At 33.2% G+C, this 144,179-nt stretch overlaps 2 protein-coding genes and 1 long non-coding RNA gene across 5 annotated transcripts; 2 read left to right on the forward strand and 1 right to left on the reverse strand.

The window, feature by feature from the left end:
- Positions 1–2,371: 2,371 nt before the first annotated feature.
- LOC134231218 (uncharacterized) lies at positions 2,372–33,173 on the forward strand. The gene is made up of 5 exons (XM_062713149.1): positions 2,372–2,462; positions 16,910–17,002; positions 19,863–20,094; positions 28,021–28,131; positions 33,007–33,173. Exons 2-5 carry the CDS (start codon positions 16,958–16,960, stop codon positions 33,171–33,173), a joined length of 555 nt encoding a protein of 184 aa, XP_062569133.1. The 5' UTR covers positions 2,372–2,462; positions 16,910–16,957.
- Positions 26,214–121,080, forward strand: LOC134231219 (protein retinal degeneration B-like). 3 transcript variants are annotated; one of them, XM_062713150.1, is made up of 16 exons: positions 82,050–82,075; positions 86,769–86,813; positions 88,756–88,848; positions 89,821–89,949; positions 104,947–105,127; positions 105,459–105,666; positions 108,079–108,679; positions 111,386–111,529; positions 116,278–116,426; positions 116,607–116,729; positions 117,487–117,609; positions 117,947–118,092; positions 118,716–118,865; positions 119,852–120,035; positions 120,300–120,428; positions 120,601–121,080. In XM_062713150.1, the coding sequence occupies exons 3-16, from the start codon at positions 88,788–88,790 to the stop codon at positions 120,901–120,903; spliced, it is 2,631 nt and encodes an 876-aa protein (XP_062569134.1). In that variant the 5' UTR covers positions 82,050–82,075; positions 86,769–86,813; positions 88,756–88,787; the 3' UTR covers positions 120,904–121,080. The 3 variants fall into 3 exon arrangements, with proteins under 3 accessions (XP_062569137.1, XP_062569135.1, XP_062569134.1); XM_062713151.1 differs by lacking the exons at positions 82,050–82,075; positions 86,769–86,813; positions 88,756–88,848 and adding an exon at positions 73,012–73,084; XM_062713153.1 differs by lacking the exons at positions 82,050–82,075; positions 86,769–86,813; positions 88,756–88,848; positions 89,821–89,949 and adding an exon at positions 26,214–26,326.
- Positions 63,743–65,387, reverse strand: LOC134231226 (uncharacterized). The gene is made up of 3 exons (XR_009984519.1): positions 65,210–65,387; positions 64,601–64,666; positions 63,743–64,116 (listed from the first exon to the last, which is right to left on the reverse strand). It is a non-coding gene; the product is annotated as an uncharacterized LOC134231226 (long non-coding RNA).
- Positions 121,081–144,179: the final 23,099 nt, after the last annotated feature.

A 144,179-nucleotide genomic window follows, 5' to 3' on the forward strand; every position in this document is an offset into this window, starting at 1 on the left:
ATAATTTATTAACTGAATCAAGGAGAATTAAGAGCAGTTTCAATACAAATAATTACTTAAAAATGGTAGTCTAATCACTATCAGGATTGAATTCTTGAAATGTAATATATAATTTTGGCTTCCATATTAATTGTCTGTGAGGAGGAGTTATCTTTCTCCTAAATATTTCTTCATGTAAAAAAAAAGTCATACTAATTAAAATGTTGTATTAAGTACTTGAAACTTTAAACCATTTTTAAATAAATAGTAAATAAAAAGCATATTATCTCTAAATTAAGTAATAATATTTTACTAAAAATGAGTAGTTCATTTAGTAATATAATTCCTATTAAGTATTGATACTTAGTAAATCATTTTATAAGTAAATGAATTCATCCTTATTACTAATTATGTTTACAATTACTAACCATGATAGTCATTTACTTGCTATTCTGACTAAATGGATTACTAATAATTACTAGTTTTTCTTAATCTAATATCTTATTTTAAAAACAACAAGTAAAACTTTTTTTAGAGTGGTTTCTTAGAAGCGTTTGTTTCTTGAGAATGAAAGTGATAAGAAACATGCTTAAAACATATTCCTTTTTTCTGTGTGATCTACGAAAAAATCCTAACCAATACATTTTCGAGATAGTTTATGCCATTTATATCCAGAACAACATGTCTGTCCGTCTACCCTAAAATAAAAATAAATCATTTGTTACATGAAATCATAACACAATGGCACAAATTCCTATATGTACATATACATTGCGAGCGATTAATGCATCCTTATGTGTCTAGTGCCTACAATATAGTATGCAACGTTGTATTTCTTAGTAGTGCTAGTCATAGATATTATCAATCGTTAGAAAGAATATTCCATAGTACAAAATTACATATAATAATTATGTATAACATGTACCTACACGTGAATTATATACTATACATTATAATTATATATATAACATTATATATTACATTATCTAATATTCTAACACTTACTGATATTATAAAGAAGATATATATTTACCCATCACATATACCGTCAGCGAAAAGTTTCTCGGTCTGTATCAAAATGCAAAAGAACAATAAGATACACCTCATTATCATTTTGTTATCATAAATTCAATTCCAAAAAAAAAAAAAACTTTCAAATTGATTTGTATCCTTGTATTGATATGATATGACTGTTGAATTGCTTTCGAATATTTTTAACAATTTCGTCCGCATTGCAATTGAAAATAAATTATTTTTTTAAGCGTAAACTGGAAGATATTCATCAAATAAATGCGTAGAAAAAAATGTGTTAAGTATATAACAATAATATACATGTAATACTTGTCAGAAAGATGAAAGATTCATTGTATGATGTTTCACGTCCAATTTGTGTATTTATTATTAAACAAATAATGCGAATTAATGCATTTGAGCTATTGTGTGACATTTTGTGCACTAAAAAGTATTATATTTGGCGATATAAAAAGCCGAAATAATAATATACGATGAATATTACCGATGTTAAAAAATGTGGAGCCAAAGTTCCTAGATATCAAAATTAACAAATGTGTAGATTTGAAGAATTTTCTTCTAAATATACCTTTTAACCAAAAAAAAGTCACTCATAAATCTTGCGGCTTTATGTCTTTGTGAGTAGTCTTTTAATTGAATTAAGGAATGACTCTAATTCTCTGCCAAATTATCGAGTATAATATGGTTAGGGTCAGTTTACGCAAAATAATCCGCGAAGCGGATTATAAAAAAGCGTAAACTGACCCAAACCATATTATACTCTATAATTTGGCCAAGAATTAGAGTCATTCCTTATAATTTAATTTTAAAATAATTATTCAACTGGGGATGTAAAAATGTGTTGTTTTTATGAGTTCAAATTTACCGCGCAATAATACAACCGTAGTAACGGAAGTGATGGGAAGCGAGGGGAGGTAAAAACTGATACATATATCTAGCAGCCATGATGCTTGTTTACATGAGGTAAGATCGAGTAACTGTTTGAAATTTAAGGTACATTCATTAAATCTGGAATTTTCCATGAATCCCAAGGACTGGAAATGAGGGGATTGATGGACACAGATGATTATGCTGGTTGTCAAGGGGGTGTGTCCCCATACCAAACCAGATTATACAAAATGTTATGCGTTCCTTTTTGGAAATCAACCAATGACAATGGCAAGAATACAAGCAAAATTAGATTATTGTTGAATAATTTGCATTGTTGATTTTAAATATCTTGTAAAATTTTACTTACTTTTGAAGCTAAAGCTTCTTTTCTTTTCTAAAATCTGAAGAGTGACATACTTAAATGGAAACAAACTGTAAAATTAACTTCCTGTTTACTATGAATTCTATTTATAAACCCAGCTCAAGGTGGGGATCACGTTTATTGCTCTCGCCACCAAAAGGGAAACTATGCTGTGATTTTTCTGCACAGATCGTGATTTTTTGATACACAATAAAAATAGGTAAGGCTTGCATATCCTGATTAATGTCTATGATGTTAAAAATATATGTTTTAGTTTACACTGGTAATCGTTAATCCAGTCCGCATAGTTTTTCATCGACATTCTTCTCGGACATTTTGCTATTTTAAAGTCAATTTACATGTTGATGAATATATTCTAAAACTCAAGTATCATTTTAGTTCAATCTGTCCAAATTTTGTTAAATTATAGCATGGAGTTATGACTATAGAAACCTGACTGTTACATGTACAGAGTTTTTTTTTGCCCATAGATGCATATATTTTTTTATGTCCACAGATATGTCTTAAAATTATAACTAAATTAGTTAAACGATGTAAATTATAAAACCATGCATGTTGTGTGCAGATACCTAGCTTTGCTTTCAAAAGTTTCGTTAACAATTTTTGATCATTAATAACAACGATCAAGGTTGGAAACTCTTGTTTAATTTGATCGGGACTTCATTGGCTTGTCGTCTGCATAAAAATTTTAGACTTGTCTAGTAGAGAAATTCCCTGTATCTAATTTCAACTATTTGGAGATGTTATATCTAGTTATTCAAACCTATCTTGTTTTTTTCTGAAGGGCTTTAAACTGCAAATTCCATGTATTTTAAATTTTTAATAAGAAAAGCTTACGCATACGTTGCATTAGTTTCTTGTCTCAAAATCAACAATTGGATATAAAAACCCTTCATTCGTCTCGCTCCACCTGACTGCTTTTAACAAGTATGGTCTTTCACCCCATATCACGTTTCTTTTATTTGACGAACATATGCGTTGATTTTTAACTTTGTGGCATTAAACAAATGCTTCACTTAATTGATATAACATTTTGTTATGACAAAATCTTGGTAGAATTGAGTGTTACATTATCATTATGATGTGTGGAAATATTTTTTGTTTAAAATTTACTTATCATGTTCTATATTGTCATACAGCAATATAAAGACTGCACAAAGCATTAAATTGCATTGAATTTATTTTATTTGCTCTGTGTTGAAAATTAAAAATTTGAGACGTGTTTTGAATGAGTCATATTATCATTAGTGTACGAAATATTTCCAGAGTATCTTTCTCTCCTCATTTTGAAATACATTTTGAGGAAATAAAGGCATCACATGCGGAAAGGAAAGAAGGATATTTTTTCGGAATTTTAGTACATTGTCAAGACTAAGGATTAACAGTTCCAAACCTGGAAAACCCAAAATGTTGTCAATAAATATATTAAAAATGCTAATTTTGTGATTTCTATAAGGAGGGCTAAAAATCAACATCCGGTTATACAATGAAAATCATTCAAGCGTTAAATAACTGATTTGACATCTGGAAGAATCCTTGTGTCGTGTACATTTTAATTTATAAAAAAAAACCATGACCCCCGGGGGTAGAATGTAGCCACAATAAGGAATCCGAGTTTTAAAAGAAAATATATTGGAACAATATTTTAAATCCTTCTTCTCAATTACCACAGAGCCATTGGAGCCGAAACTTATATGGGATCATCCTGGGGCAGTGTCTATTCTAAATTATTAAAATCATGACTCCTGGGGATAAAATGAGCCCTCAACAGGGAATCCAATTTATTTTAATGAGTATATGTGAAAAAATCTCCTCTAGAACCAATGGGTCAGGAAAGCTGGACTTATGTGAAAGCATCCTTGGGTAATGTAGATTTTAAATTGTTAAAATCATGATCCCGGGGCGTAGCAACATTGTGAAATCTAATCTTTACTTATAAATACAGCTTTCTCCGGATATTGAAATTCAGATGACCATGCAAATAATTATTTCAATTTATCTGCAATTCAATAGTAGAAGGATAATACGTAAGCTCAACTAGCTAGGACCTCGGGCCCCCCGCAAATAGTTCGTCATTTTGCGTAGTAATAAAATATTTTAGGAACTCTTTGGACATATTTTAGGCACACAAGTAAATTCATCCATATCAATACGGAGACATCAGTCCACCTTATATATTGATTGAATCCTGTATGATAGGCAGTTTTCTTTGTCTTACTCCAAAACAATCATATCTATAACTTTATACAGATTTGCTTTCTAATAAATATATTAGCAGAAACGTGAAAGTAATTAGGGGGACCAGAGGTAATCCTATTTTATACATCAGTAGGGAGACCAGTGGTCACCTTATATTGTACATCATTAGAGGGATCATGGGTCACCCAATATTTTAAATTATAAGGGGGCTAAAAGTAACGATTTATTGCACTTCATTAGGGGGACCACAGGATTCCTTATAATGTACATAATTTGGATGACCAGAGGTCACCTTATATTGTACATCAGAACGCGGGGACCAGTGGTCACCTAATATATTGTACTGTACATCAGTAGAGGGAACAAAGATCACCTTATGTTGTATATCAATAAGGGGACCAGATAGAGAACACCTTATATTGTATATCAGTAAGTGGACCTGAGGTAACCTTATATTTTGCATTAATAGGGAAACCAGAGGTGATCTTATATATTACATCAGTAGGTGGGGCCAGAGATGACCTTATACCAAGCATCAATAAGGAGACAAAAGATTACATTATATTGTACATCAGTAGGGGGACTAGAGGTTACCTTATATTGTACATAAGTAGGGGGACTAGAGGTTACCTTATTGTAAATCAGTAAGGGACATTTATCTTCAGTAGGGGGACCAGAGGACATTTTATATTGAACATCACTAAGGAGACAAGAGCTCAACTTATATTGTACAACATTAGGTGGATTAGAGGTCACCTTAAATTGTACATCAGTAGAGGGATAAGAGTTTATCTTACATTGTCGATCAGTACGAAGACCAGAGGACACCTTATATTGTACATCAGTAGGGAAACCAAAGGTCACCTTATATTGTACATCAGTAGGGGGGACCAGAGAACACCTTATATTGTGCATCAATAAGGAGACCAGAGGTCACCTTATGTTGTACACCAGAAGTGGGACCAGAGGACACCATATATTGAACATCAGTAGTGGGACCAGAGGTTATCCTATATTGTATAAGCCAAATTTTCTTCACTCAACGTGATCAATCCCCAAGTCACCTTATGTACACATATAACGTCATCGGTGATGGAATTTAATGTCTTTATAATGTACATCATTAGGGAGATCATATGTAACCTGATATTGTACATCATTATGTACGCATATGACACCATCGGTGATAGATTTTAATCAAAATAACAGATACAGCATTACAAATTAACAACAATTTATATTTGTTAATGTTTACACGTTTCTAATCATTTTATAGTGTATTAGAAATCTCTTCGGGTAATTTCTACGAGGGTTTAATTTCGACCACACGAACACAACACTGCACAATGATTCAAGCCATTGTTTAGACAAGTTTCATTAATTCGGTTGTAAATAAAACTATTCCTTTTATTCATTTTAAAAAATTGTTTGATCAGAGGTATAGTAAAAATTTTTAAATATTTTTTATACCTCCAGTTTGACGCTAAAAGCCGTCTTAAAAGTGCTTGATGTGATCATATAAAAGCAAGAGAGATTCCTCGTACAGTCTCTTTTTGAGTTAAACAAGGTTCAACATTGAAACAGTTTGAAATAAATTGAAAATATTATTTATTTTTCATGGAGTGTTATAAGCAGCTGAATTTCACGATTTCATCTTGGATTTTTTTCATAAAGCACAAGAAACGTCCGTTTGAATTTGGCCGAAATTACCCCTACTGTTTTAAGGACGCTGGGTAAATTCGACCAGTGACGAATAACAAAGGGAAACATGTTTGGCTTAAATCAAACTTATTTTAACGTATATTTACAACATCTACGTATGACTCTTTATAATTTTGAAAGAAAAAAGTGTTGCAATAAAAAATAGACCATGCCCTGCCCTTTATTGTCTGCATTGCCAGTGAGGTGAAGGTGTATTTTCTGATCGATGTGCGAGACAGAATTACACGTTGACGGGAGTAACGATTTTAAAAGTCAGATTAAAGAATAAAAATATGCAAAGAAAATGAAATATTATTAGAGAAAGAATGAATTTTTTTTTTCAATTTGCTTATTTTAATAATACGAATTCATCCGTTGGACATTGGATACGAAGAACTAGCAAGTTTAAGACGTATCACACAGTCCATGTTCAAAAATAGAAGTACATGTTTGAATAACACACAAAATTGAATTCCAACAATATTGAAAAAAAAATGATTAAAAGAAATAAAGAATTTGTTTGAGTTTAATAATTTTTTTGAGGAATATTATTTGTCATTGAGGGGGAGTGGAACCAAAAGAATTGGCTTTTGCACATTTCTTTCAAGTGTATGATTTGATAGAAATTTTCAAGGTCATTTTCTTTTAACAATTAACAAAACATAATACGTAATACAACGCATTTCTTAAAAATCCGTATATCTAAACAAATTCTGAATAAAATCAATTTTAATGCCGTGTTCAAACTTTCTAACCTAAAATATATATTCGTTTAGAAAAGACGATGTGAATTAAAATCCAGTTCGGATTGGACAGTTTTAAAGTCTTAACAAGGAAATTACCGCAAGGCTAGTTGAAATTAACCATGGCATCATGATTACTAATTTTTGAATCCACTCATTGTTTTTAACACAATTTTACTTCGTAAAGCATAAAATCTGAGGGAAAAAAGCAATCTTATATTTTAAAATCTATTTTGAACTTGTACATTTGAAAACTGTCAAGTTTTGCAGATTGAACGCAATATGTCACCAAAAGTGGTCGAAATTACCCCAGTTTACCCTAAATACTAATATTACGAAAACTTGTCTTCTAAAATTGACGTCATCTCGCCTAATATATATATGTCGTCATGATGTATCACTGATATAGTCAAGGTTGAATATGCTGTTTGCTTCCTTACTCCCCTGAAAAGCAGTAAAACTATTGGCACGATTGTAAAAGGCATTGAATCTTCTACCAGACTTGAAGAATACATGACTCAGGGTCAGGGGTTTTAGTGCTAAAGCGGGATTAAATAGATTATAATTATAGTGAAACTGCATTGTTTCTCTGAAAATCCTCTTTTCTCATTATTAAACAAGCAACTATGATGTATGGTTATGGTGAGGAATATTTGATGTCTCATCAAAAGTTGAGAATTTCAAGGCCCCTGGGTCAGGGCTTCTCACGTAGGTTTGAGTTCTTTTGATACGATTGTGAGAATGCATTATTTTTTCTGCACCTGAGTACTAAGAAAACGAACTACATACGTAGTTATGATGATCGTGAGCAAGAGTAGTCCTTCCAAAATTTTGAATCTCATTGCCCTAGGGTCAGGAGTTCTGGTGTTAGACAGGATTGATTATATACTGATGATATACTGACGCATTTACTTTTTTAAAGTCTAGTTGAGTCTCGAGGGTATTTAACAAATTATTACATAGTTTACATAGTTATGATAATTCTTCCAGAATTTTTAGATTTCATGGCTTTAAAGTTAGAGATTCTTATGTTTGACAAGGACCTTTTTATAATATATGTATTGAAATTCATAAAATCTTTGAAAATCTTTTCCTTAACTCCTGTTATGAACTATCTCAAATACTAATAAATATGTTGAGCAAAGAATTTTCTACCATAATTTTGAATTTAAAGGTACAGCCAGAACTGACTGGTTCAGGGGTACCGTAGAGGGCGTGGGGTGGGGTAGGGGCTCTTACGATCATATATTGAAAATGAATTAATTCTTTGACACCTGCTCATTGGTATTGATCTACATGTAACATGTATGATGAACAAGGGTGCATTTTCATGAGTTGTGGTCAAGAATTTCTGATGGTTACAGGTAATACTGATTAGTGTTGATTATTATTTATTCATATTGACAAGAAATTCATTTTTGGCCCCATTTTATTCTTGGGTGTTTTGAGTAACTAAACTAAGGATACCAAGTGTATAGCAGTTTGTTGTTATGACGAGCAACAGTGCCACCTTAACATTTTGAAGTTTTTAAATGATGCTCAGGTCACCTATAATGCCATTTGGCCCCTTGTTAACATTAAAATTAGTATCAATTTTGGAGCTCATTGATAAAAAATTAAAAGAAAACTTTTAAGTTTTTTTTTAATAAATTTATTTATCATCATGCAAAAACCGTTTACAATTTCTAACTAACCCGGGTCGGGATAATGAGTATAACAAAAATAACAGAGCAACAAATATTAAATAAAGCATTTCTACAAATATCATCATCTTTTTTTATACAAGTGAGTTTTTGTTAAATTACTTTAAATATCCATATTGTTTTTAATATTTGTTTTTACATCAGAAAATAGCACATCTTTTGTTTCAGTTTTGTTCTGAAATCTATGAAACATTTGAAATCTTTATCTTATATGCTAAGAAAGGCACAGAGGTATTTAAAAAAAGTATTGATACATAATATTCAACCTTTATATTCCGTTCAGAATAAAAATCTAGGACGACATGCTTCCACTGTAAATCAAAATTAAAAACAGAACTCAAATTTTTCCATAGTTTATGAACATGTTCACAATCAAAAAATAAATGTCTAATATATTGAATTTCATCACACATATTATATAAAGTAGATGCTCTATATTTGCATTTAAAAGATAACTGTTACAAAACAACGTATTATTCAACAATTTGTATTAAAATTCACATATTCTTATGTCATATATGTCTTTAACCCTGTTTCTATATATATCCTTCCAACTTGCTTGAACAACAGAAAATAATTTTTGAACATTAATTGACGGCTTAGCTTCTAGCTTAAAATTCTCAAAGAGTAAATTACCGTAAAAATTACATTTATAATTTCCAATACAATTCACACCATTGACAAAATAAAAAAAAAACTTCCCTATTTTCTGTATGTATGCACAACAAGTCATACTTAATTGTAAAGATTTTTTATAGATTGCTGTTTATAATATTTTGTATTCACATATCCTATTCGATTTTTGTTTTCAACCAAAGAACAATTCTTGCAGTTTTTTTTTATTTTTCCATTTTTTTTTTAAAAAGGTCTTTAACATGTGTTATCCCACTTTAGATCCAATTTCTAAAACATATTGTTTTGTTTTCATATTTAAACATATTATTTCATATAGGTTTTTGATCAGAACTAAGATTAGACAATTTATTTTCATCGATATATCTTTTACAATAATTTAAACTGCAGAATGCTTCTTTATGAAAAATTGGAAGATTTGAAATGATTTTAAAGTCTGTGGGTTTTGTTTCAGATAACATTAATAGATAGTTGATATCGATATTAAGACTATTAAAATAGCCTCTTACTATTTCGCCGATTATACAGTTTTTTTGTCTATTAAGTATCTATTCCATGCTGCCTTTTAGGCCTTAAATTTTAATTCAATATTTATCACACCTATTCCACCATCTTCCTGTTTTCCGATCGCTATCTCTTTTCATTATGTTGTACTTATTCCATATTTAGTTAAATATGCTTCTCTTAGTTTGTCTTAGTTCTTAGTTTATGTTCGGGATCGGGCATTGGTAATATTGAACCCATGTAGAGAAGTTGTGACGTAGCTTAAGACTTAACGACACATGATTTCTCAAAAATAGTCAATTATTTTTTCCCCAAAATTAAAACGGTTTTCCAATGTTTTGAAAAGTCTTTAAACAGTTCAATTCATAACATTGAATTTTATTATGGGCAATATGTATACTCAGTACCTTAACATCGAACAACATCTTTTTTTTTACCTGTATGCCCGCTATGTTAGTGTATTTGTCTTTAAGACTACCTAATAATATACATTGTGGTTTGCTTAAATTAACCTTTAAACCAGCTTGTTTAAAAAAATCATTAGAAGTCTTAACTGCAACATTCAAAGAATATATATCTTTTAAAGCCATTGTATTGTGATATCGTCTGCATACTGAATATTTTTGATATCTCTTTTCATGATTGAAACATTAATACCTTGTATTTCATTGTTATTCTTAATTTAAGGCAAGAATTTCTGCTACAATAAAGCTTAAATAGGGTATCCTTGTCCAATAACTCTATTCACCCCGACTGAATCAAAAGCTTTTTCAAAATCTAAAATAGTAATAATCTGTCCTTTTCATTTTCCATGCAATATTCATAAATGTCTAAAATCAATCTTGCATTGATACATATGTAACGACCTTTGGTATATGCTGATTGTTTATTACTTATTATTTTATCTATGACACTTTGTATTTTTTGTGAAACAAAGGCTTTAATCTTTTAATTGGTATTTGTTAAATTTAATGGTCTGCAGTTTTTGATATTATTCGTGTCGCCTTTTTAGATAAAAAAGTGATGAGTGACAATCGCTGAGAATATTGTAATTCGTTTTGTTCTAATACAGTTAATAATGCATCGTAAAGGAGAGGTCCAATTTTATTCCAAAAACATTTACAAATTTCCACTGGTAATTCTTCAATCCAGGAAGGTTGTTACTTTTTAAATTGTATAACACATGTGAACCACATTCATCAAACGTTGAAAATGTGTCGCAGAACTTCCTTTCGCGATCACTGAGTTTCAGACCCCAATGTCTTGTATGAATGAAGAAATATTGTTTCCATCAACAGATTTGCTTGTATATACGTTTTTGTAAAAAAAAGCACATTTCTTGTAAAATTTCACTTTTACTTAAAATGATTTTATTATTCTTTTTTAAATTTTGTTGTTGTATTATTCTTTTGATGTTTCTTTTCTAAACCTTCCTCACTTATCCATCGCGCTTTTGATCTTATCTGAACTCCATTAGCAATTTCATCATACAGTGCATCTAGTTCTTTCTCTTGGCTTTGCTGTTCATTCATATTAAATCTGGACTAGGCAAAGATAATTTTTTTCGATTTTTTTCCTCAAGTTTTTTCACTTTATCTTTTATATAATGTTTGGGTAGTTTCGCGTATTAAATAGAATAATCATGTACACTTATTCTAAAGGTTTCCCATTTTAAAAATTGGATCTATCGTTAAGTTTTACATACATAAGTGCAGCAAAACATTTTTATACCCGCACTTTCTAAAGAAAGTTCGGGTATATTGTTGTTACTCATGTCCGTCCGTCCGTCCGTCCGTCCGTCTGTCACACTTTTCTTCCCTGAACTCCTCTTACATTTTACAAAGTAGGCTAATCATCTTTTGGGAGATGGTTGGGGGTGTCATGTAGATGTGCAGTAAGGTTTCGGAATTTTGATTTTGCCCCGGGGGGTCAAATGGGGGTCGAAAAATGACGTTTTTTATGCAAAAAGCCCCGTCTTCCCTGAACTCCTCTTACATTTTACACAGTAGGCTAATCATCTTTTGGGAGATGGTTGGGGGTGTCATGTAGATGTGCAGTAAGGTTTTGGAATTTTGATTTTGCCCCGGGGGATCAAATGGGGGTCGAAAAATGATGTTTTTTTATGCAAAAAGCCCTGTCTTCCCTGAACTCCTCTTACATTTTACACAGTAGGCTAATCATCTTTTGGGAGATGGTTGGGGGTGTCATGTAGATGTGCAGTAAGGTTTCGGAATTTTGATTTTGCTCCGGGGGGTCAAATGGGGGTCGAAAAATGACGTTTTTTATGCAAAAAGCCCCGTCTTCCCTGAACTCCTCTTACATTTAACACAGTAGGCTAATCATCTTTTGGGAGATGGTTGGGGGTGTCATGTAGATGTGCAGTAAGGTTTCGGAATTTTGATTTTGCCCCGGGGGTCAAATGGGGGTCGAAAAATGACATTTTTTATGCAAAAAGCCCCGTCTTCCCTGAACTCCTCTTACATTTTACACAGTAGGCTAATCATCTTTAGGGAGATGGTTGATAGTGTCATTTAGATGTGCAGCAAGGTTTTGGAATTTTGATATTGCCCTGGGAGGTCATATGGGGTTGGAAAAATGACATTTTTTGTGCCAAAAGTCCTGTCTTTCCTGAAGTCCTCCTTAATGTTACTCAGAAGCCTAATCATCTTTGAGGAGAGTTAAATATCTTGAAAATTATGTAAAACATCAATGTTAAAGAGTAACAAGATGTGTTTGTGAAACACTATGGGCCCGGCGGCAACAAAGTTAAAAAAATCTGTTTTTAGCATATTGGTCACAGTCAAGGTCACAAGGTCATTGGCCGTGGTGTCATTTGAAAGAACTTAATCAGTGGAGTATGCATCTTAAATATGAAGTCCCTATCTCCTATGATTCAAAAGTTATGGCAAAAAGTGTAAAAAGCTATTTTTAGCATATAGGTCACAGTCAAGGTCACAAGATCATTGACTTTGTTGTCAACTGAAAGGGCTTTATTACTGGAGTATGCATACCAAATATGAAGTCCCTATCTCTTATGGTTAAAAAGTTACGACAAACAGTGGAAAAAGCTATTTTTAGCATATAGGTCACAGTCAAGGTCACAAGGTCATTGACCTTGACTTCATTTGAAAGGACTTTATTAGTGGAGTATGCATACCAAATATGAAGTCTCTATCTCTTATTGTTCAAAAGTTATGGCCAAGGTTAAAGTTGACGACAGACAAACAGACAAACAGATAAACAGACAAACAGACAAACAGACAGACAGGACAAAAACAATATACGCCCGGGATCTATCGATCCGGGCGCATAAAAAACATTGCAAGCTGGAAAACAGCTTGAATTTTTATGAGTAATTAATGTACATGTCAAATGTGAGAGTCATATCTCATCTCAATCAAAAGTTATAAGCAAATGCAACATTTTTGAAAAGTAGGTTAGGTTTCAAGGTCAAGGTCACAGAGTAAAAGTCATGATTCATTTGGAAGGTCTTATCACAGGTAATAATATACATGCATTATAATATGAATGCCCTAACTTTTCTCTTTCAAAATGATGAATTTATAACAATTTAATTTTTTTGCAAGTAGGTCAAACTTCTAGGTCATATGTAAAAAAAAAAAAAACCATGCCATTCTCACAGGTAAATACTAGTACATAAGTTTAATATGAATGCCTTGTCTCTTCTCATTCAGTAGATATGACCGTGATAACCAAGGTTAATTTTATTCAGACAGAAGAACAGTCTGACATACAAATGTACATATTTCTATATGAATTGCATGGGTAAAATTGGACCAGTGGTTCTAGAAAAGTTAAAAATGTAAAAAGTTTTCAGACAAACAGATGGACAACATGTCACAACAGACGTTATATGACAAGGAAACCAGAAAAGCTCAAATGAGTGTTTTGAAAGGGTTACAATATGGTTGCAGTACTTGAAAGCTGTTTTTTTTTTTCATGCAGAGATATGCATGACCAACATATTCATGTTTTATATTTTCTTTAGTAATTTGTTTGTTGTGAATACATCTCTCATTGGAATTTTTCCGTCATATGGAGACACCACCAAATAATAATGAAGACAAGATGTGTTTGTGAAACACTGATGTCCCTGTCTGGTAGCCTATGGCGAAGGTTGAAGTTTCTCAAATATATGTCAAACTCAAAGGTCAAGGTCAAAGGATTCAAATTGTTGGTATCAGAAAAAAGTCTTGTCACAAGGAATGCACATGTGAAATAAGTAATCCCTAGTACTTCCTCTTCAAAAGTTAATTGCCAAGGTTAATTTTTTAAGTGGTTCAAACTCTACGGTCAAGGTCAAACATATTTATACCTGTTGACAGTTCACAATGAATACACATGTTAAGCATGAAAGCCCTAGCACCTACTGATCAAAATTTAAGCCAAGTTTAAAGTTGGGTATTTTTCTTGTAAAAATGTTTATTCTAGGTCAAGTGATCAGAGGTAAAAATTAATGTTACCCAAATAAAAGGTCTTAATTGTCACAAGAAATAAACCTATAAAATGTGGAAGCCAATTGTATAGCCCATCCCACTTAAAACTTATGGGCAAGGTTATAATTTCTGCAGACAAATAGAAAGACATAATATAAACACAAGAAACAAAATATGTACATAATTAGTCAAATGGAAAAAAATATACTATTTAATTGGAATCACAAAATATATTGTTATTTCATTGATAGTGAGTGGGTAGGGAGATTGGCCCTCCCCCCCACCCCCACCCCCTGGAATTTCCTTTGTTATTAAACAAGACTATATACTGAAGCAAATAAAAAATGACTTTGGACATCCTCCCCCTAACTAAGAAAACATTGGGGTTTCTTTTGTTTATTTGTTTTCAGTGTATGAGTTTTTTTCTCCTGCTTGTCAGGAAATTCTAGGCATGAATTTTTTGACTGAGATGTGAACCCCCCACCCTACTCCCGAAAAAAAAAATCTGGATCCGCACCAGTATTGGCAGTAACTGAATGTCACATCGACAAGGGGAGATAACTTCACAATATGAAATTCGTCTAGTGTGGCATGCGATGATCTTTGACCCTTTTTGAACTTTAACCTAATCGTTTGGGTTTATTTTACCCCCCACTATACTTAAACTTGTACTTACCGACCTCCATAGGTCTTGTAAACTTCATGAAATATAAATCCATATTATAACACAAAATGAATTAATCCAAAGCACACCATTCTGCAGCATGTTATAATGATATTCCATTCGGAAAACCTTCGTGCCATCGATTCCGTCACCTTATCAGATGAAGTGGGAATTGGCCGAGGTGTACCGAATGAAGTTTAATCTAAAAATATGATAATGGGTGACGCAACGTGATGTGATGTAGAATTTACATGTCAAGAACAAATTTTACATTAATTCATAACAAACAATGTTTTAACAAACCTTTTCCATCTAGCCTATTCCCAAATGTGTGATTGTGGTGTCGAGAAGGGGGGGGGTTAGTAAATTTAAAAAGGTCCTATTATGAGCAAAACATTTATCAAAATCTAATTTACATTATTAATAGAATTCAAACTGGTATATAATGAATTAAGCATGTAAAATAAATATAAGAGGTTCTGAGTTATAAGTCACAGGGATAATTTCATACCCAATTTGATGAATACATGTAAATTACAGGCACGTAGAAACCGGGGGGGGGGGGGCTGCCCCCCATTTTTTCCCAACATTACCTTTACTTTCGGAAATGTCCATTGAAAAGATGATTGCCCCCCCCCCCACTTTTTACCACAGTATATACATTGCAAGGAAATATGGGAAAAAATTGGAAGTGAAAGTAATTTTGCCTTGAAAAAAAAAGTGGACACTACCCCCCCCCCCTTTCATTTTTTTTCCTTGTTAATTTTTTTAGGTTAGTAAAAAAAAAAATTCTCAGGTTGCCCCCCCCCCCCCCCCCCACTTTCAAAAACGATGCTACGTGCCTGAATTATATAGAATTATTTTGATTTTTTCCTTGGTAAGCCACCCGTAGGATTGTGTTTTTAGAGGCAAACACCTTAGTGCGGGTACTACTGTCTCATGACAGCATCTAGTTAATTATATTTAAAGAAACACTAGCTATATGAACGCAGATTTGTGTTTGAATTGAAATTATTTAACGATTTTAAACACGTGACGAGTAATATAAAAATAAAACTCTCCACAAAATTTTACTGTTTTTGTAATAACAAAACAATTAAGTAATATCTGCATTAAATGATTCAGTATTTTCATGAATTTTGATGAAAGAAGTGCCTAAACTGTGTATAAAGAACACATGTCAAAGAGAAATAAAAGAAAGCGTGGTATGTTGCATTTTAACAACGATTATTAATAAAAGATTACAGTAAAACACGGTTATAGCGAAGTCCTGGGGACCTGTGAATTTAATTCGCTATATCCGTAATTCGCTATATCCGTATAATGAATTCGTATAAGCATATAAAGCGAATTCGCAATATGCATGTTTTCCTTCTAGAATTAATATCAAATATGTTAGGGAAGCAAATATTAGAAAACATACCTTCAATAACTAAGGTTTTATTATGAATTGAATTTTATATACAAATGCTGAGAGAAAATAAAGTCAGTTCAATTATTTAAATTTTGAAATCTTTGAAAGTTCGTTATAAAAGATTAGAATTCATTATATTTAACCTCAATGGGATTCGTTTTATCTGTAAATTCGTTGTATCAGAGTTCGTTATAACCGTAAAATTTTACAAAAATTTGTTAAGAATTTTGCCGGGGACCCAGAAAAACTTCGTTATATCCGTGAATTCGCTATAACTGTGTTTGTACTAAACGTGTTTTACTGTAATACGTGTCAAAGTAGATGGTTGATGTTGATTACATAAAAAGAAAAGTATAATTAACAGAAAGACGCATGCTATCCACGTTTTCATGACGCCATGTTTGTCCTTCAATCTAAAAGTAGCGACAGAGAAAAGTGATAGATTTATTTAGAAAAAGCCATTTCTCCTGTCATGATTATCAATATTTATAGTTATCATTTGATATCTTTATTATGCGTTAAATTTTAATGGTGTTATATTCAATATATTTGTAAAGTTTCTTGGTATAAATTTCCAACCGTTTTTAAATAAGTGCACGTTATGGCGTATTTTACTTTTATATTTTAGACATTCCTATAAACTCTGCTGTATAGATTACATTTATTTCTGTTGAGAATGATCCAAATTGCCTGGGTTGAGACAGCATTACTTGTATTAATGGTATGTATTCAGAAGCAAAATTTAATTGATATTAACTGATATTTTCTCAAGAGAAAATGAAGAATGAATCCATTGAAGAATATTATTGCAGCCCGGAGGACCGGGCTGCTTTATACATTTAAGAAATAAGGTATCATTTTTTGAGTTTTATTGAGATGTAAAACGGGCTGGTCACGTGATCAAATCCCATAAAGCCCGAAGATTTGTTCCAACCCGTTTTACATCTCAATAAAACTCAAAAAAATGAGACCTTATTACTTATATTTACATATATATACATTTGTGGTATCTCTCCATTATATAAACACACAGAGAGAAAGTAAAGAGGTCAATACGTGACCAAATCACACGGCGCAATAATATCTACCGGTAAATAAATTATAAAATGACCTGCTCTACTTGCTTTTCATGTATAAAAATGAACAAAATAAGCAAGTAAAATGATAATTATTTTATTTACAATGTAAACAAGTATTTTATACAGTTTCTTGGCTATCGATTCAACCTCTGTACATAGAGAAAACTAGCGTTTACAATTTTTTTTTTCACTTTTGTCAGCTGCACAGTCTCTAGGGCCTAACGTTCATCCTTATTTTTGGTGTAGACCTTTCGTTAAATTTTCATGATAAACTAGGCTATTATTTTATCTTTAAATTCTACTCACGATAAATGTGTAAATCTGTAGGAAGATACCATTGCAACAATCATGCCACGAACAGCTGCCAAACACCTTGGCGTTTTCGTAGTTCAAAGTAAAGCTGTCGACAGTGTCTCCGTGTTTATCAGTGTTTTACGATAAGTATGCCCTTAGTTACTGTAATCGTAGAATGATTTTGATCATATTGCAAATTAACTGGCTCGGACAAGAGTCTCAATCCATAGGATTCATCAATCCCTTTCCGGCGACCGAAATTCCTCCAACTTTTTATCATCGATCTTCGGACATGTTTCTTGTGTCTTTTCAGCATTGATTATCAATTTTAAAATTGAAAATATTCCCAGACAACAATCTGTTCACTTTTACTGATCACGAGTAGCCTTTCACAAAATATTCCCTTCGAAATAGATTCCTTAGCCTAACGAATTCGAAGCGTAACCGCCATGCAAGCCGATTTTCACCTTGCGTCATTTTTTTCAAAATTTACGACGGACGGTTAGTGCAATAAATAAATTCGAAGATATTCAATTGTCTGTCTCAAATGTATATATAAGTAATAAATAACAAGTTTATAAACTTCAATGGGAATTGAAGTGGGTCGGTACGTGATCAAATCTTATGAGAAGGCCTTCAGCCTTCACAGGATTTGATCACGTGACCGACCCACTTCAATTCCCATTGAAGTTTGTAAACTTGTTATTTATTTCTTAATTGTGACTTATCTATACTTTATATTTGCCTAATTGTTACTTTTAACGTGTAAAATACGTTAATTTTTCAAACCCAACGGCATGTACAGGGTGTCCCATAATATATGATACCATTTTAAATAACTGTCATATATGCAAGCCTTGGCTAATTTCTTTGAATTTTGTCTCATTAAATACTTGAATACATACAATTTTTAGCAACAAATGATTTCAGTTAAAAATTGTCACATAGTTGTAATAAAATTGCCACATACTTTCGTCAAAAAATTGCTAAAAATGCTTGTCAAGCAAAATGGATTACCGATAATCTTTGACAAAAAAGCTGGGTATACCCTCATTTTAAAAATTAATTATCAAATCCAGTCTTAAGATATTGTTACTAACCGTAAATATAAATCTTCAATGTGTAAAAAGACATATTTCATATGGAAATACAGATTATAACCAAAGCAAACCGCAGCTGTTGTCTTAAGTTATGGAATTTTGTGCAATGTCTTGACATGATCATTACCCAGATTTGACGTCATGTAGGGGACAAAATTGAAAAATGATAGCAATTTTCAAAGTGAACTCATTTTGTCGTGTTTCTTTCAATGACCACCAAATTGTGTAAATAAATTTGGACAATATATGTAATGTTAATGGTGCATTTGTTCTTATTCCAAATTCATTGCATTATATTTTATATGATCATGAAATGGTATCTTATAACATGGGACACCCTGTATGTAATCCACTAAACGCGCGTCGAACCTTTATGACGTCACAAGAAAATTACGTCGAACGTTTATCCAAACGCACATCTATGACCTCTTGACCCCATACCTGTATTTATACAGTTATAAAAACGCTTGCCTTTAGTAGTGTTATATTAAGGAAAACATTTGCAAATGTAAACATATCAGTTTAAGTGTTGGTGTATAGGGATTTGTGTGGGAGTAGTTATTTAGAATTTCAGGTTGAAAAGATTGTTCAACAGAAGTTCTTTCGGTTTAAAAATTACGAAATATATTATATAATTACTTCCATAAAGTGAATCTGTAAAAGTATATATGTTTTTCATATTTAAAACATAAATTTGCTTATCATTTACTATCGAAAAAAAACGACAGGTCCCTTTCTTTAGAACACCGAATTTTACTTCTCGCATAAAAAACGTACTCTGCACAGTTCGTATTTTATATTCTAAAATTGAAAATTAATACATTTTTGAATATAGATGATGCATGTGTCTCATTTTAATCAATATCTTTGCAGCCAATATTTAATTGATGAATTGATCAAATTTAGAATGATATCGTTTTTGTTTGATTTTTATCCGACTATAAGTTTTCAAAACATTCGCGACTATCGTCTCCATCAATTAGACGCATGCCTTTTCACTGATTTCGAAGCAGTTTGATGATCAAGACTCAATTTCTTTGTTCACGTTAAATATTTCCGGGCGACAATTGATGGTTACATCAATGTTTTCTTGTTCATTTTTATGAAGGTCTATATGAGATCAGCAGACACAGCATCTTGTCCACATACACGATTTACAATGAGAAGTGTCACATCATGCCCTAAAAGTAAAGAAGAATGGGATCGTCGAGCTGAAATAAAAAAATGTTCACTTGTTTCACAGCAGTGTGGGGAGCTTGAGGAATCTGTTTATCATTGCGTAATTAATAATTTCGCCAACCAAACCTTCGAAGTCTGCGCTCCAAAAGTTTTAATAATTGGTAAATCAACAATTATAACAGAGATATTTACATCTTTTATGTATCGTCATTTTCAAAAATATGAATGAACACAAAATGTACAATGTAATGACTATCCAGCATGTAGCTTAACCTTCACAATATTTAACTTTAATATTTAGACGCCCAGTTTCCATAGAATTAAGAAATGATTTAAATTTTTAAAGATTCATGAGGTTATGAACTACGTCGCTTCTCGCCGGCATATTTCACGAAGCGCGTCAGCGCTTCGTGATAAATATGCCGGCGTGAAGCGTTGTAGTTCATATACCTCATGCATCTTGAAGTTAAAAATATTCATTTCTTATATTTACATTATTTTTCTGAAAACTTGCCATAAATTTACGCCGTTCAACTGTCATTTTAAATCAAAACAGTGTGCACTATATTTTTTTGACTTTCTGACGTCAAAAGCGGTATTATGACGTAGCAATGGAGATATTCATGCTTATTCGTGGTACATACCTAATGTAGTTCATGAGAAAAATATACTACATTTAATTTTGAAAGAATCATAGGAGAAATTTATTGGAAATGTAAATATTAAATGGTGAACAACGTTCACAAAGTGTCATGTCATACCAGCTGTTTTTAAACCTCCCAGCTCTTTTTTTATTTTCATTACACCCATTAGGTAAGTATGCTGTTCGAATCTTCCCCGTAAGTTCACATATCAATATTTGTAAATTTTAGAGAAATATATTCTAAAATACCCCTGACTCTTCTTTCTAGGCCTCTGGAATTACTTTGCATATACTCAAGGAGTATACCATAACAGATCTAGAATGTCACTTAATACATCGTTAAGAAACACCTTTAAGGGGGGACCTATGTCCGAAAAGTCTTTGTGTGAAATTTTCAAAACTTTGACATTTCTTTCCTGACCACTTGATCTTTATTTTTAGGTATTAAAAACAATTCCTTTATATGCTTATTTTTACACAGGAGCACGTGCAAAAACGGTGTGAAATGCTAAAAATAGATTATTTTCAGACGTTATTGTTCTACTACAAATATGCGCTAAAAAGAACCAAAAATGTCAAATCACATTCGAAATCAACATGTATTTAATTTATATGACTAGAATCTTTAAAATGAAGGCAAATTCATTGTAATTCATCTTGCATGAAAAATTATACAGGAGCACAATGTAAGTATCACCCCGTTTTTCTTGTCGTATTTTTTACAATTCCGACTTGCATAACAGGTAATATCTTAAAAAGTCTTTGTGTGAAAATATGGTAATTCGTATTTTTTGAAAGAAATCACCCCTCTATTTATTTTAACAAGGAAAGAAGTATACCTTTATGATAAAAAAAAAAACGAGAAATATAATGTTTCTTTTATTTTCGTACTCTTTTGTGATAAAGATTGACCTTTCTGCACTAAAAAAAGGTAAGTTAGCACTGACAAACATCTGAATATAAAACTTTTTTGCAAAAAACGAGTATTTTGTTTTGATAAGAAATAATTTAAACAGATATACTCTTTTTTCTTCATTCTAATCATTCTGCTCCCCCCTCCCCGTCAACAACCAACACCTAATAGGAATGACTTTATACAATAAAATCTACATATACTATAAATCAATAAGTAAATATAGGAACAAGTATATTTCTTTATTTTTTCTTAGTTTTATCCAGAAAATACAATTAATAGTAATCACAAAATTAAACATATTTCCCTAATTTAAGCCACTGTCTTTGCTGAATTTTATCTTATATTTTTTGCATTTTTATATCAGCATATCATAGAGGTATTTCTTCACAACTGAAATTGCTATGAATTATCAACCGAATAAAGAGAATTCTGATAATAACAAACTCCATAAATCAAATAAAACTGTTTTAAATGATGAAAAAAAAATTATTTTTGTAAAATGTGTACGTTTTTGATTAATAACATTGTTATGCCTATAATCACAGTTGTAAAAGTCAGCGGGAAAAAAAAAAACAAACGTCGCTATTGTGACGTCACATAACGCTGCTTTGACGTCGAACGACATAGGTCCCCCCTTAAATTATGTCTTCAGCATTGATGAGCCAATAATAGCGCTTGATCGTTTTCGATTTTCTTTGAGTTGCTTTTTTTTCAGACAAAATGAAAAAAAAGTGTTTAATGTGCAAATAAAGTACCTTATGATTTCAGATTTGCTGCTATACACGTAAATACATACACAAAACATGGATGTCTAATGAAAGATGCACGAAAAAAAGATTGGGGAGATTTCTTTAACATAAAAAAAGATTTATTAAAAAAACACATTATTTGTGAATATTATTTTCTTAACCTATGGGGAAAATATTCATAAAACTACAGTTGCGTGCCATAATGAGTTCGCAAAATGGACGACTTCGCGTCATAAACTTTCGGTATTTAAAATTTTGGTTTGTATTTTTTTTTAATAAAAATAAAAATCTCCTACCTTTCTTGGTCAATACTTTGTGATATGTCCCCTAGAACGTAATACTGCCCGAATCCTTCTTGGAAGGCTTTGGTATAGACTACGAATGTAGACGAAAGGGAGATTACTCCAAGTGTCTTGAACAACTCGTTTCAGGTCGTAGGCATTTCCTATCTCATTCGTTCTCCTTTGCACACGTAATTTTAACATTTTCCACACATTTTCAATAATGTTAAGGTCTGGGCTCTGTGCAGGCCAGGGAAGTGCTACGATATTATTATTCTGCTTCCATTCGTTTGATCTGGCGGACACATGACACGGGGCGTTATCCTCTTGAAAAACCAAGCGGCGATTTGTAAAATGTCTAGCAATCACGGGCCAAAGACACTCGTCCAAAACTTTAATATACTTTTCACTGTTCATGTTTCCATCCACCACGTCCAATGTACCAACTCCATGAAACGAAATACAGACCCAGAACATGACTGATGCTCAACGTGTCGTCTCCCTATCACCACGCAAACCAAGGCACTCCGATTTTAATCTCTCATCTGCTTTTCTCCAAGCATGTACTTTATTATTATTTCCTAACATTATCTTCGCTTCATCAATACAAATGATCGACGCCCAATGATTCGGCACAGTCCAGTGTAGTTTTTGCCTGCAAACGACTTTTTTTCATGATTAGTCCTAGAGACTGTTGCTTTCTTTGAAACAACGCAACGTTTGTACCCTTCTTTATATAGTCGTCTTTTTACAGTCCTGAAGGACACACCACACTTAGTTCTTGCATTAACTCTCCCTGTAGTGTTTTTAAGGGTCTGCCTTCTATTCTTTTTTACACTCCGCATCAGACACCTGTCATCCCGCACCGTCGTTTTTCTTCTCCTTCCACTTCATGGCAAATTTTCAGCACTTCCTCCTTCACGCACACGTTTCAGAAATTTTTGGATTGTTCTTGCATGTATTCCTATTACATCCTGTATTTTGTAGCTTGAATAACCCTCCTTAGACATCTGCAGAATTATTTCTTTTAGCTCTGTCGTCAACTCTTTGCCATGAGGCGCCATGTCGTTGAGCAGACGATTATTGTTTATCATAGGGGAATAATACAGTTTGATTTGCAATTTAAAAAATGATTACGTCTTACGAGTTTTTATGCCGGAAATCGTATACGGGTATGTCGTAGTTAATTTGTAGAAACATTTTATTTTATATTTACTGCATAAAAAATTACTAAGTCGGCCATTTAGCGAACTCATTTATGGCACGCGACTGTAGCATACATAGACAGTGGAATGAGCAACTTCGTTATGGACATTTTCCCGAAATTGCAAACCCTTTTCCTTTAAAGCTATCCTCTTTGGATGTGTTTTTAATGGTGTTTTTTTTCTCACTTAAATGCATTTCTGAAATTCAATTTATGCATTCGCTACTATTGTCTATTCAATTGACAAGATCAATAAAATAAAACAATTTTAGTAAATATAAGTAATGTGTATTTGGCTTTTCTTTACATACATGTATTTTTAGATATTCAAATGATGCAATTATCAACAAATAGTTTTAAACTCTAAAACATCTTCGAATCTTTTTTTATTCGAATAAATTCACTTTCTTTAAAAACATACAAAAATATATCAATTATTCAAATAAATAGATCACTTTAAATAATCAAAAGCTAAAAGAGTCTCCCAATGCCTAAACCATTATTTAATTGGATTGCCTTTAAAAATGATGAAATGATAATTTGTGGTGTGGAACTCCTCCTTAATATGAATTTCAAAACTAGCAAACGTATACGTATAACAACTTGTTCATGCATGAAAACCTGACTGACGTATTTTTTTTTTTCATATTTTTTATACAGGTTTTAGAAAAGCACAGGGAAGTTATGTAACAAAATACTAAAATTAAGTAATTTTTGTTACTTGAGTGTATGTTGAGAAATTTTTTGAATAAAAACCCTGATATTTCTGGGTATTTTTTTTTTTTTGCATTTGAAGAAAATTTCTCGGATACAAGTCCTACAATAAAAGAAGATTTAAAATAAAAATAATTTAAGTCGCGGTTATATTGCAGATTATCTTGACTATCTTCATTCACATCGCCTTGTTCAGTGTCACTTTTTAAGTCACCTGGGTAATTTCAGGTGAGCTATTGCTATTCGATTTTGTCCGTCGTGCGTCGTTCGTTAACATTTGAACATTTCAGCTACTTCTTTTAAACCACTGAACCAATTTCAACCAATTTTGGCATATAGCATATATAGGTAGAGGGGAACAAAAATTGTGAATTTCATGGTCCTTGCCCCCTAGGGGGGCCTAGCGAGAGTGGCCAAAACCACTGAAATTAGTGCAATTTTCAAAAATCTTCTTCTTTACTAATAGATATCAAGCAGTCAAACTAATTGTATGGTTATAATCAGCATTAAGGGTACATACCACAAACAAGAAATGGATGCGCGGGTTGATATATATATTTTTTGACTGATTTTGATTTGTATTGATATAAACAATAAATCCCTGAAATATAAAGAAATCGTAGGTTTTCCTTGGTGCTTAGATTTGAGATTTTATTTTGCTTTCTATATAATTCTATACAAAATTTTGCAAATTTTTTAACTTTATGACAAAATCTTATAAAATTCTCCCACTCTACTTTGTAAACATTATTCAGGTTGTCATTTTAAATGTAAATCTATGAGAAATAATGCTGATTTCCATGTTTTGATATATATTGTTTTACGGTAATGTGTAAAGAGGAATAAGTCGTCGTATCAAATGTTATTCAGAAGCCTCTATATGTGACGTCATAAGTAAGAATGTAATGGCAATGTCCATTTTTTGCTATAGGAAACCTAAAATACATGTCGATTAAAAAAGTAAAATAGAAGGTGCACAATGCCAATATGTAATAAAGATTCTGTGAAAGTTTCATTAAATTTCACTCAGTAGTTAAAGAGGAGTTGCGGATAAGAGATGGGTATATGTATCGCAAAGCGTAACAGACGGACGGACGGACATAAGGACTACTGTAAACCCTCCAACTTTTAAAGCGGGGGGTATAAGAAATACAGGAAAAATCAAGATCAAAAAATGATCGTATCTGTAAACTCTCATCACTTGACCAGATTTAATTAATAAAGTCTGATTTTTTTTTGGTTAAATTCTATGAGTCGTCCTTCCAATTCTACACTCGAATTGTTTTCTATAAGCCTGAAGCGGCTATGTTTTTTTTTTTCAAATGATATACAGGATGATGTACATGCACATTGATTTTTTTCATGACCCAATTAAAAGATCAGTAATTTTGATTTGAATTTTGATGAATTTGAAGGAACATATAAATTGAGACATTCGAAATAAAATAATTGAATAATTGGCACGCACATGTACGCTCGAGGTATTCTTGTACTGTATCTTGGGATGATGAAATTACGCAGGTAGGTTAAGGTTACAACCAAATATTCTACTTGCATTTATGATATGACGTCACAGTAAGTTTATGACGTGAACTTTAAAGATAAAATTTCTTAAAATCGATATCTTATATTCATTTGAGGTCGTAAAAATAAATAAAAATATATAGAGTCATAATATAAACGGAATTTTGTCGTTCCTGAGCCTCGGTAGTTATCACAGGGGTTACATACCAAACCCGTGACGTCATAACTATTGATCATGCAGTAGCAGAGTGAAAGTGAAACGTAACGAGAATTGATGTAAACAAACACAAAAAATCGGAGTTTAAAAGCATTTAGAATGAATACCATGTGTGATTCTTGTCGGAATAAAGCGTATGAATAAGGTATGCTAATATAATTTTACAGTTTCTTCGTAAAATTAAAGCATGGAGGGTGTTTACTTGCCGCCAGCCTTTCCTTTGTCGTTCGTAACAAAAAAGATGCAAATGTTCAACACTACGCCGCATACCTTGAAACTTAATTTTTGTTTCTTTTTAAAGTTCTTATTCTTTTGTTTTTGGAAAGTGCTGCTAGAATCGTATGGTTTACGGGAATTGGTGCATTTTTTTTCGATGTTATGAACAAAATGTTAAAATTTTGGGAAAGTTTCGGTCGAAATTGTTGAATAATTATTTCTATAATTGAACAGTAGGATTCTAGCATTATTTTTCATGGTATAGAGATGTTTTAACATAAGTATTATTACTAATTGAAACTAATTATCCCCGGGGTAGTGTTAAACTTTTCACTTTTTCATTAAGGCATTTTTTCTAATTATAGACGTCACGTGATGACGTCGTAGTGAAGTGCCTCCTGTCGTAGAAGTCCAATTGAAGTCCAATTGAAGTCTATAGAATGCATTATTATAGCAAAAGTTTTATCCTTGACTTTTCCGATTTATTAGTGTTAAGAGTTAAAAGTGTTTTTTCGCCGAATTCTGATCCATGTGCTGCCTTAACAAACCCGCGTATACAATTTGTCAAAGATCAGTTATTTTTCTTTTCTTATCTTTTTTTGAGTTAGAATTGGAATGCCAATTATCAACTTTTTTTTCTTTTACGCATTGACTGATATATATACCCAATTCATATTAAATCTTATCAATTGACTTTAAATACTGGTATAAAAACTAAAGAAAAAATAAATAGGTAAATATTCATGTATATCTCTACATGAAAATTAAGACTTTTATTTATTAATTGCTTAAAAAAGGAAAGAACATAAATAGATATATCATACAGCCCCGCTTATTAAACTGAATAAATATAAAACAATATTTTGCAATTATCATAATAGATTTACAGTGGACCTTCAGATATCCGGACGCCAGATATCCGGATGCTTCAGTATCCGGACGATTTCTCATCGGAACGAAATTTTTAAATGCTATTTTGTCTTGTTTAACTGGTGATTCAGATATCCGGATGCTTCACATATCCGGACAAATTGACTGGGAACCAAAGCGTCCGGATAAATGAGGGTCCACTGTATACTGTACATGAATTCACAATTGTTTGTATGTACAGTGTTTGGATTCATATCGAATAACATCACACATTCTATCTTTAATGCTAATCGACAGATCAATATGCCATTGTGATTGGTCGACGCGCTGATTGGTTAATCGTTAATCCTGATTGACAGTTCCGTAAAGAAATACCGAATGCGCGTTCGATTTCTGGGATCTCTACTGAATAAGGGGTCCGCTCTCTGGGTGCGCCACGGGTTCGCTCTAGGTCCGCTTCGGTTTCGCTCGGGGTCTGCTCCGGGTTCGCCCCGGGTCCCCTCTGGGTTTGCTCGGGGTCAGCCCAAGCGGACCCCAAGCGAACCCGAAGCGGACCCAGAGGGTCCACTCCGGGTTCGCTTTCTGTTAGGTTGTGTTCGGTCGGTACTGTATCACAATTTCTGTACTTTTGCATAAAACATTAATTTCATGATAACCTGAACTTATCTGCTTCATGAATATGCTGTAAACGACAAACTTTTGATTATTTAATTTTTGAAATGATTTTTTTTTTAATCATAATATGTAAAACAGGTCATTCTTGTGTGGAGTACAATATACGAGGAGGAATAGTTCAAGAAAGTCAATATGTAAAGTGTGCAGAGTCATGTCCATTCTCATACACATCTACAGACGTGTATAAATGTAAGTAAAATGTATGAGAGAGTGAGTCGGAGAATGAAAGAGAAAGAGTGATTTGTCAACAATGAACAAACTAGAAGCGTTGATCAACGTTAAAAGCAGTAAACATTCGTAGATATTCCCAAGATTTAACAAATTCATAAGAACCCCATTTGCTCCGTGCTTTATGAATAGCTTTAATTATACTTATAAAAATTTCATTAAACATTAGAGATTTGTCAGAAAATTAACCTTAAAGGATACATTGCTCATAGGTACTGCATATTTTATTTTATGATATAAACTGAAAGGGATAGGAAACTTAGGGTAAACTTTTGAATTAAAATAATTTTTAATCTTCCTTATGTATTTTCAAGAACAATGTACATTGAATCCCTGCCTAATGTTTAGAACCATCTTTTATGAAAATATAACCAAAAACTCATTTGATTTTGACTCATAGTTTTATGAGCCGATGAAACTGATAAATGAAAATGGAAAATTCTCATTGTATTCAATGTCTCCGCAAATTTGTTACAGTCTTGATTCACCTTTGCTTGGAGTTCATCAGTTAGTTTATCTTTGAAATAAAGATATACCCTTTCAACAAGATAGACCATATTTGAAAAGAAACAGCGTGGGCAAACCAATCCTACTCAGTCACACATATATTTAATGAGAATAAGACGGACTTAATAGAGACCAGGCGATTAGGTAAATGAGATTGTTTGCAAGGAAGTCTTGAAAAACCAAGGTTACATTGGGTCTAGGCAATCCGGGAGTAAATTTGCCGACAAAAAATAGGCAAACGACACATGCTCCCACCAATGAAAGGAACACCAACGTTTAAGTTGAGCAGCTCATAAAACAGAATCGCGCAACCGGTTTCTTGCAGTTAAATTGTGTATATAATAATAATAAATGCCTGCTCATGGTAGAATGGTGGCGATTAAACAAGGTGCTGGATGGATAAAATGATATTTGCCTGGTTCCTTTACGCGTCATCGTCTCCGTTGGAAACCATTCTAGGTACTCTCTAACAACTATTCTGATGTTCTATGGGGGTATTTACAAGCGAGTACACTAAATACCTGTTGGCTTTGCGTTGTCCTTTTTTAAGCAGTGTAAAAGTCACACCCAATGGAAATTCTGTCAACTGCAGCTGTTGCACAAAATTCAAATCATCAGTATTGACTTGAAATTGAAAAACAATGTCTATACCTCGATCAAATAGATCAAATGGTATAAAAAGATCGTTGAAATACATGTCAACATCACGATGCTCGTTTTGTTGCTTTTTAGCACTTACCATACGTGACATCATACATTTGAATAATCTTGAAAACTGATTTCACAGCATAGTAATCAAAACTATCTTCTGACCACTTTTTGTAATTGTTGGTATTTCGATCACAAAAATCCCAAAACATGTTACACTCTGCTTCCTTTTTTTTTCATTTCAGTATATACACTTTCAAATTTGTCTTAGGTCTTTCCACCCTAACAATTCTAATGGCTCAAAGTACAATAAGTGCATATATTTTCATTCAATACACTATGAATTTTTAAATTATTCAAAACATGAACAGGGTGTTTCACAATATATGTCACACATCTAAAGACAGATGAATAAATTACAACAAAAGCTAAGTATACATTTTATATATCATTTTAATCAGCAGACCTATATTTAAAATTATTAGTTGAGTCAGAAGTATCCAACTCAATTTCAATTATTATGACAACAAATCCTAAAAAGTTGTTCTTCAAGTGTTTCCCAACATTGTTCCTTTAAGGGACTCGTACTTAGAAATTTCTGAAAACTATTGTGTAAGTTTCAAGGGATAATTGAGATATTTCTTGTTTAATATCTGGCTTTTTATAACCCCCAAATTGCATAATACATACGATTTTTACAAAAATATTACGTTCCATCAATTAAAACTAAATCATTCTGACTTGTTTTTTCATAAGAAATATTTTGAAATACAACAGATTTATACAGAAGCATTTATTTTTACAAAAACGTCATTGTCCACAAACTTTTTGGACAACCCTCGGTTTTTATTTCAAGTTGATTTTCAATAAATGTGTTGTTTCAGAATTACCGTCATGGGTAGGTGTCAACTCCCTTCGCTCTTCCTTTCAATCAATCGTACAAACTTTAACCGGGCTCTGAACATCAACTGGCTTTAAATGCTTAATCATTTATGCAGACACACTCAATACAAACTTAAGATATCTGAATACACCTGATACACTTACCGGCATTGTTACAATCCATTTCCAAAAACTCATATCTTACTTGTGTAAGGTTTTTCTAATAATTGACTTCACTTTGATAATGTTCCCATCTCATGCTTTTGCTTCAATTTTTTTGTCGTGCGCTGTACCTCTCAATCAACGATATCAACATACCGATAATTTTAGTAGAATTTTTTTTTTAAAATACAGAAATTTTGCCCAAAATTTATTGGAATCTTTACGATACATATTTCTGTGAAATTTTATTACTATATGACGTCTGTAAGAGTAAATAATAGCACAGTCCGCGTTATTTTTGAACGGCCCTCGAAGTTCCTACTTAATAAGATAATTCCGAATTGTCAGTATTCGGTAAACTCTTTCATATTAAAAGTACATGAAGCAAAGTCCGAATGAAGAGATCTGTTTAGGAATTATTACCCTTGTCAACATTTTTTCAAAAATTAAATGATTATTTAAATGAATAAAATATTCATTTTATAAATTCTTTTCTTTACAACATTTATTAGTATACCTATTGAAAAGCATTGTTTCAAGAGATCTTGTTTATCAGGTATAAATTTAAACTAAAAAGAGTTTATAAAAATATTTTGTCAACATTATTAAAATAGATATGAAAGGAAATCGATGTTACCTATTATTTGATAAGTTCTATGGTTGATGCTATGAACTCGTCTGAAAATACAATTGATCATTGATTCAAATGTTGACTGACTTTTTACATACTGATTGTGAGGTCACTTTTTACAAATTGAGATGTCTACAGAGTTTTCCTTTTTTCGAACATGACAAAGACCACACGGCGGAAGTGACAGATCAGCAGGGCTTACTCACTCATCCATGTCACCCTTTCAGACCTCTGGAGGCCCGTGTTTGCTCCGCTCTTATTTTGAAATGTGAAATTGACTTTTGAGCTTGAATTCTGCTTATTATCTCCATACATTTCATTAAAAAATATGAAAGAAATTATCAGTTTTTGACGGGTATACGGGATTTATTTTGAAACGCGTATAAACCTATTTTTAGCGCACCTGAGCCGAAGGCTCAAGTGAGCTTTTCTGATCACATTTTGTACGGCGTCAGTCCGTCCATCTGTCCGTCCGTCTGTCTGTCTGTCTGTCTGTAAACTTTTCACAATTTTGACTTCTTCTCAAGAACCGCTGGGCCAATTTCAACCAAACTTGCCACAAAGTATCCTTGGGTAAAGTGGATTCAAGTTTGTTCAAATTAAGGGTCACGCCCTTTTCCAAGGAGAGGAATTTATGAATAAGAAAAAAAATTAATGGCATTTTTTAAAAAAATCTTCTTCTCAAGAACCACTGGGCCAGGAAAGATGACACTCATGTGGAATCATCCTAAGGTAGTGTAGATTCAAATTTGTTCAAATCATGACCCCCAGGGCAAGGGTTGGGCCAAAATGGCCGACCCAAGTTTTACATAGGAATATAAAGGAAAACTCTTTCAAAATCTTCTTCTCAAGAACCATTGTGCCAGGAAAGTTGAAACTAATGTAAAATTATCTTCAAATAGTGTAGATTTGAGTTTGTTCAAATCATGACCCACAGGGCTAGGGTGGGGCCAAAATGGTCGACCCGAGTTTTACATAGGAATAAATAGGAAAACTTTTTTAAAATCTTCTTCTCAAGAACCACTGGGCCAGGAAAGATGAAACTCATGTGGAATCAGCTTAAGTAGGCTTAGTGTAGATTCAAATTTGTTTAAATCATGATCCTTGGGGCTAAGGTGGGGCCAAAACGGCCGATCAAAAATTTACATAGGAATATAAAGGAAAACTCTTTAAAAATCTTCTTCTCAAGAACCACTGGGCCAGGAAAGACGAGACTCATGTGGAATCGTCCTCAGGTAGTGTAGATTTAAGTTTGTTCAAATCATGACCCACGGGGTAAGGGCGGGGCCAAAATGGCCGATCAAAGTTTTACATAGGAATATATAGGGAAACTCTTTATAAGTTTTCTTCTCAAGAACCACTGGGCCAGGAAAGATGAAACTCATGTGGAATCATCCTCAGGTATTGTAGATTCAAATTTGTTCAAATCATTACCCCAAGGGCTAGGGTGGGGCCAAAATGGCCAATCAAAGTTTTATATAGGAATATATAGGAAAAATCTTTAAAAAACTTCTCAAGAACCATTGAGACAGGATAGATGAAACTCATGTAAAATTATCCTCAGGTAGTGTAGATTCAAGTTTGTTCAAATCATGACCCCCAGGACCAGGGTGGGGCCAAAATTGCCGACCCAAGTTTTACATAGGGATATATAGGGAAACCTTTTAAAATCTCCTTTTCAAGTATTCCAACCCATGATTAGTGATATTTATATGGAATCATCCTCTGGTAGTGTAGATTCTAGTTTGTTCAAATCATGAACCCTTGGGGGGGGGGGGGGGGAATTCAAGCCCCCCCCCCCCTACCTCAGTAAATTTTTAGTTCTGATCTGATATGTGCTTTTTCCTAGCCGATGTGCTCAGGTGAGCGATGTGGCCCCCAGGCTTCTTGTTTTAATAATTTGTAAAATTCGATTCAGCGTCATGCCCTCTGCGAAAATCTGATATGAAGTTTAACAATAATTATTGTTTTTGATAAATTTGAAAGTAATTCTTCTTTTTAAACAGATCAGGACTGTTTTAAACTGAATGAGAGAAAAACTTGGACAGAAGCTAACGCTACTGACATCAATTCGAACTTCAAGATCTCTAGGTACTCCTTTTATTGCCTCATTGACATCATAAAAAGAAAAGGATGTACTATGAATATGATTGATGTTTTGTATGTGTATTGATTTAATTCCCATTTGTATAATGACGCCACCAGTTGCCTGTGGAGAGCTATGCTCGACACTACACTCAGCAGGTAGTTATCTTTTTGTGCCAACAGCTACTGCGGTACGGGACTTTTATGAAGTATTTTATACGGTCTTTTATGAAGTACGAGTGTTGCAAACCACTTTTAAAAAAAAATTCAAAGTGCATTAAAATTGGGACAAAATCAACGCAATTTGATTTTTTTAAGTACCTTAAATTTTGAACACACTCAACGGACTTTGAAAAAAAAAATCAAAGTGCGTTAAGAGTGTTCAAGATTTATATTTTAGTAAATAAGAGAATCAATTTGTAATACCGTAAATATATCTTTCGAAAACGCTAATTTATATGTACTCATTAAACCTCATTGAGAACAAGAAGAAGATGATATAAGGTTTTCTCAGTCACACTCTTTTTCTTATACTTAACCGTTCGAAGGAAATCAAAAGTGCCCCCCCCAGGTAAGTCCAAATTTTCAATGAATAGTATATCTATCTTTGCAAAACATTCGTGAGCCTAAGCCCTCTCCTCCCTCCTGGTCCCGATGCCTATGCTACACCCAAATAAATTTATTTGCATAACTAGTATGACGTTGGTAAACTTTAAAAAAAAAAATACTTTACATAAATTGCACGCAGAATGGAAAAAAAGTACAGTTAAACATTTAAGAGAAAAAGAATTTCAAAAAATTGGAAAAATCAAAATCGCACACTTTCACACCCTGAAGTGACCTTATCACCGAAAAGTTATCAAACAGGTTCAATTATTCATTATACGTAAGATTTACAAGAATATCGACCATACATTTTTTTTCTAAAGTGTGTTAATTTGATCGATATTAACGCACTTAAAAGAAATTTTATTTTTTCAAAGTGCGTTTATTTGGTCTCCAATTTCACGCACTTTTCAATTTTCATTTGAACCTGCAACATAAGGATCATTTCCTTACTTCGCAGCTTTAGAGTGAATACTATACCACTGCCCCACGCGGGCGACTATTTCATGCTCATGTATTGAAAAGTCGAAGCGGATATCTACGAATCCAGGACACAACCCCGACTCACCTCGGATCTACTGTTCAATTTATCAGAATATTGTTTTTCTTTTCATAACCATAAAAAAGTTAATCCTTTGTTATGTCCACATTCTTGACATTCTTACCCTACGGTTAATTATTTAACCAAACCTAAATCCACCTTGCATAAAGAAGCTTCATATAACTGTTCTTAATACGCATACTATTTCTAAAATGACATCTTTTTTTATTCTTCTACTTAATACTGTTCATGATATTTGATCTCAAATTTTAGCTGCATCCAAAACAGCTTAATTTAATGAAATAAATATATAGAAATCTGCCTATCCTATGAATATTTGCAACTAAGAATGATTTTTTGTTTGTTGCATTTGAATAAATTTGTTTATATAGAATCCTTCTTTTTTTAATTTAATTTCTGATCCTCTTAATGACCACTCTTTACCGGGGTAAAGTTATGGAAATGCAGCAACCAAATAATTTTTCGGGCAACATGGTAAAAAATAAGAAATTAAGAAACAAAGTTTTCGAGTGTTTACACATACTACCGAGAGCTACAGGTATAAAGACGGATCCTTTAAATGTAAAGTTTTTGACCCATTTGAATGAATGAATGCATAGAATATAATAGAAATTCTAGAAATGTAATTCTAAGTTGGTCTTTATCTAGTATACACTGCACTTAAACTTAAAATTTTTTTTATCAAAAGATCAATGAACTTTTTTAGTATAAAGGGCACTCAATTGCTTATTTTAGAAGTATTGTCATAACATGGAAGAGGTGAATGGAAATGACATGGTATCTAAACAGGTGAAGCATTCAATTTGCTTATTGTTTGAAAATTTTAAGGCTAAATTAAAAAACATGCCAGAAAATTTACCAAAATTTATAGTTTCTGTAAAGTAGAGTTAAAAGAGTTTTAAAAAGCAGTAACATAAAACTGTAATTTAATTTTTCACCCTTTAATTTCTTAATTTTGTTAACTCTGTAAGTGAAAAAAATGCTTTAAAACAGTAAATACTCTTCATTTTAATTTGATGCACGAAATATCGGCCTCCTTAAGTTGACCTTCAATATATTTTTAGCTCAACTGAGCCAAAGGCTCAAGTGAGCTATTCTGATCAAAATTTGTCCGTTGTGTGTTGTCGTCGTTGTTGTCGTTGTTGTCGTCGTCGTCCTTGTCGTCGTCTTTGTAAACTTTTCACATTTTCTACTTCTCCTCAAGAACCACTGGGCCAATTTCAACCAATCTAGCTACAAAGTATCCTTGTGTAAAGGGGATTCAAATTTGTTCATATGAAGGGCCACGCCCTTTTCCAAGGGGAGATAATTATGAATTAGAGAAAAATTAATGGCATTTTTAAAAAATCTTCTCCTCAAGAACCACTGGGCCAGGAAAGATGAAACTCATGTGGAATCATGACCAGGTAGAGTAGATTCATGTTCGTTCAAATTATGACCCCTGGGGGTAGGGTGGGGCCAAAATGGCCGATCAAAGTTTTACATAGGATTATATAGGAAAAATCTTAAAAAATCTTCTTCTCAAGAACCACTGGGTCAGGAAGGATGAAACCCATGTGGAATCATCACCAGGTAGTGTAGATTCAAGTTTGTTCAAATCATGACCCCTGGGGGTAGGATGGGGCCAAAATGGCCGATCAAACTTTTACATAGGAATATATAGGAAAAATCTTTAAAAATCTTCTTCTTAAGCCATAATTGATCATACTTATATGGAAGCATCCTCAGGTAGTGTAGATTCAAGTTTGTACAAATCATGACCCCCGGGAGTAAGGTGGGGCCAAAATGGCTGATCAAACTTTTACATAGGAATATATAGGAAAAATCTTTAAAAATCTTCTTCTGAAGAACCACTGGGTCAGGAAGGATGAAACTCATGTGGAATCATCACCAGGTAGTGTAGATTCATGTTTGTTCAAATCATGACTTCCGGGAGTAGGGTGGGGCCAAAATGGCAGATAAAATTTTCACATAGGAATATGTATGTATAGGGAAACCTTTGAAAATCCTCTTTTCAAGTACTTCAAATCCATGCTTAGTGATATTTGTTGAATCATCCTCAGGTAGTGTTGATTCGAGTTTGTTCAAACCAGGAGGTTAAAATTCAAGCCCCCCCCCCCCCCAACTCAGTAAACTTTCAGTTTGGATCTGATATGTGCCTTTTCCTAGCAAATTGCTCAGGTGAGCGATGTGGCCCCTGGGCCTCTTGTTTATTTCTGACTTGTCTTAGAAAAACTCTTTTTTTAATCAAATATTGAGAAATTTTCAGATGCTATTACCTGATAGTTCATTTAGAAATAAACTGTACAAATTGGTATGTTAATAACAGCATCAGAGGTGCGGTCAATGGGATGATTGCTTGCAGGTACTTTTGCTCTTTTTCACTGCATGTACATGTATTACATGTTTTCAATGAGAGTCCATAACTCTGAAATTGTTGAGCCAAAGGCTCAAGTGAGCTATTGTGATTAAAATTTGTCCGTTGTCTCTCGTCGTTGGCGTCGTCGTCGTTGTTGCTTTCGAAAACTTAGTATTTGGGGCCACAATGGTGTATCCAAGTTTTACATTAAAATCTACTTTAAAAAATCTTTCTAAAGAATAACAAAGCCATGATTAGTGATATTGATATGGAAGCATCATCTGGTACGTAGTGTAGAATGAAATTTTTTCGATTCATAACCTCCAGATAGGTAGGGAGGGGTCTCAATGCTGGATCAAAGTTTTACATAAGAAAACCCATATGAAAAAATACTATTATAATTCAATCTGAGTATTCAATTGACTACGAGTTGACGGTCAACTGACCATCAATTGATCATTAGTTGAATTTTTGCCATGCAAATGAGGGAGCGGTCAACTCATTTGCATAAAGTGGACCACTGTTGAATGTTCCTATATATATATATTCTTTGCAGTTGACCGTTAGTTGAATACTCCACCATTTCCTTTACAGTTGACCACTAGTTGAATACTCCACTATTTTCTTTGCAGTTGACCGCTAGTTGATTACTCCTCTATTTCCATTGCAGTTGACTGCTAGTTGAATACTCCACTATTTCCCTTACAGTTGACCGCTAATTGATTACCTGGTACTCCTCTATTTACTTTGCAGTTGACCGCTAGTTGAATACTCCATTAGTCAGTGCACGTAGGTTGCTTTCATTAAATTTCTGAAAAAAATGGAGGGAGGTTTGAAATCTAAGACAAGCAGTGTTCTTGAAAATATGAAAAGTCAAACCAATAGAGTTTCTAATTTGACATAAATGTACTTGTAAATCTAAATGCATTATAAATGAATTGAGCTGGCACACTCTCATAAGTTGTTACATGCCTTCTTCATTTTCTGGGCAGAAAAGGTTACATGTATATATAGCAATGGTATATTTTTTACCAACACAACAATATTTACATTTCCAATGTCTTTGTCCGAGATAAAATTACCAATTGTAAATGTAATTTATTTCCTCATGAATGTTTTGGCGCGGTTCCAAAAAAAAAAAACACGTGCAGGGCGGGACAACACCTAGAGAGAAGCAGGCTTGGAGCCCGTGGATTTGCGGAATCAAAGCATGTAAATATAAGGAATAACTGTCAGATTTTTCGAATTCATGAAGATGATCAATGGATTGGCTTGTGTGATAATTTTATGCATAAACGCCTTCGGCGTTTATACAAATTATCACACAAACCAATCCATTGAGCACTTTATGAATTCGAAAAATAAGACAGTTATTCCTTAAAGAAACACAACAAAACACTTGATGCATAACAAGTTTTTCAGAATTCTTTCAATATTTAAAAAGTACACAAAAATAGGGAGTTTAAGGACCTATACTGGCTAGAGTTTTTTGTATTCCTATTATCTGTTTAAAAATAACAAGCTTAGTAAAAAAAATCTTAAAATTTAATATACTTATAATAGTACATGAGATATTTCACACGCGGAATCATCACGAAGACAATAATGTTTCAAATCAAAATACCCATCTTCTACAGAAAACACACATTTACTGATTCAAATCTTGGTTGTTGTAATTATGGTATAACAAACCCGATCTATGATAATGTAATTTTGAACCCAACAAAAATGAAGCGTGGGAGAAATTTTCTAACAAGTCGGAGTATTCAACTAGTGGTCAACTCTGGTTCTACATGAAATTTCAAAGTATTAGCATCCAACTAATGGTCAACTGGCCGCTTTTTGCAAATCAGTTGATCGCTTTTCAGAAAAGCATTCAACTCCGAGTGGTAAACTGTTTTTGTATTATCAGTTGACGACTAGTTGACGGTTAGTTGACGGCTAATTGATGGTCAACTACACATTTTCGTATGGGAATAAATGGGAAAATCTCAATAACAGAAAAGCTTTGTCAAATCATATTTACATGTTAGCATCCTCATGTATTGAATATTAAAATTTGTTCAAATCCTGAGTACCCTTTAGGGTAGGGAGGGAAGTGATGGGGAGTCAAATTCAAATTATTGCAAAGTAATATATACAAACAAAATGTTTTAAAACATCTATATTTTTTTCTCAATGAGTTATATGCAGAGTTGATATAGAGGCATTATAATGTAGTATTAGAATTCAAGTTCCTTCCCCCACCCTCTCAGTAAATTTTTCAATCTTGATCAGATTTATATGTTTTTTAGCTGATGTGCTCAGGTGAGCGATTTGGCCCCTGGGTCTCTTGTTTAAAGGTTAATCGCTGTAACTGTAAGGTTATTAAATGAATGCATAGTAAAATCACTACTAAGTCAAAAACGTACTGACATTCCCATTTTTTACTGACAAACTTAGAAAATTACTGACAATGTGCTATCGTTACTGTAAAACTTAGACAATTACTGACCTTTTTACTGCCGGTGCTGATAAACTTAGAAAAGTGCTGACAATCTTAGTCGGTGCTGAAAAACTTAGACAATTACTGCCCGTTTACTGCCCCTGCTGAAAAACTTAGTCAAGTGCTGACATTTACTGATAATTACTGTCCCTATTGTTCTCGCTCTCTGGGAGGCTGTAGAGGTGTGAAATTGATTTTTTTTTTAATTTTAACATAGATTATTAATTAATTTATTTGTTTTTTTTTCATATAATTTGAACTTTGCCCAGGTGATATCTTTGAAAAAAAAAAAGATTCTTTGATCGATTTATAGAAAATTTATTTGCAAGAAATAATTTCAAGAGAATGATAAAATTTCCAAACCTTCTAAAAGATAAGCAATCAAAATAAATAAATAAATAATCGTCGTTTAGTAGTGAAATATGAAATTTTATAGAGGTTTTTTCCTTTTGATAATAAAACATTGTTATTATAAGACATGCATTTTATAATTTTCTTAATTAACATTAACTCCCTAACTTTCTTTAATATTAGTTTTAAGAATTAAACTGTTAGGTTAGATGAGTTTTATTCATTGAATTTAATTTATTCAAATTAGTTTGAATTATTTTTATAAACCCATAGCGCGCATTGCGGCCGTGGGTGCCCCCTTTTGAGGAAACTTAAGGCGTTTGTTATTAATAGTTTTCGTATTATATAAAATTTTAAATTATGTTGAGGCCGCCCAAATTTGTAAAAAAAAAAGGCTAACATATCCGAATTCAAGCATTTGCAAGAAGAAACACAAAAATTAACAAACAGACGGGAGATTTGAATAAAACAACAATGACATTTTATTTTATTTATTGGGCATGGGGAGGGGGCTACGGCCCTGCATTGATCATTGATCCTTTGACATTCATTGATTTAGTTACTATCTGGATTATTCTTTTGAAACAATATACATCGTTTAGCTGATTTTTGTATCTTGATCTTCTGAATCCCCACCTGAAAGTGTTATTTTAATTCAAATACAAGTAAAACTATGACATTTCATATTATCATTAGTTGTCTATGCATACTCTAGAAACAAGACTTTGATATAAATTAAAATCAATGTTCTTTTCAAATAGAGTGTCGGTAGACGTTCACATGGATATATTTTAGAATTTTCAAATTTAATGGGGGGGGGGGTGCACACGTGCGAAATAAATGTAGAACGATGTACATGCATTTATTTATTTAAGTAAGGTAGACCACACAATACTGTCGTGTTTAAGTTTGTACTCTTTTTATATCTGTTTAGGTAAATAAAAAAAACAAAACAAATAAATTTAATTAACTTAATAAATCGACATTTCATAGCTTCGTTCGGTATCTAAACCAGTATTATGACTTTAGAGTAACACTGCGCTTTTTATTCGTCAAAAATGATTCAAGTTTTTTAGCTTGTATCCAGTCAAATTACATTAATTCCATTGCACCGATAGCTACAGGGGGAAATGGAAGGTATGAAACATGTAATATTTTTGTTCAATTTGAATCATGATTTAAAATATACTAAAAGATTAAGTTTAAAAACTAAATATTGATCTAACACCCCCCTCCCCCCTCCATCCCCGAAAATGTGAATAAACGAAGCACAAGCGATTTAAAGTGTCTATACTGATTGTATCTTTGAGAGAGAGAGAGAGAGAGAGAGAGATGAAATATATTGGAGAAAAAATGGTGCTACTGCTAATTTTAGCCTTACCGCTGACTTAGTAAATATAAATATTTTCCGTAAGATCACTAGTACATGATTTTTTTTATTACTTGTCAGATGGATATTTATTAGTTTATGACTTACAGACATTGGGTACTTATGACCCCTGCGTAAGCGATCAACCTTTCTTTTAGATATACATGTAATGTTTTAAGTGACAAAATTAACAAGACATAGTAATGATTAAATATGGAACACGGTACTGTTCAATTAGGGAACTACCGTATGAGCAAATTTAAACGAAATAAGAATTCCTAAACAGGGGTATATAAATAATATGACTTGTATAGATGTCCGAGAAGGTACATTAGGAAACTGAATTACCTATCAGTAATTATTCAATTTTTAGAAGATTTCCTTTTTAACAAGAGACATCTGTCATGTTTGTGAAAATAAAATTAATACAAATTTCCGATCGTGAAAATAGGAAATAAATCCCTACATTAAAGTTAGATATCTGTCTGCAAAGAAATAAGTAGAAAACTAACTCGATGATTAATTAATTTTAATTCTTTCATTGAATAGGGATAGATATATTTAACACATCAATTTAAACTTGATTTACACATGGACAATTTCAAATCATATTCTGAATTATTTTACAGATACAAACAATATTTAGATTAAAAATATCTGTCTGGGATTTCTTTTTTCATCAAAAATTAAAATAAGACTGTTTCAAAAATCAAAGTATAACACACAGTCATTTTCATGCATCTGCAGCCTCCCCGAGAGCGAGAACAATAGGGAAAGTAATCTTTAGATAGATCTGTTGAAGATACAATTGTCAACAATTTTGGCCATAAATTAATAGATTTCTGTAAAAATAACGATTTGTATATTGTAAATAGTAGATTCGGTACAGACAAAACAAAGGTGGTGTTACTTGTAAAAACAGTAGTACTGTGGTTTATGTTATTGCAAGTGTACACATTTTTGAACTTCTACAACATTTTAAAGTACATGAATTCTGTAATCTTTTTTCCGATGTACATAATCCATTGTCTTTTTCTTTGTCCACCTGTTCAATGTCTAAAAATAGTTCCATGTGTGAAAACCAACCAGGTGTAAAGTTATGGTGCCCCAATAGGGAAGCCGAGTTCCGTAATAACATTGATACTTCAGCTGTGAAGTCAGTTGAGCGTAACCTTATCGAAATGAGTAATAATGAAATTTCAAGCACTGATATTAATAAGGTAGCAAAAGATATTTGTAATATTTTTACTAAATCGGCCAAAGAAACGTTTGGTAGTTTTCCAACCGGTCAATATTCAGAAAATAAAAAACAAAACAAACCTTGGTTTAATAGAGAATGCAAAACAGCTAGAAGAAAATTTCACTTAGCTAAAAGAATGCATAACTTGTGTAAATCAGAAGAAAACAAACAAAGTCTTAGAAAGATGAGTAGAAGTTATAAAAAAGTCATGGATAATAGTATTAGAAATTATAAGGCTGACCTAACCCGTAAACTCATGCAATTACGCACTACAAATACTAAAGCTTACTGGAAAATATTAAATTCTTCTAATAAAGAGTCAAAGAGTGCAGTAGATATTGAAGAGGTATTTAAATATTTGAAAGGTATTAATGAATGTAACAGTGAGACTGATGATGATGATTTCAATTCGGCTGATAGAGATCTAGAAACGAGAGAATCCTCTGATGATACACTTAATCGTGAAATTAGTGAAACTGAAATTATTGAAGCAGTAAATAAATTGAAAAATGGAAAAGCATCTGGTTTCGATAACATTGTAAATGAACATATTTCATCAACACTGTATACCTTTCTACCTGTGTACAAGATGTTTTTTAACATTATTTTTGATAGTGGATTGGTTCCAGATGAGTGGCTAGTGGGTATTGTTAAACCTATTTACAAAAATAAGGGTGATCCGACTTCTCCAGAAAATTACCGTCCTATTACTTTATTGAGCTGCTTGGGCAAACTTTTTACAAGTATATTAAGCAAGCGATTAGAAATGTACGCAGATGAGATTGAACTTATTAAAGAGAATCAGGCAGGTTTTAGGAAAGAACACTCTACTCTAGACCATATTCTGACTTTACATTTTTTATCAAACACACTGATGAAGTGTAAGAAAAAACTTTTTTGTGCTTTTATAGATTTCAAGCAAGCGTTTGACACTGTTTGGAGAAACGGTCTCTGGAGTAAACTTTTAAATTATGGAATTAAAGGCAAATGCTTCACGTATATTACAAATATGTATCAGGGTATTAAATCACTTATAAAGATGAACGGCACTACAACCGATTTTTTCTTTTGTAATGTCGGAGTACGACAAGGTGAAAACTTATCTCCTTTTTTATTTTCGTTGTATATTAATGACCTAGAGAATTATCTTGTTGATAGAAATATAATTGGTTTACAAAGCCTTACGACTTCTATAGAAAATGATTTATGTGTGTATTTGAAACTTCTTATACTTTTATATGCCGATGATACTGTCATTTTAGCAGAAACTCCTGATGATCTACAAAATGCTTTGAATGAATTTGAAAGCTACTGCTCAGAGTGGAAATTACAAGTAAATATAGAGAAGACCAAAATATTAATTTTTTCTAAAGGTCCTTTAAACAAAAGAGTTTTTTACTATAATAACAAGATTCTAGAAACTGTCAAAGAATTTAAATAGCTTGGTATCATATTTTCAAGATCAGGCTCCTTTTTAAAAGCCAAGAAACATCTCTGTGACCAAGCCCAAAAAGCTATGTATGGTGTTATCAGAAAAATTAGACAATTTAACCTCCCTGTAAAATGTCAACTTGATCTGTTCGATAAAATGGTTTTACCAGTGTTACTTTATGGTTGTGAAATCTGGGGTTTTGAAAACTTAGATATTATTGAACGTGTTCATTTAAAATTTTTGAAACATATTCTATATTTGAAAAGTAGTACCCCGAATTATATGGTTTATGGTGAAACAGGACGTTTCCCATTATCTGTCCTTATTTATTCAAGAATAGTCTCATACTGGTGTAAATTATTGAATAGCACAGATAAGAAAATTTTATGTATATTGTATCAATTTTTAATTGGTAACTCACAATCTGAAATTGGTAAGAACCCTTGGATTGACTGTGTTAATCGTATTTTTGAATCATGTGGACTTTCTTATATCTGGAATGAACAGTTTTATTATAATCCTAATCAAGACTGGGTTACTACTGTTGTTAAACAAAGATTACAAGATCAATTTATACAAAAATGGCATTCTGATATTAACAGTTCTTCCAAAGGTACTTTGTATAAAATTTTTAAAACAAATTTTGAGTGTGAAAAGTATTTAAGTACTCTGTCATTAAAATTTAGGAAAATACTTGCCAAATTTCGTACTACTAATCACCATCTACCAGTTGAGCTGGGAAGATGGGCATCAATACCATTAAGTGAAAGATTATGTACACTTTGTAATGCTAAACAAATTGCTGATGAATTTCATTTTATGCTTGAATGTACTGCACTGTCAAACATAAGGAAAAAGTATATTAATGAATACTACTTTACTAGACCAAATGTTCTTAAATTTTCTCAACTGATGACAAAACAAGATGCTATGACACTTAAAAAACTCTGTACGTTTATATTAAAAATATATGATTTAGTCTGTCCTCCATAATTGTTTTCCTTACATTTCATTATTACGTGTTTTTTTCCCTCCCTTTTTCCATTTTTTTCTCTTCATTTTCTTCTCCACTTCATTGTCTTATTATGTATATCATATACTTATACCTCTGACCAGAATGTATATATGCTGTAAATATTTTTCATTGTCCTCATGTACCATATACTTTAAATGGTTTGAGTGAATAAATGAACTTGAACTTGATGAACTTGAACCGGATTACAAATACATTTTTAAATACAAAATTTAGTCAATATTTCCATTGTGACCTAAACTGTACTGCGCAGGGAGTTAATGTTAATTAAGAAAATTATAAAATGCATGTCTTATAATAACAATGTTTTATTATCAAAAGGAAAAAAAACCTCTGTAAAATTTCATATTTCACTACTAAACGACGATTATTTATTTTTTTTTTTTTTTTTTTTTTGTGCTTATCTTTTAGAAGGTTTTGAAATTTTATCATTCTTTTGAAAATATTTCTTGCAACTAAATTTTCTATAAATCGATCAAAGAATTTTTTTTTTTCAAAGATATCACCTGGGCAAATTTCAAATTATATGAAAAAATAAACAAATACATTAATTAATAATCTATGTTAAAATTAAAAAAAAAATCAATCTCACACCTCTACAGCCTCCCAGAGAGCGAGAACAATAGGGACAGTAATTATCAGTAAATGTCAGCAATTGTGTAAGTTTTTTTAGCAGGGACAGTAAACGGGACAGTAATTGTCTAAGTTTTTCAGCACCGACTAAGATTGTCAGCACTTTTCTAAGTTTATCAGTACCGGTAGTAAAAAGGTCAGTAATTGTCAATCAGTTAATTAAATTTATTTGTTTTTTTTTTTTATTTACCTAAACAGATATAAAAAGAGTACAAACTTAAACACGACAGTATTGTGTGGTCTACCTTAGTTAAATAAATAAATACATGTACATCGTTCTACATTTAATTTGCACGTGCCCCTCCCCCCCCCCCATTTAAATTTGAAAATTCTAAAATATATCCATGTGAACGTCTACCGACACTCTATTTGAAAAGAACATTGATTTTAATTTATATCAAAGTCTTGTTTCTAGAGTATGCATAGACAACTAATGATAATATGAAATGTCATAGTTTTACTTGTATTTGAATTAAAATAACACTTTCAGGTGGGGATTCAGAAGATCAAGATACAAAAATCAGCTAAACGATGTATATTGTTTCAAAAGAATAATCCAGACAGTAACTAAATCAATGAATGTCAAAGGATCAATGATCAATGCAGGCCCGTAGCCCCCTCCCCCTGCCCAATAAATAAAATAAAATGTCATTTTTTGTTTTATTTAAATCTCCCGTCTGTTTGTTAATTTTTATTTCTTCTTGCAAATGCTTGAATTCGGATATGTTAGCCTATTTTTTTCATTTTTTTTTTTTTTACAAATTTGGGCGGCTTCAACATAATTTATAATTTTATATAATACGAAAACTATTAATAACAAACGCCTTAAGTTTCCTCAAAAGGGGGCACCCACGGCCTCAATGCGCGCTATGGGTTTATAAAAATATTTCAAACTAATTTGAATAAATTAAATTCAATGAATAAAACTCATCTAACCTAACAGTTAAATTCTTAAAACTAATATTAAAGAAAGTCACGCAGCACAGTTAAAGTTACAAAAAGGAGGCGGAGCCTAATTTGTACGGGAAAACTTGACTATGACATCATACACAATATACGTCATACAACATTTCTTTAAAATACCTCAAAATAAGTTTATCTGCTAATTTAACCAGTAAGAAATCATCAAACTACATCAAAACTTACTACACATGTTGTTCTGTCGTTAGTCGAATCCCACATAACAAATTATAAACAATAAATCACTGATAGGAAAACACTTGTCAATATGACGTCATTTCTTACAACGTGACGTAGTTTGTGTGCAGTGAGAGACAGATCAAGTAATATTTTCTCAACAAAATATGTATTCTCTTATGAAATAAAATATTATTTACAGATATTCTATGGGCCAATAACTTGAATTTAATGTCTTCTTCACTATTTTATACTTATTAATATATTTTCAGTACATTACGTATTTAATTGACACTGTCGTATATTTGTATGCAAGTACATCGGAGGGTAATGTGGGGAGTCTTAATAAATCGGTCTAGTGCAAGGGCATACACTCTATGGATCAAAGTAAGCTTTTACATATCAACTATAGAACTATTGAGGTATCTGAAAAGTGCTGCGATCCTGATGAAATCTTAAGAACAATTAAAGTATATCAATATTTCATTCCGCTGACCAGCAAAAAATATAGCATTCGGTCATACAAGTATAATTTTAACAATGAAATTGCAGAATTTAGACAGGATCGCAGCACTTTTGAGAAACTATAATACGTGTTGAAAATATTTATATACTAAACTTGGAAATTTAACTTGGTTATGCCCTTGCACTAGTGACATTTATATGTAACATCAATACTTCAAGTCAATATGCTAAAATTGCGTGACTGCCGCATCACGTGACTAGTATAAATATAAAATATAATTGCCCTCGATATGTAGTTATTAATCATAATTACAATTATCCCATATAAATAATGTACTAAAAATAATCACCATCCGGATTACAAATACATTTTTAAATACAAAATTTAGTCGATATTTCCATTGTGACCTAAACTGTACTGCGCAGGGAGTTAATGTTAATTAAGAAAATTATAAAATGCATGTCTTATAATAACAATGTTTTATTATCAAAAGGAAAAAAAAAACCTCTGTAAAATTTCATATTTCACTACTAAACGACGATTATTTATTTATTTATTTTTTTTTTTTTTTGTGCTTATCTTTTAGAAGGTTTTGAAATTTTATCATTCTTTTGAAAATATTTCTTGCAACTAAATTTTCTATAAATCGATCAAAGAATTTTTTTTTTTTCAAAGATATCACCTGGGCAAAGTTCAAATTATATGAAAAAAAAACAAATACTTTAATTAATAATCTATGTTAAAATTAAAAAAAAAAATCAATTTCACACCTCTACAGCCTCCCAGAGAGCGAGAACAATAGGGACAGTAATTATCAGTAAATATCAGCAATTGTCTAAGTTTTTTAGCAGGGACAGTAAACGGGACAGTAATTGTCTAAGTTTTTCAGCACCGACTAAGATTGTCAGCACTTTTCTAAGTTTATCAGTACCGGTAGTAAAAAGGTCAGTAATTGTCAATCAGTTAATTAAATTTATTTGTTTTGTTTTTTTTTATTTACCTAAACAGATATAAAAAGAGTACAAACTTAAACATGACAGTATTGTGTGGTCTACCTTAGTTAAATAAATAAATACATGTACATCGTTCTACATTTAATTTGCACGTGCCCCCCTCCCATTTAAATTTGAAAATTCTAAAATATATCCATGTTAACGTCTACCGACACTCTATTTGAAAAGAACATTGATTTTAATTTATATCAAAGTCTTGTTTCTAGAGTATGCATAGACAACTAATGATAATATGAAATGTCATAGTTTTACTTGTATTTGAATTAACATAACACTTTCAGGTGGGGATTCAGAAGATCAAGATACAAAAATCAGCTAAACGATGTATATTGTTTCAAAAGAATAATCCAGACAGTAACTAAATCAATGAATGTCAAAGGATCAATGATCAATGCAGGCCCGTAGCCCCCTCCCTCTATCCAATAAATAAAATAAAATGTCATTTTTTGTTTTATTTAAATCTCCCGTCTGTTTGTTAATTTTTGTTTCTTCTTGCAAATGCTTGAATTCGGATATGTTAGCCTTTTTTTAATTTTTCATTTTTTTTTTTTTTTACAAATTTGGGCGGCTTCAACATAATTTAAAATTTTATATAATACGAAAACTACTAATAACAAACGCCTTAAGTTTCCTCAAAGGGGGGCACCCACGGCCTCAATGCGCGCTATGGGTTTATAAAAATAATTCAAACTAATTTGAATAAATTAAATTCAATGAATAAAACTCATCTAACCTAACAGTTAAATTCTTAAAACTAATATTAAAGAAAGTCACGCAGCACAGTTAAAGTTACAAAAAGGAGGTGGAGCCTAATTTGTACGGGAAAACTTGACTATGACATCATACACAATATACGTCATACAACATTTCTTTAAAATACCTCAAATAAGTTTATTTGCTAATTTAACCAGTAAGAAATCATCAAACTACATCAAAACTTACTACACATGTTGTTCTGTCGTTAGTCAAATCCCACATAACAAGTTATAAACAAGTCACTGATAGGAAAACACTTGTCAATCTGACGTCATTTCTTACAACGTTACGTAGTTTGTGTGCAGTGAGAGACAGATCAAGTAATATTTTCTCAACAAAATATGTATTCTCTTATGAAATAAAATATTATTTACAGATATTCTATGGGCCAATAACTTGAATTTAATGTCTTCTTCACTATTTTATTAATATATTTTCAGTACATTACGTATTTAATTGACACTGTCGTATATTTGTATGCAAGTACATCGGAGGGTAATGTGGGGAGTCTTAATAAATTGGTCTAGTGCAAGGGCATACACTCTATGGATCAAAGTAAGTTTTTACATACAATGTATCAACTCCAGAACTATTGAGGTATCTGAAAAGTGCTGCGATCCTGATGAAATCTTAAAAACAATTTATAATTAATTATATCAATATTTCATTCCGCTGACCAGCAAAAAATATAGCATTCGGTCATACAAGTATAATTTAAACAATGAAATTGCAGATTTAGACAGAATCGCAGCACTTTTTAGAAACTATAATACGTGTTGAAAACATTTATAAACTAAACTTGGAAATTTAACTTGGTTATGCCCTTGCACTAGTGACATTTATATGTAACATCAATACTTCAAGTCAATATGCTTAAATCGTGTGACTGCCGCATCACGTGACTAGTATAAATATAAAATATAATTGCCCTCGATATGTAGTTATTAATCATAATTAAAATTATCCCATATAAATAATGTACTAAAAATTATCACCATCCGGATTACAAATACTTTTTTAAATATAAAATTCAGTCGATATTTCCATTGCGACCTAAACTGTACTGCGCAGGGAGTTAATGTTAATTAAGAAAATTATAAAATGCATGTCTTATAATAACAATGTTTTATTATCAAAAGGAAAAAAACCTCTGTAAAATTTCATATTTCACTACTAAACGACGATTATTTATTTATTTTCTTTTTTTTTTTTTTTTTTTTTTTTTTGATTGCTTATCTTTTAGAAGGTTTTGAAATTTTATCATTCTCTTGAAAATATTTCTTGCAACTAAATTTTCTATAAATCGATCAAAGAATCTTTTTTTTTCAAAGATATCACCTGGGCAAAGTTCAAATTATATGAAAAAAAAAACAAACAAATAAATTAATTAATAATCTATGTTATTTAAAAAAAAAATCAATTTCACACCTTTACAGCCTACCAGAGAGCGAGAACAATAGGGACAGTAATTATCAGTAAATGTCAGCAATTGTCTAAGTTTTTTAGCAGGGACAGTAAACGGGACAGTAATTGTCTAAGTTTTTCAGCACCGACTAAGATTGTCAGCACTTTTCTAAGTTTATCAGTACCGGTAGTAAAAAGGTCAGTAATTGTCAATCAGTTAATTAAATTTATTTGTTTTGTTTTTTTTTTATTTACCTAAACAGATATAAAAATAGTACAAACTTAAACACGACAGTATTGTGTGGTCTACCTTAGTTAAATAAATAAATACATGTACATCGTTCTACATTTAATTCGCACGTGCCCCCCCCCCCCCTCCCATTTAAATTTGAAAATTCTAAAATATATCCATGTTAACGTCTACCGACACTCTATTTGAAAAGAACATTGATTTTAATTTATATCAAAGTCTTGTTTCTAGAGTATGCATAGACAACTAATGATAATATGAAATGTCATAGTTTTACTTGTATTTGAATTAAAATAACACTTTTAGGTGGGGATTCAGAAGATCAAGATACAAAAATCAGCTAAACGATGTATATTGTTTCAAAAGAATAATCCAGACAATAACTAAATCAATGAATGTCAAAGGATCAATGAATAATGCAAGCCCGTAGCCCCCTCCCCCTGCCCAATAAATAAAATAAAATGTCATTTTTTTGTTTTATTTAAATCTCCCGTCTGTTTGTTAATTTTTGTTTCTTCTTGCAAATGCTTGAATTCGGATATGTTAGCCTTTTTTTTTTTTTTTTTTTTTTTCTTTTTTTTTTTTTTTTTACAAATTTGGGCGGCCTCAACATAATTTAAAATTTTATATAATACGAAATCTATTAATAACAAACGCCTTAAGTTTCCTCAAAAGGGGACACCCGCGGCCTCAATGCGCGCTATGGGTTTATAAAAATAATTCAAACTAATTTGAATAAAATAAATTCAATGAATAAAACTCATCTAATCTAACAGTTTCTTAAAACTAATATTAAAGAAAGTTAGGGAGTTAATGTTAATTAAGAAAATTATAAAATGCATGTCTTATAATAACAAGGTTTTATTATCAAAAGGAAAAACCTCTGTAAAATTTCATATTTCACTACTAAACGACGACGATTATTTATTTATTTATTTATTTATTTATTTTTTTGATTGCTGATCTTTTAGAAGGTTTTGAAATTTTATCATTCTCTTGAAAATATTTCTTGCAAATAATTTTTCTATAAATCGATCAAAGAATCTTTTTTTTTTCAAAGATATCACCTGTGCAAAGTTCAAATTATATGAAAAAAAAACAAACAAATAAATTAATTAATAATCTATGTTAAAATTAAAAAAAAATCAATTTCACACCTCTACAGCCTCCCAGAGAGCCAAGGTGACTTAAATAGGAACGTCTTTGAAAAATTTTCAAGATCTACTTCTCTCACAGTTTTGATCTGTTTTCAGTAAAACTTGGCACACGAATAGACTGCACTAAGATTTATGATTCTATGAATTGTGTTTTTATTTCGATGAATGGTATTGCTGTGGTTGCTACAAATTTAAAATTGTGCAAAATACATCCAAAATGTGACAGTTTTGATCTAATTTTTATATATTGCAGCATTCAACTTAACTTTTCTGAGATGCATAATTTTTTTTACTGTTTTTGTTTCGATGAATGATGTTGCTGTGGTTTCTAAAATCGAAATTCTGTAAAATTCTTTTAAAGGCTATGCCTTTAGTTCTATTCTTATTTTAGACTTGCTTACCTGTCTGATATGCACGATTCGCGAATAGAGACAGGAAATGCCAGTCTAGTCTTATTACAATCTTGCCGAAAGAGACTAAATCAAAGACCATTATTCTATTCACAGCAGCTGCAAAGTATCAAATCTACTTTTCCTTTGATTTAAGTTCAAACCAGTTGAGCAACAGTCTGATCATTGACTTTTTTTTTTGTCTCCGTAAATTAAAGAAATATCGAGTAACAAATAACCGGCTCTCTTGTCAAATGTCATTATCTTTTGTTTATGCTCTACCAGTCTAGATAACCAACCACGGCTAAGTATTGACGGATACTTTGCTTAAAATATTACGACCTTAAGTCCTTTTTTTTCTTTTTGTTTAAACATAACGATCAAATAAAATTTAGAATATTGTCCGCGAAAACCGCTCTTAGGAAGGACTCGGGTTTTGCTAGATTTGGAATAACGTAGATGTTTGCTATTGGTAAAAATGCACAAATTATGTTATTTGGTTTGTTTGGTATGGTCATTATGTAACATTGATTTTACTTCTTGATAAATACAGATTAATAAATGTACTTTTTATATAAGTACGTCTTGTATTTGAGAAAAAAAAATTAAAGCTTCCAACAAACTTCTGTGGCATGATGGTAAGATTTGTTGAATGATACACAATATACGTATTTTACTTAACAAAAAAAAAAAAAAAAAAAAAAAAAAAAACACTAACGCTGAACAAGAGACCCACGGACCTTATAGGTCACCTGAGTATCAGGCAATAATTTTTTCAACAGTTGAATATGTTTTGTTTTTAACCAGAGGCAATGAAATTCACAGTTTTTGAAGAGATACTTTTGCTTGTCATTAGTTTACATTTAGCTTACTTTGGATACTTAATGCCCTAAAATAATGTAATTTCACAATAAGATCTATATAGCCTCGCCCTAACACCAGTACCCCTGAACTTGGGGCCATGGATTTCACAGTTTTTATAGAGAGCCCACGGCGTAATACACTCGGCTGTTTGTCCTGGAGTAAAGAAGACGATTTTTTTTAAAGCTCTCGTCCCCAGGGACTCTGAAATTCACAATTTTACCCCTTCACCCTTAGCCTAAATTGGTTAAAATAGGTAAAGCGGTTTCAGAGAAGAAATGTGCAAGTATACACGCACGACAAGAAAGGATATGGAAATAACGAACAGTATTCAATCTCAACGTCCATTTAACAGTATACAAAATAAGAGCAGAGCAAACACGGACCTCCGAAACATCAGAGGTGGGATCAGGTGCCATGGAGGAGTGAGCATCCCCTGCCAACCGGTCACACCCGCCGTGTGCTCGTTGTCATGATCAGGAAATAACGGAGAAAATCCGTCGTCAGTGTATGAATAATGGACTAACAATTGGTGTGAAAAACGTCAGTCAGCATTTCACTTAATGATAAATTGTATTTGCTGACAAGGTCATCGTATCGACCATAGAATTTACGAAATGATGACTTTAAACGAGACTGTTGATATTCTTGTTTCATCAACTTGCTTGTCAATAATTTACCTCGTTTAAGAAATTGTTCATACGTAGAGTATGCTCTTGCGTATCGAATCAACTGAGATATATATACACCGTATGCAGGTGATGAAGGTATATTTTAGTATAAGTTAAAGTCATCACGTTTATCATATAGCTTGGTTGTTAGATTACCATTAGTGTCTTTTTCAAGTAAAATATCCAAGTATGAAGCAGAAGTGTCGGACTCTGTGGTATCTTTTATCTCAAGCTCACCAGGATCAATCGTGTCGACGTAGGAATGGAAATTATCATTATTAATTGACAATACGTCGTCGATATATCTAAATGTCGAGTTGAAGGCCACAGCAAGTGTTTTCTTCTTTTCACGCATAAGAAATGATTGTATTTGCTGACAAGGTCATTGTATCGAACATAGAATTTACGAAATGATGACTCAATGACAATGACACAAATGATGCATGATGAACGCCGACTATTATGTAATCTATTCGAATTCATCGCACTCTTTTGAGGAAAAAAGTATAAAGACATATCGTTTTATACAATTCTTTCCTTGAATTAAAGAAAGGAAATCACAAGTAAAAAAATTCTACAAAGCAATAATATTTACAGTTTTTTAATCTACAATAGAATAAATCACCCTTTTTTTAAAAAAAAAAAGTCTGAATATTCCTCGTTTTCGAGTGTGAATACTTATCGATTGTTAACAACTATTTTTTGTTCGTTAGATGTCTCTTTCAGATCGATTTATGGAACGCCGTCACTGCCTTATAGCAGAACACAACAATTGCATTGCGTCATCCTTCCATTACATTATGTCAACACTTTATGACATTTACTCACACTGCTGTTGTATTGTGTCAACATTTCATTACATTATGTCAACTCTTTAATATATAAACCCACAATACTATTGCATTATGTCAACCTTTCATTACATTAGGTCAATTCTTTATGACATTAACCCACAATACTATTGCATTATGTCAAACTTCCATTATATTATGTCAACTCTTTATGACATTTGTCCACACTACTATTGCATTGTGTCAATCTTTCATTACATTATGTCAACTTTTTATGACATTAATCCACACTACAATTGCATTGTGTCAATCTTTCATTACATTATGTCAACTCTGTATGACATTTACACACACTACTATTGCGTTTTATTATATGATTGAATAATTTCCACCTCTCTGATTGGCTGAATTCCAACTATGTTAGAAAAATACTACGTTGTATTGACCTGCACGTGACGTTCCAGGTCAATACAAGGATTTATTTCCTCTACATTGATCTAAAAATAGATCGGGAAATTCCAAATTGATGCAAATTGTTTTTGATAGCCACTTAAACTACAATGACTTTTTATCATGCGAACAAAACAAGCGAATATATATTTTCGGTTGAGGGTGGTAAGAGGGGATGCAGAGACACCCCTCCGACACTTTTACTGAACAATAATTTTTAGGTTTTTGGCAGTCAGTTTCCCTGATAATTATCCTTCCTTTAAAAATCTATCCTAAAAAAACTGACATAATTTTTTTTTCATGGCAACTAAAATTGATTAAAAAAAACTTTATACGAGGGTTGTCCCGTAAAATCGTGGACAAGTTGTCTAGTATAAAAAATAAACATCACTGCGTTCTAAAATTTTCACTAGTATTTAGTACATATTTTAGTAATATACAAAGCAAATTTCAGATAAATTTATGCATAAATAAACAAATTATGAGATTTTATGCCATGTATTGTATCATCTTACGGCGCATGGATTATAACGTCAAAGTGTCTTAAAAAAGCGTTACGTTTTATCTTTGCTGAAAATGAAGTTGGATGAGTCCGACTTAGATTTAGGAATTTCATTGAAACACATTCTTTAGTCTCCATAAACAGTCGGAAGAACCAACTGGCACCCTCATGCGATCTGCTGAAGATTTATTAGTAAGTTACGGACAATATTCATACCACCATTCAACTAATAGAAAATCTCATATCGGCGGTCCACTGTGACAGCGTCTTTTGCTATTAAATAAGGAGTTTGTCCGTATGTTTTGTACTCCCCAGGGACTCGATCAAAAAGACTTCGCTAAGAAAACTCCTATTTCAATTGTATGCTTAAGATATGGCGATATTTTTATAATTTTTTATTCTTCTATGGTCATTTTAAGTCTCTAAAAGTGTCATTACAACATCGAATTAAAACTGAACTGCTCTCTGGTACGCCGTAACGTCATAAAACATCGCCATTTTTCGTGTGTTGTATTTACCACTTTCCCATTTCGAATGGTCGAGAAACTGCCAAAAATTAACCAAATGCCTTAAAATTTTTACAAAGACTACAAAATTGATTGTGGAGTTGAATGAGGATAATTTTAATCCAAATCTTATGTATTTAGAACTTTTATTTTGAATTCAAACTTGTGCATTCTTTAATAAAACCTTGGTTTTTTGACCGTGCGCCGTAGGACACTACCCCGTGCACATTCAAGCATAATAAAATCCTCATTTTTGCCTATATTTTATCAAAAAAATTATCATGCACTTAAATATGATAAATAAAAAAATTACTGAAATTTTCAGCTTAGTGCGCCCATTACTTTTCGAGAAAAACGCTTTGTCCACGATTTTACGGGACAACCCTCGTATATAAAAAAATATAAATAAGACCTACAAGGTTGATTATCATTTTAATTCTGCTTCTCTTAATTGTTTTCGGATAGGACTTAATTGAATGCCAACAAGTAATGGGTTTTATCATTTTATTAGTGAATCATATAAAAAAAACAGTTATTGCTGTTTTTTCGGTCAATACAATGATTTAGCCATTTTCGAACACAGCAATAATTGTATAATGTCAACTTCCATTACATTATGTTAAGTCTTTATGGCATTAACTTGAATTTTAATTACATTGCGCCAATCTTCCATTGCATTATATCAGATCTTTACGACATTAAGTCAAAACAATTTTACGTGATGTAAAGATGTTTTTATAAAATTTCAACTCATCATTACATTATGTGCACTCTCTACTATTTGGTCTAAGTAGTTCATTACATGATGTGAATTTAATCTTTAATTCAATATCAAGTCGACATAACACGATGTCAGAATTTCATTACATGATCTGAACAAATTGTCACATGTGGCTAATTCTTTACTACATTGTGTCATCAATATGTTACAGGACGACGGGAATCTATTACATAATGTCAATTTTCCCTAACTTTTTGACAAATCATTATTATGTTATGCCATTGTATCTTTACATTGTGTCTAAAATGGTTAGCCTCTTGTTAGTATATCTTAGAATATTTCAACTCTTTATTGTGTGACGTAAGATTTAGGTTATGCCTAAAAGTTCGTTTTGAGTTTTCAATGTTACATGCACATATGTTAAACATGCAAATATTTTGAATTAAATATATCAAATATTGATTTACTCACAAGACTTATTAATTCCTTAATTAAATATCAGGTGAAAATTTATAAATACATGTAGGATCATGTTTCCGTGGAGTCTTTATTGACAATTGTAATTTTTTAACGTCGAAATTCAATAGGCGTTTAATCTCATAATCATCGCAAATCAACAGTATGTGTAATGCAGCAATTTTTTTCATTTTATTTTGAAAAGTCCGAAACTTTTGATTTAACTACAAAATACTGTCCTAAGCTTCTTATCAGTCTTTAACCCTCCTTTAAAAAAGTGTAACTAATTAATTAAACACATCGTATTTCATACGTGCACCGATGTGTGGGTTGGGAGAGGGGGGATCCCGTCCTTCCATTTTTAGTGATCAAAATATGCATGAAATTAATCAATTTGTTTTACTTTGTTGGACATTGCATTAGTTTCCCATAAAGTATAACTGAAATAAGTTGAAACGTTTTATATAAAAAAAACACTAAAGCCTGAGAGCTTCAAGGCTTTCACCCCCTGGTCCCCAATTTAGACACCATACCGTCCCTCTATAGCTACTCTTTTCAAGAACCAGTAAAGGACTGGCAGAATTAAGTAACAGAATTCTGGACCTGAATTGGTTAAAAAATGACTAGATTGACTAGATCCAGTAACGTTGCATCGTTTTTGAAAGTTGGGGGAGGTTTGTCAGGCAGGAAGAAAATAACACCCAAACTCAGAAATCCTATTTGGGTGAAAGGGGGGGGTGGCAACTTCAATTAGTGCTAAAAAAATTCACTTATACTTCAGCAAAAAGTGGGGCGGAATTTCAAACCCCTTCAATGAACATTTTCTACGATAAAGTTATGTCGGAGAAAAAGAGGAAGCCAGACCCCCCCCCCCCACATATAATGTGTCTCTAATTCGTCCTAATTAATCAGAACCCCCCCCCCCCCCTTCACCGTCGTGAAAACACGGTTATCAACTTTGACATAATGTATATGTATTTTACAGCACGTAATGAACATTTGAATCAACATGACAAAGAGTTAACATAATATGAAGATAGTCTTAAATCAAATTAGAAAGATTTGACATAACGTAATTATATATCCACATCACGGAGTTTTGACATAATGTAATAAAGTGTTGATATAATATGGAACGCTGGGACTGTCTCCATAACATATGTTCACATTATGTTATAAACCTTTTTACATCACGTGATAAATCAATGACATAAAAGTAAGATGTTTTCACCTAACTTTGTGATGACCTCGGCGTAAAATAAACATACATTTACATCACGTAATAATGCTTTGTTATTATAGAATATACACTTACAAAAGTGAATGAACTTTGACTTAAGGTAATGATAAATTTCATCATAGAACACATGTAAAACGAAATTAACTTGAAGTAATGCAATTTTGACCTTGCATATTAAAGAAATGAAATAATATAAAGATACATTCATTTCACGTAATAAAGTTTTAACAGAATGGAAACATATTTTCACTTCACATAATGAACTTTGAACTTCAAGTTATAAAGTGATGACATTATGTAAGAATGTATTCACTTCATGTAATGAAGCATTGACATGATGTAAAGATATTTTTACAACACCCCATAAAAAATTGACATAACGTAAAGATATGTTCATAGCACGTAATGATAGATTGACATAATAAATGCATAGTTTTATGCTATAAGGCAGTGATTCCGTTCCATATCGATTGCTATAAATCATTTTCACCTTTTCATTACAAATACTAGTATACACTGACTCTAGATGAATATTGTGCATTAATTCTGACATACATTTCTGGACAACATGATGCAGATTGAAACCATTGTACAAAACAAGACATCTTTTGTAAATTTTTCCGTTAATTGGTGCTGAAGATATTTTCTGTAGACGGTCTCTTTTCTACAGGTATCATGGACGAAATAAGGCTTACAAGTATCAAACAGCAGTGAAGATTGAAAAATATTTTATGATGTCAATGTATTAATTATCTTCATGTACTTTCAATTACTCATTGAAATAAAATTCACCATAATGGGTTTTCTGAAACCCGTACGTATACAAGGCGGGTAGATGAAAGTGTCTGGAGAGCGACAAGGCGATTTTGTTTTTGTCCGACCTCACAATGCAGTAGCCTATTAAGAAGGCATTGTGAGTTTCCGAACGCCTTTTCATTGCTGTATGTATATAGCAACTGTACTTTCGCCAATACGTAGCTTTAATCAAAGTATTGAAAGAACTGAAAGCCGGGCTTTGTCTGATCCGATATTTGTACATATTTAATTTTATTTTCTTTTGGTCATTTATTTTAACAGGTAGAGTTTGTATGGTTATGATTCAATACAATATCTCATGTACCAGTAATTAAAATTAACAGTCTAGACCCAAACATACATGTATGTTATGATTTTAAACTTTAATAATATTTATATTATTAATTATAATATAATATTTACAAGAAATTCTCATATATTTTCTATCTAATAAGCACTTTTTTTCTCCTTATTGAAAAATTCAGTCTTGGAATAGTTAAAATAATGCACATGTGTAATTTATAGACATTATTTTAGTTTCAAACAAACAGTACATGTACTTTTATCGCTAACTACATGCAGAGACACTGATCGATACAAGTACATTGTCAAGCGACTTCACGCATACCTATTCTTAAAATTCCAATGAACTATACTATTGATTTGCTTACAATCAAAACAGAATATAATTACATTGTAACATCGACAAAAACGATATTAAACATGAAATTATTCAACAATTTCAATATTTCGAAAAGCCCACCAAATTGAAAAATAGTTCGCTTACAATATGCATCCAGCAGCGTATGTGAACAATTAATTTTTACCACGATTATCCAAATTTAATTTCTTTTTCAGTTTAATTCTCAAGCAAAAATATTGATCATTTACTTTTCCAACAATTTGGATTTAAAAATATTTGTTTGAATATTGTCTTGCAATGGGACTATTTTGTTGATCGGAAGCATCTGCTTTGATGCTGTTTGGTTTTTGTTTACTGTGTTTTTATAGGAAGACACTTGATCATGATGCCCAGAGCCATGGCTTTGCTTCCAGTAAAGCCCGGCTAAAAATGAAGAGTAACTTGTCGGTCTTTCGGATGAGATAACAAAAATCCGAGTCCCTGTGTTTGGTTTTTGTTTACTGTGTTTTTATAGGAAGAGACTCGAACATGATGCTTATTTGCTTCCAGCAAAGCCCGGCTAAAAAGAGTAACTTGTCGGTCTTTCGGATATGATCACAGAAAACCGAGTCCCTGTGTCACGACAGGCTTCTGCATGGAAAAGAATTTCTTCATTTCTTAGTTGACATGAGTGCTTAATAAAGGTCTTTACTTTAAGCCCTTTACCTACATGCGCTGACATTATATAAATGACAAACGTTTTCAAATAAAACTTTAAACAACATACATGTAAATGTAATCGATAAATCTGCAAACGAAGTATATGATGTTTGCATTTAATTTGGAAGAATTGAGTGTCTTTTTAGGTTTATTCGATGTGATTAATCATTTTGTGAAAATTTTAGATCCTTGATTCAAGGTTATCGATTCAATAATAAGCAACCTAAGCATGTGTATTACTAAGCTGCGCAAATCTTTTTATGAAGTTATAAGACCATTACCATATCTAAAGTTCTATCACAGAGAAAAACAGATATATGTAAATATTTTCCTTTGCAATAAGAGAAAACAAAAAGTTTCATTATACATATATAATTAGCCATTGATATATCAAGGCGACGTTTTATAGCACTTTTGATTTTATATGTTCTTTTCAATCAGAAGAACCGAACATGTTAAATAATTATTACCAATATTTTTTTTTAGTGTGGAAAACGAAACAATTGCAAAAATTGATAAAGCTTCAGGGAATACTTCTAGTTAAATATATGTTTTGACCTATGAGCCTAATATTGATTTAATCATAACAAATAGCGTATCGATATCTGTTCCGGTCGCAGAATTTAGGCCATGGGCTTGTAGCTTCTCATGTATCACTTTTATTTGCCTTTACCTCAGTCTGTGTTTACAGATAAATCTGTTGTATGATGGTCAATATTTAATGCCTAAGTATTTACAACTGGTCGTATAACGTTAACAGACTTTACCAAACTCTTTTCTTGTCTGTAAACCCTCTCACGTTTTCATAAAAGCATACCCGGCACTGTACACGTTTTGCCTGACGGATTCGAACCAGGACACTCAAAATGTTCATGGTGAGAGTCTATGACCTATCTTTCTGAGCTCTACTGACTATGAATGCAAATGCCATGAATATTAATCAGTATGATAGGAATAGGTTTTAACATTTTTGAAGGTTTTTTTACGTATTTCGACCCCAGAACATGGGTGATCCTTAAAAAAAACTTGTTTTAGAATATTTCTTAGATCAAGATCTATCAAAATTTTATAATTCAATTTAAGGGCAAGCCTGCTCCGCCAAAATTTAATGAAAAATTTGTGTCTTAACGGACAAAATGCTATATAGGCCAATTTTAAAAGTTAGTTTCAAAGTTGCAAATAATCAAATGCAGGTTCAAAATGCAAATTTATGATAGAAAACAACTAACATTGATTTTTTAATCTTACTTTTCTTTAAAATTGTTCTATCCTATAGGCCAAACCTTTTTTTTCATAACGAATACATGACTGTATCCCTGATACTGATATATCTGATTTAAAACTTATTTGCTTATAAATATCAAAATTTAAGATTGTTAGTTGCATTACAGCCTGTAACATATTTTAATGAATATGCATTTTTATCGATTGCAGAAATCCAGAAACAAGAGGATGGCAAATTGTTGCCTTACTTTCAATAGCCATCAACATTAATGTTATTCTTTTCATTGTGATACCACGGTGGATTCTCATAAAAAGAATTTGGAAATACAAAAGAAATGAAGGTAAAGAATTACTCTGAATTTGTAAGATAAGACGACCCAGTATATTCTGATTTATTTAGTACAGACAGGTAATATTAGGAATTTGATGTCTCAAATTTACAATTAGTCTGTGCACATCTAATATAAAACAATTAAGTGATAAAATTTCTATTCTTTTTATAGAACCCATTGTATTTGGCATAGATAAGTTAAGGCATGTTTGAAAAAAAAAAGAAAACGTTGTAACTTAACCAATATATAGCATAACGGATGAATAGTAAAAAAAAATTAATAACTACACGGAAATTCTTATCACTAATAATGCAAAAAATTAAAATAAAATAAATTAATTCCAAATTAAAAAAATTTTAAAAAATTGTGTGTTCAGTACATCTTAAAGATTTTCTTTTTTCTTTTTTAAATCAGTCATTAAATGATAAGCTACATTTACGAAGTTTGGGAGCATATTGTTTTTACTCAGTTTTTTTTTTCTCTCTCTTTTTTTTTTTTTTTTATTTGTCATTATTATCAATATTATTATTAATCCTGGGAAATATTTTAGTCTTACATTAGGGAGTACTTGTAATTGTAGTTATAGTGACAATATCTTTTGTAGATACCGCAATGAATTTGTTTGTCAACTTTTAAGAATCGTACATGTACATTTTGACTTTTTGCGAAAGAACTTTTTTTATATTTTTGTACATGTATAAATTTCTAGAAGTACATGTACATTTGACAAAAAAATAGGCCGTGTTTACTTTTTATATTTTTGTACATGTACAAATTCCATGTACAAAAAGACAAAATTATGGGTCGTTAAATTTTATTTTAGACTGTTATCGGCCATAGTGCAAAATAGCAAGATCTTACGCGCGTGTACGTGCGCTTTGCTCTGATTGGATGAAACTAAAGTCTCAATATCTTTCTTGTTTTTCGACAAAATTCTTTAAAATTTTGAACAATGCAATGCGTTAAATGACATATATTTGACATCATTGTAGCTTTAATAATCTTTGGTGAAATCCTTTGATACTGATCATATTTTCAAAAAAATGTCTTACAGGAACTGAACACAAAAAGGGACTCGGAAACCGTTTGGGGAACATCTGTAACGGTCCCCGTTACAATGAACACTAGTTCTTCTTAAGCTACCTCAGAGGCTCACTACACAATTTTTATTTTTTTTTTTGCTTTAGGCACTGTAGGAAGGTTAGCTTGCATGTTGACTTCATCAAGTTATTCTTTTTTTTCAATTTTAATATACAGAAATAGGTATCATTGGGCACCAATAAAATTCCTAAAATGCTGATCGTTGCCTATAATTTCAAAATGTCCAAAAAAAAAAATAACACCTATTTAATCATGAATGTTTTTCATCTCGCATCTTCATTATAATGCTACAGATCTTTTTCTTTTCTTATCCCAACACGAAAGGGAAAAGAAACAAAAATATGTATTATAACAGTTAAATGAAAACAAAATACTTTTAAATATAAGCAATGCATTACATTTTTACACAGGCAACTTAGCCACATATGATTCTCATATGAGTATCATATGATTCTCATATGATTGGTTTCATATGAGAATCATAGAAAAAAGGCATCATATGTGAATCATATGAAGCAAATCATATGATTTACATATGATCCACATATGTGAATCATATGAAAATAACTACATATGATTTGCATATGAACGATTTAAGTGTGTTTCAAGTCATTTACGTATGAGAATCATATGAAAAGGGCATCATATGTAAATCATATGAAACACTTAAGTGTGTTTCAAGCCATTTACATATGAGAATCATATGAAAGGGGCATCATATGTAAATCACATGAAACAGTTAAGTGTGTTCTCTTTCAATATTTTTCACATTCTTGTACACATTTAAAAATCAGATATTTCTGCTTTAGATGAAAATTCATTACATTACAACAATGATCTATCTTCATTGGTTAAATATTTTAAAATATCTTATAATGCTTACACAACTTTTTTGATAAAATTATTTTCATCAAGAGAAATAACTTATTTTTCACAGTGTACATTCTAAACAAGAAAATATACAAACAAGTCAGTAGCATTTGTCGATACATGTATTTAACATATTCTAAAATGAGTACAAATTATAAGATTTCAGTAAAAATACCATATGACATGAAAGTGTCCACAGCAAAATTCAAACATCAGCAATAACATTTGTCATGTGGTCTCTATTGTAAATTTATGAAAAATCAAGTTTTTGATATTCTATCATACAAATAAGAATAGGAAATCTTTACAGGTCAAATTCAGACAACATTGTGTACATCCTGCACGTTTTATAATTATTCCATATATTTCCAGGTTCTTTTTCATTCTGTATCTTTTCAATATTTTCAGTTGTCCTCCCTCTGTCAGTCTGATCTGACCATTTTGAAAATCTCTTTGAACTGTACCAAAAATGCAAATCCACCAGTTCTCCCCTTCCTGAACAATTTCTTTGTGGCACAGAATGGTCTCTACAAAAATTTCAAAAATAAAAATAAAATAATTCTTAAATTACAAAACCAATTCTTCAAGTTATATTAAAGTAACATCATCAGCGAACAAATTTATTCCCAATTCACCGACACAGATATAATACGAGATAAAACTAATGTTATATATGTTATACTAGGTGTTTTGTGAAATCCTATGATGTATTTTGCAAGACACTGTTGGAAAATATGCTTCATAATAAAATTATAAAAAGCATTTTTTTTTACTTTGACAATTGAATTGAATTTTGCAAGACAATTACACTATTGGAAGATATGCTTCATATTAAAATCATAAAAAAGCAATTTTTTTTTGTCAGTTGAATTTGGAATGTTCAAATAGTATTATTGCCAAAAATTAAGAAGATTCTGACAATATATTACTTTGGGACAAAAAAAAATTACAGACAAGTAGAAACTTTGTTGGGAAGAATATAACAAAGTCTGTTAAACAGTGTGTAGTTACCTTAACTTTGAAACAAGCCTATGATCTTTGAATTTTTTCTTATGAGAGGCTGCCTGTATATTGAACCTGTAAAACAAATATTAACACAGTAGATATTTTCTAAGCATAACTAAAACTTAAACTACAAAAAAGAGAGAGCATACAAGTTTGTAGGTTCTCAATAGTCTTAAATATCTTACATTTTACCTGAAACTAGGTTCTCTATTAGTATTGGAAATTTTTTTTTATAAATGTCAGTCAATGAATACATAGATGTAAATATTCAATGGATTAGCTATCTGATGTACCTTCAACACATACACATGCATATGTGTACCTTGAAAGTTGCCACTGGTATATACATCCTGAAGTTATTGTATAGTTTCATAGCTTTTAAAAGCCAGCACATTCTATTCATACTATCCATATTTTAAAAGTTTATTGGATTAAAATTGTTTCATAATGTAGAATACAACTTCTATATTATTGAGTTGAATTTATTTTTGATGAAGCTATGCAAACAATGTAGAATTAAATAGGAACAAAAAGAAATTATCAAGAAATATTTTTTCATAAAGGAGTCATTACAGATGTACACTTTTAATTTTTATTGCAAGTTTTTATTTTTACCTTTGATATTGCGATGATGCAATCTTCTGTCAAATCAGCTTTTTGATCAATCGCCAGTCTTATCAGCTTTAGGCTTCGTGGACTCCATAAAAAAAGTAGCACGGTGACACTGAACTCAAGTTGTTGAATGCATCTATAGGCCATAAAAACAAACATTTGTCATTAAGTTGATGAAAGAATCGACATTTATCATTAAGTTGATGAAAGAATCGACTTGATAACGATCTCAACATACAAAAACGCCAAACTGCTATAGGGTTTCTACTTTCACTTTTAAATCAGTACGTAACAAAAGTCAAAACAAAAAGAAAACAAAGTAATGCCTTTAGCCTATCATGTAAATTGTAATGTTTACATCCATTCAGAAACAAATTTATCCAAAATTACTTACAGATCACTAACGTTATGTAGGTTTACGAAATGCATTAATTTAACAATTACAAGTGTTGAGACTATTAGAGAGATGAGTTCATACGAACCTGTAACCGTAATGAAACGATATTTAAACGATATGAATTAAAGGTCTTTAAAAAATTGTTAGGAGATTACTTACTTTTTCCAACATCCAGCACTTCGAGTGCTGCAGCAGTGACGTCAAACATGACGTACACTTTCATCCGATAGAAGTCAAAACCGGTCCGGGAAAAATACGGATTTTTTTTTTAATTTACTCAAGTAATAAACCCAAACCCAAAAGATTTGAAATAAAAAGCAAATAAATATATTCCTTATCAATTTTGTCTAGGATATGCATTATTACAGAAAAAGAAAATTGTGAAAGCTTTTTTTATATAAGGGAAAGGGGGGGGGGGGGTAGGTGTTAAACAGAGTAGAACTTAACATGTTATTGCTAACAAATTCTTTTGAAATTGATGTACATTTAAATTACTATTGAGATATATTATTGAAATTGCAAATTTACTTGAGTATACCAAGGGCAAGTTAGTGAATACTGTTTCATATGATTCTCATATGATCACTTTTTCATATGATCCTCATATGATCACTGTCAAAATATTCATATGATTTTTACCTGAGTATAACAAGGGCAAATTAGTGAATATGTTTTCATATGATTCTCATACGATCAGTTTCATATGATTCTCATATGACCACTGCCGAAATATACATATGATTCTCATATGTAGGACCTTTCATATGAGAATCATATACATGTATATTACTTCATATGATTAACATATGTATGATCATATGATTCTCATATGATTGGCCACATATGATTCTCATATGATTGTATATACATATGATTCTCATATGATCCACATATGATCTTCATATGAAAGGCAATGCATATGTGGATCATATGTGGCTAAATTGCCTATGTACAAACTCAATTATCTAAATGATACGGTTAAAAAGATCCACAGGCAATCGGAGCAAAGAATCCAAAGATTGATCTGAATCAAACTGTTGTATCATAAAAAGTTCAATTCCTTTGCAGGAAATACAAGTAAGCAAAGTTTGATGTCAAAAGAAAATGGTACTCACTATAAAGCAGACAGTAAATGCCTATGAAAATGAATTTGACCTTTGACATAGACAGTCATTTACTCTCTAGAGGATGTTAGTATCTTGATATAGAAGTTTGTTTAGCAAATGGGGTCTTTTAACTTTTATAGATATTGATTAAATTTATTATTTGTATGAAATAGTTTGACCCTCAGCCTAATCTCCTTTAGGGGTATCAGTGTACCATTGTTCCAAGAAATCAAACATAGATATTTTTTTAGCTGTCTTGAATAAATAGATTTTGATGTGACCTCAAAAGCAATGTGTTTCCTCAAAATATACTGGTAATATAGAAACCCGCTACTTTCTAACAGTCACTACTTATTTCTGCTATCGTAGCTTTCACACGATGAAATGTGCCCTGAATTTAACCTGAACAAGTAATGCGGTAAACTGTCCATAATAATTCACCAAGAATTGCAAAACCAATTAAAACATTAAAAAATAAAAAGTTATTTATAAAATATATTTTTAGATGCATCCTCTGATGAGAAAGACAAACAGACACTTTCATTCAAGTAATGTCTCTAATTTTCGTTCAGCAGTTAGTGACTCCTCAAATCAAAGCAATTCAAGTTGGGTTTTTTTGGTTAAAATTTCGAGATGGCATGTCAGATTCGTTTTCTAGCAATATGCATCTGTCTGCGGGAACCTCTGAAAATGAAAGTTAGAGCAGGGGAATTACTGACTCTTACTAGGTTATGATACACAAAATAATTCGCACGATCTTCTTACATTTACTAAGCAATTTTAATTTGATAGAAAGATATTCCTTATCAACAAGTATAAGGCTCAGTATAGTACATCTTCACAATTTTTTTTTCAGGCAAGTCTGCAAATTGAAAATTAAGGAACTTGTATCATTTGTTGCACTACTTTCTTCTCCTACCAATTCAAAAAAAAAAAATTAGAAGGAATGTATCCAAATGATCAGCATCAATGTACTTCAAACTGTATATTCAAGAACGGCTAAGATGATGAAATTCACTACTTTTTGTATTTATCATGCTCATGTCAGCAAGATTTTATACCGAATCTTCTTAAACATAAAAAAAATAAATAAAACTAAAATATATTTAAGGGATCCCGCTGAGGTTTGTGTGGAAACTACAAGAGAAATAACTCTTTAATTTTACTTTACCGTGTATAACTTACATTGACTGTAAGCTTTTCTTTTTATTTTCTGCGTTCGTTATTCATTGATCTTTTCTGCTCTGAACATCAGAATTGACATTAACAAACATTTTATCCCGACTTTTTATGCGCCCGGATCGATAGATCCAGGGCGTATATTGTTTTTGTTCTGTCTGGCTGTTTGTTTGTTTGTCCCGAACTTTACCCTTCACCATAACTTTTGAACCATGAAAGATAGAAGCTTCATATTTGGTATGCATACTCCACTAATTAAGCTCTTTCCAATGACACCAAGGTCAATGACCTTGTGACCTTGACTGTGGCCTGTATGCTAAAAATACCTTTTTTTCTGCAAACTTTAACCTTCGCCATAACTTTTGAACCATGAAAGATAGAGACTTCATATTTTGTATGCAAACTCCACTATTCAGGTTCTTCCAAATGTAACCAAGGCCAATGACCTTGTGACTTTGACTGTGACCTTAATGCTAAAAATAGCTTTTTCCGAACTTTGTTGCCGCCGGGCGCCAAGTGTTTCACAAACACATCTTGTTTTTTAATGTCTTTTATCATTGGTAGCAACGTTAAATGAGGAATTTACTTTTTCGTTAATAAACATACTGTAACAGTTCTAGAAAAAGTATTATATGTATTTCTTTATTGAACCTGCCTATTATATCTGCACAGAATTGAAAGATTTACCACAAGGGAGAGAAGAAGAATCAACAGGTTCATTATCAAATTTTTGTTGATTATTTTGAATATTTTTTTTTGTATTAGAAACAGAAATCATTTAAACACACAAAGTGATATTGTTTACATATTACATAAGATTTGTTATTTACATAAACAAAAAAATTGATTTCAAAATCTTTCGTATGATTTTGTTTGATTTTAATTATTATGTATAGGACCTTCTCCATAGTAATGGATACATATGAAATAAAATAAAATCTAAATGTTGTCTCCTTTGTGTTCCGTTCAGAAATTTTGTTACCTTAAGAACTCAACATAAATATTTATATACCACCAGAAGCCCAAGTTAAAATATTAAAGACCGGTATAAATACACTGTACACTTCCTTTCGCATCTTCTATTCATTAGTATGGAAGCCCAATATTTCAAACCAAAAATAAATGAATAAAAAACGAAATCATAAAATAAAGAAAACGGAAATCAGTAAATAATCGAACAAAAAAGAAATCTTTAAAGACAAATAAGGAATTATTAAATAAAGAAAAAGGATATTACTAAATAAAGAAAGCGAAATTATTAAATAAAGGAAAACAAAATAATTTAATAATGGTGTGTTTGTTTTTATAAAAAGTGTATAAAGAGAACAGGTGCAAAAATTAAACAAGTAAAAGTGGTTACAATAAGCAGATTATAATGATCGCTTGTTAAAGCAAAACACTTCCGATTTCTTGGTAACTTTATTAAAGCAAAATGAGAAGTGATGTACTAAGTACTAGTACATGTACTTGTTTTCATATATTCTCAAACTGTGTTTATAAGTCAGTAATATTAGCAAAAACTTGCATAATACAAATCCCACAAAGTTATCAAATTATTTTTCTATTTATAGTTTCCACAACCTAAGATTAATAGACACACAGATCCGACGCTAGATTAAGTTGTGGGGAATTCCTTAATACGATACATAAGGTCTTGACCTTCTAGCGATTCTTGTCATTAATTTAAGCAACAGCCATCTTCGCCATGTCCAAACAACATTGACGTTGTGGGGAGCGACACAGCAACAAGTTCCCTTAGAAATTCAACAGAAATGAATTTTTCACAGAATGCAAATTTTGGGCTGCATACACATATTTTTTCTACGTTGTCAATTTGAGATTTATCTAATTCATAATTTTTCATTTCCCCACACGATGTCGAAACAAAATCAGATCTAAAAATGTTATGCTTCATAACACGTGTGCTTTATGGAATGATTCATGGGTTCAGGCCCTTATCATGCACAACTATAAAGTCCGTATTTTAGTTTCAGTGTTTCTTTTAAAATGTTGGTTTTCTTTATTCAATGATTTCATTTTTTTTCCATATCCTATAATGTCGTTTTCTTTATTCAAGAATTTCGTTTTTCCTTATTTAATAATGTCGTTTTCTTTATTCTATAACTTCGATTTGCTTTCTATTTTGCATAATTAGGCTTCCGTACTCCAAATATCGATATAAAAAAATTTCAAAGTGCGTTAAAATTCGGACAAAATCAACGCATTTTATTATTTTTTTTTAAAGTGCCTTACATTTGGGCTTCACTCAACGGATTTTTTTTTCAAAGTGCGTTAAGAATGTATATCAACATTTTTCTACCATGGAGACATTTAAAACACTTTGATTAAAAAGGAATAAACAAAAAATTATAGATTTAGGTTTTAGTAATTGAGAGACTCAATTTGTCATGATTATATCTTTCGAAAAACTTTATAATTTACATGTTCACTGTGAAATCATTTATCCTCATTGAGAACAAGGAGCAGACAAGTAGAAGGTCTCTCATTTTGACTCTTTTTTATCTTATACATTGTATATAGCCGTTGGTAGCGAATTAAAAGTGGACCCTCCCCTCCAAAGCTAAGCCCCAAATTGCAATCCCTATAGTATGTAAATTGTTTAAACATTTTTGTGCCTACCCCCCCCCCCCCACCAACCCTCTGGTTACCGATGCTTAATCTACACTCAAATATATGTTTATTCAATACTGGTATGATGTTGAAAACTCGCAATAAATTTAGTTTTCATAAAATGCATGCAAACTTAAAAAAAAATAAGTGAAGTAAACCTTTAAAAGAGAAATAATTTTAAAAGTATGGAAAAATCTTAATCACTTACTTTCATATCCTGTTGTGACCTCATCAATGAAGATTTATCAAACAGGTTCAATTATTCATCATACCTAAGATTTGCAAGAATATTGACCAAACCATACACATTTTTTTCAAAGTGCGTTTTTGTTGTTGATATTAATGCACATTGAAAAGAAATTTATTTTTATTTTTGCAAAGTGTGTTGATTTGGTTCCAAATTAACACGTATTTTTAAAAAAATTCAAAGTGCGTAATTTTTCAAAGTGCGTTGAAATAATACATACAAGGGTATACATGTAAAACAAGAGAAAAAAAATCACTAAATAAAATTGAAAATAAGACTTTTTTAAATCTGTAAATTCATTGTTAATTTCATTTCCTGCTACATGTATTATCAACACAACCGGTCTTTTCAACCTTTTTTTTTTTTTTTTTTTTTACCTGATTTTAATTTTTTGCATAAAGTACGTAAACGCTCTCGTAGAATGAACACATTTATGTGTGTATATGAATATTATTACATTTCTTTAATTTCTCAACAGAATCCATACCTTTTATTGAATTCAGGTGACCTATTGCTATCCGCTTTTGTCCGTCGTCGTCAGTCATGCGTCGTCCGTCGTTCGTCGTGTGTTAACATTTGAACATTTTCAGCTTCTTCTCTGCAACCACTGAACCAATTTCAAACAAATTTGGCACAAAGTATTTATGGGTGAAGGGGAACCAAAATTGTGAATTTCATGATCCCTGCCCTCCTAGGGCCTGAGAATTGGGGCCAAAACCACTAGAATTAATGCAATCTTTAAAAATCTTCTTCTTTACTCCTGGACATCGAGCAGTCAAACCGTTTAAATGATTGTAATCAGCATTGATTTCTCTACCAAAATTGTGAATTTTATGGACCCAGGGTCAGGGGTTCTGATGTTAGGGCGGGGCTCTATAGATTATATAGTGAAAATATATGAGTTCTTTGAAAATCTTCTTCTATGCTCTTAGGTATTAATTAAATCACCTAAATACATAGTTTTGATGTGCAAGAATGCCTCTTCCAAAGGATTGTGAATTTTATGGCCCCAGGGTCAGGGGTTCTAGTGTTAAGGTTGGGCTCTATTGATTAAATAGTGAAAATACATGAATCCTTTGAAAATCTTCTTCTCTGCGCCTAGGTATTAAATTAACTAACTTAGTGTATAGTTGTGATGAGCAAGAGTGCCTCTACCAAAATTGTGAACTTTATGACCCCAGGGGCAGGGGTTTTGGTGTTGGGCTCTATTGATTATAGAGTGAAAACACATTAAATCTTTGAAAACTTTCTTCTCTGTCTCTGGGTATGATAGAGGCAGATGAACTACCTATATAGTTATCATGAGCAAGGGCCATAATCTTGCAGAATTGTGACTTTCAAGGATTTAGGGTCATGTTACCATAGAGGGGGGAGGCTGTACTTATGTACTGAAAATGTTTGAATTGTTTGAAATCTGCTCCTTGGTATTAATCAAATATTTTTGAAAAGCAAGGATGCCTTTTCAAAAATTGTGCAGTGTGTGGATTTAGGCCTTAGGGTCAGGCGTTCATGTGTGGTAAGGGCACTACTAATTATTACTGAATATTACTGATTAGTTGATATGCATTTTTTAACCCCCTACCCTGCCTATAGGTATTTAGTAACCAAGCTAAGCAACTGCTTAGTGTATTGTTATGATGATCAATGGTGCCTTTTTCAAAATTGTGAATGCCATTGCATCTGGCTTAAAGCATGAATCAAATTCAATAACTGGAAATTGTTGCATAATGCTCAGGTGACCTATAAGGACCATGGGCCTCTAGTATTGTAGTGTGTTTTTGGGATTTTTTTTTATTCTATTTAATTTATTGCTTTTGATGGACAAAAGAAAAAAACAGAAAAACTAAGATTTCAAATACCTGTAGCTTATCTGCTTCGATTTTAAAGATAAATATATAGAAGTCATAGCATTATAAAATGATTTCATATTTATGCAAGAAGTTTAGAGAACTTTGCAGTAAAGTATCTTAAATATTTATGGCAATTTTTTTTTATCCAAGAGCAGCCTTGGAAGTAGTGTTCACTCTACGTACAGACAAGAATCAGCTGGTCCTACTGATATGATTTAACACTAAATCTCAGATATTATATATATCAGATATATCTTAAATACTATTTTTTAAAAATATAAAAAAAATGGCCAAAAATTGGTCAACATTGGGATCTATTTTAAAAATAACAATTAACATAATTTTTACTCTAATAATTTCTGTTTTATTTTGCAGATGAAGAAGATAAGCAGGATCCTCTGTCAGAAATGGTGACGAGTGGAGAAAAGTACGCTGATGTTCAGTCCAACACGTCCGAGGACCAGATAGGTAACAATATGAAGAGCAACAGCTTTCAATCAGAGACTTTTCATTGTAGACATAAAGTGACCATTTATTTTTTACTGTTCATTGTTCATTGAAACAATTGTAAAATTATGATTACTATAAAACGAGAAAAATTGGCGCATATGTATTGTAGCGCAAACGCAATTGGGAATACATTGGCACAAATGAATTTAAGCGCTTGCACTTGTAATAAAAATGTAATTTATAATTGTGATTTTTTTTATCCCCGCCCGTTTGTGATTTTTTTGGTTAGTCAAGCACGGAAACCCAAAAGCACTCCCGTTTAAAAGTAAACATTCGTCAACTTTACCTTGTAGTTGCAATTACATAGACGTGGCACAATGTTAAAAAAGAAAATATGGTATTAGCAATAATTCGCCGCAAATAATACGATATTTTAATCATCTTTGTACCATTGTTTGATGTTATGCATTAAAGTAAGGAAGATGCGAAGTAAATTCTACAGGTACAAAAATGACGTAATTTTTAACTATGACGTCACTAATACGCGCTAAACATCGAATGGTCATGCAAAATCGTTAAATTATGCTGAAAAATGAGTAATCTTTGCTGAAATTAGACCCTTTCACATGCAACAACCACTTTTGTACTCTGCATATAACTTCATCATTACATATCTTAGGTACACTATTAAAATAGTGTTGGTTGTCACCTGTGATCGATATGAATTTTACAAAAGTTAGCATATGGATCAAGATATTCTTCCGACGCAATGTTCCTGATTCGATGCCAATGACGCTTAATTTACACAGAATGAGATTTCATTATTTCATTATTATAAAATCCCATCATAGGACATAGTAAACTGTATAAATACCTATAAATATAAATAAAATATTTTGAAAACAAAGAATAGATTGTAGCACAGGCCTTTGGATCGCTTAAAAAAATTGTGTGTGTAAAAATAAATAAAGGTACTGAACTCTTACACTTGGTACCTAATTTCGCTAATAAAATATTTTTTATTCTAATGCTCTAAAATTCTACTTTTTATTTAAATCTATTCATAGATAAACATTCTTCAATTCTACCAAATGTCATTCCGATATTCCATATATTTCTTGAGATATTCTGAAATCAATTTCAAAAATGACCTACTTTCTTTTACTCGACATTAGCTTGGGCCCCTGGTCATTCACATGTAAACAGACGGTATTTGAAGTGCGGCAAAGAGTTGCATTGTATTTGCAAAATCTTTCAAGAATTTAAAGTTGATTTCTTACTCCAGATTTTAACCTTAAGTCCGTAATAATATTCCTTTTGCGAAAAATTAATTTGAAAACGTGTACATCAACAACTACCGCCATGTTGATTATGAATTTAAATGAAGCCATGGTAGAACGAATTTTTCCCGGAATGCATTATGTTCCTCTCGATTTTCAAAACAATTAGACCGCTAAAATGTTGTTTGTGACTTAGTTACACCATATGATCAAATTAAAGAAAAACCTTGTAAAGCTTGAATGCAAATGAGCAAATGTTCATTGAGTTTAGAATAAATTCCGGGGAAAATTTGTCCCTTCGTTCCCGCTTTACAATTAGTGAAGGCCCAAGCTGATGTCAAGTAAAAACATTGATGTCAATTTGGGAATTGATTTCAGAATATCTCGAGAAGTATAAGGAATTACGGAATGAACTTTGTTAGTAATGAAATTTGTTTATATTTGAATAGATATGGATAGAAAGTAAAATTGTAAAGCATTTGATTTAAAAGAATTTTATTGGCGAAAGTAGGTACCCCATGAAAAGAGTTCCATACCTTTATTTTTTTTTTCAACACCTCAATTTTTTTTCTAAGCGATCTAAGGCCTGTGGATTGTAGTTAAAGATGCGACTTGTGCTTATGCTGTTTGTACATCGTACGCACTTCAGTGTCCGCCGGCTGTACATGTATTATTGAAAAACAGTACTGAAATATAAATTTAATTATTACAAGAGTAATTAAAAATCTGTGATACATGTACCTCAGTATTAAAGTATAATATTGTCTTCTACGAGTCTTCTTCAATGTATGTACATGTAGTCTTACTAATCATGCATATAGCGTGACCTCCGAACAGTCATATGATAACCATAAAAAATACAATAAAATGTAAATACATTGAATAAACTTTTCGATTACCTTTTGATATGCCAAATCAATCACTGTTTTTTAGCCTTTAATTGTGAAAAATAAATATTATATACATGATGTAAATCTTGTGTAGGTGATATCAATTTGGTAAAAAAAAAAACAATCCTTGTAAAAAAGTTTCCTAATACTAGATAGTACAAATGCACATTAATAGTCCGAAATAGCCGCAGCGCATGCAAACTCAATTTTTTATTTATTGTAACTTTTGTAAATATTTCGTGCAGAATCGTCCACAAAGTCTTAAATTACATGTTTGTAACACAAATATATGCCGGTATTTAGAAGTCAGTGGTACATGTATATCGGGGAAAGAGTGGTGCTTATTTGGTTAATAAAAAAAGAAAGACATACAATGTATACATGTACATGTTCGTAGAATTCTGAAATTTATCTGACAATGGTCAGAGACATTCAGCAGCTTTAGACTTGTCATCAAGCTAAGCCCCCCCCCCCCCTTCATTCATGGATTTTCAGATTTTTAAACGATTAACAGTAGAGAGTCAAACAGATAGGGCAGAATCCATGTGATTCTTTGTTACGAAGGAAAGCAGATCGTCTTTGAAAGTTGTCAGCAATGAAATAAGTGTTTGGACAACTTTGCTGTTTAGTTTTTCCCTGTGAAAAAAAATCTGAGTGTGTTGTAAAATTTTCATATCCGTAAACAGTACATATTTTATATACACAGATACATGTAAATGCATTTCGCACGACGTAAATCCAGGTATATTGGTGATTCGATTGCATAGACAATACACTTTAAATGTAATTTGTGATGATGAAGTTCATGTAGAAAAACTAGCATCTTTTTTTTATACATATTTTGCGATAATCCTTATATTGCGACCATATTAATGCATGTTTATGGAGATAAAATACAACCACTCCATACAAGTAACATTATGCAATAAATTTTGTACTTTAGAAAACAGATACCGTATGGCGTATATTGGGAAATACAAGAAATTACATATGTACAATAAGAAAAGCCAATGTACAACTGCTAAAGAAAACGCTAGCGACTCTTTCAAATAAAAAAATATCAAGATAGGCACGTAGCAACAGAGGGGGGGGGGGCACTTTTTTCCAAACATTTTACAATTGGAAATGTTCAATGAAAGGCCGATTGCCCCCCCCCCCCCTCCCTTACCAAACTTTTTGTTACAGTACAGTTAAATAAGGGTAAAGTACATGTAGTATATAATGTATGAAAAAAAGTACTGAAAGAAGTTGGCCTCTACACCTCCCTTCCCGACATTTGACTTCCGAGTGTGGGCAATTTCTCCCCAATTTTGGGTTTTTAAATTTTTGTTATTATCATTATTTTTTTTCTTGTCAACTTTTTCCCGGTAAGTGAGTTTGTTCTCCTTGGCAGCCCCCCCCCCCCCCCCCCCTCCTTCACGCTCAAAAATGATGCTACGTCACTGCAACGCTCTCAGAAACGGAAATATCTATTTATGGGGGAGGGGGTTGTCATGGGCCAACTAATGAAAAGATCCGTGCTTCCCGGGTACTAGTATATGGGGATTGCAGGTTGTTGGTGTTTTTTGGTTTTTGGTTTTGCTTACTTTATTTTACATTAAGAAGGTGAGGATTCTGAAAAAATAATCTACGAGCGATTATACTTATCCGACATAATTGTCAACATGTATTGAATAATATTATGTAGACATATATAAAAATGACTCTTATACGTATGTAAGTATTTACACGGACTTAAATGAAAATGTAGAAAGCCTTTCAAGTGAGAAACGAGTAGAGTAATCAGTTGAATACTAAAATAATCATAATTTCCGATAAGGTTTATAAAACTTTTTGAGCGAATTGAAAGAATGCCTGTTATGTTATTCAGTCTGAACTGAAAGTCCGATTTATAACCCCCCACCCCCACCACCCCCCAACCCCCCCCCACTCCCCCCAAAAAAAAAACACTTCTGAATCAAAACATTTACTGTTTATTCATTTTCAGTCTTATCAAATATTATTTTGCACGTCTTATCAAAACAAAAATATATAAATGATAAGACCTCATTAAGCTCAATTGGGGTGGGGGGTTGGGGTTGGGGTGGGTTACATTTAAATTGTACGTATACCTCTGTCATCAAGCAGGATATAAATGAATATATCTCAGAAACAATCGATTTCACGTACCCATTATCTGATTTTAACAGTGCTTATATTTTTTTGTCCCCCGCTTGAAAAGTGGGGGATATTAATTTGGGTCTGTCCGTCCGTCCGTCCGTCTTTCTGTCTGTCTGTAACGCTTTCGTTTCCACACGATATCTCGAGAACCCTTTGAGCTTTCGCAATGAAATTTTGCTTAGCAACTCCCTGTGGACTGAAGAAGACCCTTATTGATTTTGAGGTCAAAAGGTAAAAGGTCAAGGTCATAAATTCGCAAATTCTGTCTGTTATAACACTTTCGTTTCCGCGCGATATCTCGAGAACCCTTTGAGATTTTGCAATGAAATTTTACATAACAATTCCCTGTGTCCTAAGGAAGACCTGTATTGATTTTGGGGTCAAAAGGTCAAAGTTCAAGGTCGTAAATTTATACATTCTGTCTGTATGAAACACTATCTTTTCCGGGCGATATTTTAAGATGATTTTGAGCTTTTGCAATGTAAATGTTATACCAAAACTCCCTAGGACCTCTCTCACCCCTCTCAAAGTGTCCCGCCCCGCTTGTTTATCAGTATTTATTGTATTACATGTCGCTATTTTTAGGACAGGGGCATGAGGCGAGTTATTACGTATAAAACAGGTTCTCCGTGGACTTTATATTCTTATTACATCTAATAGAACTGTTTAATGAATGTTAAATAAGACACCATACATTGTGTAAAGTTTTGACAATATCAAACGTGAATATATACATGTATGTGACTTCATCTTTGCATAAAATTTACGCTAGTTTAAAGCGGCGCCGTGGTGTAGTGGTTATGTCTCTCGCTTCACATGTAAGAGAGCCTGGATTCGCATCCCCGTTGATCTAATCTTTTTTTTTTTCGAAATAGGTTTTTTTTACTAAATGATAGTAGTCAGCATGTGCAATGAAAAATTTATGAGGTCTGGCTTGTACAAACTCATAAAATCATCATAACAGTGTGATAAATATTCCATATATAAAGACTCTTCAATACACATAATAAAGAATTAGCAATCAAACCTTTATATTCATATTTGCATATTTCATTTGCTTCAGTATACATGTATACATTTAATAATTCTACGAATTCATTTAAGGGGATCCGAACCCCCCCCCCTCCCCCCGAACTGGTTTACTTTTTCCCTAAGTGGGGGACACAAATTCTCTGAATTAGCTTGTTTTAATCGGGATCGAAATCCCTCGCATTTCTATAAATTGACCATTAGAGGGGGGATTTCTCCTGTACATTAAATATAACCATAGTCTTCTATACTATAATCCAATAATTGTAATATAAATTATATCATCTTGACATTCGAGTTTTCTGTTCTTGCACCTTGTATACCATTTTCTTGAGAATTGAACATTTTTAATGCCAGGGAAACATCGATTTTTTTATCAGTACATTTTTTTTTACTACATTTGATGTAGAAATTTTCATCAATTTATTTAAGAGAAATAGCTATTTTTTGTATTATTCAAACCGTATAATCACTGCAATAACATGAAAGCAAACAGACAGTTTATTTCTTTTTCTCATCGTTCCTCTGTTGGACTTTTAATAATTCTCATCAACTAAATCGGGGAACTTACATGGATGATTACATTGCAAGTAATAATGATAATAAATAAATACAAAACAAAAAAAGCAAAAACAAAACAACAATGACGAATTAATAAATTAACAACTTAATTTCTTAAATCTATATTTAATATAAACTGTGTCCTAGCGAGTAAGTTAGGATTTTCAGATTCGCTTACTACACGTTAAACGTATAACGTCGCGTCAAAATTCTTCGTAAAATCTCGACCTTCTGCTGTAAAAAGTACAGTTGAGCTTTTTTTTTTTTTACCAATGCATACTTTTGAATCAGGAATATCACTTATATATCATTTAATTCTAAAAATTCTAAGCTATTTAAAATGTTTTGAACGGAGCAGGTCTGACAGTCGGCATTTTTTGGCCAATACTGTACTTTGTTCTTTTATCTTAATTTAATTTCAAGTAAAAGAAATGGAGAATTTACGCATTTCATTCACATTAAAACAATGCATGCATCGAAAGAAAGTTACTTGGATGAACGGTTATCATAATCAGGTATTGTCTTAAAGCCCAATCGCCATGCTTGATTGCAATTGTTTACCTCAAGGTGAAAATGATTGATATGCTGAGAAGCCAAACTTTGAGGGTGCAAATGATAAGTATTGGGTAACAGCTAACAATAGTTTAATTAAATTATGTTTTGGCAGAACTTTCTTCATCGATCCCAACATGTACAGTGCTTGTGTGTATATAAAATCCAACGACCCTACGACATTACATAATTGCAAAAAATTAAAATGAAATAAATTAATTCAAAAAAAAAAAAAAAAAAAAAATTCAAAAATTGTGTATTCAGTACATCTTAAAGATTTTATTTTAAATCAGTCATTAAATGATAAGCTACATTAACGAAGTTTGGGAGCATATTGTTTTTACTTTTTTTTTTTTTTGTCATTATTATCAATATTATTATTAATCCTGGGAAAAATTTTAGTCTTACATTAGGGAGTACTTGTAATTGTAGTTATAGTGACAATATCTTTTGTATATACCGCCATGAATTTGATTGTCAACTTTTAAGAATCGTACATGTACATTTTGACTTTTTGCGAAAGAACTTTTTATATTTTTGTACATGTACAAATTTCTAGAAATGTACATGTACATTGGACAAAAATATAGGCTGTGTCGACTTTTTTTTTTATATTTTTGTACCTGTACAAATTCCATGTACAAAAGACAAAATTATAGGTCTTGAAATTCTACTTTAGACAGGCTGTTATCGGCCATCGTGCAAAATAGCAAGATCTTACGCGCATGCACGTGCGCTTTCCTCTGATTGGATGAAACTAAATCTTTCTTGTTTTTTGACAAATCCTTTGAAATTTTGAACATTGTTTGAACGTGGGTGCGCATACAATGCGTTAAATGACATATATTTGACATCATTGTAGCTTTAATAATCTTTGGTGAAATCCTTTGATACTGATCATATTTTCAAAAAAATGTCTTGCAGGAACTGAACACAAAAAGGGACTCGGAAACCGTTTGGGGAACATCTGTAACGGTCCCCGTTACAATGAACACTAGTTCTTCTTAAGCTACCTCAGAGGCTCACTAAACATTTTTTTTTTACTTTAGGCACTGTAGGAAGGTTAGCTTGCATGTTGACTTCATCAAGTTGTTCTTTTTTCAATTTGAATATACAGAAATAGGTATCATTAAGCAACAATAAAATTCCTAAAATGCTGATCGTTACCTATAATTTTAAAATGTCCAAAAAAAAAAATATATATATATATATTTAATCATGAATGGTTTCCATCTGGCATCTTCATTATAATGCTACAGATTTTTTTTTCTTATCCCAAACTGAAAGGGAAAAGAAACAAAAATATGTATTATAACAATTAAATGAAAACAAAACACTTTGAAATAAAAGCAATGCATAATATTTTTACAACCTCAATTATCTAAATGATACTGATAAAAAGATCCACACGCAATCGGAGCAAAGAACCCAAAGATTGATCTGAATCGAACTGTCGTATCATAAAAGGTTCAATTCCTTTGCATGAAATACAAGTAAGCAAAGTTTGATGTCTCAAGAAAATGGTACTCACTATAAAGAAGATAAATGCCTATGAAAATGAATTTGACCTTTGACATAGACAGTCATTTTCTCTCTAGAGGATGTTAGTATCTTGATATAGAAGTTTGTTTAGCAAACGGGGTCTTTTAACTTTTATAGATATTGATTAAATATATTATTTGTATGAAATAGTTTGACCCTCAACCTAATCTCCTTTAGGGGTATCAGTGTACCATTGTTCCAAGAAATCAAACGTAGATATTTTTTAAGCTGTCTTGAATGAATTGATTTTATGTGACCTCAAAAGCAATGTGTTTCCTCAAAATATACTGGTAATATAGAAACCCGCTACCTTCTAACAGTCACCTGTTTTATTTCTGTCATCGTAACTTTCACACGATGAAATGTGCCCTGAATTTAACCTGAACAAGTAATGCGGTAAACTGTCCATAATAATTCACCAAAAATTGCAAAACCAATTAAAACATTTAAAGATAAAAAGTTATTTATAAAATATATTTTTAGATGCATCCTCTAATTAGAAAGACAAACAGACACTTTCATTCAAGTAATGTCTATAATTTTTGTTCAGCAGTTAGTGACTCCTCAAATCAAAACAAATCAAGTTGTTTTTTTTTTGGTTACAATTTCGAGATGGCATGTCAGATTCGTTTTCTAGCAATATGCATCTGTCTGCGGGAACCTCTGAAAATGAAAGTGAGGGCAGGGGAATTACTGACTCTTACTAAGTTATGATATACAAATTAATTCGCACGATCTTCTTACATTTACCAAGCAATTTTCTGCTCTGAACATCAGAATTGACATTAACAAATATTTTAGCCCGCTTCCTTTTTTTAAAATGTCTTTTATCATTAATAGCAACGTTAAATGAGGAATTTACTTTTTCGTTAAGTAAATAAACATACTGTAACAGTTCTAGAAAAAGTGTTATATGTATTTGTTTACTTAACCTGCCTTTTATTTCTGTACAGAATTGAAAGATTTACCACAAGGGAGAGAGGAAGGATCAACAGGTTCGATATCAAATTTTTGTTGAATATTTTGAATATTTTTTTTTTTTTTGTATTAGAAACAGAAATCATTTAAACACATAAAGTGATATTGTTTACATATTACATAAGATTTGTTATTTACATGAACAAAAAATTTGATTTTAAAATCTTTCGTATGATTTTGTTTGATTTTAATTATTTGGTATAGGACCTTCTCCATAGACATGGATGCATATGAAATAAAATAAAATCTAAATGTTGTCTCCTTTGTGTTCCGTTCAGAAATTTTGTTACCTTAAGAACTCAACATAAATATTTATATATCACCACAAGTCCAAGTTAAAACATTAAAGACCGGTATAAATACACTGTACACTTCCTTTCGCATCTTCTATTCATTTGTATGGAAGCCCAATAGTGCAAACCAAAAATAAATGAATAAAAACGAAATAATAAAATAAAGAAAACGGAAATCAGTAAATAAACAAAAAAAAAATGAAATCTTTAAATAAAGAAAAAAAAAAGGAATTATAAAATAAAGAAAAAGGATATTACTAAATAAAGAAAAACGAAATTATTAAATAAAGGAAAACAAAATAATTTAATAATCTGGGTTTTTTGACGTAATGAAAATTGTATAGAGAGAACAGGTGCAAAAATTAAACAAGTAAAAGTGGTTACTATAAGTAGATTATAATGATCGCTTGTTAAAACAAAACACTTCCGATTTCTTGGTAACTTTATTTAAGCATAATGAGAATTGATGTACTAAGTACTAGTACATGTACTTTTTTTCATATATTCTATATGACAACTTCTCAAACTGTGTTTATGAGTCAGTAATATTAGCAAAAACTAGCATATTACAAACCGCACAAAGTTATCAAATTATTTTTCCATTTATTGTTTCCACAACCTAAGATTAATAGACACACAAATAGGACGCTAGATTAAGTAGTGGGGAATTCCGTAATACGATACATAAGGTCTTAACCTTCTAGCGATCTTGTCATTAATTTTAAGCAACAGCCATCTTCGACATGTCCAAACAACTTTGACGTTGTGGGGAGCGACACAGCAATAAATTCCCGTAGAAATTGAACAGAAATGAATTTTTCACAGAATGCAAATTTTGGGCTGCATACACTTTTTTTCTACGTTGTCAGTTTGAGATTTATCTAATTCATAATTGTTCATTTTCCCACACGATGTCGAAACAAAATCAGGTCTAAAAATGGTATGCTTTATAACATATGTGCTTTATGGAATGATTCATGGGTTCAGGCCCTTATGATGCATATCTATAAAGTCCGTATTTTAGTTTTAGTGTTTCTTTTAAAATGTTTGTTTTCTTTATTCAATGATTTCGATTTTTTTCCTTACCCTATAATGTCGTTTTCTTTATTCAAGAATTTCGTTTTTCCTTATTTAATAATGTTGTTTTCTTTATTCCATAACTTCGATTTGCTTTCTATTTTGCATAATTAGGCTTCCGTACTCCAAATATCGATCGAAAAAAAATTTCGAAGTGTGTTAAAATTCGGACAAAATCAACGCACTTTATTATTTTTTTAAAGTGCGTTACATTTGGGCTTCACTGAACGGGATTTTTTTTCAAAGTGCGTTACATGTAAGAGTGTACATCAACATTTTTTACAATGGGGACATTTAAAGCACTTTGATTAAAAAGGAATAAACAAAAAATTATAGATTTAGGTTTTAGTAATTGAGAGAATCAATTTGTAATGATTATATCTTTCGAAAAACTTGATAATTTACATGTTCACTGTAAAATCATTTATCTTCATTAGAGAAACACCGAAATCTTACGAACGAACGAAATAAAAAACGGGGACAAGTCATTGTAGTCTATTGTATTCACGGTTGGATTATTGAATTCTTCAATGTTATTGGAATTTTGATAGATAAAATCCCCACAAGATACCTCAAAGCCACATCTTGTCGTAGTCTCTACCCAATCGCAACTTCTCGGGCCTTTCCGACTAGCGGAAAAACGACCTCGAATGTATATGGTAGACGCCATGACAACCCTCCTTTTTCACGATCTTTGAAATAAATGCATGGAGAACTTTTATCTGTGGAATATGAAGTTCAACTTTATTCGATGTAATGATATTACCTAAAATATACCATAGAAGAGACTTCTAACTCCCCCTATCCTACATTTGACTAAACAGGAAATGTATAAATTTTTAACATCCGGCGATGTTGATACATTCGAGGTTGTTTTCCGGCCTCTGACGGAAAGACCCGAGATGATGCGATTGAGTCTCTACCGTGACGCTACAATACAATTCAATGGACATTTAAACGAGCAAAGGGGTTCGAGAAGGGAAATAAAAGGAACATTTTGAAATATGTCATTCTGTGACATGACATAAAAAATAATAGTATGCGCGGATTTAGTAGGGATCTAAAGAGGGGGGTGGGGTACTTTACGAAGGGCGGTCGGGACAAAATGGAGTTATGGTCCAAAATTAAATTGCAAAAACCCGGAAACTTTAAGGAAATTCTTGGTCGAAATACCATATACTGCGAAAAATAAAATCAATATGGCTTTATTACACAGGTATTATAGCCATATCATTAATCCAGGGGGATTCCCGTTCGTAATTTGTCGGTTGATAAAGCTTCTTCTTACAAACATGTATCTTAAAATCTTCATATTATTCTCATGGGTGCTAGTCGACTGGACCTCCCCCCCTTTAACATCCCAGACCCATAGCTAATTTTTAATTTCACTGTAAAAGCTCAAAGGCTTATCGAGATAATGCTCTAAACAAAAGTGTAACAGACGGAAAGAATTATAAGACGAACGGGCAGACCGAAATTAATATCCCCAACTTTCGGGGGGGGGGGGGGGGTCAGCGCAAAAATGGAAGTTTAGTGAATTGTGTTTTTGACATAATTATTTAAGATTAATGAGAGCAAGTTCCATATTAGCATGCCATCATGGGACCTATGCCCCCCCCCTCCCCCAGCCCCTGGAATATATATAAATCCGAGATGAATATCTTTGGACCGGTATGTATATTGGGGGTAGGGGTGGGGAAGTTGTTTTATCTACAAGCACTTGTGATAAGCATATGTGTGCACATACTTTTGAAGGATGCCATGACAACTAAGTGACAGCTACGTTTTTAAATAATAAACACTTTTAGAAGTCCGGTACAGTGACTAAACTTTTGGTTGCCCCCCCCCCCCCCAAACTAAAATTGCTTGCTTCAGACATATATAAAATAAAAGCAGCCCAAGATAATTTAGTTAACATCACCATTTAGTACATCATCTAAGAAAATACTGTCTACAATGAATGCTCGTTTATTTCTTTGAAGTGATATTTCAATAAATTCAAAAAAAGAATATCTCTCTCTCTCTCTCTCTCTCTCTCTCTCTCTCTCTCTCTCTCTCTCTCTCTACAAGACACTATATAAAGCACACTACCTTTTTACCTGATTGCACGGATTTCTTTTCAAGCTGTAAAAAGTAACCTTTCCCCATAGGAACAAGGCGCACACTACGAGTAGTTTGTATACGTTTAATCACTGACGCATGACAAACGTGTTTCCTAATCCGTCTAAAGTATTATAATGTATTTTCTTCCCTTTCTTTGCTTTTTTAAAACATTGTAAGTAATTACAAAAAAATGACACGAACAATTTTCAAATACAAAGTGGTTAAAAGACTATCCATTGTATTTTACACATATACTTCATTCTTCCGATTTAAAACTTTACATGGGTACAATCGCTGGTCCCGAGAAAACTATCGAGATACGGAAAGTTACGTTCGTTCGTAAGATGTCGGTGTTTCTCTATTGAGAACAAGGAGCAGACGAGTAGACGGTCTCTCAATTTGACTCTTTTTTTCTCTTATACTTTGTATATAGCCGTTGGTAGCAAATTAAAAGTGGACCCTCCCCTTCAAAGCTAAGCCCAAAATTGAAATGTCTGTATTATGAAAATCGTTTCAACATTTTTGTGCCTAACCCTCCCAACCAACCCTCTGGTTACCGATGCTTAATCTACACTCAAATATATGTTTATTCAATACTGGTATGATGTTGAAAACTTTCAATAAATTTTAGTTTTCATAAAATGCATGCAAACTGAAAAAAAATTAAGTACAGTAAACATTTAAAAGAGAAATAAATTTAAAAGTATGGAAAAATCTTAATCACTTACTTTCATATCCTGATGTGACCTCATCACTGAAGAGTTATCAAACAGGGTCAATTATTCATAATACCTAAGATTTGCAAGAATATTGACCAAACCATACACATTTTTTTTTCAAAGTGCGTTTATATTGTTGATATTAACGCACATTGAAAAGAAATTTATTTTATTTTTTTCAAAGTGCGTTGATTAGTTCCAAATTAAACGCACTTTTAAAAAAAATCAAAGTGCGTAATTTTTCAAAGTACGTTGTAGCAATACATACAAGGGTATACATGTAAAACAAGAGAAACAAAATCACTAAATAAAATTGAAAATAGGACTTTTTTTTAAATCTGTAAATTCATTGTTAATTTCATTTCCTGCTACATGCATTATCAACACGACCGGCCTTTTTAACCGTTTTTTTTTTTACCCGATTTTAATTTTCGCGTAAAGTACGTAAACGCTCTCGTAGAATGAACACATTCATGTGTGTATATGATTATTATTACATTTCTTTAATTTCTCAACAGAATCCATACCTTTAATTGAATTGCGAAGAGAAAAGGAATCAAAAGGTTTGAGATTAATTTATACTTTAATATTTTCAGCATATACACTGTACACTGTGTACCATTCCTCAAAGACCTTGCATTATCCATGCAGATACATGAATTTTCATGAAAGGTTTATTAGTTAAAAAAAACCTTTTGTGCTTAAAAGTTCTCAGTTAAATCCTGAATTCTTAGCACTATAATAGATGAATTTTTAGGAGTAAACTCAGGTGACCTATTGCTATCCGTTTTTGTCCGTTGTCGTCCGTCGTGCGTCGTCCGTCGTCCGTCGTGTGTTAATATTTGAACATTTACAGCTTCTTCTCTGCAACGACTGAACGAATTTCAACCAAATTTGGCACAAAGCATTTATGGGTAAAGGAGAACAAAAATTGTGAATTTCATGATCCCTGCCCCCCTGGGGCCTGAGAATTGGGGCCAAAACCACTATAAATAATGCAATCTTTAAAAATCTTCTTGTTTACTCCTGGACATCAAGCAGTCAAACCGTTTAAATGATTGTAATCAGCATTGAGTCCTCTACCAAAATTGTGAATTTTATGGCCCCAGGGTCAGGGGTTCTGTTGTTAGGGCTGGGCTCTATTGATTATATTGTGAAAATACATGAATTCTTTGAAAATTTTCTTCTCTGCTCCTAGGTATTAAATAAACTAAGTACATAGTTTTGATGAGCAAGAGTACCACTTCCAAAATTGTGAATTTTATGGCCTCAGGGGCAGGGGTTTTGGTGATTATATAGTGAAAATGCATGAATTCCTTGAAAATTTTCTTCTCTGCTCTAGGTTATTAAATATTGATTATAGAAGTGAAAATACATTAAATCTATTGAAAACTTTCTTTGAAAATCTTCTCTGTCCCTGGGTATGTTATAATCGAAGGCAGATGAACTACCTATATAGTTATCAAAATGAGCAAGGGCTTTAATCTTGAAAATACATTAAAGAAAATTGTGATATTTGAGCAAGGGCTTAATTTGCAGAATTGTGGCTTCAGGGTCAGGGTACCATAGAGGGGGGGGGGGGGGGGGGGAGGCTGTACTTATGTACTGAAAATGTTTGAATTGTTTGAAATCTGCTCCTTGGTATTAATCAAATATTTTTGAAAAGCAAGGATGCCTTTTCAAAAATTGTGCAGTGTGTTGATCTAGGCCTTAGGGTCAGGCGTTCATGTGTGGTAAGGGCACTACTGATAATTACTGAATATTACTGATTAGTTGAAATGCATTTTTTATTCCCCTACCCTGCCTATAGGTATTAAGTAACCAAGCTAAGCAACTGCTAAGTGTGTTGTTATGATGATCAATGGTGCCTTTTTCAAATTTATGAATGCCATAGCATCTGGCTTAAAGCAAGAATCAAATTCAATAACTGGAAAGTTGTTAAATAATGCTCAGGTGACCAATAAGGACCATGGGCCTCTTGTATTGTTTTGTGTTTTGGGGATTTTTTTTTTCTTTTGCTCTTTTTTTCCTGAAAGAAAAGAATGTGAATATGTGTTCCCAAACATTTTATTCTATCTAATTTGTTGCTTTTGATGGACAAAAGAAAAAAAACAGAAAAACTAAGATTTCAAATACCTGTAGCTTATCTGCTTCGATTTTAAAGATAAATAGATAGAAGTCATAGAATTATAAAACGATTTCATATTTATGCAAGAAGTTTAAAGAACTTTGCAGAAAAGTATCTTAAATATTTATGGCATTTTTTTTATATATAAGAGCAGCCTTGAAAGTAGTGTTCACTCTACGTACAGACAAGAATCAGCTGGTCCTACTAGAATGATTTAACACTAAATCTCAGATATTATATATCAGATATATCTTAATTACTATTTTTAAAAATATATATAAAAAAAAATGTCCAAAAATTGGTCAATATTGGTATCTTATTTTAAAAATAACAATTAACATAACTTCTACGCTAATAATTTCTGTTTTATTTTGCAGATGAAGAAGAGAAGCAGGATCCTCTGTCAGAAATGGTGACGAGTGGAGACGAGTACGCTGATGCTCGGTCCAACACGTCCGAGGACAAGATAGGTAACAATATGAAGAGCAACAGCTTTCAATCAGAGACTATTCATTGTAGAGATAAAGTGACCATATATTTTTACTGTTCATTGTTCATTAGAAGAATTGTAAAATTTCGATTACTGTAAAACGAGAAAAAATTGGCGCATATGTATTGTAGCGCAAACGCAATTGGGAATACATTGGCGCAAATAAATTTTAGCGCTTGCACTTGTCATAAAAATGTAATTTATAATTGTGATATTTTTTTTATCCAAGCCCGTTTGTGACTTTTTTGTTAGTCAAGCACGGAAACACAAAAACACTCCCGTTTATAAGTAAACATTCGTCAACTTTACCTTGTTATTGCAATTACATAGACGTGGCACAATATTAAATTTTATTTTATTTTAATTTCAAGTAAAAAAAAAAAATGGAGAATTTACGCATTTTATTCACATTAAATCAATGCATACATCGAAAGAAAGTTACTTGTATGAACGATTATCATAATCAGGTATTGTCTGAAAGCCCAATCGCCATGCTTGATTGCAATTGTTTACCTCAAGGTGAAAAATGATTGACATGCTGAGAAGCCAAACTTTGAGGGTGCAAATGATAAGTGCTGGATAATAGCTAACAATAGTTTAATTAAATTATGTTTTGGCAGAACTTTCTTCATCGATCCCACCATGTACAGTGCTTGTGTGTATATAAACTTCAACGACCCTACGACATAACATAATTGCCCTCTCCGGTTTTCCTGTACTTTGTGAAAGCTTTGAAGATCATACACAAATCCAAAATTAAATTTAGAAATTCATAAGCGCACCATAAATTTTAGCATTCAGGGGCTCTTGTGCCAAAGCTGCTGAAATTAGCAGTGCACCAAATATTCTTGTTTTACAGTATGACAAATTTTCTTTTGGTTATAACATGTTATATATAGTATTAAGATTTTTTAGAAGCTGGGTCAGTATCATCTATGTTTCTTCTCAACAGACACGTCCCTTGTGAAAAAGATGGAACACTTCCGCCAGCAGCATTTCAATGTAGAGCAGAATAAGGAGATATCCCCTCCCCCCTCCGCAGGCTGTAACACTAACGTCCTCTTGATGGTTCTACATGGAGGTAACAGTTTACAAGGGCTGACTCAAACCTTTATTTAGAAATTATACTGACAGACAATACATCCATAATCATTGAATAGCTCCATTGCTATAATGAAACAATTTAATAGGATACTTGATTCTCACAATCCAGTGAGTCTTGATAACAGATTTGATTGTAAGCTGATATTATGCATGCAGCAAGCCAGGTGACCTGTTTGAGCTAGGAAAAATTTACAGGACGATAGCATAGACATGTTTTATTCTTAAACATGAAGCGTTTAACCACTCAGTTAAAATGAACATATATTACTTTAGTTTCCTTCAATGTTAGGTAATGTTTAAGACAGATATACAACATTTCTGCTATCGCACAATAGCAGAGTCTTTTCATTCTAACTGTAACGGACCTGAGCTGCTTGGATCTCACGCACAAGTACTTGTCAAATACCTACACGGGAATAAACCATGTAGTACTCTGATGATTAATGAGAATAATTAACCCGTAAATATAGGTCTCCTAAAATAACACAAGAATTACCTATGTCTGGACTTGTAAATAAAATTACGGGGAAGTTAAGTGATAAGCCTTATTTAAAGTTTACAAATTTATTCAATAAATAAATGTCACAATATGAATTAATTAATATTCACTTACAATAAAGTTCACTGGAAGTCGGGAATCACCCAAAATCACAGTGAAATACTATAACATAAGCTTCATATTTCATTTATAAGATTAAAGGGGGAAGGGGCGCACTAAACGAGAATGACCCGATTAGTGAATATATTAAATCCTAGAGTTACCTTAAAATATAGAGTATTTCTCCCTTAACAAATCTACACAATCTACCAAATTATTTAAAACAAGAAATGTATCTCTATTATTTCTATGTCAAGTCCTAGTCTTAATTCCTGCTTGAATATTTCTATTTACTCAACTGAATTATCACTTTAAATTGATTGAATTCCTAAGATCTATCAAAGATTATACTGACAGACAATTCATCCATTATCATTGAATAGCGCCATTGCTATTATGAGACAATTTAATAGGATACTTGATTCTGACAATCCAGTGAGTCTTGATAACAGATTTGATTGTTAGCTGATAGTATGCATGCAGCAAGCCAGGTGACCTGATTGAGCAAGGAAAAATTTACAGGACGATAGCATAGAAATGTTTTATTCTTAAACATGAAGCTTTTAACCACTCAGTTAAAATGAACATGTATTACTTTAGTTCCCTTCAATGTTAGGTAATGTTTCAGACAGATATACAACATTTCTGCTATCGCACAATAGCAGAGTCACTTCATTCTAACTGTAACGGACCTGAGCTGCTTGGATCTCACGCACAAGTACTTGTCAAATACCTACACATGATAAACCCATGTAGTACTCTGATGATTAATGAGAATAACCCGTAAATATAGATCTCCTAAAATAACACAAGAATAACCAGTGTCTGGACTTGTAAATAAAATTACGGGGAAGTTAAATTATAAGCCTTATTTAAAGTTTACAAATTTATTCAATAAATAAATGTCACAATTTGTATTAATTAATATTCACTTACAATAAAGTTCACTGGAAGTCGGGAATCACCCAAAATCAGAGTGAAATACTCTAACACAAGCTTCATATTACATTAATACGATTAAGGGGGGAGGGGCGCACTAACGAGAATGACCCTATTAGTGAATATATTAATTCCTAGAAATACCTTATAATATAGAGTATTTCTCCCTTAACAAATCTACACAATCTACCAAATTATTAAAAACAAGAAATGTATCTCTATTATTTCTATATCAAATCCTAGTCTTAATTCCTGCTTGAATATTTCTATTAACTCAACTGAATAAATACTTTAAATTGATTGAATTTCTAAGATCTATCAAAGATAGTCAATTATTAACACGGAAAGACTTCAAGACTCACTTTCAGTCAAACCGTAACAAAATCATTAAGTCGTTTAATATCGAGATTAACCCAATATAAACGTCCTACGATAAATTGTGGTAATTAATAGTGATACGAGATTAACAAGTAATCACTATAAGAAAAAAAATTGATGAATTAATTCAAAAATTACTAAATTCCTACTGAAATTTTTCATGAATTGAATTAAACACCCTATAACATTAGAATCAAAAACCCGAGTCCACCGGCAATGTCTATCCCCTGTTTTTATCTCTTGAGAGTCCCCCCGGACGACCGGTGTCACATAATATATTGAACCCCGCGATATTTTGAACCCGGGTTCAAAGTATCGCTGCGAAATATTGCACCCCCTATAAAATATTGAACCCGGGGTTGAAAATATTATGGCCATAAAATATTGAGTCCCCCTGTCCTTTTAATTTTACAGGGAGGGGGGTCAAAATATTATGGCCATAAAATATTGATTCCCCTGCCCTTTCAATTTTACAGGGAGGGGGTTCAAATAATATGGCCATAAAATATTGAACCCCCTGCCCATTTAATTTTACAGGGAGGGGGTTCAGAATATTATGGCTATAAAATGTCGTGTCCCAAACCCATTTAATTTTAGAGGGAGTGGGTTCAAAATATTATGGCTATAAAATATCCAGTCCCCCTGCTCTTTTAATTGATGAGGGAGGGGGTTCAAAATATTATGGCCATAAAATATTGAACCCCTCTGCCCTTTAAATTTAAGAGGGAATGGGTTCAAAATATTATGGCCATAAAATATTGAATCTCCCTGCCCATTTAATTTTACAGGGAGGGGGTTCAACATATTATGGCCAAAAAATATTGAGTCCCCCTGCCCATTTAATTTTAGAGGGAAGGGGTTCAAAATATTATGGCTATAAAATATCGTGTCCCCAACCCATTTAATTTTAGATAGAGGGGGTTCAAAATATTTAGTCCCCCTGCCCATTTAGTTTAAGAGGGAGGGGGTTCAAAATATTATGACTATAAAGTATCGTGTTCCCAACCCATTCAATTTTAAGGGAAGGGGGTTCAAAATATTATGGCCGTAAAATATAGAGTCCCCCTGCCCATTCAATTTTAGAGGAAGGGGGGTTCAAAATATTATGGCCATAAAATATTGAGTCCACTTGCTGTTTTAATGCATGAGGTAGGGGGTTCAAAATATTATGGACATAAAATATTGAGTCCCCCTGTCCTTTTTAATTTTAGAAGGAGGGGGGGGTCAAAATATTATTGCCATAAAATATCGCGCCCCTACCCATTTAAATTCAGAGGGAGGTGGGTTCAAAATATTATGGCCATAAAATATTGTGTCCCCCAGCTTTTTTGATTTATGAGGGAGGGGGTTCAAAATATTATGGCCATAAAATATCGAGTTCCCTACCCATTTAATTTTACAGGGAGGGGGTTCAAAATATTATGGCTATAAATTATTCAGTCACCCTATTGAACTGTTTTGAAAAGAAAGTGATGATATAATATGCCTGCAAATAATCTAAAACCGTTCTCCCACTTACACACTTCCACTACTTGAGAGTAGGGTATCTTTATTATAAAACTTTTTTTCACATACATGCAATTCTTAAAGAATTGAGGGTAGGATAATATAATCATAATATTGAAGTGTACAATTGTTACAAAGGAAATATCTTTTTATATCCCCCGCTTGAAAAGTGGGAGGGTATATAGTAATCGGTATTTCCATCCGTCCGCCGTCTAGCTATACGTCCGTCCGTCTGTTACGCTTTAGGGTACCCATCTCTTATCCGCGTCTCCTCTCATACCACTGAAGGAAATTTAATGAAACTTTCAAAGATTCTTTAATACATATTGCCATTGTGCATCTTCTATTTTACTTTTTGATCTGACATATATTTTTGATTTTCCAGAGCAAAAACGTGGACACTGCCATTATATTCATATGGGAGGCGGGGGGTATCATTTAGTGAGCTCTTTGCTCACAGTACCTCTTTCTTTTTTTAAACCCACAATATTCTACATCAAATAACTATAATTATACACATGTGTCATGATGTCTGATAGAAATACAGATACATTTATTTCTGTGTCTTTCATTGAATCTCATAAGGTATTTATTCATTTTTTTTTTGTATATATACATGTAATTTACAATTTGATAAAGGAAATTTTAAGGAACAATGCTATTAAATAAGAAAGGTATCTCTCCATTGAGGAGGTAACGGGGGTTTAGCACCTGTTTATTGTGTGTACACAGGGAGGTGTCATAGGAGGTCAACAATCCCAACTGTCTTGTTGCTTCTCCTTTGTGGTTTCTATATTATGCAATACAGTGTTTTGAGAGTGCACTGATAGAGTAGCCCAGATTGAGGGGTGGTCAGCTTACATACAACATTCAGGTGTTTAAATAGAGTTAATTAAAGCAATAGTAATCATTACAACGTCATGCCCATATAGAACATGTTGACTTCAATGTAAAATTTTGTGTGCAATTAATGAACATTGGACAGTTATCAATTATAATATTTAAATCCTTTCAATGGAGTATTTTTATTTGATAACAACTGTAAAATTCTACCATGAGGTTACCTCTAAATTAATGTTTGCTTGCCCTCTCTTAACTCAGGGTTAAATTAAAGAGTCAATATGAAGATGGTAAAATCTTTTTTCAACAAATTTTCATCATAGTTGATGAGAGGAATAATCAGAAAAAAAATGTCATGTCCTGGAATGAAAATAAGTAGTGTTGAGTTGGGCCATTTTTAGTCAGATGGTTGGAAGTATGCAACCAACCAATATTTTAAAGGTGTTCTGATTTAAAATATCAGAAAATTTATTTATCTTGATTATGCGATTATATGGCGATTATAAATTGAATACCCTAAATTAAAAAAAATTAGGAAGTGATTTTAGTCTAGTTATGTTCGAAAGCCGTTCAAAAATTACGATAACTTCTTGCACAGAAAAAAAGTGTCAACATATAAGGCAAAAAGTCACACATAATATGACAGCTAGAAGCTTTATTTATATGAACTTCACAATTTCATATCAAACTAGAGCAAAGCTCGTTGCAGAGCAACGAGTAGGTCTTCCGTCCTGTTTTGACCGGAAGTGACGTGAACAAAAGAAAGCAATGAGCTACGTCGTCTCCAGTCACTTTATAATTTCAATTTTGCATCAAAACCTTAAAAAAAGCTATTTTTGGCTACTTCCGGTTTGACTGAAAGTGATGCCGACAGACGGAAAATTAAGTTTTATGCTTCCAGTGACATATGCTACCCATAAACTTGTAAAAAACATCAAAAATATGCATTTTCTTACGACTTCTGGTTTGACCGGAAGTGACGTCGCCGGACGCATTTTGACGACTTCAATAGATTAAGCTTGACATTTTGAGCAACTTTGCTTCTTGGGCGTATTACAAATTCTCAATACTTTTTTAGATACCTGGAAAAAAAACTTTTGGCCCCTCTAGATCCCTTAATTTAGGGGTCAGTCCTTTTTTCGAAATTTCATTCGAAAGATCTTTTTGTAATTCTGCACAAATTTTGTTCAATATGTTTTACAAAATATTTTTAGTTTAAAAGATAAAAAGCAAAATATGTGTAAATTTTCGCTCTTTTCAGCGTTCTAATTTTTCAACCATATATAGCACCATTTTGAATAGAGAAATCGAAAACCAAAAACAACGATGCACAACTTCAATCCTTCTATTGTGTAAAATAATTAAAATTTCTGCTCCAGATTTTGCCATTTCCGAGCCTTTGTCTGGAAATGAAAGCCTATAAATTTTCGTTTAAATCGAAATAACTCAAAACCGGAAGTGAAATTTTGGAATGCTAGGCAAAATTCTGATAGAGTTTAGTAACGTTTATAAACTCTGAAAATTTGAGCAAAATCCATTGAGAAATGAGTAAAATATGAGGCCTCAATGTTGGCGTCTAGGAAAAGGAAAAAAAAGAATAATAAGAATAATCTTTATCATCGGAATCAGTAGAAGGTCTTCCGTTGGAAACGGAAGTCCTTAAATATTGTAAATTGATATCAATATTTGGTGATTTAATATGACATATCATTCAGTCACAGAGCAGAAAAATCTTAGATGTCTAGGGCATGATAAAATAATATGAGCTTTCTTTTTCTCAACATTTTCCCAAGAGTTCATGAACGGAATGTGTTACCTTATCTACTAAACAATTATACACAATTTCTTGTCAAGCTTAAAATCCATTAAACAAGTAAAGCATTAATTCTTGTGTATTTGTGAGATATGGTGTGAAATTGGTCACTCTCAGTCACGCTCTTTACAGTCCGGATGAAGTTTTCATCTATAATCTTCTTCCTGACCTCCCGTATAGCTTTTTTACAGACCAAGGTCTAACAGTCTAAAAATTCCAATTTGTTATTTGTAGACAGATGTCTGGAATACACTGTTTATATAAGAAATTAGGTCTGCATTTTCATGAATGTTGCAGAATAACCTCCGAGGGTTGAGAAATGTTTGAAAGAAAAAAAGCCAAGACTGAGGGGATTTTTCTGCATCATTCACGACAACAAGGACTTTATTTCTATTCTACCCTGTCTACTAAAATCACTAAAATATGGCTGATTGTTTCCTCTATAGAGAAACGAATTAGGTAACCATGTCTCGATTACACTGTTCCATTTAACACCAGAGGTAAAATTTGTTTGCTTACCTGTGTATGGAATGCAGACGATTTTTGCTTTAGTTACATTAAAAATAGCTTTTTAAAATTGGACAATTTGTTTGTAATATGTTTTGATCAGTTATAATGAATATACAATAACAAAATCATGTTCCTGACTGTATTACTACTCTATTGGGACTAAAACCACGTTGTTTAAATGTGTAGAGAGGTCCATGGAATAGCCCCGCTTAGCTATAAAAACCGACATTCATCAGCAACATTATGCAATTTACGTTTTTTATACTTCTCGACACTCTCTCTCTCATCTCTCTCTACAGCCAAATAAACATGCATTTGAATTGTTCAAATTTGATACATGTTTCTGATCTGATAATTTTTTGATGACTTTCGAGATTTATTGGAGAGTAATGTCTGCAACTTTTCTTTGATCTTTGGAATGATAATGATGGTAGAATACATGTTTTATTACACATACTTTGGATCTATGTTAGGGATATCTCGGCACATATAAAGTACCCTTGACTGACTGTCAGAACGGAATACAATAATGTCACAGTTCAGAGCCATTCTCTGTAAGGGGCCGTGGCACATATAGTCTCAGAATAATATTTCTTCAAACTCTCTATGATGTCTTTTTGGGACAACAATTGGTTGCTGTTGGTTATAGTTGCCATGGCAACATGTCTTAAAGTTTTATTTCCTAACATGTTTAGAGCCACATAATTAAAATTTGCGGCAGTGCCAACAATTAGCAATAATTGTTTCCCAAAGTCAGAGACCATTGACAGATTCATTTTCTTATTATCACACTCACTCTCTCTCTCTTTTACCCGTCATAACCAACTTGTGAGGAATTTGACGAATGTCGAATGGAATACATTGTGGGGAAAGTGAAAAAAGAACATATTTTTATCAATCTCTTATACTGATAGCTATTCAATTGCATCAAAATTAGACTCTAGCCTTCCCTTTAACCTTGACCATTTCTTAAATTAATGTTTAACTCAGTTTAAAAAAAAAAACACCCAAGATATTTGAGATTAAACTAAATACACTATTACATGTTAGTAAAAGCTATTCAACTGCATCCCTGCGACAGCTTTTAACTTTCCACATGCATGTAATTAATAATATGTTCATTTGAATAATTTAATTGTACATGTATCTTGAACACTGATATCTTGAATACCAGGGATATGTTGAAGTGATTTGGAGATCAACTCCCAAGATCAAGTTTGTAAAACACTGATGCCCCTGTATGGCAGCAAAGTGAAGATTAAACTTTTCTTATATGCAAATTTTTAGGTCACCTGAGTAAACTCAGGTGACCTATTGCTATCCGTTTTTGTCCGTCGTCGTGCGTTGTGCGTTATTATTTGAACATTTTAAGCTTCTTCTCTGCAACAACTGAACCAATTTCAACCAAATTTGGCACAAAGCAACTATGGGTGAAGGGAAACAAAAATTGTGAATTTCATGATCCCTGCCCCCCCCCCCCCCGGGGTTGAGGGATGGGGCCAAAACCACTAAAATTAATGCAATCTTTAAAAATCTTCTTTACTCCTGGAAATCAAGTTGTCAAATTCTTTGCATGATTGTAATCAGCATTGAGTCCTCTTCTAAAATTTTGAAATTCATGGCCCTGGGGTCAGGGGTTCTAGTGCTAGGGCGGGGCTAAACAAGTATATAGTGAAAATGCATTATTTCTTTGAAAATTTTCTTCTCTGCTCCTGGGTATAAAAAAAACCAACTAAGTACATAATTATAATGAGAAAGAGTGCATCTACCAAAATTGTTAATTCTATGACCCCAGGGTCATAGGTTCTGCTGTTAGGTTGGGGTCCTATATATTATATAGTGAAAATACAAGAATTCTTTGAAAATCTTCTTGTCTGCTCCTGGGTATCAAATAGACTAACTAAGTGCATAGCCATGATGAGCAAGAATGCCTCCACCAAAATTGTAAATTTTATGGCCCAAGGGTCAGGGGTTCTGCTATAGGAACACAGCATAGCCGTGAAGTTTTGAAACTTCGATAATTATTAAAACAATAATCTCCTCTCTTTTTCTAATTTATTTTAAATACAGTAAGCATTCTTTCGAAACCATGAAAGATAGACTTGAATATTAAGTATGCAAACTCCACTTATTAAGCTCTTTCAAATGACACAAAAGTAAATGACCTTGTGACCTTGATATGACAATGATATTAGCTTCAAATGACACAAAGGTCAATGACCTTTTGACCTTGATATGACAATTATATTAGCTACATTCATTTGTTACATCAGCTACAGCTGTGATTTGAAACATTGTATGTGCGCGCACGTGTATGCACATGCAAAATGATTATGGCATGTTGTCTTAGCCATTAACATATCTATATTTTTTTTAAAATAAATAAAAATCTTAAAAAAATATATATATATATGCTACTGTTTTCCAAATATATTGGTCATTCGCATGCGCACTTGCATGCAAGCATGTTCATGCATTCAATTTTGATAGTACCATTATTCAGGAATACATTCTATCTAATAATATTCTAAATTTCATTCCGTTTTGTTGAAAACTAAGAAAGTTATAGGCATATTAAATTTCAACCAATCAGATTGCAGCACACATGCATGCGCATGCTTGCATGATAATTCTTAAATATTCATGATGTATAAGCATGTTGAAAATTTCAAAGGATTCTGTTGAAAAACAAGAAAGACATTGAGAATTTAGTTTCAACCAATCAGAGAAAGCGCACGTGTGTGCGCGTGAAATCTTGCTATTCATGTCATCTTGTCTATACTTCTAAAATATCCTTACTCGTATTATGAGTTTCAAAGCATTTTATAAAAGAATAAAAAAAAAAGTTACGTCTATATCAGTTGGACATTTCTCGTGTTGCATGTGCGCACTCTTGCAAGCTCACATGCATGCACATGCTTTCAAGATAATTCTTATATGTAATACTGTAGATCTCTCTAAAAAACTATGTTCTAAATTTCATAGGATTTTATTGAAAAACAAGAAAGATATTGATACTTTAGTTTCAGCCAATAAAAACCGTGAGATCTTGCTATTTAGATTCAAAAGTTCATCTCAAACAGTATAACTGGAATATTTGGTGTTTTATAAAGGGAGAGAGCAACATTAAACAGATATGAAAATCTATGGAATTCTAATTGTGGTGTAATATTTACCAGCAAAATTATTTTGAACCACTCTTTTAATTCACTGAGGTACATAAATCTTGAACCACCTACCTCAATTGAAAATATCAAATGTAAGAGGGTTGGTCAATATTTTATAGCAATGATATTTTACACAAATGAAAAATAAAATGTAAGAGGCGTGGTCAATATTTTTTTACAGACATGATATTTAAAATCCCACCACTCAAAAATGTAACAGAAATTCAATATGAAGCAATCATTATGATGTAAAATTATCATACTCAACATGAAACACACACACACACACCCACACACACACACACACGTACAATCAAGTCATCAATATTTTATGATCATATTATTTTGAAACCCTTCTCTTCACTCTCCCTAAAACATAAAAAGGTCAGGGGACTCGATATTTTATGGCCATAATATTTTACACCCCTCCTTCTTGCATTTAAAGGGTAGGGGGACTAAAATTAATATCTTATGGCCATAATATTTTGAATCCCCTCACTCATAAATTAAAAGGACAAAGGGGTTCAATATTTTTTGGCAATAATATTTTGAACCCCCTCCCTCTTAAATTAAAAAGGACAGGGGGGTTCAATATTTTATGGCCATAATATTTGGAACCCCCTCCCTGTAAAATTAAATGAACAGGGGGACTCGATATTTTATGTCCATAATATTTTGAACCCCTCTTTCTCTTAAATTAAAAGGGCAGGGGGGGGGATGGTCAATATTTTATGGCCATAATATTTTGAACCCCCCTCTCTCTAAAATTAAAAAGGACAGGAGGGTTCAATATTTTATGGCCATAATATTTCAAACCCCCCCCTCCCTATAAGATTAAAAAGGACAGGGGGGTTCAATATTTTATGGCCATAATATTTCAAATCCCCCTCCCTATAAAATTAAAAAGGACAGGGGGGTTCAATATTTTATGGCCATAATATTTTGAACCCCCTCCCTCTTATTGAAAAGGCAGGGGGACTCCATATTTTATGGTTATAATATTTTGAACCCCAATCCCTCTTAAATCAAAAGGGCAGGGAGGTTCAATATTTTATGGCCATAATATTTTGAACCCCTCCCTCATCAATTAAAAGGGCAGGTGGACTCAATTTTTTATGGCCATAATATTTTGAAACCCCTTCCTCATAAATTAAATGGATAGGGGGACTTGATATCTATGCCCATAATATTTTGAACCCCCCTCCCTCCTAAATCAAAAGGGCAGGGGGGTTCAATATTTTATGGCCATAATATTTTGAACCCTTTCCTTCTAAAATTAAAAAGGACACGAGGCTTCAATATTTTATGGCCATAATAATTTGAACCCCCTCCCTCATCAATTTAAAGGGCAGGGGGGCTCAATTTTTTATGGCCATAATATGTTGAACCCCTCTTCCTTTTGAATTAAAAGGGCAGGGGGACTCAATATTTTATGGCCATAATATTTTGAACCCCCTTCCCTGTAAAATTAAATAAGCAGGGGGACTCAGTTTTTATGGCCTTAATATTTTCAACCCCCCTCCCTGTAAAAATAAATGGGCAGGGGAACTCAATATATTATGGCCATAATATTTTGAAGCCCCTCCCTCTTAAATGAAAAAAGGGTATGGGATCAATGTTTTACAAGGGGGTTCAATATATTGCAGCGAAAAAGAGAACTTGGGTTCAAAATATTATGCGATATTTCGAACCCGGGTTCAATATATCGCGGTATCAAAATTTAATGCTACACCGGCAGATCTCCGGTACCACCGGTAGTCACCGGCAGTCAACAGCAATAATCATTGTCAATATAGGTTTAACAATAACAATAAATAATCAACATAAAGATATGACCATCATAATATAAAACATTCAAACAATATAACTCTTTCCTATTAATATCAGATTTTGATAAAAATGCTAAGTACAGAGAAATTACAATTAGAATCGGGCGTGATATTCCACAAAATAATCATCATGATGGCGGTATCTATAGATAAAGTTTCAACCCCTCCCTATAGTTTAAAAAAGTAGGGGGAATCGATATTTGATATCCATAATATATTGAACCCCTATATCATAAATTAAAAGGGCAGGGGGACTTTACATTTTATGGCCATAATATATTGAACCCCCTCCCTCATAAATTTAATGGACAGGGGGTTCAATATTTTATGGCCAGAATATTTTGAACCTCCCTCCCTCTTAAATCAGAAGGGCAGGGGGTTCAATATTTTATAGCCATAATATTTTGAACACCCTCCCACTTAATTCAAAAGGGCAGGGGGTTTCAATATTTTATGGCAATAATATTTTGAACCCCCTCCCTCTTAAATTAAAAAGGACAGGGGGGTTCAATATTTTATGGCCATAATATTTGGAACCCCCTCCCTGTAAAATTAAATGAACAGGGGGACTCGATATTTTATGTCCATAATATTTTGAACCCCTCTTTCTCTTGAATTAAAAGGGCAGAGAGACTCAATATTTTATGGCCATAATATTTTGAACCCCACCGGCTTAAATCAAAAGGGCAGGGGGGGGGGGTTTCAATATTTTATATCCATAATATTTTGAACCCCCCTCCCTTTAAAATTTAAAAGGACAGGAGGGTTCAATATTTTATGGCCATAATATTTCAAACCCCCCCTCCCTATAAAATTAAAAAAGACAGGGGGTTCAATATTTTATGGCCATGATATTTCAAACCCCCCTCCCTATTAAATTAAAAAGGACAGGGGGGTTCAATATTTTATGGCCATAATATTTTGAACCCCCTCCCTCTAATTGAAAAGGCAGGGGGACTCCATATTTTATGGTCATAATATTTTGAACCCCCCTCCCTCTTAAATCAAAAGGGCAGAGAGGTTCAATATATTATGGCCATAATATTTCTAACCCCTCCCTCATCAATTAAAAGGGCAGGTGGACTCAAATTTTTATGGCCATAATATTTTGAACCCCCTTCCTCATAAATAAAATGGATAGGGGGACTCGATATCTATGCCCATAATATTTTGAACCCCCCTCCCTCTTAAATCAAAAGGGCAGGGGGGTTCAATATTTTATGGCCATAATATTTTGAACCCCCTCCCTCTAAAATTAGAAAGGACACAGGGGTTCAATATTTTATGGCCATAATAATTTGAACCCCCTCCCTCATCAATTTAAAGGGCAGGGGGACTCAATTTTTTATGGCCATAATATTTTGAACCCCTCTTCCTTTTGAATTAAAAGGGCAGGGGGGACTCAATATTTTATGGCCATAATATTTTGAACCCCCTTCCCTGTAAAATTAAATAAGCAGGGGGACTCAATATTTTATGGCCTTAATATTTTGAACCCCCCTCCCTGTAGAATTAAAAGGGCAGGGGAACTCAATATATTATAGCCATAATATTCTGAACCCCCCTCCCTCTTAAATGAAAAAGGGTATGGGGTCAATATTTATAAGGGGGTTCAATATATCGCAGCGAAAAAGAGAACCTGGGTTCAAAAATATATCGCGGTATCAAAATTTTATGCTACACCGGCAGATTTCCGGTACCACAGGTAGTCACCGGCAGTCAACAGCAATAATCATTGTCATTATATGTTTAACAATAACAATAAAAAATCAACATAAAGATATGACCATCATAATATAAAACATTCATACAATATAACTATTTCCTATTAATATCAGATTTTGATAAAAATGCTAAGTACAGAGAAATTACAATTAGAATCGGGCGTGATATTCCACAAAATAATCATCATGATGGCGGTATCTATAAATAAAGTTTCAACCCCTCCCTATAAATTAAAAAAGCAGGGGGACTCGATATTTAATGTCCATAATATATTGAACCCCCTCTATCATAAATTAAAAGGGCAGGGGGACTTTACATTTTTTGGCCATAATATATTGAACCCCCTTCCTCATAAATTTAATGAACAGAGGGGTTCAATATTTTATGGCCATAATATTTTGAACCCCCCTCCCTCTTAAACCAGAGGGGCAGGGGGTTCAATATTTTATAGCCATAATATTTTGAACGCCCTCCCACTTAAATCAAAAGGGCAGGGGATTTCAATATTTTAAGGCAATAATATTTTGAACCCCCTCCCTCTTAAATTAAAAAGGACAGGGGGGTTCAATATTTTATGGCCATAATATTTGGAACCCCCTCCCTGTAAAATTAAATGAACAGGGGGACTCTTTTTTTATGGCCATAATATTTTGAACCCATATTTCAGAGTTAGAAACGATATTTGCAACAAATCTATAGCGTATTACAATAGTTATATTCATCCAAACACTAGGCAGGATGTGTATTGATGAGGAACATAAATTATTTTAAAATTATTATTTTTTTTTTATTTATTTATTTATTTTTTCTCCTTCTTCTTTCTCAATTTGGTTTATCTATGTCTGTGTGAATTTTTAATTTTCTAATCTTTCAAATTAAATTTTTATCGTTTTTTTTTTTCTTATTTATTTATTTTTATTATTACTAATAATACAATTACATGTAGTTATTTTTAATCTGAATTTTTGGGTTAAACGTAGTGCTTAATTTTTATTACTATCATATGACTTTTATTTATTTATTTATAATACTCACGTTATATTTATTTTTGTTCCTCTTACACTGTAATGCAATCATATTGCTTTTCGAATTATCTATTTTTTTTTTAACTTATTCTAAAGAAATTATAAATTCTTAAAATTTGTTAAATTCTTAAAACTCGTTTTATCCGTCATATGTATATGTATATATATATACATGTGATTTTGCATGTTTATTTATGTTGTAAATTTTTCTTGTGATATTTTACTGTGATAGTCGGTTTAAGAGCTCCATGCACAGAGTTCATGTTTCTTGTTATGTAATGTATACAATGCCGACGTTAAATAAAATTTACTTACTTACTTACTTACTTACTATCCAGGATTATAAAATTAAAATCATAAGATCGTTCTCTTCTATATATGTAAGTACAGTGCGTGATAATAAGAAATTGAACCATTTATACGGTCTACATCTAATGGGGGAAGAACAATGTTCAGTGTATCACGAGTTCTATATAGTACAATCTGCAACATTGTCACAATCGTGACATAACTAAGACACCATGCAGAGTTTGCCAAGCTTAGTTTGGGATGGCTTAATCAAGTCCAAGTCAGAGTCAAAAATGCTATAAAACAGGAGAACAAAAGTAGCACTATGTCTAATATTTAATAATTCTATTTTTAAGGAAATTTGCTTGACATGCACATTGACCATGTGCAAGCTTCCAAGAGAAGTGACTTCAGCACGATCAAGTCAACGTTTGAGCAGGTGATGAGGACCCATTATCCTGGTGCTGTGGGTCACATCGCCTTTAGACTGGTATCCTGCCCTCAGATCTGTACAGAAACTGTCAACCTTCTTGCCAGGTGAGTCCAAAAGGAATAACTAAAATATTCCCTTATTTATATCAGCACTGGAACATAATTTATGTATGTTTTGTATTCAAAATATGGATCATGCCTGCACGTGTACACACATTTACACTCAATATTTTCATTGTTTGTTGAATTTCATAAAGATTTCACTGCTCACTATACGAATTCAGAGTTTTCAGAGATAAATATCCATTTTGAAAAAAAAAAAAAAAACTATGTACATATGTATTGCATATTCATGAATAATTTTTCAAAGAAATTGTATTATACTAGTAAGTTGTTTTGTCTAGTAAATGGACAGTTTAAAATGTATTTATTTCAGCCTCAGTCCTTATGGATATGATTCCCAAACTCCAAAGTCCCAGGAAGCATCATTCTGGACCCAGGATTTCGTACCTTTGGGAGCCATTGCTTTGTTTGCATCCTCTAATCCAGATTATCATGAAAGTGTCAATAAAATGGTGACCAAGGCCAACCTGGTGTACCAGGATTTCCTCAGCTCAGGGGAGGGCAAGGGATTTAATGGGCAGGTAAGACATAACAATGACTTTATTTGGCAGGTAAGGCATGGCAAGGGATTTAATGGACAGGTAAGACATGGCAAGGGATTTAATGGGCAGTTTAGTCATTTAAGGTAAGTCACTCGTCAGCTTTTTAGAAATGTTCACGCAGAAGCTTTTACTTCAAAACTACTTTTTAAAATTCAATTTTAATAACATATTTAAATTCAACAATGTAAATTTTTTAAAATTCAATGAAAAACCTGCTCAAAAATCTACAAAGAAGCAAGAATTATGAGGGACTATTTCTTTTGGTGGAAGGATATTTAGCAGAAAATTCTGCAAATCTGCACATGTAATGGAAATTTAGCCTCACATACTTTTACTCGGAGAATATTTTCCGTTTTGTTATTGCTAAAAATATTTAATATAGGTCTTAATTTATATTTTAACACTAAGTTTTACACCTTCCCTCAACAAACTTTTCCAAAAAATAAAAATATATTAAAGAAGTCAAGGTCAAATTTACACCATTTTTTGCCTGAAAATCACATATTTTGACAAATATTTCAAAATTTACATCACTGACCCCACCTTTTTCTTTCATTATTTTAAACTACTCGATACTTGTGACTGATCAGCGCTCAAGTCGTAAAAAGTTTGATATAAGAAATTTTTCTATTGCCTATTAAGTTTTTTAATACCCCAAATATTTTTTTTTAGTGCAAAAAGGTCACACAATAATTTACGCGAATTAATTTGCAAGATTTATTTAATGATAAATATTATTCAAACTATTTTACGTAAAAGTAGATTAAATTTATTGCCATGCTTACATCTAATCAAATATAATAAGGGTTAAAGTAATTAACCAAAGAGATGAAATTTAAGTGCAAAAAGGTCAACTTAAATGTACCGTAGATCAGTAGGATGCACACTGACCCCCTATTTTCTTTGCCATTTTGAGTTACACTTTATGAGTACTTATCCAAAATATACTTCTCAAAAAATCCTTGATATAACAAATTTCAGGAGTGACTTACCTTAAAGGGATTTAATGGACAGGTAAGACATGACAAGGGATTTAATGGGCAGGTTAGTCATTTAAAGGGATTTAATGGACAGGTAAGGCATGGCTTGGGGTTTAATGGGCGGGTACGGCATAACAAGAGATTTAATGGATAGGTAAGGCGTGAAAAGGGATTTAATAGACAGGTAAGGTATATCAAGGGATTTAATGAACAGGTAAGGCATGACAAGGGATTTAATGGACAGGTAAGGCATGACAAGGGATTTAATGGACAGGTAAGGTATATCAAGGGATTTAATGAACAGGTAAGGCATGACAAGGGATTTAATGGACAGGTAAGGCATGACAAGGGATTTAATGGACAGGTAAGACATGACAAGCGATTTAAGGGCAGGTAAGGTATATCAAGGGATTTAATGGACAGGTAAGGCATCACAAGGGATTTAATAGACAGGTAAGGTGTATCAAAGGAATCAATGGACAGGTAAGACATGGCAAGGGATTTTATGGACAGGCAAGATATGACAAGGGCTTTAATGGACAGGTAAGACATGGCAAGGGATATAATGGATTGGTAAGACATGACAAGGGATTTAATGGACAGGTAAGGCATGACATGGGATTTAATGGACAAGCAAGGTAAATCAAGGATTTAATGGACAGGCAAGACATGACAAGGGATTTAATGGACAGGTAAGATATGGCAAGGGATTTAATGGATAGGTAAGACATGACAAGGGATTTAATGGATAGGTAAGGCATGGCAAGGGATTTTATGGACAGGTAAGGCATGACAAGGGATTTAATGGGATTTAATGGACAGGTAATGTATATCAAGGGATTTAATGGACAGGTAAGACATGGCAAGGGATTTAATGGACAGGCAAGACAAGACAAGGGATTTAATGGATAGGTAAGATATAACAAGGGATTAAATGGGCAGGCAAGGCATACTTTTACCGTGTACATGCAAGAAGTCCATGCTTGATTATTGATTTTTTTTTTCTTCTCAGCTTAATGTGTACTGTATTTTATTACTAAGCATCCTCCCCCATGGAAAAGGTAACGTCATATTTCTATGACATGAACATTAAATGTATGTTGTGTCACATGCAGTTCAGTAAGTAGTAAAGAGTTTATGAACAGGTAAAGAATGTAAGGGATTTAATGGACAGGGTAGACATGACAAGGGATATATTGTTGAGATGAAAACAATTCATTATGGTAAGTTAGAGTATGGCTAGGGATTTCATGAAAAGTAGATAGGAAAGTATTCCTTAGATCATTGGATGGGTGATATGATAAACAAGAAATGATAATTTTGTATGAGAACAAGAAAGATAAAGTAATGATTGTTTCATTTGTGGCAATTGCCTGTGAAAGTTTTTAACCTTTATAATTGTTTGCTACAGGTGTGTCTGCTGGCGGATTCCACTGGGTCCTTGATGGCATATGATGCTCTGACAATGTCTGGTCTTCATTTCGGGAGAGGAATGAGTACATACAACAGTAACAACAGTCTAAATGAAAGTGACCCTGACCTCTCTAAGTGTTGTGACCTCAAAGACCGTGTGTGTAACACTGTAATGTCTGACAAACAGTTAAATAAGAGTGACACACCGTCTACAGACTATAAACTGCGGCAGCAGAACTCGACCCAGAGACAGTCAGGGACCAACCTCCATGTTAATGAACCACCGGAGCATGTCAGACGCACAAGCACGGGGAGTAACTTTGATGGAACTTATCTAAAACTGGACTTTGAGGTGTCTGAGTTCTTTATGTTTGGTGCCCCTCTGGGTCTTGTGCTGGCCTATAGGAGAATGACCATGAGGGAGGATGCCCAATCCCAAGGTCCCATGTGCAATCAGGTGTATAATTTGTTCCACTCCAGTGATCCTTCGGCGGTGAGACTGGAGCCTCTTATTCACGATTCATTCAAACTTATTCCACCTGTAAAGATCTCAAGGTACAACAAGTTTCCTTTAGGAAATGGAGAACCTATCAATGTAGGTAGGTATATTAACTATCACAATCTACGGTAATCCTACCATTGTCCACTCTCAGTTGATACTCCTTTATCAATGCAACCTACATAGGACATCATACTGAGTAACTGGACATAATACAATTGCACTTTTAGACATATCACCCTTTTATCAATGTGTCATTAACCCTGTTCTGAAAGAACAGTGGAGTTACAGTGGAGCCTCATTTATCCGGACGCTTTGGTTTCTAGTCAATTTGTCCAGATATGTGAAGCCCCTGGATACCTGAATATTCACTTAAACAAGACAAAATAACCAAAAATTATGTTCTGATAAAAAATAGTTCGAATAATGAAGCGTCCAGACATCTGGTGTCCGTATATCTGAAGGTCCACTGTACTAATCAGAGCTTGTTTACACACAAGAACCCGTACGAAAGTTCGAGGCGGAACAGGCACGGCTTGGGCACGGCTAAGACATGGAATCCGCACGGGATTTTAAAAAGCCGCACGGCTTCTGCATGTCCAAGACACGGACATGGCTTCCAGTGTCTGAAAGTGAGGAATCCTCACTCACAGAAACGCAGGGGGAATAAGGAAGCATACAAAATATTCTACCTTGACTAAATCAGTGCTACATTATGACGTCATAGTAGGCGAGATGACGTCAATTTTAGAACACAAGTTTTTTGTAATGTTGGTATTTAGAGATCTAATTTAGCTCTAGAAAATGAATAGATACGTGTAAACATTAACAAAAATAAAATGTTTTTATTTCGTTATGATGTATTCTGTCATTTTGATTAAAATCTACAACCGATGACGTCATATGTGTACATCAAGTAACTTGGGAATCGATCGGGAATTGATCATGTCGTGTAAAGAGAATTTGGCTCTGACGGCATGAACAAAGATACGTAAAATGGAGTTTAAAAGCAAATATCGTGAATATTTTGTGAAATTCATATGGAGTTCAGTTAATAAAACAGGTATGCTTATCTATATTTATCGATAATACTCTCTGTAGAAGACAGTCAGCTATATACGTATCCCGGTCGGCCTTTCCTCTGTCAATTGTGACAAAAATAATGCAACAGAACAACAATAAGCTGTATATTTCAAAACATAAAATTTGTACAGATGGAAAGTTTGCATCCTAAAATACTTGGAAAGTGCTGCTAGAATCCCGAGTTAAGCATGGTTTTACGAAAAATCTCGGTTCAAAGGTAAAAAATTCAAAACATCGGTTAAGGTTTCGTGCGAATGTGTGGAATAATTATTTTACTGACAGGACAGTGGGATTCTAGCAGCAGTTTTAAGACAAAATAGATGTTTTTCAACTACATTATTTACTCAAACAAATTATTAAACTCCGGGGTATTGTTGTTCTGTTCGCTTTTTTATTAAGGAAAATTTTGCTATTAATAGAAGTCACGTGATGCCGTGGTGGTGCTGCACGTCGTTGCGTTAGATACTCTTTTATCTTTATGCAATAGATAATAATAGTTTACGCTTATCAGCGGTTTTGGTAAATTATAAAACTAAATTTTCTTTAAAAAGTCTGAATTTCCCGAAAAATGACTTATATGCTTCCTTAACATACCCGCGAACCCGTGTGGAGGCACGGAATCCGTGTCCCAGGGAGACGGTTTTTAACTCGGGCGGGTTTTGCTTTAAACTATTTATTTATATCTCACAGCTTTTTATTGAGCATGCTCAAAGATAACTTCCTTTATTTGAATATTAAATTGGAGGGATTCATGGTCATGAGCTAAGTCAATGTGTCTTTTTGCTCTATTTAAAGGATATTTAAATAAAAAAAAAGTTGGAATTGTATTTATGTCAGTCTGGGATGATTTCTTCCCTTTTGAACTAATGTAAATTTTCATGATCTTCCTGTATTGCGATGTTGACAATGAACATGATGAAATAGTTTAGGTTGATTTGAATGACTTTAGTTGGACTTTCACTATTCCTTTATAGTATATATTTTATGTGACATCACTGTGCTAGTGAAAGTTTTATTCAAAGTAAATTCTTTCACAGATTGTGCAGATCTAGCTACTAGATTAAATTACAATTGAATATTGTACATTATCATTAAAATCTTTATTAAAAACTAGCATGGATTGTAAACTGATAAATTTAATCCTTAACAGAAATTAAATGGACACATTCATAAAAGATTTTTAACTTCTCAAATTCTAAAACTAAGCATTAATGTAAAGCAATGTGAAGTTTGTTTGGTTTCAGTCACCATTTTGGCATCCACAAGTACATCAGGGGATTCTCTAAAGGACAAGACCTAGATTTAAACAAATGCACAGATCCCGTGACTCCTTATATGGTATATGGCACGGCTTTTTTGACAAGGGTTTCTAAAAAAAACGTGTCTCCATAAATGGAAAAGGACACGGGTTTCATACACGGGTTTACAGAATCCGTGAGTCCATATATGGAAACAAGCACGGCTTTCTGACACGGGTTTTGGAAAACCGTGTGATCTCATTTAAATATTTCGGCCAATATCCCGTGCCGTGTCCGTGCCTTGACCACTTTTAGGCACGGCTTTCCATACATACTTTACATAGGAGCACGGAATGCTAAAGCACGGGTTTCTGGAGACGGAATCCGTGCCTGAGCCGTGTCGAAGCCGCTCGGACTGTTTCGTACGGGAAGCTGCAGAGAATGACATTTTCTGTCTACAATGTGGATTGTTTTGTACATTATAGTGGAGACGGTACAGAGTAACCTGAATTTGTTCACCAACCGTCACTGTTCATCAGGTCCTCCGTTACAGAGACAGGGAAGCATTACTAATAACATATCTCAGATGTCTGGATTAGGAGAGTCCACAGTCTCCGTCATCACCAATGGTCAGTATTGAATTACATTGTATGTTCATTCATCTTAAACAGGTTGGGAACACATCCCCTTTAGCGAGATCATCTCGCTAAAGCGCGATTATCCCTCTGTACATAGCGGGAGAAAATACATCTCGAAAAACCGAGATTTGTACACTGATTCAAACTGTAATCGTGTTAACTTCTGAAAAAGGAAAATCCGGGAGTATGTTAACCCATTCGATAAATATTTATTGTCTCATTTCAATAAATTTGCTTCAAAATATTGTCTCTACTGCTGCAAATCATGGAAATTAGAATAAGTTGATGAACAATAGCGTAGCCTTCCTACGGAGGGCCACAGGTGATAATTATTAGTACAACAAAACTTACTTCGGTTATATGGTTATTGTTATTGCATTTTTACCTTTTTTTTTTAATACTCCTGCTTGAAAAGCGGGAGTATATACAGCATGATATAGTGATGGGGTGTCCGTCACTTTGGACTTTCCACAGGGCATGACAATCTCGACACGAAGTCTGTTTGCTGACCTATAAATTCTCAAATCGCCTGATTGACTGATATAAAGTCCCACCTTCTTACTGTAAGAAGCGCACTCATTGGTTCTTTTCTACACTCGTCAGAGTTTCCAGGATCTTCTAACAGATACATGTATATTAATTTTTCTGTATATTTTACCCGTGAAAATAATATGTTCAGTGTTAGTTTTAAATTCTCGTCCTACGTAAATTATTCAACCCTAAAAATTATTTTATCTTATACTATTGCACTGTCTCGAACTTTGCAAGTTATATTGGAAACGTGATATTTTAGACGGCTAGAGATGGTACATGTAGATGGACGGATGGGGGGGGGGGTACTAGACACAAAGGTAGGCAGGTAGATAGGTTGTGCGACTAGATTTCTTTAAATGTATCATATACCAAGACTCTTGTCAGGCATGGTAAAAGCTATCGACATAACCATTTTTAAATCTTTACCATTTTAATTGAACGTCTTATCAGTGATCAATTAAGACTCGATTTTCTAATAAGGAAGCTATTAAAGGTGGTAATAGCCTCTCTTATTAACTCAGTAAAACAATTACAACGTATAATAAAATGTAAAATTCGATGTATTTCATGCAATGTTCGTAGATATTCTTTCAAAATAAAGAATGTCTTTACCAGTATTCATCTGCCGCCAAAATACGGCTGAAATTTTGCCGACTCGGCATTTAACAATAACAATCAACACTTTTAGCTTTTTTTTATTTATTTGATTTTTGGGGGCAGGTTTTTCAGAAGCCCCCCCCCTTTTTTTAAATATAAAAATGCCACCTGGTCTGTGTGTTTTCATGTAGCCTATGTTTTGGAAAGTATCTGATTCCCCATTAAAATTTACACATTTTAACTTATGCAGGATCCCAACATATGTTTCCAACGCAATTAAAGTGTCCTCAAACGAAGAACTGTTCATTGCCACCGAGTAAAAACATTAAGATTATATGCCATTAAAATACGAATACCTAGGGAATACTTCTTTAAATTATAATTAACAACACGTAAGTAGCAGCAATATCAACAATGCAATTTCGCATTTCTGTTTCTCTAATTTCGTATAGTTATTAAATTTAATTCAAGGTAACATGTTTACACTTTCAACAGGCACGTTTCTGTATTAATGAAAAAATGGGTAAGTGGCAACTGAAAAAAAGTTCGAAGCTACCCCCCCCCCCCCCTCTACCCGCACGAAATAGATTTTCATGTTTGGACAATGGTCAAATTCTCCTCTTTTTTGTCAAGTTTTTTTTTTTTCAGGTTGAATTTTTTCTCTTTGAATTAGTCCCTTCTTTTTTCCAATTTGCTTCCGACGCTTTCCTGAATTTACAAGTTTACCATGCATCAACATTTGTACTAAGTCAATATCGGTTAGACTCAATATAAACCTTTTTTTTATTAATTTGTTTTCAATATTCCATTAAATTAATTGTTTACCATTATTCTATACACATCTCTTTTTTCCCCCGCTTTCGCGAAAGCGAGGGGACATTAAATCTCATTCGTATGTCCGTCAGTCTGTCAGTCTGTCCGTCACAAAAACTTTAACCTTGCCCATAACTTTTGAATTATTAGAGCTATGACTTACATATTTCACATGTGTGTTCCTTGTGACAAGACCTTTCTTTGGGTACCACCAAATTTGACCTTTTGACCTTGACCTTGGAGTTTGACCCACTTTTACACAGAAATTTCAAACTTTGACTTTGGCCATAACTTTTGAATGGAAGGTACTAGGACTTTAATATTTCACAAATTTATTGTTTGTGGCAAGACCTTACATTGGATATCAACAACCTTGACCTTTTGACCTTGACCTTGGAGATTTACGTACTTATGAAAAAACGTTAACTTGACCATAAGTTTTGAACGATTAAGACTAAGGCTTTCGTACTTCACATATGTAATCCTCTGAGAAGACCTGGATACCAAGAACTTTTACCCTTTGACCTTGACCTTGGAGTTTTAACTACTTTTTAAAAACATTAACCTTGGTCACAACTTTTAAAAGTAGAGACTATGACTTTTATATTTCACATATGTATTCCTTGTGGCAAGACATTTCATTGGATACAAACAACCTTGACCTTTTGACCTTGGAGATTTACATACTTATGAAAAAACTTTAACCTTGACCATAACTTTTGAACGGTGAGGGCTAGGGCTTTCGTACTTCACATATGTAATCTTTTTGGGAAGACCTTTCATTGGATACCAGCAACTTTGACCCTTTGACCTTGACATTGGAGTTTTAACTACTTTAAAAAAAACTTTAACTTTGGTCACAACTTTTGAACGGTAGATATTAAGACTTTTATGTTTCATATATGTATTCTTTGTGGCAAGTCTTTTCATTGGATATCAACAACTTTGACCTTTTGACCTTGACCTTAAAGATTAACGTACTTATGTAAAAACTTTAACCTTGACCACAACTTTTGAACGGTAAGGGCTAGGGCTTTCATACTTCACATATGTAATCCTTATGAGAAAACCTTTCATCAACAACTTTGACCCTTTGATCTTGACCTATGAGTTTACCTACTTTTAAAAAACGTTAACGTTGGCCATAACTTTTTAACGGTCAGGATAAGGGATTTTATCCTTCAGAAAAAATCAACTTCAATGATAATTTCTATGAAATGGTATATGATAGGACGTTCATATTAGACACAATATGTCATAAAAAATAACATCTCACCAACAAAGACACCGACAGCGGGGGACCACAATTCTTTGAATTTGCTTGTTATACTTGTTTTTTAATCATAACTTTTCCACAAACGTTACAACCCTATTGCGCTTCCGTACTTCTTTGCGTCAACCAAAGATCAAACATTTAAGCAAATATCGTGGGTTTCTAAAGAACATTATTTTTAACTTATGTACAAGAATGGAAAGCTAAGACCCTAACGAATATAATTTGGATATCTATATATATTTTATATGCTTCAAAAAAACATATTTGACTGTAAATCTTGAAACCTTCGCTAAAAAGGCACGATTTACACGTGGATTTCAGCGTCTTATTCTCACACGCAGCAGTGATTGTCTTAAATTTCTGGCCAATATTGTCAGTTTTTTGTAGTAAATTAACACTTCAATGCAGCTTTTTCCCGGATTTTCATTACGCACGAGATTTTTGATTATTTTATAACGAAAACAACAAAATTCCCGTTTATGGTAATGTTTTTTCTTTCGCTAAAGAGGGATAATCGCGCTTTAGTTAGATGATCTCGCTAAAGGGGATATGTTCCCAACCTGTTAAATAGGTGTCAATGTTCATGGGTTAGCTGCAGATCTGTAGCGTTATGGTTTTATATACTTGTCTTTGACCATAACACTACAGAGCCCGTAATGCAAAAAAGTAGCAATTTATGGGGCGATATTTTTTGCGCATTTTTGGGAGAATTTCTCCACTTTCCAGCATCGGTCAATAAACTACCTTTCACTCCCTAATTCTAGACACATTATTTAATTAATCTATATATTTTTTTCCATCTACCTATCTTTTACAGTCGTCTCTACAAGTGATCACTTGACAAAATTATATGTTAGATAGCTAAAAATTCACTTCAAGAGAGTTTATTGCCTATAGCGATAACTATAGATGGTTGAGAGGTGGATAAAATGTAAATATTGGCTACAGAATGTGTCTAGAATTAGGGAGTGAAATGTAGTTGATTAACCAATGCTAGAAAGTGGAGAAATTCTCCCCAAAAGCACGCAAAAAATATTTCGCCGTAAATTGCACCTTTTTTCTTCATAACGGGATCTGTAGCGTTATGGTCAAAGACAAGTATATAAAACCATAACGCTACAGTTCTGCCGCTATTTATGGGTAAGCAAAATTTTGTTGGTTCTTTGGGACATGATTGCGTAGGTAACTTGTAAATACATCTATGAATCAGTGAAAAAAAAACACCACTGCACTACCTAATACTATAATTTGTTAGTGCCTGTATTTTTGAGTGGGGCATCAGTCCTCAAATATGTCTTCTACATAAGACCTTTGGTCTGATATAAATTAGTCTTTCATGTAGAATATCCTGCTGACTAAGATTTATAATTTGACAGTGACCAGTCAGTATTTCCACTAATTGACTTGATTTATAATTAAACAGTATACTGTCAGTATTACAGCTGAATGACCTAGATTTATAATTTGACAGTGAACAGTCCGTATTACAGCTTATTGACCTAGATTTATAATTTGATAGTGACAAGCTGGTGGTGGGGCAATAAAAGAGTGGACTATGTCCTGTATTGCCCTGAGGACTGCCATACATTTCCAATTTCTGCCCTTCCACATTTCTTCCATGCCAGCTTCTGGGAATCTTCTGATGTTACTTCCTTTATCCTTCGTCAGGTAAGTTTAATACCTGTAAAGTAAAATAGATTTTAAAGCTTTGAATGATAAAGTAAGCTATTGGATACTATAAAATAGCAAATTTAACATTATTCTCACAGCATCTATTGCCCTCCAGATTCACTTACATGTAAATGGAATAGAAATCCTAAAAGTTTATTTATTCTGATAATTTATCAGGTGCTGCGGTACGATTCATCACTGTGTGAGAACAAAGGTGATTATTTAGATCCACAGTCAAGTCTGATTGGGAACTCTGCATGTGAAAAATGGCTAAAACGCACAACAGCCATAAAGGTCAAGGTAGGTTATAGAAAGGGCATAAAGGTCAAGGTAGATTATAAGGACAAAAGAAATCAAGGTAGATGGAAAAAAACCCTTGTTTTAGATATATTGTTAAATTAGTGAATGTTATTTAAGATATAAAGCAAAAAGATGAAAATCAGTTAGAAAGGTTTCATTTCAGTCTCTTGTTAAAATAAATGTTGTTTTCTTATACCTTAATAATTTAATTCTGTTTGTATTCTTGTCTCTCATTGGTTGATTTCCAAAAAGGAACGCATAACATTTTGTATAATCTGGTTTGGTATGGGGACACACCCCCTTGACAACCAGCTGAATCATCTGTATCCATCAATCCCCTCATTTCCAGTCCTTCGGATTCATGAAAAATTCCAGATTTAATGAATGTACCTTTAACTTCAAACAGTTGCTCGATCTTACCTCATGTAAACAAGCATCATGGCTGCTAGATCTATGTATCAGTTTTTACCTCCCCTTGCTTCCCATCACTTCCGTTACTACGGTTGTATTATTGCGCGGTAAATTTGAACTAATAAAAACAACACAATTTTACATCCCCAGTTGTTTAATTATTTTAAAATTAAATTTCGGATTATAAAAAAGCGTAAACTGACCCAAACCATATTATACTCGATAATCTGGCCAAGAATTAGAGTCATTCCTTAAATAATGTTATAATCTAGGACACCAACAAAATATCCAAATGGAAGAATTTAAGTAATAAACAGCTCTTCTCAAGCAGTGTTTACATTTACAGAATTTACATCCAAATCACAGAGGAAATGATGTCATGGTGCTGGAGGATAAACCACAAGTTATCACGGCAAGGTTCGAATTCATGTACGGGCCATTGGATGTCACGTCATTGTCAGGCGAGAAAGTAAGATTCATTATTTGGAGAAATACCTTTACATAACTTTTATTTTGACTCGGGCATCAAAAAGACTTAAATCTATCCATCTATCGTTGTGAACTATCAGCTAAATCTTTAAAATAATGATTAAAAATACCTCAAATCATTCAACCTTAATGTGATTTAGGTTTAATTTTTGAATAGTAATTTAATTGCAATATCCACTGGAAACATAGTCAGGGACAGACATTCTATTCAATGAATATTACTATCAAAATATTAATCTAAGGTGCCTGAGTATGAAGACATGTGATTTTATTGTATTGATATAAGATAGATTGAGAAAGATGAATCTTTCTGACAGGTTGATGTTCATGTGATGGATCAACTCAACGGAGAATGGCAGTACATGGGAACTGATGTAACAGATAACAATGGAAAACTTCAGTTTACAATTCCAGCCAGTAAAAGTCTCCCACAGGGGATGCATCCAGTCAAAGTAGTGGTCAGGTACTGCAATAGTAGAAATATGAAAAAAGGCATTTTTTAAATTTTAATTTGATTTACTGTTGAATCAATATATATTTGTTTGAGATCAATATCTGTTGGTAACTCTCCACCAGGATTATTCAATTGAAAAATCTTGAGCTATATACATTTGCTTCCTTTTATATTACACATTATTTGCCCACAAAATAGTTTTCCCAGACGTAAATTATAAGCAAATATTCTAAGATTGGCTGCTATAAATGTGTTTTGATGGTATCCATTAAAGGTACTTGGACACAGATTTGAAGTTAATATTTTCTCATTTTTTCTGTATAATATCACGAATTATATATTCAAATAGCATTTCACACAAAAATTAATTAAAAAATCTTTTTCATTTAAAAGTTATTAAAACTTTAATTTTTTGGCGGGTTTGATTGACACATCCTTGCACTTTAGATTTTCTATTAAAGAATACAAGCCGTAAAATTATTGAGAAAATAATAACTTTGTCTGTGTCCAAGTACCTTTAAGACATAGACAGCTTCACTCACCCATGCTGTCACATTGTCAAACATATGAGGAAAAAATTGTAAATTTGCAGAATTTATACACCCAATTACACGTCTTATTGATTTTTTAAGGGGTGACCACAGTTCAGCCGACTTTTACCTGTGTGTCCTTCCCCCTAAAACAGAGACAATTGTATTCAGTATTGATGGCTCCTTCACGGCCAGTAGGTCAATCTCGGGGAAGAATCCAAGACTTAGACCAGGGGCTGTGGATGTTGTCAGGTTAGTGTAGAGATAACAGATCATTATCTCAGGGAAGGATCCAAAAGTCAGACCAGGGGCGGTGGATGTTGTCAGGTTAGTGTAGAGATAACAGATCATTATCTCAGGGAAGGATCCAAAAGTCAGACCAGGGGCGGTGGATGTTGTCAGGTTAGTGTAGAGATAATAGATCGTTATCTCAGGGAAGAATCCAAAAGTTTGACCAGAGAGTGGATGTTGTCAGGTTAGTGTAAAGATTATAGATCATTATCTCAGGGAAGGATCCAAAAGTTTGACCAGGAAGTGGATGTTGTCATAATAGATCATTATCTCAAAGAAGGATCCAAGAGTTAGACCAGGGGTGGTGGATGTTGTCAGGTTAGTGTAGAGATATGATTAATAGCTTGTTATATTTTGGAGTCTTGCATGAACACAGAAGATATGATTAGCACTGCCAGGTAAGGCCATGCAAAGTTAATTCCTTGGTTCTCAGACCTTTTTTCAAGAAATATGATGAGGGAGTGAGGTTTTTTTTTTTTTTTTACTTTTTTTGGCCCCCAAAACATGATGAGGCAGCTTTTTACATTGTACAAAACCTTAAAAATGATAAGGGAGGTGATTTGTTGTCTTTATTTTATTGATTTAGCAATAAAAAGGGTCAATGAGGCACCCTTGGAAGAGATTAGGGAGGGCCTGAGAACCAAGAAATTAATTTTTTTTTGCCTAACAAGAAAATTGACCCAATAAAAGCAGTCCCAATGCTAAATTAGAACATTTTGATAAAGGTAGTGCTTGCTATTTGCTATCTGTAATAGTAGGCAACTAAAAGCAAGTTTTTCTGTAGGATTTAGGAAGCTAAATGAAAGTATTTGAAAAAAAAAGATTTTTTTATTCTCCATTTATGACAAAATTTTTAAGTCTTTTAGTTAATGTAGCTTTTATGTTTATTAGCAGTCACTGGCTGTTATTTTTATGAAAGGAACCCTATATAAGGCTTATATTTGCAGACACTGGCAGGAGCATGGCTACCTGATCCTGTACGTAACAGCTCGTCCAGACATGCAACATAAAAATGTTGTCTCCTGGCTTGCAATGCATAACTTTCCCCATGGAATGGTAGCATTCAATGATGGTCTATCAAAGGAACCTATGGAACAGAAACTAGCTTACCTCAAATCCCTCCAATCCGAGGTAAGTGTACATAAGTACAGGAGGGGGTCGGCCAGGATTATGGCAGAGGATTATGTTAGAGAGTTTTTCTAGCTGCATTAAGGTGATTTGTTGGATAAGGACCTATTATTTTGTCGGAAAATATGGCTTTTACAGTGTACCTAGTTTAATCCAGTGGACATATTCATTGAGTACTAATTAACGATAAACATGCATTTAGTCTTGCAAGTTGGTAGCTTGTACATGTATATAAATTGTCATCTTAAATACAACCCTTTTTTGTAGGCTCAGTTGCTGTTTAAGGCAGGTTATGGCTCAAACAAGGATATCTATGTGTACAAGGAGCTAGGCCTCACTCCCCAACAGATATATATAGTAGGAAAGTCCTCCAAAAAACACATGGCCCATGCTCAGGTAAGGAAATCAAATCTAAATATAATTTCTGATCAAGATAGTCTGATATTTGGAGTGTTGTAAAAGAAGTGATAATACATTTAGTTAAACCCTTTATGTCAATCTCATGTACCAGTATTTATTATCATACTTTTTTATGCAGAACAATTTGATAAGCTTTATTTATATACAGGGCCTGAGTGAGGGATACGCCGCCCACCTGAGTGACCTTCGTGCACCGGGAACCACCAGACAGGCGATGGGCAATGCAAGACTCTTCATCCAGAAGGGAGTATTTACCAAAACATTCAAGTCGGAAGGTAAAAAATCTGTGAAGAGGATTTCTTCTAACCCGACCCCAGCAGGAGATTTTGTAAATAAACATGATGGACATTTACATACAACAATATCAGTAGCGCCAGAGGGACACACCATCATACAGCAAGGTGGCGCCACCAGTACCAGAGCACGGGAACGTCTCCAAAGGCAAACATGACACTTAAAGATGTTCCTAGATAATGAATGTTACACAAGTTAATCTCTTTTATATGCTTCCATAATATTGATATAGTATATTTTGTGATAACGAAGTTAATGTCATTTTTGTTATTGTGTAAAGATTAGCCAATCTTGAATTTTTTACCTTTAGAGAGAAAATGCCCAATAGCTTAGAATAATAAAATACCAGGAAAATTGAAAAAAAAATTCAAGAAAGAGCTTTACGTTTTATTTATGAAGATTTGGAGAGTAGTTATGAGTCATTACTACATAAGGCGAAATTACCATCATTAGAGATTGGAAGGATGCGTAGCATGGCTCTGGAATGTTTTAAGATTTTACATGACCTTTCTCCTAGATGTTGAGATTGAATACTGTTCGTTATTTCCATATCCTTCTGTCAGACTTAGTGAGTTTTAAGAAAATGACATACAGTTTTAGATATTCAAATATTTTAGAAATACCAAAAGTGAGAACTACATCATATGGCAAAATGTCTTTTAGATATGCAGCACCAATTTTATGGAACTCCTTACCTGAACATTTTAAATGTCAAACCAATTTTTTACAGTTTAAATCTATGATTGCCTCTTGGAGCGGCAAGGACTGTGAGAGTACAGCCTGCTCCACTAGGTAAGATGTGTCCTTTTGTTTGTGTGTCTGTGCATGTGTGTCAATTTTTCCTTGCTTTTCCTTTTTTTTTTTTGTTAAGTTCTTTTCATGTTTCTGTCGATGTACTGCTTGCATGTATGTAATGGTGTGACATATATGTATACCTGTTGCCTTCTTTTTCTCTGTGCTGAATTGTTTATGTGTCTGTACATGTGTGTTTTTATATGTATCTTTAACTGATGGTGTCCTTTAAATTAGACTGTGTGCTGCATTGTTGCAAGTAATTCTATATTTATATAGTGCTGCATGTTTTCATTTTTTTTAATGTTATGTATATGTTAAGCATATCAGTCAAAAGCTCATTGGAGCTTGTGTAACTTTTTAACTACCATACTGACTTTAAATAAAGCTGTTTTTGTCATTTTTAGTTGATACCATTGTAGAAAAAGGTTTTACCAGAAAGAGTAATAAAATAAATGTATAGCTAGAAGAACAAGGTGCTTATAAGATGTTCAGGAAGTCCAGAGAGTCGAGACATTTACACACAAATTTTCCTTTGGGCAGAAAACATACTTCCTATTTTTCCCTCTCAGTATTACCTATTCTTTTATAGTCCTATATAGCCTCTTTTTTTTCAGGCTCCCTTTTGTTACTTATTTTAAAATATACAGTCATATATATACATTTAATTTTTAGTTTATTGACTATACATGTCTTGCTGAATTTGGAAGACTGAACATGAAAGTGAAGTCTTTGTCATTTTAGGCCTTGCAGTCTATATTTGTTTTAGAACAGGCTGTGATGCACATGTACTTTTGATTGATAGCATAATTTCAGCAAATATTTGACACAAATACTTATTTCTAATAAGATACATTTTTACATGTATTTACTTTTCAAAATATGTTTGAGAAATATTTTGATTTTTTTGCCTGGATATGAGATAATCATTTTTCCCTCATAAGGAACAGTGTTAGAAATTCTCTGTTTCAATCACTTTTATTATTTACATGCTAGGCTATATGTAATTAAACAGTAAAAGAGAGGATTTATTATTTTTTATGTAAATGATTGAAATGTTATTATTTCTGTCATATGTTTGTAAACATTTCCTTTTTTTCAACATAAGACTAATTCACAGTTTAAAATCTAATCATTGTGCAAAATGTAACACAATTGGATCATACCGTACATATAAATAAACTATGTATTACCTTTTTAATATATGTTGTGTTTCGTATATTTGATTAGTAAGGACATAAGTGTATAAAGCATAATAATCCTTATATGTCATTGAGAGCCATTTAGGTTCTTACGCTCATTATTTCTATTTACTAATTATGTGTTAATATAGTCAATATTGTTGTAAATATTAATATGAAATATTATTGGTCAGTGTTGATGATTTATCACAATTAAATCAAATATCAATATCTTAGCATTTACGTGGTCAGTATCCATGATTGCTATTTAATAAATAATTGAATTGGAAATGACTTAATAATATTAACTGACCACAATCAGTGTTTTAATAGGACGCTTGATTAAAATCTACAACTAAATTGAACGGAACAATTTCATTAATGACTTAGAAACTTTCCAATAACTAATACCAGGATCTGACGATTGGAAATATGAAGATATATATTCTAAGACTGGATAGGCGAGGGACAGAACAAGAACTTAAGACAAACGTTTCACATGTACCCCCTTGTACTAGTTTGGCTTCCAGTGGATACACCAAGTACTAACTCTGATATAAGAACTGTAACTGTGCTGATAACATTGTTTTTACTGTATATGCATGATGTCTATATTGTGCAACAGTGACATATATATATATATATATATATATATATATATATATATATATATATATATATATATATATATATATATATATATATATAAACAAATAAAAAGCATTGTGTTATAAACGTTCATTTGGTGCCGTGACCAGGATTTGGTTTTGGTTTCGAACGGGTGACCACTGGAATTTGAAAACTGCAACTTCTTCTTTGATCTATAAGTATTTATTTTCTCTGCCATAATCTCTTGTAAAAATGTCTGTGCAAGAATTTATAACTGTTGTAAAGGGTCTTTCAATGAAGATGGACACTTTAAATCAAAATTTGGGTGCTAATCAAATTACACCTTTTGATGGGGACCCAAAATTATTTAAGAGATCAATTAAAGCGATTGAAAAACATGCTTTTCTAGAGGGTGTTCCTGCTGAAAATGTAAAAATGATAGCTTTCAAAACTAGTACAGGGGCGGTCAGTGATTTTATTCAAAGGTATTTCAAAACCAATCAGAGGGTAGAATGGGATACCCTGAAAGCAGAATTCTCCATGAGATTTGAAAATGTACAGATCTTTGCTGAAAGTTGCTCTCCATAGCAGAGGAAGCATATATCAAGGTGCTCAAGATATGCAAGTCAGAGAAAACCAACTTGTTGGATTCTTTGTCGATGGTCTGTATTCAGACAGATTAAAAATAAAGGTCATGCGAGATAATCCTGCTACTATGCAGGATGCAATTAATTTTGCCCGAGCCGAATTTGATTTACAACAAAGGTTTCAGTTAAGAACTGGGAGAAACTATTTTGGCCCCGGCAACCTTCACGGAAGAACCAATGGAGGTTGACCATTATAGATAAAAGAGGCGAAACAGACATAACGAGGGACAAAGACCAAGTCAGTTTGTCAGGAAGACATTCATCCCAAAAAAAGTTTCAGCAGTTGAGACAAAACGACCTCGTAGTGAAATTGTATGTTGGGCCTGTCACAAAAGAGGACACTATAGTCCTGAATGTCCGAATAAAAAGAGAAAAAATGAAGTCATTAATGCCCTACGAGCAGAGGCTGAAGAAGAAAATTTGGAAGAGTTTAACTAGGAAGCTCCGCCCAAAATGGGACCTTTGGGGGGAGCTATTTAAAGAAAACGAAAATTTCTGATAATGTTAAAAATCTCCCCACTATGACTGTTAATTCAATAGAAATTCCGAATTCATGTATTATAAAAACTGGGAAAAGAAGATTTATACCTCTAATAGATACAGGCGCCGCTGTTTCATTGGTTAGTTCAAATGCTTATTGGTCCTTTTCTAATCCTTTTAAACTTTCAAAACCAAAAGTGAATTTGAAATCTGTCAATGGTGCTGATTTGAAAATTGAAGGTTGTACTCAAATTGATTTTGTTGTAGGAGGCCTCATCAATTTTATGTTGTTCAAAATATAAACAGGTCTTTTATTTTGGGTAGAGACTGGTTAGTCCAAAATGGTGTCAAACTTTATTTTGATCTTGGCAGATTACGTATTTGTAAAAACTATGTTCCAATGATTGAAGATGTTCACATTGCATCAATTTTGAGACCGTAATCAGCGACAAGCTTGTTTTGCAAAACATAAAGATCACGCAAATTTTCAAAACAAAGTTGTTGAAGTAAATGCATTTGATAAAGGTTTCATTAGTGACGAACCAGGTCTTATGATAGGGAATATAATTGCAAAAACAAAATCATCGCGTAAAATACCAGTTTTAGTTGTGAACAATACCAATAAAACTTACAAACTCAGGAGAGGGTGCATTATCGCTCGAATAAATGTTATAGATGATCAGGTGATTAACATCTCGGTTCCTGATTAAAATAAAGAAAAAGACAAAGAAATAAATGACTTGAAAGCGGAACACAATGTTTCCCCAGAGCACAGAGGAATGATTGAAAAACTTTGCATGCAAAATCAAGATATATTAGCTAAAACAGATGCAGACCTAGGGCATACTAATACGATTAAAATGAAAATAGATGCAGGTGACCATTTACCAATTAAAATGAAACCGTATCGAACTCCGTTGAATAAACGAGTGATCGTAGATAAAGCAATTGAGGAAATGTTAAGCGCAAACATAGTGCGGCGTTCAAAATCACCTTGGTGTTTTCCTATCGTGGTGGTAGATAAGAAAGATTGAACAAAATGTTTTTGTGTAGACTTTAGACAACTAAATAAGATCACAAAAACAAATTCGTGGCCCTTGCCCTTGATTGACGATTTATGAGATCACTTAGGAAAAACAAAATATTTTACATCATTGGATTTGAAGTCGGGTTATTGACAAGTACTTATGGATAAAGCAGATAAAGAGAAATCAGCTTTTGTGTGTCATAGAGGTTTATTTGAGTTTAATGTAATGCCTTTTGGCCTTTGCAATGTTCCACAAATATTTTCAGAACTCATGAGCACAGTGCTAGAATCATAGACTATATTTTGATCTTTTCAGAAACCATTCAAGACCATGAAAAACATATTCAATTTGTATTTGAACGACGTAAAGAACCGGGTTAAAATTAAAAGCCAAAAAGTGCAGTTTTGTTCAAGAGAAAACTCAGTATTTAGGATTCATAATTGATAAAGAAGGAATAAGATCTGATCCAAATAAAGTAGCTGCACTTCGTACTTTACCTTCACCGAGTACTGTGAAAGAAAAACGCAGTTTTATCAGCAGTTATTACCGTCGATTCATACCAAACTTTTCAAAGATTGCAGAACCCTTGATATCATTAACAAAGTGAAAATGAATTAAATAAAACGAGCCTGAAAATAAAATGAACGAAATCGTCTTATAAAAAAACGTTATACTTTATTGATAATTAGATAAATTTTAATTGTTTCTTGGAAAGAAAATGAATTGTCTGTGTATGGCAAACGTAGTTGTTGGGATACATGACTGTATTATCTTTTTATTTACTCTAAACTAATTAATAAAATCAGGTTAGATTATTATTATTATTATGTTTATTCAGGCAAAGAGTCAAATTCATTACAAATCATAACACAAATTACATTCAAAAATTAATTAGGGATCGCTTAAAAGTTCTAGCACATACATGTAGCTATCACATTAAAACAATATCACTCCAGGTATTATCACATTTATCATTATCACAGGATTATACAGATTTCAAAACCAGATCTTATCACATAATACACAAATAAACATATTTTTAATCAATCTTTGCCTAGGATATCCCATGAAAGCAATATATAAAACATGCTAATTTCCAATGGGGTCCTAAGATGGTACAAGTTGATTATAATTTAATTGACTAAGACAGCATAGACAAAAAATAAAAAATAAAATGAGGATTACATAATTTTCCTAGCCTGAATAAAATAATTTGACATATATATACATAATCACAGTTTCAGGTTAATACAAATTATTTTAAAAAATTTCATTCCCTTGTAAAAATATTATATATAAATACTTTCTTCCATCCTTCGAGCTTCTTGTGTAAGATGCAACTTGACAGCAGATTTAAAACTAGCCCTATTGGCTATAGTTTTTACCTCCAATGGAAGAGAATTCCAGTTTAAAATGGCTTGATAATAAAAATTTGAATCATTGTATGCTCCAACCCTGGGTACATGATAATTAAAATTGGACGCTCCCCTAGTAGCATTATTATTCCTATTTAAATTCTCATTTAGATAATTCGGTGCTAGGCTATGATTAATGTTAAAAACATGATTTAGTCTTAACTGTTTTACACGATCAGATACACGTAGTGTATTTATTGAATCCAAAATATAGACACAAATGTTTCAAACACTTTTCCCTCAGCTATAAAGTATTATCGAGCATGATGTACATTCTCGTTTTCAATCTAATGTCCCTCCTCCATACCCTATGAACATCTCTGTACCATTGCAGGTAACTCCAGGCTGCATTAAATTTACCATATCTGACGTGTACACATGATGCAAACTTCAAAAGAGAGAGAGAGAATAGGGAGAGAGAGAGATAGAGAGAGTAAAATACAATGTATAACAAGAACCAGGTATCTCTTTAAGTAATAGAATTTTGGGAAATTGGGAGCATATTTGCTCAGTTATATAGTGGGGAAAAATGACCGAATTTTTTCCCAGAGAAAGAAACCTCGAACAATCGGAGTTTTAGTCATTCAGAATCAAATGTATTTTTTATCGGATCAAAAGATCGGTGGTTTATATTGTTTTTGTCTTCTGTCTGAATGTCTGTCTGCAGACTTTAACCTTTGTCATTACTTTTGAACCATGAAAATTTTTTAAATTGCATAATTTTGTTGATTAAACATTTTTTAAGCCCTTGGTAACTTATTATTATCTTAAATTGTTAAATTTTCCTCGTCAATGCATTATGTCGTCATAAACTCCGAGAGTGTACATGTAGTTGATGCCTAGATCATATCACAAAATTGCTGATTGTTTTTTCAGAGTATAATTAGTAATTTAACCTTAAAGGGGGAGGAAATATGCACCTCCTTCCAGTTAACCTGGTCTTAGAACCACTGTCAATCATCTGAAAATAAGTCTGGGATTGGATACTTTGATTTGATTGACATTTAGTTTACTGCTGTTGTGTAGATCTTGTGTACCTTGTCTGGAGATTGTATCGACGATCGAATTAACTTTCAGGCTTTTGATGCCTACCGCACAATGCCAACGTGATAAAGAAGCAATCACATCGTTATTTTCTGTTTTTATTCATAAAAATATGCCATAAATATAATCCATCTATCAAACAATTAAATAAATGACCAAAAAAAATCATGGCTATATAATATATATAATAAATAAAATATAAATATTAAATATAATATTTAATTTTAAAAGAGAGAATTTCATATTACGATTACAATGGATAATTTTAATTTCCGTGTCAAAATATGAGTTAACGTATAATTATTCCTCCATTAATTAACAAAATAAACCGACCTGCGTTTGAAGTTGGTATCATGGAATTACATAACATCATATTTTAATACAAGTATGACAACATTGTAACATTGTTCATGAGTTAAATGAATGTCTATTTTTAAAAAAAGACAATTAACCTGTACGTGTCGCTTTTCTTTGAGACATGGTGACGAAGTTAAGGTATGAAAATAAGCTTTAGAAGAGAAATTACTCATAAAATAACATCTTGCTTTGTATTTAATGTTTAAAATTATAATGAATCCCGAAAGAAAAATAAAACGATGCAGATGATTCCATTCCCGTTTCATAGCTGTCGGGGAATCAACCCCGGCCCGAAGCCCTGGCCATTTTTACAGACCATGCGTTATGGAAAAATCAAGTAGGGTTTAACTTAAAAAGATATTTATTTAGACAATAATATTTCTACTTCAACATTTTATTCTCAAAACAACGTTTCTAAGTTTCATTATTTTTTACCGCGAGACTGTTTTTTGATTCACTTTCTTCTTTCGTTCTGCGTAGACAACGTGTAATTTGAATTACTTCCCTTTTTGTCGCCAGATAACAATGACTGATTTTGGAGCTAAATGTATCTTCGTTATAACACTACATTTAGAAACAGACTGTATAGAAAAAAAATGTCACATTATTAAATTCTACACTACATAAAAATGCTTCTATATAAATACTAGCAAATAAAATATCAATAATTTTAAACGAAAGAAATTGAGAAGGATTCTATCTGCAGCACAAAATGCTTTATTTTGCATTTCAGTTCATGAGCTAAACATGAGAAAAACGGCCTTGGTTTACAAAGTCAAGTAGGAAAACGCATACAGGTAATACACTCAGGTAACATCTGTATATAGGCAGTATACAAAAGCCAGTGTAGTTCCCTCGGGGCTTCTCAGCCGCTTCGATTAAGCTCCACCCCACACCAAACTTACCTGAGGAAAACCGTACGGTTGAAAACCTCGGTCTTTTAAACTAAAAGCGAGTTTGAATGCCGTGCTAAATTTAAAGGTTATTGGCTATCTTACTTTTTAAAATAAAAACTTGTGCTTCTTTTGGTATAATAAAACAACTTATTACATGAAACGAAGCCTTCAGTTAATAATATTTTTTCTTGGCCGATAAATAATTGTATTTATCTCACTATGTTCTGTCTCTCTATGACGCCCTGGTCTCTGGACAGATAGTTAACCCAACGTTTATTGACATCAACAACTCTGGTAACTGTTGCATCAATGTGTAATGTGTGATTGTGGTAAAAGACTGAAATATAAACAAAGATGCAATGAAACACTTGAATTTCATACAAAATAAACTTACATTCATATTAAACTGGTATTTCATATAGTTGAAAGAAATTACTATGGATAATAGCAGCAATGTAAAAAGGACTTATGACACTAAATGGCTTCCATAGAAATAACATTTTGCAGCATGACATTTAGAAGTATTAAACCACAAATATTAGGTCAAAACTATCAAAATATATTCCGATAACTTGTAACATAATCAATCTATCGCTAAGCAAATAATTCATAGAAAGATGTACAAATTAAAACAAGGCTATGTTTACATTATCAAAAGACGACAAGTTTCCAGTATGAAAGCTTCAATAATTACAAATAAAACTGCTTTCAGCCTCTAAAAAAGGTGTAAACATATAGAGATAATCATTTTACACAATAATTAAGTGTTTACAAATAAATACGTACTCTGTGATAGGCCAAAATTATGGAGAATTTGTCGAAGTAAACTGAGCGGCGTCCAACCACGTTAACAAATGGCGGGCTTATATGCAACAATTTTACCAAAAAACACAAAAGAGTTCCAACATGAAAAATCAATAAGTAAAGAGAGATAACTCTTAACACTTGACAGAACACTCCCCGCTTGATGACAACGTCATCACTACATTAACATATTTACACTAATAAGACATGATACATTCTAACATGGTAGAAGCAATACAAGTTCAGCTGTAGGTCGAGTGTACAAGGTTGCTTGTTCTTCACGTACTACTCGCACCTCACACTTGCGAAATAAACCGTCCGAGGATGGGAAAGTCTTTTGAATGATCCCTAATGGCCAATCATTCCTTGATGTCTGCTTGTTTCTGACTAAAATAACATCACCTTCACACAGGTTTCTCTTAGGTTCCAGCCATTTTTTCCTCTGTTGAAGAGTCTGTAAATACTCAGCTTTCCAGCGTTGCCAAAACGTGTCAGCCAGGGCTTGAACTCGTTTCCACTCCTTTCGGAAAAGGTCTTTACCATCATATGATTCTGTGACAGAGGTAATTTGTTGTGGTTTCTGCGTAAGTAGCAGTGATGGCGACAACGGTACAGGGTTTTCTGCATCTATGGTGAGAGGTACCAGTGGTCTTGCATTCATTATGGCGGACACTTCGGCCATAAAGGTTGAGAGAAGTTCATGCGTGAGGCCTGTCCCAGGAACATCTGTTAGAAGAGAATCTAGGATCCTTCTTGAAACCCCAATGACCCTCTCCCAGACTCCATCCATGTGAGACGCATGGGGTGGGTTGAATAGCCATGTACATCCTTGGGAGTACAAAAATTGCTTCACACTGCTGTCCTCTACGTTGATAGCGTTGATGCCAAGGTTGTCAGTTGACCCCACAAAGTTCGTTCCTCGGTCAGATCGGAAAAGTTTGACTGGTCCCCTGATTGCCATAAATCTTCTCAGGGCGTTAATAAATGCTGAAGAACTCAGCTCCTCCAGTATCTCTATGTGGACAGCACGAATAGTCAGACACGTGAACATCACTACCCATCTTTTGCTGCATGCTTGCCCTCCTCTTGTCTTTCTTGTCACAACTTGCCATGGGCCAAAACAATCCACTCCCACATTGGTAAATGGCGGTCCGGGTTCCAGTCTGTCTGAAGGAAGGTCAGCCATCTTTTGACTACCAATACTTCCTCGAAGTTTTCGACACTTGACGCATTTGTACAGTATAGAGGACACTAATGACTTAGCTCCTGTAATCCAGAACCCCGCTGAACGAACGGAACCTTCTGTGATGTGACCACCTTGGTGTTTCGTCTGCTCATGATAGTAACGGATGATAAGTATGGCAATATGGTGACGTCTAGGAATAAGGATAGGATGTTTTTCTGCTTCTGTCAAACTAGAGTGTTTCAGTCTGCCGCCAACACGCATGAGGCCATCGGTACCAATAAAGGGCGCTAATTTGGTTATTGAACTGGATTTCGGGAGACAATTCCCTGCTTGGAGACACTGAATTTCAATCTCGTATGCTTCCTGTTGAACTTCAACAAGCAGATGCTTCTGCGCTGCTTCGAAGGCATCCACTGTTTTCCACTTGGTACATATGTGCCACCCTGAACAGTCTGAACCTTTAACTGACTGGGCTATGTGTTGCAGATGAGCAATAGTCTCTACTAGTCTTCTCCAACTTGAGAATCTACTGAAACGATGAGTTCCTAGCTGGTGATGAGGTTGATCCTCCACACTGGTTTTTAAAGCCATGATCTCCCTTCTCACTTCCTTGTCCTCATCTGGGTTCTGTAATTCATGCGTTTCCTCTGTAGAAACATGCTCGTTTAGGAGAAATGCTGGTCCTACTAGCCAAGGATTGTTGTGCATTTTACAAGCGGCTACGGACCGGGTTGCCTGATCTGCTGGGTTCTGACTTGTACACACATAGCGCCACTGTTGAGGTAGGGTGGAAGCTCGAATCCTGGCAACTCGATTGGCCACGTATGTGTAAAATCTTCTCGTATCATTTTGAATGTATCCCAGCACCACCTTGCTGTCGGTATAGAAAGTGAAGTTTTTGATGTGAAGATCTAGATGAGTAGCAATGGATTCTGCTATCTCAACTGCAAGTACTGCACCACAAAGCTCTAACCTGGGTATGGTATGACCATGCTTCGGTGCGACCTTTGACTTGCCAAGGATGAAGCCGATTTCTGTTCTTCCTTCTTGACTCTGATTTACAAGGTATCCCACAGCAGCCACTGCTTGTTCCGAGGCATCTGAAAAGACGTGTACTGATTTGTTGCATGCAGTCGTCCATGACATTGAAAGGTAAGTGCGAGGAATACTCAAACAATGTAAGTCTTTCAAAGAGTTGACCCATAATTCCCATGTCGCTGAGTACTTCAAAGGTAAGGGTTCATCCCAGTCACTTGTACATCCCACTAATTGGCGCATAAGTAGTTTACCATCAATGATGACTTGAGCCAAGAATCCTAAAGGATCAAAAATGGAGTTGATCGTGGAAAGCACCCCTCTTCTTGTGAATTGTTGCTCTTCGGTTGAGATGTGGAACAAGAAGGCATCTGATTCCAGATTCCAAGAAACACCAAGAGTACACTGGACTGGCAGTATTTCATTACCAAACTCCAGGTCCTTTAAATCCTTCGACAGGTCCTCAGGTGGAAACGCTTGCATGACTTCTTCTCGGTTTGAGGCTATCTTGTGAAGTCTCAAGTTTCCCTCAACTTTCAGTGCTTTCTGTGTTCTTTGAAGTAGGTTTATGGCTTGTTCAATGGTAGGTAATGATTTAAGTCCATCGTCGACATAAAAGTCTTTGCACACAAAGTTACTAACATCTGCACCAAGATGACTCTGATTCACTGCAAATCTGAGGCCATATGTCGCTATTGCTGGAGAGGCGGTGTTACCAAAAACATGAACACACATGCGAAATTCAACAAGCGGTTTGTGGAATTCGTTTCCTTCATGCCATAAAAATCTAAGGTAGTTGCGGTGTTCCTCATTGACCTTAAAGCAGTAAAACATTTGCTCTATGTCCGCAACAATCGCTACTGGTTCTTGTCTGAAGCGAAGTAAAACTCCTAATAGACTATTTGTTAAGTCTGAACCCGAACATAGAACGTCATTCAATGAAACACCATTATGCTTCACAGCTGAATCAAATACCACGGTACTTGATCTTTCTTCCTAGGGTGGTATACACCAAAAATTGGTAAAAACCAGCACTCCTCTCCTTCTACCCGGGGGGGTGCTCTTTCAGCATGGCCTCTCTGAAACATCTTCTCCATGAATGCTAAGAATTGCTCCTTCTTAAAGGGATTCTTCTCTAAGTGGTGAGGTCCAAAAGCCCTCTTTGTCCCTTTGAAACTGGGAACTCACAGTCTCTAAGAATGTTCTGTCATTCACAGATAAGCCAGGTTTTTCGTCATTCTCTGATCTCTCGAATAACTTGTCCATGTCCGGTTCATAACTGGAGTCACACACGTCTGGCTTTTCACACACTGACAATTTACTGTGACAAGGTTCAAGTATGGTACCACGTCCACTATCAAGAATGTTCGTTTTTGTGACTTGAACTCTTCTGGCAAGTGAGAGCTACCTGAACAGGTTTCACCTATGATGGCCCATCCTAATGGAAGTTTCTGTGCGTAAGGGGCGTTAGCTGGTCCAATACGCTGGTCCAGAACATGGTGAGCTTGAATGACATCTCTTTCGATTAATAGCATAATTTGGGCGCCATCATCCAGGGGTGGAATGTACTGAGCGATATCAAGTAGATGAGCGTAGTTCTGAGCTACCTCCTGTGTGGGAATTTCCTCGCGATTGTTAGGAAGATGACTGCATTCAGTAACAGCAGGAAGTTGGAGACGGACGCTGTGGTCCAAAGATTCCACCACTACACCATGGGCTCTCCTCCCGGCAGCTCGTTCCTTTCCTGCTCATGAGGTAAGTATGTATTCCACATCCTGTCCCTCAATTCCAAGCGAATCAAAGAGTTGCGTGCTAGCCAAAGTACGGTTACTCTGGTCATCTAACATGACGTATGCGTGTATTCGTTTTTCAGGACTCTCCTGTAGATGTACATGAGCTAACAGTATTTTAGCACAAGATTTTCCAGGAAATCTTCCATATATCTGCGTGCACTTTGAAGTAACGTCAATCACCTCCCCGCTGTGAGATAATGCGGCTGTACGTAGAGTCACTGTTGGTGCGTCGACATGTAAGGCTGTAGGGTGACTTTCACTCTTACATTCTTTCCACGACACTATCTCCTTACAGTCTTTCTTGACATGAGTGGTCGAGGCACAACATCGAAAACATATTTTCTTATCCCTTAAGAATTTCATCCTCTCCTGAATGCTCTTTAACCTGAAGGCTCTGCACTTATTCAAAGGATGGTCCGTATTATGTATCGGGCACTTTTGAAACATGGAAATGTCTTCGGTACTTGGCGCTGTGCTCTGAGCATCATGATGTGTGTTAGTTTTCTTTACCACAACAGAGTTTTTATGATAATAGTTTGACATGTTTGTGTCCTTCTTGACAAATGATGTTTCATACAGAAAACTTGGATTATTTCTGATCCTGCTTTGTTGTCGTAGGAATTCCGCAAAATGGGAGAACGGTGGATACACAGTGTGATGCTCCTGCATATATCTGATAGCTGATGATGTCCATTTTTCTTAGAGGTTGTGCGGTAATTTGTTTACAATGGGTGTCACACCAGTCGAGGAGTCATAATGACCAAGTACAGCTTTCATTCGTTCATCACACTTAATGGACTCAATTTCTGACACTAAGTCTGACAGTTCATACAGTTTCTTTGAATCCCTAGGTGTTAACTTTGGAAATGTTTCTACTCTTCTTTTTAATGATGACTCTATCATTTCCGCACATCCGTATTGTTCTTCTAGTCTCTCCCAAGCTCTCTGTAGACCCCGTGGTGGGTTGCTTATGTTTGCGGACTTTATGCTCAAAACGTGCCTCTTAGACTCTGGTCCACTCCACTTCAACAGGAAATCAAGCTCTTCAGTAGGGGAAACATCCAGTTCACTCATCACGGTCTTGAATGAAGCTTTCCATGTCATGTAGCTCTCCGGTCGATCATCAAAGGCTGAGAGTCGAGAGAGCATTAAATCCTTCTTGAGGAGGTATCGTGTGAAATCACCAGCGACGGAGTGGTTTGGTATGAAGGAAGAAGCTTCTGGATTCAACTTCCTGTTAGGTTCAACTAACGGTTGTGCACTGTGGGTGTCATTTTCATTCTTTGCCTTTGATTCACATGTATCCTGAATATATGGTACTCTCACACGATTGTCTTCATCCACATAGGCTTTTGTTCTTGTGACGGGATCAAGAGTTCCTGTATTTAGAAGCGAAATCCTTGAAAGTTGTGATTCTTGGTCGAGAGCATTTGCCTCAGCTTCAAGCGCGGTTGTCTCTTTTTGCTGAGTGAGAAGTTCCAAATCAACAGAAAGTTCAGCTTTTTTCTCTTTTCACCTTGGCCTCGTCGAGGGCCATTTGCTGGGGTGTTGCTAAAACGCGGAACGGAAAACGGAACGGAAAACGGAAAATATAATTTCAGATTAAATAATTTAAAATGCACAAATTTTATCAGAAAGGGTAAACTTATGCATATTTAATCCTACATTAATAAATGCAAGTTGATTATAGTCGTGTTAAGTCTCTTATTCACGAAAACCGCTGACATAGCAGTGACGAAAAGGGGGGGGGGGTGTCAGAGAAGAAACAATCAATTTACTAGTACCTGAAAAGAACTGAACAAGAGAAAAAAGAAAACAATTGTTCTATTCGAAAGGGGGGTAAATTCCGACTCAAACTTCTTTCAGTACTTATTTTTACACTAACTTACTACATAAATTTAACAGAAAGTGTTGGGGGTTTCAATGAACAATTCTATAATGAAAACCTGATGTCTGGAAAAAAGGGGGAGGGGGAGGCAAACATTTGATATCTAAATAAATCATGTTAATTGGTAGGAGAAATAAACATATAAATAAATATCTTAAGATTACTGTTAGAGTACTCCTTTCGGATAAACACCTCGAGTGTAAAACTTGATAAAATTTTGTACAAGATAGAGCTGCTTTCTATCTATTATAATCCTGGATATATAGATAGAGTCATAAATCTTGACTGTGGCAAAATTTATGTATCATCTGTACAGTCAATGAAATTAAAGTGTGTTTGGAGGTGAGGGTTGGGTATGAATGACCTCGTAAACATTTTCATATTCCCTGTTTTTCGTCTCATATCTGAAAAGTTGCAACTAACGAAAACAGTTGAACATTTGCAAAAACTTTTTTCTTATGTTCATATTTTAATTTCTCAAAATGCATTGATATCTTGTCACTGATTTAGAGGGACCAAGACCCCCCCTAACCTATTTTTGGTGACAAAATATACATGTGTCAATTTTTGTGTTGCTGAGGGCACCTATTCCGATCCCAAACTGCCCCCCCCCCTTTCAAGATTCCTGGATACGCCACTGCATGCATAATCTGAATGTCAGAATGGGTGCATGTTTTTTGTCTTTACCATAGGCGTCGAAACCGGGGTGGGGGGGGGGTTTATACCCCCCCTTTTTCCAAACATATATCTAGTATAGATATTGAATATTGCTTTGAAGTTTTAGCCCCCCCCCCACTTTCCACAGAAACGTCGCAATATAGGTTAAAAATTGGAAAAGTTATGGTATTTGGACTATAAAATTTGTCATTGAAGTTTGAACCTAACCCCCCCCCCCCCCCGCCCCCAAAAACGAAATAGGATTTCCGTGTTTGGGAAATGTTCATCATATCCTTTTTTTATTTTTGCTTGTCATTTTACACCTAGCCCCCCCCCCCCCCCCCCCCCCACTTTCAATTTGCTTCCGACGCCAAAATGTTTACAGATACATGTATGTACATACTAGTAGATTTTTCCTTTCACCTATTCACATTTTTTGTTTATGAATGAGCTTTCTTAAAAAAATAACTTGAACGAAACCTTTACAGGGACGTAGCAACCGGGGGGGGGGGGGGGAGGAGGAGGGGCCTGCCCCCCCCCACTTTTTTTGCCTACAATACTTGTACTATTGAAAATGTTCATTGAAAGGCTGGTCCCCCCCCCCACTTTATACGAAAGTAAGGTTATAGGAAGGGAATACGGTATTGGTATTGTAAGCTTAAAACATGGATATCGGAAGGAATTTGTAGTGAAAAAAAAATTTTGTGGCTGCCCCCCCCCTTTCAAAATCGATGCTACGTGCCTGACTTCAGATAGTTACCTTGGATTTGAGTATATATCTCACAGGCTTTATTTAAGGAATCACTGTCTAGTTAGGAGAGTATGCCAGGGCATCAACAATAGTGGGAAACATGGGATAATTTGCATAACGGGCGAAGCCCGTTATGCTAAAATTATCCCATGTTTCCCACTATTGTTGATGTCCCTAGCATACTCTCTTAACTAGACAGTGATTCCTTATATTTCCATTTCATTGTGAAATAAAATTGTAGATGTAGACTTTAAAAATGTAGACCAAAAGATTTAATTTTCACGAGGATTTTCATACCGATTTCAATAGTCCTCGCACACTGACGTCAAACACAAAGGCAGCCGCACGAGATTTACATGCATATTTGGCCTCCTTAGCGTCAGACACAGGGACAGATGCGCACGAGATTTGCATGCGTATTAGGCCTCCTTAGCTGCTGACCTATCGACCTGCCTAATTTACATGCCGACAGAATTATTAGGAATAAACTCCTGTAACTTTCAAAGAGTTATCACAGAGAACAAAATTACAAATGGAAATATTTATTGACCATCCCATGTGCATGTGCCAGTTCTGAGGGGAGCATCAGGTTAATGAATATATCATATTTTACTATAATTTTTCATTAGAGATGCCTTTTGTATCATGAATATTGCTTTTTATGCTTGATTTATATCAAATCTAGGTTATTTGCTTGACATTAATTTTCCGTTTTCCGTTCCGTTCCGTTTTTCGTTCCGCGTTTTAGCAACACCCCATTTGTTGCTCCAGTAACGCCTGTTTCCTTTTTAATTCTGACTCCATTTCTGCGAATCTCGGTCTTGCCTTAGCAGCTCCTAACTTGGCTTTGGCCTGCGCAATAAGCGACCCCATGTCACTTTTTGAAGAGGAACGTCTGGAAGTCCGACTCTGTGAGGACACTGAGACGATGTCGTTTTCGTTGACCGGCTGATCCATAACTGAATGCCTGTATGATTACAACATCTTTTACTGTTCTGTCTCTCTATGACGCCCTGGTCTCTGGACAGATAGTTAACCCAACGTTTATTGACATCAACAACTCTGGTAACTGTTGCATCAATGTGTAATGTGTGATTGTGGTAAAAGACTGAAATATACACAAAGATGCAATGAAACACTTGAATTTCATACAAAATAAACTTACATTCATATTAAACTGGTATTTCATATAGTTGAAAGAAATTACTATGGATAATAGCAGCAATGTAAAAAGGACTTATGACACTAAATGGCTTCCATAGAAATAAAATTTTGCAGCATGACATTTAGAAGTATTAAACCACAAATATTAGGTCAAAACTATCAAAATATATTCCGATAACTTGTAACATAATCAATCTATCGCTAAGCAAATAATTCATAGAAAGATGTACAAATTAAAACAAGGCTATGTTTACATTATCAAAAGACGACAAGTTTCCAGTATGAAAGCTTCAATAGTTACAAATAAAACTGCTTTCAGCCTCTAAAAAAGGTGTAAACATATAGAGATAATCATTTTACACAATAATTAAGTGTTTACAAATAAATACATACTCTGTGATAGGCCAAAATTATGGAGAATTTGTCGAAGTAAACTGAGCGGCGTCCAACCACGTTAACAAATGGCGGGCTTATATGCAACAATTTTACCAAAAAACACAAAAGAGTTCCAACATGAAAAATCAATAAGTAAAGAGAGATAACTCTTAACACTTGACAGAACACACTATCTTGCAATATATATATATAAGTCCCTTAATTGAAACCATTTTAAGCCTATTTTAAATACGAATTGAATACTGCTTAAAATCTGGGCACGAAAACAAGTATTTTTATGTAGGAGATGTACTTGTAAAAGGAAATGCCTTCCAATGTTTTTTTATACAGAGGAGATCAGGGTATTTTACTTTGATGAAAATAAGAAGCAATATAGGTAGCATAATTCTCACAAATAATTAGCATCTTTTTGCAATATATTTGGAAAGAAAATATCAATTTTCCTGGTATTCGCCTCATAAAAGTAAAAATGGCAAAATTGTAGGTCTATCGAAAACATCATGTGTCTGTAAATACTCTGCATTGAATCCGGTGATGGCAATGAAATCCGTTTTAAATGTCTAAACCGGTTATTCGATATTTCTGTTTGCATCTTTCTGTGAACATGACCTTAATATCCATATTTAGAAATGTGACAATATTGCACAGTTTGTGTCAGGTTTCAATAGATTAATATTACTCTTATAGAAGAATATAATTTCCGTAAACCATCCGTTCTCGAGCTTATCAGGAAATTAAAACCGTATTTTTGGTGCTTTTGACTTTTTAATCCGGATTCTTTTTTAAATATAATTTTCCTGGTAATTCTTTCGATTTCAATGGAAAAATATGGTTTCAAGACAAAACAAAAGCATCTGTATATAAGCCAATACCTTTTAAAGATTTATATCCATTTTATCAACTGCTGTCTGAGGAAAACATTTGTACAATGCGTGTAATAATTTTCTATTTCAAATTAAAACAAACGATATGCGTTTGTGAAACACTGATGTCTCTGTATGACAGCATAGAGAAGATTAATATATTTGTACCAAAATTATTGTATTTTCACGTGAGAAACAATTGTGAAATATGAAAGTAGGCCAAGTTTAAAGTTTAGTAATCATATCTCTAAGGTCAGGATCAAAAGGTCAAGTGATTAACATCCAAATGAAATGTCTTGCCACAAAGAATACATATTTAAGTATGAAAGCCCTAGCCCTTAGTGTTCAGAATTTATGACCAAGGTTAAAAACTTAACAGAGTATGTTAAACTCCAAGGTCAAGGTCAAAGGTCTTGACATTCACTGAAAGGTCTAGCCACAAGGACTATATTTGTAAAGAATGAAAGAAGCAGCCCGAACTAGTTAAAAGTTATGGCTAAAGTTTGCTTTCTAAAAGTAAGTCAAACTCCGCGGTCAAGTCCAAAGGGTCAAAATTCTAGGTAACAAATTATGGGTATTTTTGAAGGGATTACATGTTTGAAGTATGAAATCCCTATCCCCTACCTCTCAAAAGCTATGGCCAAAGTAAAAGTTTTGAATTTTTGTGTAAAACTGTTGTACGTCAAGGTCAAAATGTCACATTTAGATGCACCTAAAGACAGGTCGTGTCACAAGGAATATACATGTGAAATACGAAACTCATTGCTCTACTTTATGAAAAGTTACTGGCAAGGATAAATTTTTTTCGGACAAACAAACAGCTCGAAAGACAGGCAGACGGATTGACGTACACGACAAAATCTATATAACCCCGAACTTCGTTTACGGGGGTATAAAAAGATATCAGTCCTACAAGGTCATGGGTTCTGCGGCAACAGAAACCCCTGATATATTCTATTTGCTAGTCACTAAGGTTGAGAAACACCATTCAAATTGGGTTTTTCATACGTGGATGAAAACTATAACCTTTTAAATTGTCTATGCAAAATGTCCTGATGCATGAGACGTTATTCCAAGTATGCAGCAATATTAAATTCATTAAGAACTTTGGAATTGAGAATCTTATTGACTAATCATACTGGACGTGAACCTGTGTACATGAATGAATCTAGTTAAAAAAAACATTCTATGGAGACGTCACCACTTGCCGGTGAGGAGCTGCAGCAATACGAGACCTCGGTTTAAACAGTCTTATTCGAAAGATCGATCTCCATTGCACTTGCAGTCCCACAGTGGTATTTAAGCCTGTAATTCCTTACCTTGTTACTTTAAGCAGACGCTCTAATCACTGCACCGCATGGGCGACCAAATAATAAGGCACCAGTAAGTGAATTTTACGATTGAATGGTTCAAGACATGAAATTTATGACAACGGATATATATGTGGTTTCAAAAATTATCATTTACGTCTTTTTCTAGGAAAATAATTGGGAAAATTTGATTTTGTTGTATGAAACAGCTGTATCAAGCAGTTTGTTTTTTTACCGCAAGCTTACTGAGATATATCTTATCGGCATATGAATGCAAATAATTATTGTTAAATAATAATGCGTTTCTATACGCTGTTTACGCTGTCTACACGTTGTCTAGACGCTGCTTTACAACTGTATATATGTAGATGGTTTAACACTTATCTGGAAAAAATGTTTTTCAATCACACACTCTGAATAAGGTCTCCAAGCGTTAAGTGTACTGTTTAATTGAATACTGTACAGACGAGACTTACAAACTTTAATGAAAAAGGAACATATGCGTAACAACTTGTATCATGCTTATGGACTTACTTCCTCAAACTTTAATTTGTTATTCAAAATTTTAGATAAAGTGATTTGGAGTGACAAAAATTTATATAGATTATGAAGGATGATTGCACGCAGGTAGAGTCTTGATCAAAGAATCTTTACGATTTCCTGATATTTTCTAAATTTATTATTAGCATCATTTTCAATAGATATAGGCCCAAAAATATATACCAATCCTTACATCTATTTTCATTTTGTTTGTAGCATCTGTCCTCAATATAAAGTCTATGTTTTTCACAAATAAAAAGAAATTAAAAAAGGAAATGTTTTATTTGAAAAGAATTTTATGAAAATCAATATTAAAACAGGAATATTATCTTGAAAACCATATAAATAAAAAATGATTTAAGTTTGACTTACTGTAACATCTTATATTCATATAGTAGTACATAATGTAGTACATATAACATTACACATTCTTATTTTTTTTCTGCACATTGTCTTGTGATTCATTGAAAAACCAATGTAACAATGAAAGCACATTAATTTATGCAAACTGTTAAGAATTTTTTCTCTTTACAGTGTTTTGAGAAAAGTGAATATAATTACATCGTATGTGTATGATAAAATAAAATTGAGTCAAATCATCAACATTTTTACTTTTTCTCACTAAATTCTTAGGGATATATTTCTCTACAATTTTCATAAAAGAAATATAAAACAATATTTTTTTCTGATACTTTCCAAACACCAATTATCTGAAAGTTTACTTCAATAAGCACTTTAGTTTGCCTGTGGCCTCTTTCAAAATCGTACATTAACTTACATGATCATTTAAATAGATAACCAAGTGAGGATATTTTACGAACGGTTCGATGAAAACTGACGAATAGCGGCAATTATAAGTTTGCAAATCTTGTACATTTTTTTTTTATTATAAGTACATTTTAGGCCTATTCAGGCTGTAAATAACAGTTCTATTTCAGTTCTTTTGTGGTGGTGCTTTTTTGATTAACGAAGAGCAATCATTCGAATAATCATTGTGTACGACCATCAGGTATGGGTCCTTGGGCTCTGTTTTTTCTTGGCTTGCTTTCATGTCAACATAAGCATGGTGTTCTAAAGGATTTGGGAATTTCTGAGTTGAAGTTGACCCTTTCGCCTCATTAAATTGGTCATCATGATAGTTGTGTTCTCTCATTGCAGAACAGGAGGTCCCCTGGCTTTCATTGGGTGTTTTAAAACCAAGCAGATATTGTTTTAGTTTGCTATCGTATTTCAACTCTACTCCTGCACGACTCTCAAAGACTAATCCATCAATACTTGCAAAATGAAAAGATTGATCTATGTTTTCCAAGCTATGGTAGTGACCAGAGTCTGTTGACAAGATTTGTGATTCCTTGTTGTTTATTTTTTTGGTATAAAATTTCCCCCTCTGCACCAAGTATATAATTATTGCAATAAAAAGAAATAATATTATTGCTAACACTCCTGTTTGAGAAGCATATTGTAGAACTCTGTCTGCCGCACTCATTGGATCATTCAATACATTTCTTTTTGTGATAAGGCTTGGTGTGTCTTCAGAAGTTAGCATGGTCTTTTTAGCTTCATTTAGTTTGGTTGTGGATGTAGAGGATTTGGGTTTTGAGTGCACAAGTGTGTAAATAGTTCCAATAATATTACTTCTTCCTGGTGATGTAAGATGATCTGTAATCTCTAGATTATAAGATAATTAGCTAAACAGAAGTGTCTGACAATAAAATTTTAAAATAAAGACCCCAATAAAGCATGCAAAAATTCGTTGCGCATTTAAAGTTTACACGTTAAAGTAAAAGAGTTATAAATAAGAGAAGGATAAAACACAAAGCTACTTGTAGTTGCTGGTCCATAATTATCATTTTTTCATATTTATAATAATTATAAGATAAATGAAATGCATGGCAATAAAACAAACTCGAAAATAACAAATTGCAAAAGTACGAGTGTCATATAAAAGAAATACGTAGACAGTGTTCCTCATCATATTTTTTTCTTATTTTTCTAAATGAAAACATTTATTGTGTCGAAGTGTCAAGCTTCATTGCATTTGATTAAATAGTCATTAAAGCAACATGTTACCACGCGGTTCGGGTAACCAACTTTGTAACGTATGGATATGGAGATAACGAATGTTATTCAGGCTACAGTCCATAAGATAATACAAAATAAAAGCAGAGCAAACATGGACCTCCAAAACATCAGAAGTGAGATCATGTGCCATGGAGGAGTGAGCTTCCCCTACCGACCGGTCAAAAACATCTAGAAAGTTTTTCGAAACTGCTATGCTTTTAAATTTCATTCACGGTTTGTAACGTCTTCTCCATTCATAAAAAGGTATCAAAAACACTGAAGACCTAGTTTGCTAACAAATTCACAAACAACTTGAACTGAACTTTCCGTGTTTTTCAAATCGTTACGCGTAATTCTGTTCCATAATAGTGAATCATACATCACGTTTAATGACTTTCCTAACTCTTAGTTAAGATTTTTATTAAGTACGTATGACCTTATTCTACCAGACTATCCAATGTCAGAATAAAACTCGCTGCCACTTAAGAATTGTATTTTTCATTTTTTTTTTATTAATACACGACAAATTTTAATTT

This window comes from Saccostrea cucullata, unplaced genomic scaffold (genome assembly GCF_032062105.1).
Source record: "Saccostrea cucullata isolate Sc308-1 unplaced genomic scaffold, CSIRO_AGI_Scuc_v1 ctg1243, whole genome shotgun sequence".
NCBI lineage: Eukaryota > Metazoa > Mollusca > Bivalvia > Ostreida > Ostreidae > Saccostrea > Saccostrea cuccullata.

Coding starts and splice junctions, on each gene's coding strand:
- LOC134231218 (XM_062713149.1), top strand. CDS start 16,958: ATGATCCAAATTGCCTGGGTTGAGACAGCATTACTTGTATTAATG. Junction 17,003..19,862: donor CAGCATTACTTGTATTAATG/GTATGTATTCAG, acceptor ATTTTTATGAAG/GTCTATATGAGATCAGCAGA. Junction 20,095..28,020: donor TCCAAAAGTTTTAATAATTG/GTAAATCAACAA, acceptor TATGTAAAACAG/GTCATTCTTGTGTGGAGTAC.
- LOC134231219 (XM_062713151.1), top strand. CDS start 73,024: ATGGTGACGAGTGGAGAAAAGTACGCTGATGTTCAGTCCAACACGTCC. Junction 105,667..108,078: donor GCAAGGGATTTAATGGGCAG/GTAAGACATAAC, acceptor TGTTTGCTACAG/GTGTGTCTGCTGGCGGATTC. Junction 108,680..111,385: donor TGGAGAACCTATCAATGTAG/GTAGGTATATTA, acceptor TGTACATTATAG/TGGAGACGGTACAGAGTAAC.